The following is a 144,179-nucleotide window of genomic DNA, read 5'->3' on the forward strand; positions in this document are numbered from 1 at the left end:
GTTACCCCCATTTTTTATTTTATTTTCTTGCAGTGTATGAATCATAGGTCTGATTTATTATAGTGTTGAATGTTAAAACGTGTTTAATGGCTACATTATTTGCATATTAAATATAATTTTTGAAATTTTTATCATCAAACAAACATAAACGTTTTCAAAGAGCAAAACAATAAACATAACGTTTATCTTTTTTCTTCACATGTTAATATATAAAACTTAAAAGTATGCACTTTCATAATATGTCACTGTTTAAAATTTTTGAAGATTTCATCATAGTAAAAATTATGATTTAGTTTGCTAAGTAATAATCTATTTGCATCGAGTGGTTCACGACATACCGAATGAACGAGTAAACTTTCTTCGGATTTCCTTCGGCAGGTGCTCATATGGCTCGATGTGTCGTGCAACCGACTTTGGTATCAGAGGTATCGGGTTCAAATCCCGTCACGGGAAAACATTTAATTAAATGGATTTATTTGGTTATTACACTGAAAGGGCAGTTTTAATTTCGAAAAAAAAAAATTTGGAAAATTCATAACTGAGAAGTACTTGAATACGCAAGGTACGTTTTGTTGCGGGCGGATAACCAAACTCGTCCTGAAGTGACGAGTTTAAGTTCTAGTTATTGTTATTATTCTTCTTTCTGTACACTTTTTGTTTAGCAATTATCTCAAAAAGTTGAATAACAATGATCACAAAAATTTCACAATGTCTTTCAAATACTTTAACTTAGCCATAATAAGCTTTTCAGCGTGATCACTCAACCGTGACGTCACGTATACGCGATTTTGTGAAATCACATTATCAATCATATCTCCATAACTCTTTATCACATATCAATAAAATTCACTATACGTAAACTTCAGGTGAAGGGTAAAAATATTAACAAATAAAAACTTACGTGTTTTAAGGTTATGCACGTGAAATCGCGCGTTAAAATTTTAAAAAGCTCAAAATTAAGTTTTGATCAATTTAGAGCATGAAATAGGCCATTTGCGTGTTTTAAAAAATTACTGCGCAAAAATATATTTTTGCGCACGGGATTTTTAAAAAGCGTAAAAAATAAAATTTGATGTATACATCACATTCTACTCATAATCCTTAGTACAATCTCCGACTTTGAGTCCATTCAGACTTAAAATAACGCTATACGAGCACGTTAAAAATGACAAAATGCGCACATTAATTGTACAAAAGTGCTAAAAATGGTAAAAAGTAGGGCCTTTTTAAAATGAATATAACTCTTCAGAATGAAAGATGACCCCCAATTTTTTTAACTTAATATGGAAGCAAATGAGTTGTAGATATAAATGTATATACACATTAGACGTACAAAATGGTATTACGTCATCAAATGGCCACTTGAATTTAAAAATTAGGATTTTTTTCCGTTTTGTGTAGGTTATCACATTCAATTGCGCGCATCTCCGCTATTTGAGCTCGATTTTTGCACAAATTTCAGTGTGTGCTTGCTTAATTATTTATCTTTCTCATATGTTGTCAACATTTTCATTTTGATGACGTCATCACGCGTAAAAACTTAATAACGTAGGTCGTGTAATTTCACCTTCGCCGTAAATTTGAATATTTTACAGCTCTTCAGAATTGAAGGTTACCTTGATGATTATAATTTATTATGAAAGCTGATGAAATGTAGATATGAATTCATATAAAAATTAAGCCTATCGGATGTTGTGATGTTATCATATGGCCAGTTGAAGTTAAAAAGTAGTTTTTAAATTTCGTTAGTCGTAGTTAATCAAATTTCAAAGACCGCGCATTGCGCTTCTACGTGTCAAATTCTCTTCCTATCCTTATATTTATTTGCTCAATTCATTATCTTTTGAAATTGTCATCTTCGAGTTTATTTTGATAATTCCATCATACCAAAAAATTAGAACATGATGTGGGTCCCGTAATTTCACCTATGCTACACTGTATATAGATATACAGTATATACTGTACATATTGTATATGACACATAATAGGTACAACTCAGCGCTATAAGTGTATATGCATCATGTCATAGGATGGCGTACATCAACTTTTTACGATCGTATGTTAACGTACGTGCATGTTTAAAAAATGTTAATTTCATTAAAATGATAAAAATGATCACCTATAATTCGTCAAAGTGACGAATTAAATTCTAGTTAGGTGATCATTTAGAATAAAATGATCACCTATTGTTATTGTACAAAATCTTTATTATTAGGTGATCATTTAGAATAAAATGATCACCTATTGTTATTGTACAAAATCTTTATTATTATTGTTATTGGTTATCCGCCTCAAGCGGATAAGCATTTGTTATTGTAGTGTTACTTTTTTTTTTTTTTTATTATTCTTCTTTCTTTCTCAGATTTTGTGCACGCGTTTTCTCTTCAACGTGTTAACATAACATGTTGTAACTTGGTCAACATTTAGACATTTAACTGAAGATGTTCAGCCAAGCTTTTGGACGCTGTCAGATCTGCGTAGCGTAAGTCACGCGCGATTTTCTGAAAATCTTAAATCGGTCATAACTTCGAAACCGATAAATATTTTTTAACGAAATTTTCAGCCACGTTTTCTTCACATCAATGGCTAACTTTTGGAATGTTTAACAAATTTTTGGAGATTAGAAAGTTTTCGCGTAAATTGAGTTTGAAATATTTTACTCTTCTTATTTTGTGCACGCTGTTTCTCTTCAACGTGTAAACATAATATGTTGTAACTTGTTCAGCATTTAGACATTTTACTGAAGTTGTCCAGCCAAGCTTTTTGACGATGTCAGAGCCGCGTAGCGTAAGTTACGCGTGATTTTCTGAAAATCTTAAATCGGTTATAACTTCGAAACAAATGAATATTTTTTAACGTCATTTTCAGCCACGTTTGCTTCACATCAATAGTTAACTTTTTTAACGCTACCGCAATTTGTAACATTAGAAAGTGCGCGCGTAAATGGCGTTTGAAATTTTAAAATGCTTCAAATCAATTTCTGATTAAATTAGAGCACGATTCAGGTCATTTTAAGCGTTTAAAAAATTGCCACTGGTGCGCACATTTTTACGCGCGCACGGCACAGGAAACACGTATGAACATTTCTTTTACACGATTTGTGTTTTTAAATCTTCGGTTAACAATTTTACGTTATTTTATTCACTTTTCAACTTGAAATGGCGTTCTACGAGCACGTTAAACATGACAGGTTGCGCACGAAAACGTCAACAAATTGTGAAAATGTTGCAAAATATGTCTACTTTTAAAAATGAAACAGTTCATCAGAATGCAAGGTTACCCCCATTTTTTATTTTATTTTCTTGCAGTATATGAATCATAGGTGTGATTTATTATAGTCTTGAATGTTAAAAAGTGTTTGATGGCTACATTATTTGCATTTTAAATGTAATTTTTGAAATATATATATATATATATATATTTTTTTTATTTTTTTTTTTTTTTCAAGAAAAAAAAATGTGTAGGCACTTTTTATCTCTATGGAGACTGATTCTCTGGTATTCCACTTGGTACTTTTATTTTTCTCATTAACCTGTCCCCAGTTTATCTGGTTTTGTTTTTGTGTTGGATTTTTACTTGTTTATATGTCATTTTCTTCCCAAATGAACCCCTGTACCGAAACATTTCCTAACCAAGATCGATTAAATAATTTAATTTTCAACCCATACGCAGACTATGATAAACATGTTCATGACTTTGACCCTGATACCAATTTCTTCTCTTCCTCTATCCAGCTCAATTGTAAGTACTATCAACCTGACCAACTAACCAACTTAATTGGAGAGCTCATTAACGTGAAACACTTTTCTTCCTTGCATATTAATTCTAGAAGTTTACTTCATAACATTGATTCTTTCAAATTATTTTTAACCAATGTAAATTATGATTTCGATATAATTGCAGTCTCGGAAACCTGGTTGAAAGATGATAATCCATTAACCAATATCTCCAGTTATTCTTTCATTTCAAAAAACAGACTTGGGCGGGCTGGTGGAGGTGTAGGGCTGTATGTTCGAAATAACAATGTGTTCAAAGAGAGAACTGATCTTTTCCTAGACCCCTCCCTATGCGACTCCCTTTTTATTGAACTTGAACTTGAATCCAATCAAAACATTATTGTTGGTGTAATCTATAGGGCACCATCTCTTGATACGAATGCTTTTATTGACGCTTTTGATCTCCTGTTAAATAATCTAGCAAAAACCAACAAAAAAATTTACTTATTAGGTGATTTTAACATTGACCTACTTAAACATCAGTCCGATAATCAATCCAACAATTTTGTTAACTCTGTCTTTAGTAATTTCCTTTTACCCTTAATCAATAGACCAACTCGTATTACCCGAACATCAGCAACATTAATTGACAACATATTATCTAATCAAATTGAATCATCAAGTCTATCTGGACTTTTCTATAGTGACATTAGTGATCATTTGCCCATTTTTAACATTACACCCTTATCAAATATACCAAACCGTCCCAAAAACTATGTAAGCCCTAATCATACCTACAGAAAATTTAACGAAACAAATATTTCAAACATAAACAACGATTTGTCTAACATGAATTGGACTGGTGTTTATGGTACGGATGATCCTAATATTGCTTTACTTTCATTTGAAACTGAATTCAAACGACTGTATGATAAACATTTTCCAATTCAAGAGCAGTCTGCAGGGAAAAAAAAAATAAAGACCTGGATGACGGATGAACTCTTAAATTCAATAAAGCATAAACAAAAACTGTATTCCAAATCCCTCCGCTATCCGAATGACAAAAACATAAATGAATATAAGCAATTCCGTAACTCCCTTAACTCTTTAATAAAATTAACAAAACGCGATTATTATGAAAAAAAGTTTAAGCAGCAGAAAGATAATATCAAAGGAACATGGACAATTATAAATAGTCTCATAAAAACGAATGAAAGTAAGCATTTCGAAGAGTCCACTATAAATTGCGAAGGAAACTTAACGAATGATCCCAACATAATTTCAAATCATTTAAATAATTTTTTTGTTAATATTGGACCTACTCTCGCCAAAAATATAGACACATCTAATGCAAATTTTAAAGATTACCTCCCTCCGCCATCCATAAATTCTTTATTTCTCAATCCTGTGACTGCTTTTGAGATTATGGATATTGTTATGCGCCTCAAAAATAGTAAAGCACCTGGCATTGATGATATTAACCCGTCTATTATTAAACAACTTATCCCTTTTATTTCCGAACCCCTCTGCTACATTTTCAATCTTTGTTTTGTAAATGGCACCTTTCCTGACACCCTTAAACTAGCTAAAGTAACTCCTATTTTTAAAACTGGTGACAAATCTGATTCCAGTAATTACCGTCCTATATCAGTGCTACCGATCTTTTCCAAAATACTTGAACGCCTTATTTATGATCGAACATACAATTATCTTCAAAAAAATAGTATACTTTACAATAAACAATTTGGCTTTCGTAAGAACTATAATACATCCACCGCACTTCTTCAATTAACAAATGAAATTGTTGGGGCTTTCGAGAGGGGTGAATTTGCCATTGGTATTTTCATTGACCTCTCGAAGGCCTTTGATACAATTGATCACGATATTTTATTATATAAGTTACATACTTATGGAATCCGTGGCCCTGTATATAATTTATTCAAAAGCTACCTTTCAAACCGCAAGCAATGCACTAAATTTAAACACACCCTTTCTGATTTTCTTCCTATTATTTGTGGAGTCCCTCAAGGTTCCCTGCTTGGGCCTCTATTATTTTTATTATACATAAATGATATCCATAATGCCTCAAATATGTTTTCTTTTCTGTTGTATGCTGATGACACAACCCTTATTTACACTGATAAAAATATAGATTCCCTTTTTAAAATATCAACCGAAAATCTACCCAAAATTTTAACATACTTTTCTGCAAACAAACTTTCTGTTAATCTAAAAAAGTGCTGTTGTATGGTGTTCAAAAATTCACAAATACCACTAAATACTAGTACTTTTAAACTAAAAATTAAAGATCAATTAATACCTATTGTTGAGAAAACTAAATTTCTTGGTGTTTATCTGGACTGTAAGCTAAATTGGAAACATCAGATTACTCAAGTCGAAAACAAAATATCCAAAAGTTCTGGTATCATATATAGATTATCATCTTTCATCCCTCAAAACATACTCCGGATTCTTTACTGTTCACTAATCCTCCCTTACCTCACTTACTGTAATATTATTTGGGGTAATACATACCCGTCCTACTTAAACAAACTGTTATTGATCCAAAAGAAAACCGTAAGATACATAGCAAATGCTCCTCCTTTATCCCATTCCAATCCTTTATTTTCTTCATTTGGTCTTCTTAAAATTCAGGATATTAACCATCTTCAACAAAGTGTTTTCCTCTATTCATGGCTAAACTCGATCCTGCCATCACACTTTAATGATTTATTTAGTTTCAATCTTAATTTTCATAACCACAGTACTCGGAGCGCAAATCAAATACGTATTCCTTTTTTTAAAACTACTTCTTTTAAATATAGCATTAAGTTCACTGGTCCTAAACTTTGGGATAACGTACCAGTTAATATAAAAAGTGCTTTGTCTAAGAAGAGTTTTTCTTTTAAATTGAAACGGCACCTCTTATCTAGTTATGTTTAATTATCCTTTCACTCATTGTAGTTTTGATATTTAGTCTTTTCGGTACCCTGAATCTAAAAGTCTTCATTACTGTTTTTGTCCTGTTTCCGGTTCCCGTGTTGTCCTGTTTTTTTTTTTTCATTTTCTATGGGCTGCCTTATACAAGCTTTGCTTTTTAGGAATGTTGCCCCTCTTATTTCAATAATTTTTACTGCTAATTTTTATTTTCTATGAAAGACAAGAGAAATAAATGTTACTTTGATTGATTGATTGATTGAAATAATTATCATCAAACAAACATAAACATATTCAAAGAGCAAAACAATAAACATAACGTTTATCTTTTTTCTTTACATGTTAATATATAAAACTTGAAAGTATGCACTTTCATAATATGTAACTGTTTAAAATTTGTGAAGATTTCATCATAGTAAAAATTATGATTTAAGTTCATTATGTCATAATCAACTTGCATCGAGGGGGTTCACGACATACCGAATGCACGAGGACTCTTTCTTCGGATTTTCTTCAGCAGGTGCTCATATGGCTCGATGTGTAGTGCAACCGACTTTGGTATCAGATGTACCGGGTTCGAGTCCCGTCACGGGAAAACAATTAATTAAAAGGGTTTAGTTGGTTATTACACTGAGAGGGCAGTTTTAATTTTGAATAGCCTACTTTTTTTTGAAAAGTCATAACTTGGAAGTACTTGAATACGCAAGATACGCTTTGTTGCTGGCGGATAACCAAACTCGTCCTCAAGTGACGAGTTTAAGTTCTAGTTATTATTATTAGGTGATCATTTAGAATAAAATGATCACCTATTGTTATTGTACAAAATCTTTATTATTATTGTTATTATTATTATTATTATTCTTCTTTCTGTACACTTTTTGTTTAGCAATTATCTCAAAAAGTTGAATAACAATGATCACAAAAATTTCACAATGTCTTTCAAGTACTTTAACTTAGCCATATTAAGCTTTTCATCGTGATCACTCAACCGTGACGTCACGTATACGCGATTTTGTGAAATCACATTATCAATCATATGTCCATAATTGATTATCACATATTTATGAAATTCTCTACACGTAAATTTCAGGTCAAGGTAAAAAATATTAGCAAATAAAAACTCGCGCGTCTCAAGGTCATGCACGTGAAATCGCGCATAAAGATTTTAAAAAGCTCAAAATTAAGTTTTGATCAATTTAGAGTATGAATTAGGTCAATTGCGTGTTTCAAAAAATTACTGCGCAAAAATACGTTTTTGCGTACGCAATCCTTAAAAAGCGTAAAAAATAAAATTTGATTGATACATCACATTCTACACACAATCCTTAGTACATTCTCCGATTTTGAGTCCAGTCCGACTTAAAATAACGGTATACGAGCACGTTAAACATGACAAAATGCGCACATTAATTGTACAAAAGTGCTAAAAATGGTAAAAAGTAGGGCCCTTTTAAAATGAATATAACTCTTCAGAATGGAAGATGACCCCCAATTTTTTTAACTTAATATGGAAGCCAATGAGTTGTAGATATAAATGTATATACACATTAGACGTACAAAATGGTATGACGTCATCAAATGGCCACTTGAAATTAAAAATTAGTAATTTTTATCTTTTTGTGTGGGTTATCACATTCAATAGAGCGCATCTCCGGTATTTGAACCCAATTTTAGCTCAACTTTTAGTATGTGCTTGCTCAATTAATTATCTTTCTCATGAGTTGTCAACATTTTCATTTTGATGACGTCATTATGCGTAAAAACTTGAATAACCTAGGTCGTGTATTTTCAGCTACACCATACATTTGAATATCTTACAGCTCTTCAGAATTAAAGGTGACCTTGAAGATTATAACTTATTATGAAAGCTGATGAAATGTAGATATGAATTCATAAAAAAATTAAGCCTATTGGATGTTGTGACGTTATCTTATGGCCAGTTGAAGTTAAAAAGTAGTTTTTAAATTTCTTTAGTTGAAGTTATACAAATTTCAAAGAGCGCGCATTGCGCTTCTACGTGTCAAAATCTCTTCCAATCCTTATATTTATTTGCTCAATTCATTATCTTTCGAAATTGTCATCTTCGAGTTTATTTTGATAATTCCATCATACCAAAAATTTAGAACACGATGTGGGTCCCGTAATTTCACCTATGCTACACTGTATATAGATATACAGTGTATACTGTACATATTGTATATGAAACATAATAGGTACAACTCAGCACTATAAGTGTATATGCATCATGTCATAGGATGGCGTACATCAACTTTTTACGATCGTATGTTAACGTACGTGCATGTTTAAAAAATGTTAATTTCATTAAAATAATAAAAATGATCACCTATAATTCGTCAAAGTGACGAATTAAATTAATTAGGTGATCATTTAGAATAAAATGATCACCTAATGTTATTGTACAAAATCTTTATTATTATTATTATTAGGTGATCATTTAGAATAAAATGATCACCTATTGTTATTGTATGAAATCTTTATTATTATTATTTTTTTTTTTTTTATTCTTTCTGTACACTTTTTGTGTAACAATTATCTCAAAAAGTTGAATGGCAATGATCACAAAAAATTCACAGTGTCTTTCAAATACTTTAACTTAGCCATAATAAGCTTTTCAGCGTGATCACTCAACCGTGACGTCACGTATACGCGATTTTGTGAAATCACACTATCAATCATATCTCCATAAATCTTTATCACATATCAATAAAATTCACTATACGTAAACTTCAGGTGAAGGGTAAAAATATTAACAAATAAAAACTTACGTGTTTCAAGGTCATGCACGTGAAATCGCGCATTAAAATTTTAAAAAGCTCAAAATTAAGTTTTGATCAATTTAGAGCATAAAATAGGCCATTTGCGTGTTTTAAAAAATTACTGCGCAAAAACACGTTTTTGCACGTGCGTACTTAGAAAGCGTAAAAAATACATTTTTTTTTGTACAAATTGCATTCTACTCATCTTCCTTGGTAGATTCACCAAATGTGAGTCCATTTCGATTTAAAATAGTGCTATACGAGCACGTTAAAAATGACAAAATGCGCACATTAATTGTACAAAAGTGCTAAAAATGGTAAAAATTAAGGCCTTTTTAAAAAGAATATAACTCTTCAGAATGGCAGGTGACCCCCATTTTTTTTAACTTATTATGGAAGCCAATAAGTTGTAGATATAAATATATATACATATTAGACGTAAAAAATGGTATGACGTCATCAAATGGCCACTTGAATTTAAAAATTAGTAATTTTTATGTTTTTGTGTGGGTTATCACATTCAACAGAGCCCATCTCCGTTATTTGAGCTCGATTTGCGCACAAATTTTAGGATGTGCTTGCTCAATTAATTATCTTTCTCAGGAGTTGTCAACATTTTTGTTTTGATGACGGCATCATGCGTAAAAACTTGAATAACCTAGGTCGTGTATTTTTAGCTACACCATACATTTGAATATCTTACAGCTCTTCAGAATTAAAGGTGACCTTGAAGATTATAATTTATTATAAAAGCTGATGAAACGTAGATATGAATTCATATAAAAATTAGGCCTATCGGATGTTGTGACATTATGAAATGGTCAGTTTAATTTAAAAGGTAGTTTTTTTCTCTCTTTCGTCAAATTTATACAAATTTCAAAGAGCGCGCATTGCGCTTCTACGTTTCAAATTCTCTTCCAATCCTTATATTTATTTGCTCAATTCATTATCTTTCGAAATTGCCATCTTCGAGTTTATTATGATAATTCCATCATACCAAAAAATTAGAACATGATGTGGGTCCCGTAATTTCACCTATGCTACACTGTATATAGATATACAGTAAATACTGTACATATTGTATATGGCATATAATAGGCACAACTCAGCACTATAAGCGTATGCATCATGTCATAGGATGGCGTACATCAACTTTTTACGATCGTATGTTAACGTACGTGCATGTTTAAAAAAATTTAATTTCATTAAAATGATAAAAATGATCACCTATAATTCGTCAAAGTGACGAATTAAATTCTAGTTGTTATTATTCTTCATTCTGTACACTTTTTGTTTAGCAAATATCTCAAATAGTTGAATAACAATGATCACACAAATTTCACAAAGTCTTTCAAATACTTTAACTTAGCCATAATAACCTTTTCAGCGTGATCACTCACCTGTGACGTCACGTATACGCCATTTTGTGAAATCACATTATCAATCATATCTCCATAATTAATTATCACATAATAATGAAATTCAATACACGTAAACTTCAGGTCAAGGGTAAAAATATTAGCAAATAAAAAATGCACGTGCACGTAGGGTCATGCGCGTGAAATCGCGCGTTAAAAATTTAAAAAGCTCAAAATTAAGTTTTGATCAATTTAGAGCATGAATTAGGTCATTTGCGTGTTTCAAAAAATTACTGCGCAAAAAAATATTTTACGCGCGCGATACTTACAAAGCGTAAAAAATGCAATTTTTTTATACAAATCGCATTCTACTCACCATCCTTAGTACATTCACCAAATTTGAGTCAGTTCCGACTTAAAATAACGCTATACGAGCAGGTTAAAAATGACAAAATTGCCAAATTAATTGCATCAAAGTGATGAAAATGGTGAAAAATAGGGCCCTTTTAAAATGAATATAACTCTTCAGAATGGAAGATGACCCCCAATTTTTTTAACCTAATATGGAAGACAATGAGTTGTAGATACATATTCATGTACACATTAGACGTACAAAATGGTATGACGTCAACAAATGGCCACTTCAATTTAAAAATTTGTAATTTTTATATTTTTGTGTGCGTTATCACATTCAATAGAGCACATCTCCGTTATTTAAGCCCGTTTTTTGCAGATATTTTAGTATGTGCTTGCTCAATTAATTATCTTTCTCATGAGTTGTCAACATTTTTATTTTGATGACGTCATCACGCGTAAAAACTTGAATAGCCAAGGTCGTGTAATTTCAGCTACACCATACATTTGAATATCTTATAGCTCTTCTGAATTAAAGTTGACCTTGATGTTTGTAACTTATTATGAGAGCTGATAAAATGTAGATATGAATTTATTTAAAAATTATGCCTATCGGATGTTATAACGTTATCATATGGCCAGTTGAAGTTAAAAAGTAGTTTTTTCATTTTTTTCGTCAAAGTTAAACAAATTTGAAAGAGCGCGCACCGCGCTTCTACGTGTCAATTTTTCTTCCAATTGTTATATTTTATTGCTCAATTCATTATCTTTCGATATTGTTATCCACAATTTTATTTTGACAACGTCATCATACCAAAAATTAGAATATGATGTGGGTCCCGTAATTTCACCTATGCTACACTGTATATAGATATACAGTATATACTGTACATAATGTATATGGCATATAATAGGCACAACTCAGCGATATAAGCGTATGCATCATGTCATAGGATGGCGTACATCAACTTTTTACGATCGTATGTTAACGTACATGAATGTTTAAAAAATGTTAATTTCATTAAAATGATAACAATGATCACCTATAATTCGTCAAAGTGACGAATTAAATTCTAGTTATTATTCTTCTTTCTGTACACTTTTTGTTTAGCAATTATCTCAAAAAGTTGAATAACAATGATCACAAAAATTTCACAATGTCTTTCAAATACTTTAACTTAGCCATAATAAGCTTTTCAGCGTGATCACTCAACCGTTACGTCACGTATACGCGATTTTGTGAAATCACACTATCAATCATATCTCCATAACTCTTTATCACATATCAATAAAATTCACTATACGTAAACTTCAGGTGAAGGGTAAAAATATTAACAAATAAAAACTTACGTGTTTCAAGGTCATGCACGTGAAATTGCACGTTAAAAATTGAAAAAGCTCCAAATTAAGTTTTGATCATTTTAGAGCATAAATTAGGCCATTTGCGTGTTTTAAAAAATTAATGCGCAAAAACACGTTTTTGCGCGTGCGTACATAGAAAGCGTACAAAAATATCATTTTTTTGTACAAATTCCATTCTACTCATCTTCCTTAGTACATTCACCAAATTTGAGTCCATTCAGACTTAAAATAACGCTATACGAGCACGTTAAAAATGACAAAATGCGCACATTAATTGTACAAAAGTGCTAAAAATTGTAAAAAGTAGGGCCTTTTTAAAATGAATATAACTCTTCAGAATGGAAGATGACCCCTAATTTTTTTAACTTAATATGGAAGCCAATAAGTTCTAGATATAAATGTATATACACATTAGACGTACAAAATGGTATGACGTCATCAAATGGCCACTTCAATTAAAAAATTAGTAATTTTTTTTTTTTTGTGTGGGTTATCATATTCAATAGAGCGCATCTCCATTATTTGAACCCGATTTTCGCAGAAATTTTAGTATGTGCTTGCTCAATTAATTATCTTTCTCATGAGTTGTCAACATTTTTATTTTGATGACTTCATCACGCGTAAAAACTTGAATAAACTAGGTCGTGTAATTTCAGCTACACCATACATTTGAATATCTTATAGCTCTTTAGAATTAAAGGTAACCTTGAAGATTATAACTTATTATGAAAGCTGATGAAATGTAGATATGAATTCATATAAAAATTAAGCCTATCGGATGTTGTGATGTTATCATATGGCCAGTTGAAGTTAAAAAGTAGTTTTTAAATTTCGTTAGTCGTAGTTAATCAAATTTCAAAGACCGCGCATTGCGCTTCTACGTGTCAAATACTCTTCCTATCCTTATATTTATTTGCTCAATTCATTATCTTTTGAAATTGTCATCTTCGAGTTTATTTTGATAATTCCATCATACCAAAAAATTAGAACATGATGTGGGTCCCGTAATTTCACCTATGCTACACTGTATATAGATATACAGTATATACTGTACATATTGTATATGACACATAATAGGTACAACTCAGCGCTATAAGTGTATATGCATCATGTCATAGGATGGCGTACATCAACTTTTTACGATCGTATGTTAACGTATGTGCATGTTTAAAAAATGTTAATTTCATTAAAATGATAAAATGATCACCTATAATTCGTCAAAGTGACGAATTAAATTCTAGTTATTATTATTATTCTTTCTGTTCACTTTTTGTTTAGCAATTATCTAAAAAAGTTGAATAACAATGATCACAAAAATTTCACAATGTCTTTCAAATACTTTAACTTAGCCATAATAAGCTTTTCAGCGTGATCACTCAACCGTGACGTCACGTATACGCGATTTTGTGAAATCACACTATCAATCATATCTCCATAACTCTTTATCACATATCAATAAAATTCACTATACGTAAACTTCAGGTGAAGGGTAAAAATATTAACAAATAAAAACTTACTTGTTTCAAGGTCATGCACGTGAAATTGCACGTTAAAAATTTCAAAAGCTCCAAATTAAGTTTTGATCAATTTAGAGCATGAATTAGGCCATTTACGTGTTTTAAAAAATTACTGCGCAAAAACACGTTTTTGCGCGTGCGTACATAGAAAGCGTAAAAAAATACGATTTTTTTTGTACAAATTGCATTCTACTCATCTTCCTTAGTACATTCACCAAATTTGAGTCCATTCAGACTTAAAATAACGCTATACGAGCACGTTAAAAATGACAAAATGCGCACATTAATTGTACAAAAGTGCTAAAAATTGTAAAAAGTAGGGCCTTTTTAAAATGAATATAACTCTTCAGAATGGAAGATGACCCCTAATTTTTTTAACTTAATATGGAAGCCAATAAGTTCTAGATATAAATGTATACACATTAGACGTACAAAATGGTATGACGTCATCAAATGGCCACTTCAATTAAAAAATTAGTAATTTTTATCTTTTTGTGTGGGTTATCACATTCAATAGAGCGCATCTCCGTTATTTGAACCCGATTTTCGCAGAAATGTTAGTATGTGCTTGCTCAATTAATTATCTTTCTCAAGAGTTGTCAACATTTTTATTTTGATGACGTCATCACGCGTAAAAACTTGAATAAACTAGGTCGTGTAATTTCAGCTACACCATACATTTGAATATCTTATAGCTCTTCAGAATTAAAGGTAACCTTGAAGATTATAAGTTATTATGAAAGCTGATGAAATATAGATATGAATTCATATAAAAATTAAGTCTATCGGATGTTGTGATGTTATCATATGGCCAGTTGAAGTTAAAAAGTAGTTTTTAAATTTTGTTAGTCGTAGTTAATCAAATTTCAAAGAGCGCGCATTGCGCTTCTACGTGTCAAATTCTCTTCCTATCCTTATATTTATTTGCTCAATTCATTATCTTTTGAAATTGTCATCTTCGAGTTTATTTTGATAATTCCATCATACCAAAAAATTAGAACATGATGTGGGTCCCGTAATTTCACCTATGCTACACTGTATATAGATATACAGTATATACTGTATACATATTTTATATGACACATAATAGGTACAACTCAGCGCTATAAGTGTATATGCATCATGTCATAGGATGGCGTACATCAACTTTTTACGATCGTATGTTAACGTATGTGCATGTTTAAAAAATGTTAATTTCATTAAAATGATAAAATGATCACCTATAATTCGTCAAAGTGACGAATTAAATTCTAGTTAATTATTAATTTTTGTTATGTGTTCGTGGGCACGGCGTGTGTGTCCATAATAATTATATCTCAATTTGATTATGTATAAAAATTCTACGATATGTTAGTTACGATTCTGTATAGACCTATAACTTTTATATTATATTATCGGTTATTTTACAAGTATATTAATGGTGCGTTTATCAATTATAACAATGGGGAATGCTAATTGTTAATACTATATTTTCAACAGGGGCAGCCTTCACATAATGTAAGGTATTAGATGTAATATCAATACCATAATCTACATAATGTAATGGTGGCTGCCCCCTTTGTTATTATTACAGTAGTTTTACATTATATATTTAGTTATTTCGTCATTTAATAATAAATGACATTTTCCATCCATTTCGGTGTTTTGTTTCCTTTGTTTTGTCCTGGACTCTGTTGACACAAATGTCTATTTGTATTGATAATGATTGCAAACTATTATTATGCCGATGACAGTGCCTTATGGTGGCTCATCATGATCCATTATACATTTCAAATACAAAGTAATTTTAATGATTAGGCTATCCTTAGTCATGATTTCATTGAGTACTTGGTTTACAAATTGATAACTATATTTCAAGTGAAGACTATGTTATTGTTACATGCAAAAAAGCTACTGTATGCCACATCAGTCTGGTATTCTGGTTTAACTTCACTTCTCAAAATAGACTGTAACCCTAAATAAAAAGTTTTAATGTGTGTTTGTCAATTCTCTATGTTTTTCTTCTCTGAGACAAATATGGTACTATATTTTTCACATTAACGCTGAACTTTTGTCTGTCCCACTTAATAAAGTTGAATTGTCAAGTTTGTTGAATTTAGCCTGGTTAGTGTCTGTCCGTTCATTCGTTAATTTAATATTTTAACAACTGTAGGACATAGTGAACAGAGGTTTTTTACTTTTTATAGGGTCTATGAACCTAGTTTGACTGTCTGTCCGTCCTTCTGTTCTCCCTTTTGACTTTGGCCTATTAGAACAAAGCAAAAACCAAATTCTCTTATCTAATTATAATTTGAGTAGAATATAAAAAAAGGAAATATAATGAAACACCTAACTTTTTCCTCAAATATGTTTGATACAGAGATGCTTTACTGACAGCTGTAAGTTGCTAACTTTTTTTTGTGCAATTGTTTTGTATTAAAATTGATTAGGGAAAAAAGAAATCACAAACCATTTTAATCTTTTGTAGTTTATTGTAAAGAACATATTGTTTTTATTTCATTTTCATAAATAGTAGTATACACTTACATATAAATAAAATTCAGTACCGTAATACTTAAAAACATATGCCTACAATGTTCAAGCAGTTAATGTAAGGGGAATAATTGGACAGTATTAAACAGTTAACATTAAAAAAAAAAATTAAATTTATTGTATTTCGGATCTCAAACAACAACTGTTGTTCAGTGACTTTATAGAGATCATTACTGTTAGCTGCCAAGAAATGTTTTTCTTGGTTCTGTGAGATTTTGTTTAGTACATGCTGTTGTATCTCTACACATTTCCGAACTCCTTGCCTTGCTTTAGTAATCCTTCTAGCTTCATTTTCATTTTGTTTGTCATTTCTGTCATGGTCTGTTTAATGAATAGGAAAAAATATACCATTTAGTGACATGATTTATATATTTATACTTTTATTGTACATGAATGTTATTAAAGTGAAATGAGGTTGGTTATATTTTTTTAACGTGTACAAAATTGAACTATGGTGAAAAGCATGCAGTACATGAATGTTATTATAAAAAATGTTACACCTTTGTACCAGTAACTTCCGTAATGAATGAAGGAATGTTGAATACTTTGATTTGGGTGAGGGTGGGGCTACTGATATTTTTTACCTACCTGTAATAGGTTACTTAATAATATTTTATTTTTATTTCTTAATTTTAATTTATATATCAACTGACAGATATGAAAACCTCTACTAAAAAGTTGATAAACATCAAACAGTAACATCTTTATCTCATTGTAACATTAAACAACGGAAGCAGGTTAATAATACTGCAGTGTAATTCTTTAATATAATAAATAGTATGAATATTATTATTATAAAGTGTTGTACATTAAACAAGCATTACGGATTGTTTGTATTATTCAGAAATATGCACAAAATTAAAATTTCACAAAGTGCCAGTGTAACTTGTTAACAACAGTTTCTACTAGGCCTACATTACAATTCCTTAATCTAATAAACAGTGAACATGAATCTTATAATGAATTGATGCACATTACACAGGAGGTGGAGGATGGGTAGGGTTAATTGAAATAAGCACAATGGTGGTACTTACCTGACTGAATGTTGAATACTGATTGTTGAATGTGTCTCTCCTGGCGGAGGGAAACAACAATTTACAAAAGAATGCCATAACATGTGGAGTAGCGTGATTGTTGTTCACCTAGTTGTGTGTGTGTGTTATTATAAAATTTATTTTATCAAAATATTAAAACCACTTTAAAAATGAAATAAAAAATGTTTACATGGAACTACAGTGATATTTATTAGGGTGTCATCCTTTCACCCACTAACAAGTTTTACAATAACAAACCTTTTTTCTCATACTCTCTCTCTCTCTCTCTCTGTAAATGTGACTTATCTCCAACTTTCCATATGGAAAATCTTACGATTACAAAATTGATGGCCGGATGGGCACCGACTGATAATTTTAAAAATGAAAATTTGTTTTAAGATTACATTTCCATCTGATACAGTAATTAAGACACAGTCTTATCTATACTTCAATGTTTTAACCTTTAGACTCTAAAGGTTAAAAAATTGAAGTATAGATAAGTAATCAAAGATTTTGGTTAAGTTTAATTTAGTAGTCAAACCATTATTTATCCAACGAGAGTTGGTGGACAAACAAACATAATTCGAATCCTAGATTTCCAAATTCAAAACATAACAACTATTCTAGTGGTTAAACTGTTGTTAGTGGTTAATGTATTACATTATTGTTAATGCTATATTAGTGGTTAATTTTTGTTATAAATGTTTCATTTTAACAGAACAAATACCCAGAGATACATTATAGCATTTATGTTATAAGAATTCAGTTAATAGTCCTATTTTGATATTTGTGTCTTTTTTGTTTTCAATAATTCTAAAAGAAAGTAATATGATTTAAAATACAAATTGCAGAGTTGTAAAATAAATGTTTCAAACATGCAGTTGCAAATAAAAAAAAGGCAAATTACTAAAAATAATGACAATGCTGTGGGTAGCTGGATCTCAATGGAAATAAAATAAGCAAAAAGCTAAATCAAAACGATAAAGTAAAAGTTAAAACAGCCAGACATTTTAATATAGATATCTTCTTTATTGTTTGTGTGTAAATGGACATTATTTATGTTTTGTTAATATTTTTTAATTATTATGTCAGTCACATATATTCCATCCTCATGTTTGGTGTAGGACATTAAAACTGCATTCATTGTCATGTTTTCTGAGCTTTCAAAGCCTGTTCTTTAATATCAGTTCAAACTGGAGAACAACAACCTGGTTGAATATTCTAGCACTCTAATATTGTTCAATGTTTTTAATGTCTTGATTTGTGGTGAAAGAAATGTTTGATAGTTGGTCTTAACAGTGGCAGATCCAGAAAGAGAAAGTAAAGTACTTTCAATTCATTAATTAAAACACATTGTTTCAGCGCCGTGCTAATTTAGTCTTTATTAGAGGTTGCCATTGCTGTTGCTGTCGTCGCACAAAATTATTGTTATGGGTGTTTTGCTAAGTGGTATGACACATGTTCTTTTGCTGCCTAGCTAGATAATTCTGAAGAATATTATCAGGATAGACAAAGAGCGCACAGGAGAAATATTTGAATACTCATTTACCCAAGCGATTCTTATACTGTAATTTGAAAACAGTCCTGATGGTCTCTCCAAAACATTGGAGAGTTTGTGTGTTTTAAAACTACTAAAAAGATGTTCAATTGCATTTTTTGATTACTAAACCCTGCCACCAGTGCATCAGTAGAGCGAGAAAATTTAGCTCTGGAGACTGTAAAAAATTATCTTTGAGGTACCATAATGGAAGATCGACTAAATGCATTGTTATTGAAACTTAATTACGATGCCATTATTCTTAAGTATGTGAATATGTATCCCCGCTTGATGAAGTATGTAGGCCTATTTTTATTTATTAAATTAACAGCATTGTTATTACATGTTATTGTTAAGATAATAAAATTAAAATTAATAAGCAGTATAGAGATTCAGCCACTGATTACCACAGCATTGTCATTTTTTTGTAATTTTCCTTTTGACCTTTTTTATAATAAGATATAGGCCTATAAGCCTAAAGCCCTACAACACGCTCTTTCACTATGTATTATTTAACATAACTATGGCAACATGATAAATTTGAAGTCACATCATTTTTTAAGGTAGTTAATTACCATACCGGAAGTACCTTTATCAGGGAATTCCCCCAGATGGTCACATTGAACGTGTGTTTACCAGCGGAAAAAGTAGAGTACGATCTTTTTACCAATTGTTAACACGCTATGGGAGTGTCATTTCCGGCCAACTATAGGTGCCATTTATCATAAATTTTACGTGCGGGAATATAATTTCCAACCGTCTAGGGGTGTCATTTAACCAAATTTGCTTCACCACAGGTCCCACCTGTGCCTCATGTACTTGGTGATTGGTTGCGTTTCCTCCCCCCTTTACTACAAGGCTCATGGATCCGCCCTTGTTTATGATGAGCAACAATGCCTGTTTTCTGTGTGGTGTAATTAAAAAGAAGTAAATATGATTGCAACTTCATTCTCCTTGTACACACCTTGAAATTAAATTGCATAAATGAATAATTAAATATCAAAATGAATAATATTAAACATAATGTTAGTCCATCATGTACTTCATATTTCATATCATAAAACGCTACCAGGCACTAATAATAGAATTAGAAGCCAGGCATATACAGTAGGCACATTGGTGGGCTGGTTTGTCCTGTCACATCTGGACCGAATCGTCCTGAATTCAACTAGTTACAGTAGCCTAGGCCTAGTAAGTAACGTAATGCTAAACCTAACCTAGTGTTAATTACATGCATTTGGTGTTTCAAGTTTATTTTTGGATGAACCAACCATACGTACCATCCTTTCGATATCTAAAGTTTGAAATGTGCGCCGAGCACATGCTATCTCTCAATATTTGCTAGCTATGACCTCTAAGTGATCTGATTGAGACGCAAGATTTATCGAATGCAGCATTTGGCAACTTGCAAATAAATTAGTCTGAAAACACATTTTTCGTAAAAATGTGCCGTTCTAACATCGCTTAATAAATAAAAGGAACTAAAAGGTGTTCCAGCTCAAACGGCGCTAGCGGTTTTATTATATTAGGAGAAGATAGAGTAAATAGGCTTAATTGGTTATTGATAGGCCACATAAAACCTCATTTTTAAAAAACTTTTTTTTGTAAAGTTGCCCAAGAAACACCACTGAGAAAGTCATTTTTTTACATTTATAAATTGCTAAATTGTGTGTGCGGCCAAATATTATTTGAAAGGTATTAAAACTCATTTCTAGACTGGTATTTTGTTTGGATATCATGCATGAAACTACCCCTACAGCATCGCAAAGAAGAATATTAATAGTTCTGAAGATTTTTTGTGTAATTATGATTTTATATCATTAAGTATGTCACGGCAACATAGCCAGTGGGTTTGGTGTGTTGTGGAGGGTGGACTCAAGACAATAATAATATACATATAAAACACTATAATATTATATGTCCAGATTATCTACAGGTGAATTATCTTCATGAGTCCATTTCCAATTTTACGTCGAAATACAGTACTCTTTGTTCCTCTCACTCCCATATTTCCACTCCATCTTATCCATAATTTCTTCGGTGATTTCTCTGATGTTTTCTAAGCTTAATCTTCTTAATTTGGCACTTCTCTATTCTCAAGTGGCACTGTAACACAGACAAATATTACCGTAGTATACAGTTCATTTACGGTACCCTATAACATTCATTACTTTCAATAAATTATCTATAATTATATTATAATCATGAATCATTTTTTATTCAATGCAAAGCGTCACAGCTGTTCCAGAAATATGAATTAAGTGCAGCGCCCCCAACGTTTCATAGCGTTTTATGGAGTAGCGATTCCGAAAACATATTGTATACAAACCACATGAGGAAACCCGGAAGCAATCAAGCATAAAACGACTGTTTTTTAATAGCCAATAAAAACAAATAAAGACCGCGAAAGTCAGAAAAATAATGAATATTCATTAGAACAACCCTGGATGAAGGTAAAAAACATGTTGTCGTCGTTTTATCACGTGGATTTTAAGAGGTAATGTAATTGAAAATTGTACACCCAACGCCAGTTTTTTTCTCAAGCGATACATTTAAAAAAGTAGGTATAAATGTTGTTTTCCATATCAGTTTAAAAATAATTTTTTCTGTTGAATTCTTTGATTTAGTTGGATACTTTAGTTATCCTTGAATGTTTTAACAAGGATCGTATTCATATTGCCTGGCTGGATTTTTTCCTATGCTAGCTTATAATAGGCTATGCCCAGGCTCCCTTGCGTGGTTAAAACCAGCTGTGTAAGACTAATGGCTGTTTATTTTTAACACGTAAACATGTATATTCGGAGGGCCTGAGTGACAGTTGACCTATTATAAAGCTGATTAATTACTTGTTCCTGGTTCTAATTAAAAATTAGGCCTAGTCTAGGCCTAAGCTTTTTTAATAATCATTCATATTGGGAGAGGAGTACAGAGTAGGCCAGGCTACAGGCCTAGCCTAGCTAGGCCTATATTATATAATAGGCTAGGCTACATCATCAGCAGGTTAAAGGCTAGCAGCCTACCTAGCATGTCTTAGTCAAAGATCTGTAATATATTAATAGAAAGAAGCTATAGAGTACTGTGACATTAGATATTTAATCATAAATGCATATTTCTTTCATATTTGTATTGTATATTTATTATTTTGATATGCAATCACAATCTAAATCAGTAAATAACATCAATTTCCGTTATCAATAAATAATTATTAATATATAAACCAAATTAAAATAAAATAACTGTTTATTTTTAACACGTAAACATGTCTATTCGGGGGCCTGAGTGACAGTTGACCTGTTATAAAGCTGATTAATTACTTGTTCCTGGTCCTAATTAAAAATTAGGCCTAGCCTAGGCCTAAGCTTTTTTAATAATCATTCATATTGGGAGAGAGGAGTACAGAGTAGGTCAGGTTACAGGCCAAGCTAGGCCTATACTATTATATAGGCTAGGCTACATCATCAGCAGGTTAAAGACTAGCAGCCTACCTAGCATGTTAGTCAAAGATCTGTAATATATTAATAGAAAGAAGCTATAGAGTACTGTGACATTAGATATTTAATTATACAGTAAATGCATATTTCTTTCATATTTGTATTGTATTATATATGCAATCACAATCTAAATCACTAAATAACATCAATTTCCGTTATCAATCAATAATATATATCAACCAAATCAAAATTAAATAGCTTCCAAAAAATTAAATTCAATTACAATTCATATACCATTTGTTAAATATTTTCAAAATCATTGTTCTAGCAATAACACAAAAAAATACTACCATTCATACAGTATACTGTACATAATAATATGCAATACTGTAACAATTAACTGAGAAATAGCAAACTATTCCTCAACTTTTCTCCACTTAGTTACCGGCCTAGTTACTTCATGCTGGATCTCAGGTGAAATAAACGTCAGATGTGACTTCATGATTTCCCACAAAACTTTTTCCATGGTACTGCTGTCGAGGAATTTATTTTTTCTAAATACCTCGTCCATTTTTGTACATAGAGGTCCAGTTTCAAATCTCTTGGTTCATAGTAGTTCGCTATATAAAATATATAAAAAAAATATGGCATTAATTTTTATAGTATTTGCATGTTTTAGACATAATTTTAAAGGTGTATAATGTAGGACTGACCAAGTCTTTGACCTCTTGTTCTTTTAGATTTATTCTGTGGCCAGTCTCTGCAATCTTACTATGCTGTTTTGTCACAAGTGACACTGAGAGTTCATTTCTTAAATGCTCAAGATTCTCTTCTAAAGACTGGATTTTAATCATTGTACTTTGTAGCATGTCAATGTGCTGCAGCTTCTGATTTTCTCTTTCTGCTAGATGATCACCTGAGATTAAACAATATTGGTCAACCAAATAAATGTCAATCTGCATAAAAAATGAGCATCAAAATGATTATATTTTAAAAATGTTAACAACTATTTCTTGTAGCAGATAATGATAATACAGTATATGGATAATTCATAGGAAAATAAGTTCCAGCCAAAGGTTTGCTTTATTATGCATAAAAATAGGATAAACAATTTTGAAATTCTATGCTCAAAGGGACAATGTATATTTAAAGAGCAACTTGACCAATTGAGTTATTATGTAATGTCAATGTAAAGTTGAAACAACATTTGAATTTACCAGTCAAGATGTCAGCATCCTGTCGCATGTTGAATATTATAACATATTGACACCTGGAAAAATAGTTGATTGAGGAAATATTTAATAAAGAAAAGAGGTATATTTATAAATTACTGTAACAATTGTTTGTTTCGACAGTTATTTTATACTAACATTGTTCTTTAATAAATAATATGAAGTACAAACACACATTTCATTGTTTGGAGTGTGTATTAAACTTTCTAAAGAGGTGGTTATGATTATTTACCTACCCTGTTTAATTCAATGTCTACCAGGTATGGTCTAACAACGCTGTGCGATATTGTTTTGCTTTTTTTTGTTCACTGCCATGGTCTACAAAAGACTTGTAGGCCTTGAGATATCTACAGGCTTGAGGAACATTGTTGGTTCTGATGTCATCTTGATTACAAAAACAATAGATGCAACTGTACTTTCCTTTAAAAATAAATAAATTTTTAAATCTACAGTACTTCAGTTTTGTGTCCAAACAAATCCAAACAAGAGAGCTAATAGCCAAAATATTAAACCATTATTATGCTGTAAAAATGTATTAATATTAAGGCCTAGCCTAGGCTGTGACTGTCACTCAGTCCCACCAGCTAGCCTAAAAATGCACCAGGAAAGCAATAATTATTATTATAAACACATGCCATTAATTATTTGGTAACAGTTATAATGATTACATTTAGGATTAGGGTAATTAAAGGTTTAACTATTACGAATTTTCTATGTTTCGGCCTAGCTTCATTCTAGGCCCACATTACTGTCACGGTCATCGCAGGCGTCAACGCACTTTCTAAGCCTATCGCCAAACCGTTTTCTCGCCGATAAAAATAACAATGTATAAAAGGGTTGCAAAATATGCGAGTTTTACTAAAAACTGAACCAGGCTATATTAACAAAACTAGTATTATTTTGTTTATATAATAATGATGGACTATATTCTAGTTCGTTCTTTTTCTAAAAAAATGAATTATATCCAAAAAAAAAGTAAAGAATACAATGATATTTTCTACTTACGATTGTTTACTATTTCATTACACAGTTTATCTCAACTTCCTGGTTTATGTGCGGGAGAGTATTTCAGTAAAATGGACAATATCGTCGTTTATTTATTAATTTATAGTAAAGAAACAATAAAATATTTATTTTTTAATTGAACATACACTTTTTTTAATCGTTTAGTTTTGTATAAAATGTTTTTACTACATAAAAACTCACGATAGCGAAATTTAATTTGGCGTTCGCGAAATAATGGTTTGTAAACAAAAATTATATGTCCGCGCGACTCGGGGGAGCCTCGTCTGCTAACACTGAGGGCGCTTGACTTTTTCTGATATCTTAACACTAGTTGAAACAGCTGTGGCGTGCAAAATAGATAAAAAACTATGACTGATGATTTTAAGCTATACTTGTTTTGTAGTTACGAATATGACTGGTGATATTCGTCATCACAAATACGCTTTATGAATATCAGCTCAAAATTTTAACAAATGTATGACCTATCCGTTTTCGTTATCGTATTCGTAAGGTTGTGAAACCTCCATATTATTGGTGCCATCATATATCAACATCGTTATAGGCTATGTAGAATCTGTAGCAAAACTAGCATCGATATGACTTGCGCTTGCGCAATACTATAAAATGAAAATAGAGAATATTTAATATTCTTAATGAATCACAGGATCAAGTGTAATAGTAGAGAGGCCAAAAACACAAAAGTCCTCTATAAAAAGTTTGGGGGGCATTTTTTGTTAATAGCAGGCAACCATGTTGAATGTATCCTTTGTGGGGTGACAAAAACGATAGGGGTGGATGCCATCTTCATTTTTGGGTTTTAAGGTCAGTTTATGTGGTCAAGAGGTCAAACAAGGTCAAAATATAGGATTTTTTTTTATTCACGGAAAATCATCTACATCATCAGATCTATCCAAAAAGGTATATCTGAAGATCAACTGATGCTTCTTATTATAGTAATTATGAGATAAACATTTCATTTTACACATAAAAGCATAGGAAATTAAATATAAAAGTGTCATTTTCTCAAATTGTTATTTTCACATATTTCTGTAAAGTACACACAGTTTTTTAATAGGCTTTTCCCAGTCTGTTGTAAATTTGTCTTTTTTTATGTTGTCCACCAGTCATCGTTTTGATTTTTGTCGGAAAAAATAGGTCAAGTGTTATATGTATGAAACGCCATATGTGCCAAAAGATTGGTCTTTTACTATAATATTAATACCTATAATAATGTAATACAGTAATATTTAGAAATTTATTTTTAGAAAGATTAATAATATTACCTATAATAATGTAATAATATTTAGAAATTTGTTTTTAGAAAAATTTCGAAAACAGACCCTCTATATGACCTAATGTCAAGATGTTTTTGTTTGGGTTAGAGACCCCCTATAATGTAATTATTTAAACATTTTTTTCATTATTTCAATGATACAAGTTTTTATTGAAATTTGTTGTTTCAAGAAATCTCGAAAGAGAAACCTGGGTATCGAGTCTTTGTTTTCAAAAACCCTAACTATTGGACTTTATCAAGGTTGGAAGGAGTGGTAATTGGGGACTTCTTCTTGAGGCCTTCGCATCTATGCTATCATGGCTGACGGTGATAACAAATATAAAACTCCTTATTAAGTAATTAAGAAGTCCTTTATACACATGGATAAAGACGGTTTTAACGTTATTTATAAACATTACGTTACGTACTGTGTCCAGGTATGAAATCCATTTCTCCCAAAAAGTAAACGCACTTGAAAAGGACAACGTCATGCGACAAATCAAATTCCAGCTATCCATTCTTATATTCATATGAAGATCGTTTAAAGTTGGCTTGGCCTACCAACCCTGTATGACAGACGAATTCATGGTGACTTGATTGAAAATTTTCAAAAGATTTCGAGGGTGTAGCCAAGGAAGACTTCCTTCAAATAAGATGCAATCTAAGCAGAAATACACAAGGACATCAGCTTAGACTTTTTAAACGTAAATTTCACAAAGGACTGATAGCCAAAAGAGTGGTTAAGTATAATTAAACATAATATGCCAAATATAAACCAATATATGAATGTGAAACTGGAATACAATATCAACAATATAATTAAGATGACAACAAAAGATGTTTATTCTAACTTTGTTAATAATGTTTTTATTCCCCCGAAAAGCATACTTAAATGGAATAACATATTTAATGAAGATATCAAGTGGTGTGATGTCTGGAAAAGAAAAGTGAAAAACGAAAAAATTAAGAAATTTGCCCAATTGAATTACAAATTACTAAATAGAGTTGTACCTACAAATCTAAAACTGTATAACTGGAAACTGAAAAATAATAACATATGTAACAATTGTGGAGTCATTGAAGACGAAAAACATATGTTTTATTATTGTAGACGTAATCAAATACTGTGGAAAAATTGACAATATATTTAACAAGGCCAACAGCCATTAAGTCGCGTGCTACAATGCATAGTGATACCGGACCGACAGACAAACAGACCGACAGACAGACAGACCGACAGACAGACGGAACGACCGACATAGTGAACTATACTGACCGAAATTACTGAACATGTTTAAAAATGTTGAAATGTTTAAAAAAATTTATATTTTTTTAATTTACACGTGCGTAGCCTGTCACTTTTGACGTGCTCGTATAACGTAATTTCGAGTTGAAAAGTAAGTCAAGAAAACAGAAATCGGGCAAAATGAGTGCGCAATAACATTTAACGCGCAGTGCGCGCGCAAAAATCTGCGCACTCATGGCAATTTTGTAAACGCTTAAAATTGCCTGAAACGTACTCTTATTTCATCGAAAATAAATTTTGAAAATTTTAAGCGCGCGTACGCTTGCGTTACATGCGCTACGCACGTAATTGTATTGCCATATGATGGTTTATGCCCTGAAATTTATGAATACCAAATTTTATTTAATTGTGATTCATGGTTGTTAAGATATGATTACAAACGTGATTTCGTTAAATCGTGCGTAGACCACGTAATGTTTTATTGCTCACCGTGAAAACATAACCACATCGATTCCTGGCCATAAGGAATATTCTGTGAAAAATTGACTTAGCTAGATTAAACTGATATCAAGATAAGGTCATAAAGCGATAAAACGCATAGTGATACTGGACCGACAGACAGACAGACAGACCGACAGACCGACCGACAGACAGACCGACAGACAGACCGACCGACCGACCGACATAGTGAACTATAGAGTCGCTTCCACGCGACTAAAAAGCTAGATAACAGCTGTAGCTCGTTCAAAGAACTCCTGTTAGGAAGTAAATGTCTATTAAACAAGGCCAACAGCCATTAAGTCGCGTGCTACAATGCATAGTGATACCGGACCGACAGACAAACAGACCGACAGACAGACAGACAGACAGACCGACAGACAGACGGACCGACCGACATAGTGAACTATACTGACCAAAATTACTGAACATGTTTACAAATGTTGAAATGTTTAAAAACATTTATATTTTTTTAATTTACACGTGCGTAGCCTGTCACTTTTGACGTGCTCGTATAACGTAATTTCGAGTTGAAAAGTAAGTCAAGAAAACAGAAATCGGGCAAAAAGAGTGCGCAATAACATTTAACCATTAGGCGCAGGAGCCCCGGATAGCGTTACGAAGTCGTTAACTCTGTCAGCCCATGGTCAACCCAACTAATGTGTTTTTCCCAAGGACAACTTATCAATAACTAAACTTTGTCACCACCCATAAGTGTGCTGTTCATTTCTTATTGACCAATGAACACCAATGTAACTGGACCTGAGTTTCTTGCTATTCGACCTTGGGTGCAAATTATACAATTAATTGATGTTAAGGCCACTGACTACTCTTTTCTGTATAGAAACACTGAATTGACTGAATAATAAGAAAACCCTACAATAATTTCTACTACTACTTGATATGGTGTTATACAAGAACTATATTAAAAGAATTGAATGTATGGAGAATGAAAAGTTAAAAGTTATAACTTATATGTAAAACATCACTTAGATGATATCTATCTCAGATATATCATTTTCTAAAAATTGTTTCATTAGTTAGATCACGGAAAACCAATACCAATACTGATCTGGACTCGGAAATTCAAAATGTAGCAGGCAACGTTTCACCAATGAAAACTTTCAAGACAAACAAAGTATCATAATTATCATGATATCCATTTTTATTTAATAACGATAAATGGATATAAATATTTCGTCTTTTTTGTTTTTTTGTGATGGAAAATATATTGAGTGAACATTGGCACAGAGCTTAAATGTTCCCCGTCCCCTTAATGTCCGCTTTATAGGAGTGTCCCCTCAGTAAGGATTTGCTGTTTTTCCCCTTAATAATAAATTATGATGTCCATCTTATCCTCTCAATTTTAATGTGCTACACCCGATAATAGAATACACATCTAGCTCGTGTGTACTTTAAAGAACCTAGTACATCTTTCGAGACGAGTGGGGGGTTACCCCGGTGTATTAGTACATCACAGCCACTGATCACCAACTGGGCCCTCTGGGAGACCAGTCTTTGACTGAAGAGGTTACCCAGTATAAATATATATTTCAATTCAATTCAATAGAATAACTGTACAGTAGGCTCCCATTTGATGCAATGTGTTACCCAATGTGCTCAATTTGATTGTGCTACCCAAATCCATGCTATTCATTTGAAATAATTTGCTATCCATTTGAAAGAATGTGCTACCCGATAATCCGTATAGAATAATGTACAGTACAATTATATCCATTTGATTGTGCTACCTAATGTGCTATCCATTTGAAATAATGTGCTATCCATTTGAAAGAATGTGCTATCCATTTGAAAGAATGTGCTACCCGATAATCTGTATAGAATAATGTATAGTACAGTACTATATCCATTTGATTGTGCTACCCAATGTGCTATCCATTTGAAAGAATGTGCTATCCATTTGAAAGAATGTGCTACCCGATAATCCGTATAGAATAATGTACAGTACTATATCCATTTGATTGTGCTACCTAATGTGCTATCCATTTGAAATAATGTGCTACCCGATAATCCTTATAGAATAATGTACAGTACTATATCCATTTGACTGTGCTACCTAATGTGCTATCCATTTGAAATAATGTGCTACCCGATAATCCTTATAGAATAATGTACAGTACTATATCCATTTGATTGTGCTACCCAATGTGCTATCCATTTGAAATAATGTGCTATCCATTTGAAATAATGTGCTATTTGAAAGAATGTGCTACCCGATAATCCGTATAGAATAATGTACAGTACAATTACATCCATTTGATTGTGCTACCTAATGTGCTATCCATTTGAAATAATGTGCTATCCATTTGAAATAATGTGCTATCCATTTGAAAGAATGTGCTATCCATTTGAAATAATTTTCTATCCATTTGAAAGAATGTGCTACCCGATAATCCGTATAGAATAATGTACAGTACTATATCCATTTGACTGTGCTACCTAATGTGCTATCCATTTGAAATAATGTGCTACCCGATAATCCTTATAGAATAATGTACAGTACTATATCTATTTGATTGTGCTACCCAATGTGCTATCCATTTGAAATAATGTGCTATCCATTTGAAATAGGCCTAATGTGCTACCCGATAATCATAGAATAATTACAGTACTATATCCATTTGATTGTGCTACCTAATGTGCTATCCATTTGAAAGAATGTGCTATCCATTTGAAGAATGTGCTATCCATTTGAAAGAATGTGCTATCCATTTGAAAGAATGTGCTATCCATTTGAAAGAATGTGCTACCCGATAATCCGTATAGAATTCACAGTACAGTTATATCATAGTTTTATCCATTTGATTGAGCTATCTATTGTGCTATCCGTTTGAACTAATGTGCTGTCTGTTTGAAATAATTCAGGGTTTTTTTTAAAATATGTTTTGCTATCCATTTTAAACGTGCTAAACAAGTTACATATTTGTAGATATAAATTTGCGGTACACCACGTAGGCCTATATTAGTTCTGAAAAGAACTGTTGAGTTGCTTGACGTTTCGATTTAGGCCTACTCCAAAGTCAAAGTCTCCAAAGCTATTCCAGCATGTCGTATTCGGGGAATCGCCCACAAGTGTTTTCTCAGAGAAGGGTATGTTCTGTATGGGGTTCTGTATGCTATTTGTTAATAATGTACCAAAAATGAAATGAAAAATTATATTAATTATCGGTATGTACGGAGGAAGCTCGAACAAGACGAAGCGCGAAACAAATAAAAGCGCAGCGCGAAACATCTGAAATGATATACAATTTCTCAAAACATGAAAACACAGAATATATTATATTAGTATAACTTTTTAATATTTCCAAAGGCTCGGACAAGGAAGAAGGGCCTTTAAAAACTGAATTGCTATATGTTAGACCACATTTCCATAACTTTTCAAAACTCATCGAACCCTCTGCTAGTAGGCCTAATTAATATAGGAGTGTATCGCCAAATCATTAGAGAAAAAAAAACATGGCATGAAGATGTAATTAATCAAACAACGGCCAAAGAATACCAACAATTTTAATTTAGGTTTCGATTCGTAATTACTAATGTGGTGGACTAAGCCTAGTTTGAAACTATAGTGACCATTTATTTTAGAAAGAAAGATAGACAAATTTGTTTCCATCTCCATGTTATTGTTAATACCAAGGCACTTTTCAATTAAAAATTCTGGCCTAGTATTCTTGCAAGGTCGTCACAGCTCCAGTTACAAAGGTCGTCACAGCTCCAGTTACAAACGGTGATACAAAGTGTCAATCATTTGACCAGTGAACAGCCCACTGGTAGGATAGTCCTTGAAACCGTCCGTAAAACACATTAATCACTCACATCAGTCATGCCGCTAATGGTTGAAAACCTCACTTTTTGGGGTTTTCAAACGTAACGCTATCCGGGGCTCCTGCGCCTAATGCGCGCAGTGCGCGCGCAAAAATCTGCGCACTCATGGCAATTTTGTAAACGCTTAAAATTGCCTGAAACGTACTCTTATTTCATCGAAAATAAATTTTGAAAATTTTAAGCGCGCGTACGCATGCGTTACATGCGCTACGCACGTAATTGTATTGCCATATGATGATTTATGCCCTGAAATTTATGAGTACCAAATTTTATTTAATTGTGATTCATGGTTGTTAAGATATGATTACAAACGTGATTTCGTTAAATCGTGCGTAGACCGCGTAATTTTTTATTGCGCACCGTGAAAACATAACCACATCGATTCCTGGCCATAAGGAATATTCTGTGAAAAATTGACTTAGCTAGATTAAACTGATATCAAGATAAGGTCATAAAGCGATAAAACGTATAGTGATACTGGACCGACAGACAGACAGACAGACCGACAGACAGACCGACCGACCGACATAGTGAACTATAGAGTCGCTTCAGTTTAAATATATTTTAAAAGATATGAATACACTAGGCATGTTGTAACTTATAAGTGGCATCCATTTTTGTATTTTAAGATGTACAGTTTTTGTATGCATATAATCAAACCACTATATGTATAGGCCTAAAGGTTAAAAGAGTAAAGATCAGAAAATAACGAAAAAAGTAGAAAACGGAAATTTAATGTATGAAAATGAAATGTGAACGAAATTTGTATGAAAGAATGAATAAAGGTGGTGGTTAACCACAAAAGAGAAAAAAAAAAGGACTGATAGGAGATCCACTTTTTCACAATTAGTAATTATATATTTTAATAGTTTGCCACCCAAAGTCGTCATTTCTGAAACCACTAACACATTTAAAAACCGATTGGATTTGTTGTAGAAATTAGGTTAAAAGGGTAAACAAATTTACCTATCTAAACTATCAGAACCAATATTCTAAACACTGAGTGGATGATTGATCAATTAAAAATAGAATCATTGGTATAACAAGAAACGCTGTAATTCATTGATAGGTTCTGCATGACATGGTCAGACTGATCACGAATCACACATAATACACAATATTCTTTCGAACTGACAGATGATAAGGAAGATCTTATATTTAAAAGTAACAACTTATTGAAAGAAAAAAAAACAGTAGAACTTAAAACTTCATGAGTCACTGAGAAAGCATCGCTCTAAACCTTTGCGGATTTCTATAAGGCAACTGTTTCGATAAAATATATAAAAACTGACAGAAAATCTGCTAATCAACCATTGGAGTATGATCGTAGCCCAATTTTAATATCTTTAACCAAATATGACTTCACATATCTTGATGGATGGCGTTGAAATACCCACAGATGTTCCAGAAGAAAACTTACAGTAAAAACATGATGGTCATCCACTATAGGATGCAGTAAACATGGCTGTAAACATTTGGGGACTATGCAAGTATTTATGCAAGTTACCTAGATATTTCGTCATTTTGTTGTATTTGATCATTACATTGGAAAGGGGTGGATAAAAGCAGTGACACGATTGAAAGGATAGTCCCAATGTACTAATCTGTACTTCCGTATGTGTTTTGGGCCACACTCATCGGTTTGGAGAACAAATATCACACAGTTTTGTCAATAACAAAGAGCTTGCAATTATACATAAAGTTGATGTTAATTAATGATATGCACTTTGTAACAGTAGCCTTCAAAAGTATGGACGATGTCTGGTATAGTGAACAATAAAGTGGTTGAAAACCTATTAAGAATAATCTAACCAGCTTCCATGCTATTACAGGTTGCAACACGTCATTATTTGCTGGTTATGGGAAGAGGTCATACTGGAAATCATTTTTAACGCATCCACTCCTTGTAAATGGAATTGATTAAGATTAAGACTTTCCACGTACAGTGTACACTAAAGTTTAATATTGCCAAATATATGGTACTCTTGAGCAGATAACTGTATAGACTACAGACTACTCTTTGGTGCTATGTACCTCCATCTAGACTCAGTGAACATATACCAATAACACTAGTGATATATATTTCCCTTATATATTAAGTATTTTACTTCACTCAATAAATATTTAAGTACCTGTATTTATACTTCGGGAAGCACTTAAAATTAAAAAACTCACCTATGGTGAATACAGACATCATAGAACCTAAACATACGAGCCAACTATCAGGCAGAGATCAGGTTGTGGCCTAAATGAATCGGGTCGTTTGGAAGCCCCTAACCCAGTTGTCAGTTTGGAACTTGTTACATGTGTATGTAAACTAAAGAGCCAGATGAAGTTGTTACAGAAAGCATGCATATGTGGTTGTGATTCAATCGTTTGCCGTTACCCAGATGGCCAGTAGGCATTATATATCAGTGCTTGAAGAAATACCCACCACAGAGCGTTACCTCCTTCCATCCCAGAAAATCTTCGAATATTGGCATGTGCCCATGCCGCCCATTACTCCCAACCCACAAATCCTCTGTGACCGTTTTTAAATGAAATTTAAGACATTCCAGTAGGCTTCCAATTTCGGTTATTTTGATACTCTAGGACTCATCCTCTCCATTCCTTTAACACCTTCCAGGAGTGACTCAAAAATTTTAAAATCTTCCCAGTACAATTCTGGTCTTTTTGAAACCACACTATAACCATCAGCCCAAGGCTATCATGAAAATTATATTTATTTCAATTATTAATACCGATAATTAACCGTGTCTGTGCTCTATTTGACCTTATGACCTTGAAAATGACCTTTAAACTTGTAAGTTGAAAAATTGATGAACTGCACCATCTGCAGTAATATGTCAATAATGATCCAATAATGGTTACATTTCTTTTAATTAGCTTATATGTTGTTGAAAACAGCTTAAACCTCTATTTTACCATATTTGACCTTATAACCTTAAAAATGACCTTTGACCTGAAATTTGAGAGCGGCATCCACCCCTATCTTTTTTGTAATCCCATAAGGGATATATTCCACATGGTTGCCTGCTATTAACAAAAAATGCCCCCATGATGAAAAAGCTCACATTGGCCGCCCTACTATAAAATTGTATTAAGAGATTTATTGAAAATTATGGTTTTAATTAATGTTTACCCAATTTGTAATAATAATGCTAAACAAAATAGGGTGAAGTTTGAACAACTTAGTGTATAAGTCATTTTCAACTGTTATATTCTAATTGATACTAGATTGTACCACGTCACAATGTTAGCAAACTTCCTGCTTTGTAGCCATACTACAGTTTTTCATGAATATTTTCTGATTTTTGTAATACCAACATAAACATGGTCAATTTATTGCATCTAAAAGAGGTCAATTAAAAATTAAAATAGAGATCTAAAACAACAGATGATCACATTTTTTTTATTTTAAATTGTCTGCTTTATGGCATATTTAACTGTCTACTGACTGCATATGTAAACAGTGATGATTGTTAGAATTCACATTTTCTGCACTCAGATCTTTAAATCACTGGTGCTTTACTTGTACATATACTTTACAGTGGAAACAGGATGCTACTTAGTTATTATCCCTAAAATACTTTTTTTTCTCTTTTGTGGCGTTAACCACTATTTATTCATTTCATTTCATCAACATATTAATACAATTATTTCTAATAATAATAATAATAACTATTCATTGTTATTCTTACTTTTGTTTGGTTTATATATATATATATATATATATATATATATATATATATATATATATATATATATATATATATGCAGGCAGCACTTGCCAGCTTTATGCTCTGACGTTATCCAAATTCCTTCACTTGCACTGATGAAGGGCTAGTGTTGCCCGAAAGCTCTGCTAACTTTTCTGGCTGTTTACTTTATCGTTTTGATTTAGCTTTTCGCTTTTTATTTTTGTATCTCCATTGAGATCCAGCCACTGATACCCACAGCATTGTCATTTTTTTCAGTAATTTGCCTTTGGATTTATATATATATATATATATATATATATATATATATATATTTTTTTTATTTATTTTATCAACGTTACTGTTCTTGGAATCAGAGCATTAATATTTCTTTTCTGTTATCCACCTTTTTTCATAATTTTCTAGTAGTTTTTTTGTTCTATAATTCTCAACATCTAAAATTGTGAACACTTAACTAATAAATGTACTGTAGGAGATACATTTACTAATGCTGTATAGTTATTTTCGGTAGTATTCTTGACATATAATTCATTTATACCCTATATACAGATTATATACATTATTTTAAAATACGAATATAAAAAAAAACAAAAACAAAAATATTAAAAATGCTTTTCTTACTCCTGACGTGTCTAGTTTTATGTCTCATGGTTATATTTGTTTGCTTATCTTCTCGTGCGTTACTTATGTTGCGTTACGTTTCTTTTTTTCCCTAAAATACTTTGATAACAAATAGTATATCAAGACACTTAAATGTTATGAAGAGGGAAGCTTGAATGCCACTATCATTCCAAAATAGGGATACCCAGTGGGCAAAAATTGGTTGAATTAACGTTAATTCAACGTTATCTGCAAACGTTGAAATAACGTTGAAAAAGTGGTTGAAAATGAAAGTTTGCCTCAACGTAAATGTCAACGTTGAATCAACATAGAAATTATCAACGTTGAAACAACGTGCAAATAAGTAACGTTGAAATAACGTTGAAAAAATGGTTGAAAATGAAAGTTTGCCTCAACGTAAATGTCAACGTTGAATCAACATAGAAATTATCAACGTTGAAACAACGTTAAAATAGGTAACGTTGAAATAACGTTGAAAAAATGGTTGAAAATGAAAGTTTGCCTCAACGTAAATGTCAACGTTGAATCAACATAGAAATTATCAACGTTGAAACAACGTTAAAATAGGTAACGTTGAAATAACGTTGAAAAAATGGTTGAAAATGAAAGTTTGCCTCAACGTAAATGTCAACGTTGAATCAACATAGAAATTATCAACGTTGAAACAACGTTAAAATAAGTAACGTTGAAATAACGTTGAAAAAATGGTTGAAAATGAAAGTTTGCCTCAACAAAAATGTCAACGTTGATTCAACATAGATTATCAACGTTGAAACAACGTAAAAATGTCTACGTTGAAATTATCAATGTTGATTCAATGTTGAAATTATTAACGTTGAAACAACGTAATAATTAAGTTGAAATGAAAATTTGCATCAACGTAAATTTCAACATAGATTTAACGTTGAAATTATCAACGTTGATTCAATGTTGAAATATTAAAGTTAATTCAACATTATCCGCAAACGTTGAAATAACGCTGAAAAACTGTTGAATTAAAGTTTAAATTAAAAAAAATATCAACGTTGATCCATTGTAGAGTAATCAACCAAATTCAAGGTAGAAAAAATAACGTTCAATCAACGTATACAGATCAACGTTGATTCAGTGTAAACACATTTTTACCGTTGATTCAACATAGAAATTATCAACATTAATTTAACACAGCAATGGTTTAGTTATTAGAAGAACAGCTTATAGTAACACAACCAAAATAAATCAAGCTGAAATCTGGCATATTTTCAATGGTAATTGATTTGTTGAATTACTATATCCAATTTGAATCAACGGTTTTAAAGTAGTTGGTAGTAAAGTTACTGTTACGTCGCAGAATCCATCAATAGAGACATTTTATAAATACTGTATATCTCACTAATCTTTAATTTCTATAAAAACATAAAATAACATTTAATCAGGTGTTATCAAATTATCAGGCAAAATCCAAGCAACAATCAAATAATGTACATCCTCACTGACAGTTCTCAGGTACCAATGTTAAGTATAAAAAATATACTAATAACCAGTTTGTAATATGTTTGCCAACTAACATGATTGAATAACTATAAATATTGGCTGATTACAGTAAAATACAACACACGTCACAGGTGCCTTGTGCTAATGTTGCAGAAGTCCAAATGATGGCAATAACACATTACTGTAATTGCATTGTTCCGATTATTAGTCAATAAACAGTTGCCTCGATTCCTGTGTTGACATTGTCCTATGGTTTCCAAAAGTGTGGCAATATTATTTTTCCAAACCTGAAACAAATTCAATCAAGTTACTGTAGTTTTAAACAAAAATAATACAGTAAAAAATTAATTGAAAGATTTATTGTCCCCAAAAAACATGAACAATGAAGATTAATACAATCATACTTTGAATACCTTGCCATTTTGCAATTTTAACAATTTAGATATTCACTTGCCGTAGAAAATAAACAAAAACAATAAATATTTCACTTAACAAAAATACAAAATAAACAGTATATTTAACCAAAAACCAATTGTTTGTTTAAATTGTCCCCCTTTTCAGGTACAAATGCATTTTTTGAAATCTAATTTTTTGGTCAAAGTGAACAACTCTACAGTGACGGCATATTCAACAAAACATTTTTAAAAAAATTGTTCAGTTCAATTATATCTTTAACACATTGTTCAAAAATCATACTGTACATAAACAAAATTCAGAACATCATTTCACACTTACACGTAAAATATGCAATCAATTAAATTTATGTAAATAATATTTCAACACTGTATTAATATTTACGCCGTGGTCATAGGATTCCGGCACCGTAACTCAACTGCCCAGCGTTAGGGAATCCGACACGCTATTGCGCATGCCCAGAGCAAGGTAATCGGCGACTCTATTTTTGTCTACAACAGACTAAAGCGTGGTTCCCACTAGCGACGCAACACAAGGACGTAACGCAACGCAAGTGAATTGACCAATCACAAGCGATGGCTTATTCGCTTGTGATTGCTAACTGTCTATAACTTCGCTTGTTATTGGTTAAAACGCTTGCGTTGCGTTTACGTCCTTGCGTTACGTTCTAGTGGGAACCAAGCTTTACAGCGATGGATCATTTTAATAGATGCGCCACGGCAAACTAGCCGGCCTACATGCCTAATAATACTAGTAGGCCTACCAGCTAGATGTGACCATTGGGCCTATTTATTTCGTAATTAAAAAAGTCGTTGCTTCATTCATATATAAACTTTATGAATTATAATTACATGAATAGTTTTAATTTTTATGATTTTTCAAGTACAAAATAAAAGATTTCATATAACGCATTGATACTGTACATAACATCATGCAGCAATCATATACAAGTTGATTTGTTGACAGCAACCGCCGTGCGGAATAATTATAGCTTGCACTAGTGCCACAGACCGCGCACCACATTACCCGAGAGTCGGAGTGTTAACTAGGGATGTACTGTGTAGCCAAAGATATCTTTGCTGTGGCCTAGTTAGTCGTCGCGCGGGGGAGAGAGCGATGGATGCGATAGGCATGTAGGCCGGCTAGTTCGCCGTGGCGCAGCTATTAAAATGATCCATCGCTGTAAAGCTTGGTTCCCACTAGAACGTAAAGCTAGGACATAAACGCAACGCAAGCGGAAAAAAAACCAGAACTGTTCGGGAGAAGTCCGTGTCGCAACGCTACGCTATTCATTTTCGTACATTTCTTGAAATACGCAAGCTCATTCTTATCAATATCATAATAATTATTTTAACGCGTGGCGTAATTATTAATTCATGTATGGCCTAGGCCAAGTTTCATCCATCGCTCTCTCCCCCACGCGACGACTAACTAGGCCACAATTTATTCAATTCAATATTAAAGTTAAGAACTATAAATACCAACCTTTTGTATATAAAAATATTGATCATCCATTAGATTTTTCTCGTTTGATTCACATAGAAAAGATTATAGGCCTACATGTACTTCATTATTTTGTACTCTAGCTAGGCATAGGCCTAAGGGCCTTATTAGCTAGGCCTACAATCTGAAATAAAGAAAGCGAGTAAGTTTAACAAATAGCCGTCCTAGGCTAGCATGTGTTTGTATACTATTAATATTAATAATAGCATTAGCAGCTACTGTAGACAGCCTAGCAGAAAGCTAGCTAGGCCTAGGCCAACTAATTATATATTATAATGTTATATTTATGTATACTTTTGGATAAATAAAGAAAGTATTGAACTAAAGGCCTAATAGTACATACCATTTTATAACCATGATAAGTACAGTACTGTAGTTATCCTTGGCAAGGCAAATGTTTGCCCTTGACAGGCATGATACTAAATGCTTCCACTAGGCCTTCAGTTCATCAGTTTGGCAGCCTGCCTAGCCTACCTATTATAGCCTAGCTAGCTATGCATGTGAGTGTGGCCTACTAGACTAGAGGCTAGATATTGATAAGGTTAAAATAGTCAAGCTTATAAATTAGTAGATTACAAATAAAAAAGATTGTTTTCCTACCTGAAAACATACTTATTTGACAATTTCAATGATGAGCCTTTTTTTTCTACACACCACTGTAACTGTAGGCCTAGCCTACGTCGAAGTAACTGAAATTACTGACACCAGTTTCAAAATTTTATCAAAACGAAACTAACCAATGACAAGCTCGTAGGCCTATCTATTCTTATGAAATTTGATCTTGCATGAAAGGATCATTCAATTTTCAACACAACTTCTAGAACATTTTTGTATTATACAGAGACAATAATATTTGCCAATCTAAAATTCCTAAATAACCAATAATCATTTGTTTTACAATAAAGGATGATAAAATAAACCGCCAACTGAAATCTAATGTTAATTTAACGTTGAAACATCAATGGCAACGCACTTAAACACATTATTTTATATTAAACGTTAGTAAAAACATGTCATTTTAACCAAAGTATTAAATAGAATTTATCTTTAATTTAACGTTTAATTAACATTGAAAAACAAAAATAATAATTGTTTGAAAAAAAAACATAATTTCAAGAGTTTTTCAACGTTGAAAACATGTCATTTGAAAATGACTAAAATAACGTTGGAATAACATTGAAAAACAAAAATAATAATTGTTTGAAAAAAAGTACTAGATACAATGTTATTTCAACGTTGGATCAACATTGATAAATTAACGTAAATTACTAGTTAGAAAGACAATATTATTTCAACGTTGGGGCAACATTGATAAATTAACGTAAATTTCTTGTTAAAAATACCATGTTATTTCAACGTTGGATCAACATTGATAAATTAACGTAAATTACTAGTTAGAAATACAATGTTATTTCAACGTTGGATCAACATTGATAAATTAACGTAACTTTCTAGTTAAAAATACAATGTTATTGCAACGTTGGATCAACATTGATAAATTAATGTAAATTTCTTGTTAAAAATACAATGTTATTTCAACGTTGGATCAACATTGATAAATTAAAGTAAATTTCTAGATATAAAGACAATGTTATTTCAACGTTTTATCAACATTGATAAATTAACGTAAATTACTAGTTAAAAATACAATGTTATTTCAACGTTGGATCAACATTGATAAATTAACGTAAATTACTAGTTAGAAAGACAATGTTATTTCAACGTTGGATCAACATTAATAAATTAACGTAAATTTCTAGTTAAAAATACAATGTTATTTCAACGTTGGATCAACATTAATAAATTAACGTAAATTTCTAGTTAAAAATACAATGTTATTTCAACGTTGGATCAACATTGATAAATTAACGTAAATTACTAGTTAAAAATACAATGTTATTTCAACGTTGGATCAACATTGATAAATTAACGTAAATTACTAGTTAAAAATACAATGTTATTTCAACGTTGGATCAACATTTGATAAATTAACGTAAATTTCTAGTTAAAAATACAATGTGATTTTAACGTTGGATCAACATTGATAAATTAACGTAAATTACTAGTTAAAAATACAATGTTATTTCAACGTTGGATCAACATTGATAAATTAACGTAAATTTCTAGTTAAAAATACAATGTGATTTTAACGTTGGATCAACATTGATAAATTAACGTAAATTACTAGTTAGAAAGACAATGTTATTTCAACGTTGGATCAACATTAATAAATTTACGTAAATTACTAGTTAAAAATACAATGTTATTTCAACGTTGGATCAACATTGATAAATTAACGTAAATTACTAGTTAGAAAGACAATGTTATTTCAACGTTGGATCAACATTAATAAATTAACGTAAATTTCTAGTTAAAAATACAATGTTATTTCAACGTTGGATCAACATTAATAAATTAACGTAAATTTCTAGTTAAAAATACAATGTTATTTCAACGTTGGATCAACATTGATAAATTAACGTAAATTACTAGTTAGAAAGACAATGTTATTTCAACGTTGGATCAACATTAATAAATTTACGTAAATTTCTAGTTAAAAATACAATGTTATTTCAACGTTGGATCAACATTGATAAATGAACGTAAATTACTAGTTAAAAATACAATGTTATTTCAACGTTGGATCAACATTGATAAATTAACGTAAATTACTAGTTAAAAATACAATGTTATTTCAACGTTGGATCAACATTAATAAATTAACGTAAATTTCTAGTTAAAAATACAATGTGATTTTAACGTTGGATCAACATTGATAAATTAACGTAAATTACTAGTTAGAAAGACAATGTTATTTCAACGTTGGATCAACATTGATAAATTAACTTAAATTACTAGTTAGAAAGACAATGTTATTTCAATGTTGGATCAACATTGATAATAAAATGAAAATTTCTAGTTAGAAATACAATGTTATTTCAACGTTGGATCAACATTGATAAATTAACGTAAATTTCTAGTTAGAAAGACAATGTTATTTCAACGTTGCATCAACATTGATAATAAAACGTAAATTTCTAGTTAAAAATACAATGTTATTTCAACGTTGGATCAACTTTGATAAATTAACGTAAATTTCTAGTTAAAAATACAAGGTTATTTCAACGTTGGATCAACATTGATAAATTAACGTAAATTTCTAGTTAAAAATACAATGTTATTTCAACGTTGGATCAACATTGATAAATTAACGTAAATTTCTAGTTAGAAAGACAATGTTATTTCAACATTAAATCAACATTGATAAATTAACGTAAATTACTAGTTAGAAGGACAATGTTATTTTAACGTTGGATCAACATTGATAAATTAACGTAAATTTCTAGTTAAAAATACAATGTTATTTCAACGTTGAATCAACATTTATAAATTAACGTAAAACATTTGTTAGAAAAACAATGTTATTTCAACGTTGGATCAACATTGATAAATTAACGTAAAACATTTGTTAGAAAGACGATGTTATTTCAACGTTTGATTAACATTGATAAATGAACATAAACATTCTATTGAAAAGAAAATGTTATTTCAACGTTGATTCAATGTTTATTAATAAACGTAAAAAATATAGTTAGGGAAAAAATGTTATTTCAACGTTGATTCAACGTTTGAAATACGCTGACAACATGATTTCAACAAATCAACTATATTTCAACGTTGATTCAACGTTGAAATTATGTTCTGTGCCCACTGGGTAGGCTGCTGTGTAGTGTTCATATGACAGGTTCAGTTTTGAAATTCACTAGCTAGTAATAAAGCCTTAGTTTCTGTCTATAATAGCATTACTCCTAATACAGCATATTAAAGTTTAAAATTAAAATGTTTAAATTTGAGAATTTTAATTTTCAATCTATTTCATATTTTCAAGAATCTGATGAGCATTACAAGTTGACAATATGAATTGCATTACATTAGATTCAAAAGAAATCGTCATTATCAAGTAAGGAGAAAAGAGGGACTTGCCTTCATTTTAAAGTTAGTTTGTCATAGATCTATGATATATACAGCCATGAAAAATATGAATACCAATACCAAAAATATAAAAAGATGGGATGTTGAACCCACAAATGTGAAAACGCCCACAAATGTGAAAACAACCACAAATGTGAAAACGCATCACCCACAAATGTGAAAACAACCACAAATGTGAAAACGCATCACCCACAAATGTGAAAACAACCACAAATGTGAAAACGCATCAACCACAAATGTGAAAACAGCGCCCACAAATGTGAAAACGATCATCGCCCACAAATGTGATAACGCCCACAAATGTAAAAACAAGAGAGACTTTTTCGCCCACAAATGTAAAAAAAATCAGATCAAATTTAATGCTAGATTCAGACAAACATTATATCATGATTGTATTGAGTTGTTTGTTCACGATACGTCTGTTAGGGTCGTCGTTAACACGTTGGATTATTATAATTTGCTGCTCATGCGCGCGATATTTGCACGTTAACTCGTTTGTTTAATGAACGTAATAGTTCAAGACAATATTTGTTATTTGCTACGCGCGTGCACCATACTTCAAGGTCAAGGCCATGTTATATCATTGTTGTTTCTACTGTGTGGTTGTTGGCTTACTATTATGTACGTATAGTTATAAGTCGATGTTCGATATATTTTTTTTGCGCGCACACGATACAACAAGGTCAAGGTTAAATTGCTACTTGTATGTAGTGTGTGGTTATTAACTCGTTGGCTTACTGTTATGTACGTATAGTTCAGTCGATGCTCGATTCGATGTTTTTGGGCGCGTACACGATACCACAAGGTCAAGGTCATATATACTATTGCTACTTGTGGTTGTTAACTCGTTGGCTTATTGTTATGTACGTATAGTTCCAAGTCGATGGTCGATTCGATTTTTTTTTGTGCGCGTGCACGATACTACGAGGTCATATATCATTGCTGCTTGAAGTGCAGTTGGGCTTACTATATTAGTATTATGTACGTATTATAGCTCCAAGTCGATGCTCGGTGTACACGATACTACAAGATCAATGCTATACTCGTCGTTCAGTTATTGCAGTAGTTCCTAATGTTCAATTTTTTTTACAAAACTATAACCACAAGATAATAATACAAGAGCTAGAATTGTAACATAGAATAACACCGTAACACCAATATCCAACCAAACATAATACACGATATGATAGTATCAAACTTGTCACGAACATGTATTCTATAAAACATACTATAAAATCTATAACAATTATACTAATGGACAAAACTTCCTACTATACTACTATTTACATTCGTGGTTTAATCTGATGCTTATTGTTTAATTTGTATATCTATTTTTAGCGGATAATTATAAAGATATACGGAGAATAATATTACCTATTGAATGCATTAAAATTTAACTGATTTACTATCAAACGTATATTCGACAATTTAAAGAAATAGAATTAAGTAGCAATAGTATATTATGAACTTGACCTTGTGGTATTGTGTACGCGCACAAAAACATCAAATCGAGCATCGACTTGAACTATACGTACATAACAGTAAGCCAACGAGTTAATAACCACACACTACATACAAGTAGCAATTTAACCTTGACCTTTTAGTATCGTGTGCACGCGCAAAAAAACATCGAACATCGACTTATAACTATACGTACATAATAGTAAGCCAACAACCACACAGTAGAAGCAACAATGATATAACATGGCCTTGACCTTGAAGTATCGTGCACGCGCGCAGCAAATAACAAATATTGTCTTGAACTATTACGTTCATTAAACAAACAAGTTAACGTGCAAATATCGCGTGCATGAGCAGCAAATTATAATAATCCAACGCGTTAACCACGACCCTAACAGACGTATCGTGAACAAACATTTATTGAAACAACTCAATACAATCATGATATAATGTAGTACCTCGATCAAAATTGTTTGAGTCTAGCATTAAATTTGATCTGATTTTTTTTTTTACATTTGTGGCCGAAAAATTCTCATTTTTTTTTTACATTTGTGGGCGTTATCACATTTGTGGGCGATGATCGTTTTCACATTTGTGGGCGCTGTTTATTACATTTGTGGTTGATGCGTTTTCACATTTGTGGTTGTTTTCACATTTGTGGTTGTTTTCACATTTGTGGGTGATGCGTTTTCACATTTGTGGTTGTTTTCACATTTGTGGGCGTTTTTACATTTGTGGGTTCAACATGGGATTTATAATTTAATGAATAGAGCACTCAAACAGAGAGAGAGGAAATATTTTTGTTTTTGGTTATGCATTTTGTTTACCTTCAATACCCACATTCTGGGTTTCTGTAGTACCTTTATCTTTTCAGTTCATATTTTATGCATACAGATTGAGAACCACCAATTCATCATCATTTCCACTTACATTAAAGCAATAATTTGTATAGTATGTTTTTATGGTGAACTATTATAATTTTATTTAAAGCAATTTCAGATAAAAGCTATGCATAGAAATCTTTTAAATTGCAATAAATAAACGCATGTCCTTTTTGTACGACATTTAAAAAAGGCATTATAGTGAACAAAAACTATGATGCCAAGTTGGTGCTCGAGGCAGAAATTTGTTTAAGGATTGTTGTATTTTCTTGAAAAATCAGTAGATCAGAAATATTTAAAAAGCAATAATTAAAATGAAGTTGCAACAATTTGATTATAATTTATTAGTAGGAATTTACTTAGCCCTAAACTCATACTTACAGTGAGAGCTCACACATTTCATTTTACATACACATGCACTTGAAAATGACAGTTACACAATGATGACACATATCATCAAAACAAATGTAAATGTACTTTACATTAATTGTTTCTCCACTTAACTGTTTTCATAGTCACATTATTATCATTTATATGGGACTGTTTTGTACTACAATTCTTTATGCTGTTATCAAAATGACTTTATACTATACTGCAATATTTACATTGATCATCTGTTCTGGTAAAGTAGACCCTATCATAGAGGCTTACACTATGTATACCAAGGTCTACTCGCCCTAATTTGGCCAACATTTTCGGCAGTTAGAAATGTATTGGCCACAAAATATTAATTACATTACTCAAAATTTGCGACACCTTAATTCTGTTCTGCTCATTATAATATTTTTAATTATTTCCACGTCTGTTCATAACTTGCCTCCAAATGTTAAAGATAGTCTAGTTTTTTCCCTTTCTTCATTTATATATTCACTTAAGAAAAACTTGCCTCAAATACCTCGATCCCGTCTACCCCCTAAAGTGCTCTGTACCTTGTGATTTTTATTATTTATAAAAGACGAAATAAATTAAATTCATAGATTATAAATAATTACAATATTGTTTATCGTGTGGATGGACGATTGTGTTTATAACCCTTTGATTAACCCCACACCTCATAGGATACATACAGTACAAAACAATTACGGCCTAGACTCTGCTTCTACAGATCATTTATTCAGACTATTCAGGCCACTGGTTCCTTCTAAGCATGCACAATACAATTGTGTCATCGTCTCCATTGAATCCTTTGCTTACAAGTAATCAAAGTGGTGGTGAAGCAGGTTGATTTGACAGGTTTCCATGTTATTTCATTGCCCCTTGCTTATTCTTAGTAATATTTATTATAGTACCTTAACACAACTTCTGTTACACAAGGCAAACTAGTGCTGGTCTATTGATACTAAAACTAAGAAATCTTCTGACAGACTGTCACTTAGAGCTGGTTTATATCCATTGTTAATCTAATTTGTTTTAATTCTGAATTGTTTGACTTGGCATAACCATCTGGTATGCAAATAACCATCTGGTATGCAAACACAATAATCATTACCTGTACAAATTGTTGTACTTTATTATTAGGAATTTAAAAGAGAAATAAATGTTACCTTTGAGTTTGATTTTTGATAATGATAATTATCTATATTATGTGAAATATAATAACCTCTATGTGCCTAATATTTTCAGTATAAAAGAACACCTTTGTCTTATGCTGCTGAAGCTGGTCACAGCAGCACATGTATATGCCTGATCAATGCAGGATCAGACGTGAATATTGCAGACGAGGTAAGTCATGCAAACTTGTATTTAAGTGTCTCAAGTAATTGTATGATTTTAACAAAATATTTAAACTTTTTTTTTCCAATTTAAAAAGTCTAGATTAATTTTTTCATAAAATCTATAAATTGGAGTAATAAAGATTTTGTCTGATTTAATGTTGTAATTATAGATACAAAATCTTCACTCATCTTAAACCTTACATTATTTTAATGATTTACATTAATACATACAACAAATACAATACATTAGTTTACAATTTTTAATGACAGGTTTGCCAAATATAATTGTGGCACATTTCAACAAATTACAGCATATAATTACTGTAGATAAAACCTGTTTAAATTACATTTGCTCATAAGAGCATTATCGTTCTTCGGAATGTGCCTTGAAAGCTTGGTCTTTGCTCTATCATCCTACTGTACTCCATTGCTTGTAGTATAATATCCCACTACCCGGTCTGTGTTAAATATAAAGGCATCCATGTCTAATTCATATTATATTTACCTGTTTCAAATGAAAAAATGATTAGCTAGATTGTTTTAAATTTAAAGAAATGCAGAGAATAATTTGCAAGCATATAATTATATTTGAACATAATGAACAACTATCTAAAAGGTAGTCTTCTTTATTGTACCTTTTTAATATCCATGTGGGTAAAGTACATTGAAAGAATCCTTTCTCACTTCTCATCTCTTGTGCTGGGATACATATGTTATTTGTTTTATTCTTTGACTTGATTTATATTATCTTTCATTTATATGTAATTGTGAAACATTCTAAGCATGCCATTATTTGAAAATATTTTCTTATCTTATTTTATGCAATGTTATTATATTCTTCAATTTTCAACAACAGCTAGCTATTTAAAAAGAAAGAAAGTTGATTGAATATAATTGTACGTAAATTTTTCAGAAAATTCAGTCGATGATCACTGTTAAAAAAAAAATATACAATAAGAAATATTTAATGCAGTATTTAAAATGAATTAATGAAAACAATTATGCATTTCTTCAATGACCGCAAATGGTAACTGGCTGCAGGCCTTTTAATTTATTTCAAAGTCAGGTTTTTCAAAATTTACCCAACTTTGTCAATAAAATGATCCAATATTGGGAAATAAGTAAATAATATTCTAATTTTAGCTATTAATTATGTGAAAATCATTAAATTTGAGACCTCTAATCAGTCTCATACTTAGTAACTTTATTAAAACTAAAGACAAGTTTGACATGATGATTTTTTTGTCGCGAGAGAATAACGGTGTATTACTATCAGCAATTTAAAAAAAAAAATAATGTTCCTCAAATTTTCTAGACTATAAAACATGTCCTACTATAACAATTTGTCATGATCCATTTTAAATTTGAGTGCTAAATAAAACTTGTCTGCTAAATCTAAAACTTAGTTTTCTTCATCTTTCTGATTTGACAGTAAAACAAATGTAATTTCATTGCAAACCCTTGTTTATATCACCATGGTTAAGGACAGTTTTAAAGAAAACTGAATAGGCCAAATTTGTTTCGTTACGTTTCATGTCCAGGATTAGAATTTTTTATTTTTTATTTGAGAAATATGTGAAAGATGGTCTTACAGTTCAGTTGTGTTTACATACCTTAGAGTGCGTAATAAATGCTTCATTTTTATTTTTTTTATTACCATTAAAATACACAATGTAGCTAATAGATTAAAAAGCCATCCATCTCCAAAATTTGATTATAAAGGAAATGTGAACTATTACATTTTCTTTTTATTTATTTTATCTTTCATATATGTTATTACTCTATGATTTATATATACTACAGCTTGTGTATCTCTCAGTGTTCTTTCTTCTTTTTTTTAATTAAAAAATGCCCTTTTGCAGCAATGTCAAATGACCAAAGCTAAATATAATTGTCAAAAATAATGTACTATATGTACTGTAATTATTATTTACAAACTTTCTTATTTACAAATGGCGGTCATCACTAAGTTTGTTTACACTTGATATACTTACTTTCTGCAATGTAAATTATAATATTTAAAGTACTACAGTATGTTATTTCAAAATTACATGGAACAATAAAGTTATTGATTAATAATTAATACTCCTCACACTTTTTTTAATTTTATTAATCAGATACTGTAATTTAATAATTTTGATAATGTGCCAAATTGTTAAGTTAAATTGCGAAGTGTATATGGTCATTATTACAGTTATGATCATACTTCAGTTGAATATAATTTCCATTAAACAAAGAGAAGGAGCACAATACATTCAATTGCTTTCTTTAACTTACCAGTATCAGTTAATTCATTGCAATTATATCCAGGGCCTAATCCAAAACTTGTCACATCATAAATTTTTTAATTTTTCATTGGTTAAATTCTGTCCCGCCACCTTTCAGATACTATATATTGTTGTTATTACTATACCCTTAGATCATTTTTTATGAAACTTTGCCTAAATTTGAATTATAAGGTATTTATATTGACTATGTATTTAGATTTAATAAATAAAATATAAATATTTTTTAATTAGCCTTTAATTAGTTTTCCGTCACGCCACTTGTTCAGATTCCGTCCCGCCACTTGTTTAAATTCTGTCCTTACTAATCTAGGTAAAAATTAAAATTCATTCATACTTTCAGTCTGTTTGGTCTCTAATTGTTCATTAATATTGATTAATGGTAGTTCTAAATTAGTCCTGCTGCAAATAGAATCATTACCTTATAAATTCTCACCTTTATTTATAAAAAATAACTTTTTATTAATATGAATTATTCATGAGTTTGTAGCAAAAGGTACAATAAAATCGAATGCGATTCTATTTAGCTTTAGAATATACGCAGCTTTTTTTGTTCTTTAATTGTAGAATTTCTATTTAAACACAATACACAAAAAATTGATGATTTTATCTATATTTAAATATAAAAAAACACATTGGTTTATGAAATTGCCACACTTGAGTGGACACAAGACTTGATTGGTTAAAAGTTTGTCCAATCCTATAGCAATACTTTTAACCAATCGAGTAAGCAGTTTTGTTGGTGGGAAATCTGAATGAGTTAACCAACAGTGGAATTGCAGAATGTTGTGATTTCTGTTTTCTTTGGCATACTCTACTGCTGGCTGGTATTTTCTAAAATCATAAATTTGTTAAATGGAATTCAACATGGAAAAAAGTAAATCTAAATATCAACGGTACCGTGAAAACCAAAAGAAAAAGTTGGGTGAAGAGGTGCGATGCGATGCGAAAGAGGGACAAAAGACAAAAAATCAAGAATGATGCAGCAAAATTGGAAGCATATAGAAAGAAAGACAGAGAAAGGAAGAGGAATAAAGCCCAAGAAAGGAAAGCACTATCATCACCACAGGACACAGCAGACAAAGAAACCTCCTTTGTCAACCGCCAAGCAATGTCGAGAGCATTAAATAAAGCCTCAGAGGCTTTGCTGCACAGATTGTTGGAAACTTTACTCCAAACTCCAAAGAGAAATTGATCGATCGTATAAAATCACCAAAGCTAGTTGGTGTGAGAGGTAGGTTTCACTTTCATGTTTTAATAAAAAATGTTCAGAATTTAAACTAATAAAACTGAACTGGTTTTACACGATTATTGAATGAATTTTACTTAAATATAGTGTCTGAAATGTAGCAAATTACATTTCAATGTATTATTTTAATATATTAATAAATTATTTGTTTAGACCATAAGGTAGGGAACACAAAGGAGGGGGGGGGGGGGTTAGGATTTTTGTCGTTGTTTGGGGATGTAATAAGGAGTATTTGTTAATGCAAAACTAGCATTATGTTATTTGTAAATTAATTTAGTTCAGTGTCAGTTAGAGAGCACATAGGCCTATACACATTTATTGTTTGTTTATTTTTATTATAAACATTATTAACCATATGGGAGATGGGGTAATCTCATATGTATGTAATAAGGACATTTGTATTTGAAAAAAGCATGTTTAATTTACAAACAATTGACAAATGATCATCCTTTATAATGTGTACAATAGTGCTTATTTGAAATCCAGAAGCTGTATAAAAATATACTACAATAATAATGTAATTTCTTTCTTTATAGGTGGCCGACCTACATATTCCGACTGGGAGACTGAATGGATCACACAATTTTTGAAGAGGGCAAACATTTCTTACACATGCCCCAGAAGAGGAGATAGTGTTTACATTGGTAAAGATGACAATCACAACAGTCTCTATCACCCAAGACACTACTGCTTTGGACTGTAAAAGAAATTGTGGGCTTGATAAATTCTGAAAATGATGATATGAAGGCTTCATATGGATCACTCTACAGGAAGAAGAAGAAGTATATTTTCTTTAAAGATTATATGCCCGAGAACTCATGTGCATGTGAATACTGCGAGAATTTAAGCATGCTGCTGGAGATGGTAAAAAGGAACAAAGCTGACATTCCTCATGATATCAAGGATTTCATATCAATGTCTATGTGTGACCAATTAAGGAAGAGCTGTGCTTATGGTGAGTGCTTGAATTGTTCAGATGGAAATGAGTACATCAACCGAGTGGTTCAAGATCTTCAGGGCTTAGAGACTGCAGTTTCTTATTTTCAGTGGAAGACTGATCCATCAACACAGTATGCTATCAAGAAGTAAGTAACAGAAAGTGGGGCTGATGCAGCAACAGAATTATTTAAGCAATATAAACACTACAAGATACACAACTACAATAATATCAGGCAACATAGAGAGTTAATTGAGTTATTAAAGAAAAGAATTGCCAACACTCATGAAGTTATAATTCAAGTTGATTTCAGTATGAATTATGATAATAAACAGAGAAATGATGTCCAAAAGGCATTTTTTGGACATGAACGTTTTAACATCTTCACAGCCTGTATTTGGTACAGTGAGTCTGGAGAGGTTAAGTGCCAATCAGCATGTATTGTATCCAACAGGGCCAGGCATGACAAAGTACTTGCATACATTTGTTGCAAAGATTTAATTAAGTTAGCTCGTAAAATTGTTCCTCAAACCAATGCAGTTCATTTTTGGTCAGATGGGTGTGGGGGCCAATTTAAAAGCAAATATTGTTTTTATTTAATTGCCTGTCTTTACCCCCATTAAAATTACATGGAGTTATTTTGAGTCCCATCATGGGAAGGGGCCAGTTGACCGGATTGGCGGAATTTTAAAGACTTCTGTCTATTCAGATGTTCGAACAGGAAACGTTATTATCACAAGTGCAAAAGAATTCACCAGTTATGGCAGTACAAGAATGAAACATATCCATATTCCATACTTGGACAATGAAGATGTGGAAGACCAAAAGCCCGATTTTCTAAACTTCTTAGTTTTTGACATACATGGGACACACCAAGTCCACTTTGTTGAAAGATGTGGCAAGAAATTAAATTTCTATCACAACAGCCATTTTTCTGGTACTTGGGAAGATGATAAAACACCATTCAAACAGAAAGAGTATGGAAGTAATGTGGAGGTTGATGTACCGGCACCGATAAAGTACAAAGTTGATGACTGGGTTTTAGTTAATTATGAGAAAAATCAATACCCAGGTTTAGTAAAAAAAATAATTGATGATAACTTTGAAGTTAGTTGCTTGGAATCCTATGGTCCATCCCAATGGAGATGGCCAGACAAACCTGATATCATTTGGTATAAATCTAATCAGATATGTAGACAACTTGATGTACCAGAGCAGGTAATCACTGCCAGTAGATGTCTGTTAAAATTCCGTCCCGCCACTTTCCGTCCTGCCACTAGAGCAAATATTTTTAATTGAATTTTTCAAATTTAATTCAATTGGTTGATTGTTCTAATTTTGCTTACCAAGTGTAAGTATATGTTGTTCATTATGATGTTATACTGAAATTTAACTTTATAGCCATTTAAACTTTTTTGTATAATTTTGTTGAATATGTTCATTCCGTCCCGCCACCGAAACATTTTATGTTGCCATGACAACAGAGAGGCGGTGCATCATCAAACTAATTTTGCAAAATGTAGTACCTGTTATTAACTTGCCTGAGGCAAAATATTCACTCTCTGTGATTGGTATATAATAAATAATAAGTAGTATTGTATTTTCCGTCCCGCCACCGGCAGGGGGGTTTTGGATTAGGCCCTCCTACATTAAATATCATTGCAATTATTATACTACTATATAATTTGAATTCAAGCAAATTATTTAGTTAGACAGGGGTAATAATGTCAGCTGCATTACATCAAATCAACAAATGTTAATACAATCACACTGCTAGAAACAATGGTCAATCCAATTAATTGTGGTCCCAATATGTCCCTCATAAAGAATAGAAAAATAATAATAATAATGATAAATAAATCACAAATAACTTTAAAATCATAGCACATGGGCGGTACTCACCAATTTTCATATTTGTTGCTCAAAAACCAAAATGTAAAACCACTAATACTAGAGAATTTATTTACAGACTTATGGCAAAATCAGCATTGCATTAAACTATCACATGGAAGTTTTCAAATATTATATACTATGGCCCTGTTTCTGCTGCCAAGAATATACACACTGTATATGGTATATTTTATATGGTATTTTTTGTGGCAGCAGAAATTGGTCTCATAAAAAATATACTGTATAAACATGGAGCTATAAAATTAGTTTTTATAGCTCCATGGTATAAATATACCGCATCGATATCGTTATCTCTGATATTTTATCATATATTTCTTGCACCTTTCTGCTGCCTTATGAATATACCATCTATATTGTTCACCCATAACACAAGGTTTGTTAAACATACCCTACTTAGAACAATTACTAAAATGTCACAGTGGACTGAATATGTTAAGATATTTGCTCTATTTAAATGTGATAGAACCGAGGTTTCAGGGTAATAACTGGAGATGTGGAGTTTGGTTATCGTCAAAACAAGTGAACAGTAAGCAGTAAAAAACAGCAAACTGACCATGAAAAATGACTGCAAGTTGGGTACACACAGGGTTTTCCGGACCCATAGGGGATTTTGAGGGATCGAACCATAGCTATCTATTCCTCAATCCATACAATCTCACAAAGTAGTTTTCAAAAGGAACGGGTCACCGAATTATAATTCTAATATATTATTACGGTATGTTTATGCCGTACATATTGTAGCAGAAACAGGGCCTATCTTACATTAACACTTTGACTGCCAGAGGTTTTTCCAGTTAGAAACTGCCACCGCCAGCGTTTATAGACCAATTCGATGTTTTTATCAAAGCTGATTGAAACTATGTATGTGATCTGATTTACATGTAATTTAGACTAAAATAATCAAAAAGATTTTAGCTTTACAATGGTACCAAGAACGATTTTCAAATCGCAATATGTAAATCGTAATAGTAAAATGAAAGTAACCCACTTTTTGAGTTTTTCGTAGTTTTGCGCAAGAAAGTCGAGATATACGCGATTTTGTGCAAGACATCACAATATGAAAATATCGCCCGGTGAGATCAACAAACAACGAAAAATTACTTACACGGCACCGGTAGGCCTATAAAAACAAGTTATCACTATCGAAAAATGTATTATATTTTATAAATCATAAATCTTACATCAATGTTTCGCCAAAATCCACATAGTAAAGACACCAGGCCTAGTTAACTAGGCCTAAAGTTGGTCCAGAACTGTTTTACGACTAGGCCTAGGCTATAGCCTAGTACTACTACTAGCCTAGCTAGTAAAATGATGATAATATTCATACCATGTCTAAACAAGTTTGTTGCGTGAAACTCGGCCACTCACAGTGAAGCACCAAAACAATTAGGGTATACATACAATAATAAAATTAAAGACTTCATATTGAAAATTCATCCATTATTTTTTATTCAGATAACAAACAAACATTCCAATCCACATAAACCTTTGTAATGCTTCGGCGGCATAGCTAGCGCGCGACCGATACACAATGCGCCAAACCATCGCTGTACGCGCTACTGTGATGCGTGGTGTATGTTATTTCTACAGGTACCATTTTGACAATCGTTCGTAACCAGATTAGTTACTTTCAAAAAGTTATCTATTCACGGTCCAGACCGAATATAGTGTCCATATTTATAGTATATACCAATAATTAACCTATCTACCGGATTTCGTAAAAAAACGCGAAAAACGAAGATCTTCGTGTTTGGCAGTCAAGCGTTGTGTTTCCAAAAACGAAGATCTTCGTGTTTGGCACTCAAAGTGTTAATGGCTCATTGGGATGACTAAAGGTTGGTATTAATAGTAATACCTAAGGGTAGACTCACAGCGTCAGGTTTGTTATCCAACACAAGGTAATCCGTGTCGATAAAAGTCAAGGTGTTTAGACACAACGATCGACATTCCAATGCCCACATTTAAAACACTCTGATTAGGTCTAAGCAGATAGAACTATGCATACATTGATGACAAACACATGATGGTTTACATTGTAAAGTTATAAATTTTATATTCATATAATGTTACCATCAAAATATATTGATTTATACTACTCTTACTACTTACCACTTGCAGAATTGCAATCTTGCTGTACAGGTATGCTGTTGGCCTGCTAATTGTGGTCGTGTCTTTTCATTTGTTAAAGTTAAAATCACTGGATTATCCTTATTAAATCTACCCTCTCCTGCTAGGGTTATTAACGCCACTGGTGAGGCGTAACAGCTTCCTAACGCTAATCTGCAGCTTAGTTCACATACAAAAATATGTACACTGCTTACATAACGCCACTGTGAGTCTGAACATACCATGAGACACTGAACAGTACTATGTTTAAAAATAAAGGTGATTAATCAAAGACTCCAGCTGATATTACTCCTCCACATAAAACTCCTAGAAAGTAGGAAGCCTTTTGTCCTCTTCCCTGACTGACTGAGCAGATATATATGATCTCTCCATTAATAATTTATATTGTAAACCTTATTATGTAAACAGAAATATCAATGAAAATTCTTCTTCACTAAAAAGTTTTTTAAAGATATGCTACATTATTAGCAATTTATACCTAAATCCAGCCCTCAGTCTTAACCCTTTCCCAACATGCAATTCGTTTTATGAGGAGATTCACTACATTATTAGCAAATTACCCCCTAAATCCACCCTTTTTGAACATGGCTGTTGAAAAGGTGTGTCATCCAATGGAATAGTTTTATTGCCAGTATTGTATGTCTGTGGATTTTCCATCTGAATTGACATAGCAGCAATCAATCATTTAATTAAGAAACCTTTGATATCAACAAACATATAAGCCAGTTTCGAAGTTACCTACTTCTATTCTAGTTGTAGTTAAATTGTTTCTACTGAATAATAATTTAAACGAAGCACAATCGGCCTATAAAATTAGAAGTAAAAAAAAACTAGAGGTGCCATTTATTATGAATTTCATGTGCGAGAGCATTTCCGGCCATCTAGAGGTGTCATTTAACAAAATTTGCTTTAAATCCCGCTCCCTTTTCAGATCCTGGCTAAGGCCCTGGACATTTGGGCAATCCCCTTAAGATAGTCCTGCTACCGCCCCTGTAAATAATTCTAAGCATGTGAAACAAAATACTGATTATTGATTATTTGAAAGTGGATAATTTAAAAACATAAAATATGTTGGTATCACATGGATGACACACACACACACAGAGTGATATCACTTTGTTAGTTTTACTGTCTTGTGCTGCTATCTGTATCGTGGTATTCTAGCTTTAAAATTAAAAAAAATTAAGATAAAATGAGTTGATTATTTATTATTGAAATGAGTATTTATTATTCAATTACATAATAAAAAAATAGTTTTGATAGCTGAATTCAATTAGCTTGGTGTTTATGAACATCTATTACTACATTAATACATAACTTGCTTGCTCATCTTGATTGTGCTAAGTGCCATAAGTAAAAAGTAATTATGTCGGATGAGTATCACCCTTCCTCATCATTACCTTGTCTTTAGTAAGTCAGGGCGTTTAGTGTTACCCAAGATGGAAAACCAATAGGATGAGAAACTCGTTTCTCACTACTGCAATGAGTCAATTCAATGAAACTTGGAAACATTGATCATTTTATGCTATATCTTTACACATACCAATCTTGCTTGTATTTTGTATTTTGTATTTTAAACGATTTATTTTATCTGTATTTTACCAAATTTTAACATTTTTTAACTCATTTTTATATTTTTATGTGAATTTTTAACTTTAAACAAACAAAAATAATGTACATATTTTTCTGTATTTGACCATGAATAAATGAATACTAGGCCGGTAATTTGTTTAGGTTTATACCTAATTAGGCCTACTGTAATAATATTCAATTCAAATTGTTCTATCCTAATTATAGTTTTCAAAGTATTAAATACAAAATTACTAAAGAAATATAAAATGGAGACTGCTTTATTTTTTTTTAATACATAAGCAATATTATAATAATAATTAATCTGATACTCTAGAATATAAGTTTAAAGTTGATTATTTTAATAAAATATAATATTTTTGGCGTCATATCGATGCTTTATTCCGTGTTTCCAAGATAATTATATCAGTAACTCGGAATCTCGGAAGGTCAATTTTAAGTGTCCGTACAATAAAAAGAAGTTTGCTATTCATTTTGTATAACAAACACATGGAATATTTTAAAACACATTTTGTTTCTATTGTTCACTAATCGTTGTATATACTTTATTGTTTTATAGCATTGCTATGTTTTAATATTGTTGGTGTTCCACTTAGTGCTTTTTAACAATTAGGCTTAAATATAGTTGTTACTGTGTGCAAAACAATATCAGTTTTTTTGTGGCAACAGTGTACAGTTATATGTTATAATTGAAAATATAATCTTTAATGTGTGTTATTATCAATACATAATGCTATACATTATGTTTTTTTACGCTATGGTCATAAATTTCCATTTGAAACACTTTATGAAAACAATAGTGTCTTGACCATTTTATTAAATTAATATTTTTTTAAACAGTATTTAATAGTTAAAGGTGTATTGTCCTCAAAATCATGAAAAATAAAGATTAATTAAATCAGATTTTGAATGTTATTTTGTAGGGTTTTATTAATAAAGTTAATTAATGTAATCACTTCCGTAGAAAAAAAAACGAAAAATAATAATGTTTTCACTTATAAAATGACACTAAATGGTTAAATTTAACCAAAAACCTTTGGGTTGGCAGCCAATTTGAACATTTTTTCATTAAAATATTTAATTTGAATTTTTTTCAGGTAAATACATTTTTTTGGATCAAATTTTTGGTCAAAATGGATAACTATTATGTTACATAAAAATGGCACATTCAACAAAAATGTTATGAATAATTTTTTTTTATAGGGAGACATTACATCTTTGACAAAAACACTTAAAATTTCACAAACCTTCAATTGTTCTTACAAATGGTTTTGTATTTTAAAAGTGCAATTTTCACAAATTATTTTTTAGACAGGTCACTTAAAAAATACCCTATGATCCCTGTGTATTATAATGATTAAAGATGCTAGTTGTACTGAATATTTTAGTATGTTTTATTCAACATTTTTAGTAATGCATTTTGCCATACTCTCTTTTATTGTCAACACACTACCAACTCCGTCCACCACCTCCTCCTCATTAAATAGAAGAAGAAGAAGAGCAATGATATTAAAGGATGTAATATAGACCCATATTAGACCCATTTTTAGTTTGTAATTATTTTTTCCATAATACATTACAAGGGCCTATACATTTTATATTACACAGTGCCCTCACTCATCATTTATTTTACTTACTGTTTATATTGTTAGCACTTTCAGTACCAGTGTACTGTTCAATAAAAACCCAAAAATCTGTACAAAATTTAATTTCATTTTGTTTAAAGCTTTTTTACAAAACACCTTTTAATTGAAATAGCATTTAAAATAAAAGAAAAACAATTACCAGCATTAAACTAGATGATGATTTCATTTCATTATTCGGTCTATTTCAGTATATACATTAAAAAAAATTAAATTGGGGAGATGGTCAACCTAAGTGAACTTACATCACTGAGCTATACGGTAATATTTTTTGTCTTAGTCTAATTTGGCTTATATTCATTCATTTTTAGTCGCGTGCAAACGAGACTCTATAGCGCACTATGTCGGCTGGTAGTTCGGTCGGTAAACAGTAACTCAAATTTGTGCATGTGACTGCAGCCATGTATATGGCCTTGTTAATCATCTATTTAAATAATAATAAATACAACATAGTACAAAACTGACTCCAAATAACAAGAGGCAAGCCATGATTCAACGTTTTAAATCTACCCACTGTACAGTGTTTCATATTTTAGAACACGGATACCGGCTGCCCGCTATCCAGACAGATAACCACACCGGTTACAATACAACACGAACACAGCACTTTGGATCCGTACAATTTAATATGTAAAGCGGTTATATGGTAACTGAAACAATAACAATAACAAATAAATAATAGAGCACGGGAGCCAAGCCCATCGGGCACACAATGCGCAAATCCCGGCTATGTGAAGTGTTACCTACAAACAGTATCACACCAGCCAATGCCGGCGAGAAAGCTATCATAAATAATAGGCCTATATGTACTAAGATAACAACGTACAGTAGTAATCTATCAAGATCAATTTTAGGTTAAGTTAAGTCGGTATATCGTAATACATTATTATAAACTTAGCTACTTACAACAACTGTAAATGCACCAGCATCGCACGATACAATCCCTTGCATGATATGACGAATGTATAGTAATTCGTCCACTAGAACTACGTATACCTAACGAGTCATTCGTGTGCTAAATACTATTCAAATGAGCCACGCTATACGGCGGCAGGTGCGCTAAGCCGGCACACTCCCCGTTTGGTATACAAAGTATACCACTACTTTAAAAAATTACATGAAAATATATTAATTATTGAAATAAAATTCTGCTTCTTAAAGGAATGAACATGATATTTTACACCGTACAATCCTTCACTCCATATCTTCTACCGGAATCAGCAACACCAGTTCATTGCTTGGTCTAGAAAGCAGCTTGGTTGAACCATCTCGGCTCACTTTTAATTCCACCTTCCGCACCAATTTGTCACTACTTTCAAAAGTGCTTGTGACTCTTGCCATTGGCCAATTATTTTGATGAATTGCCTTTTCCTTCATTAGGATGAGGTCGCCCTCCTTCAGACATCGTCTTACACGATGCCATTTCCTTCTACCGTGTAGAAGGGGAAGATATTCTTTCTTCCACCTGGACCAAAACGTATCGGCCAGGTATTGCACCCTCCGCCATTGCCTTCCAACTAAGTCGTTCTTGGTAAAACCGATACCAAGAGGGGCCCTCACGTGATTAGACTTTTGAGTCAAAATCATATTTGGTGTTAGCACATCAGGAGATTGTGGATCACTTGGTATCGGCGTAAGCGGTCTTGAGTTCACAATCGCCGTAACTTCTGCCATAAGTGTCGTCAGAACCTCATGTGACAGCTGGATAGGTCCTAAGTCGGCAAACATAGAATCTAGGATGCGTCTGCATATGCCAATCATCCTTTCTAATGTTCCGCCCATATGGGAGGAATGGGGAGGATTAAACAACCACGCACAGTTATTCTCTAAAAGGTATTTCTTGACTCCACCATCGGTGCTAAGTATACAAATCTCGTTACACGCTCCCATGAAGTTTGTGCCACAGTCTGATTGAATCTGACCTACTGGTCCACGAATGGCAAGGAATCTCCGCAAGGCGTTGATGAAGCTTGACGTGTCCATAGACTCTGTAATCTCAATATGAATGACGCGGCAAGACATACACGTAAACAGTACCGCCCAACGTTTTGCTCTCGCCATACCTCCTATCGTTTTACGTGATGACACTATCCATGGTCCAAATACATCTAGGCCAACGTACGTAAAAGGAGGGGCCATGGACAAGCGCTCAGCTGGCAAGTCCGCCATCTTTTTACCCAGTTCCTTGCCTCTTCTCTTCCGGCACTTGATACACTTGCTAATTATACTGTCGACCCTTCGTTTCTCCGCCACAATCCAGTATCCAGCACTTCTAATAGCTCCTCGCGTGAAATGCTTTCCCTGATGTTGGACTTGTGCATGGTAATATTGAATGATTAAGTCGGAGACGTGATGTGACCCTCGTCCAATTATCGGGTGTGTGTCCAGCTCTCCCATCCCAGCGTTCTTAAGACGACCGCCAACTCGGAGAAGTCCATTTCCGTCTATGAAAGGGTCCAACTTGATGAGTGCCTTTGACTTAGGCAGCGGATTACCACTCTCCAGAAACTCCAGCTCATCTGCAAAGACAGCGCGTTGGGTGGCGCCTATAACAATTCGGCTTGAGTCATCCAGTGTCGTAGATGATGCACATATGTCCCAACCTTTGCACCCATCTGGTTTGGTATGTCTGTGGGAAAATGAACGTGTTATATGAACCAAGTTAGAAACTGCTCGTAAAATTCTGAACCAATCAGAGAACCTTTGAAATCGCTCCGATCCAATCTTGGTGACTTTAGGTTTGGCCACCGTAGCGTACGTGTGAACCACTGGCCGAACTTCGGGATCTTCTTCTTGGACTGGATATTCGTCGGCTGAATTCAAGTGAAGATACTGGTTACGGAGAAACGCAGGACCAACCATCCATTCCGACAACGTCGGATCTGAGGCAGAAATGCCTCTCGAAGCAAGATCGGCTGGATTTTTTCCGGATTCGATGTATCGCCATTGGGCTGGTTGTGTGATTCTGATAATACGTTCTACTCTGTTGCTAACATATACATAAAATCGTCTTGTTTGATTTGAAATATATCCAAGTACCACACGGCTGTCCGAGTAAAAAACCATGCTGTCCAGTTTCAGGTCTAGTTCGTCTGCAATGAGCTCTGCTATGCCAGCACCTAACACTCGGCGCACAGTTCGAGCCTCGGCACCGTTGTTGCTTGTTTGGGTGCTAACTTCGCCTTCCCGAGAACAAAGCTTACATAGACGTTTCCACTTTTGTCGGAAACCCGAAGATAGCTGACAGCACCGATAGCTTGGGTGGAAGCATCAACGAACGTGTGTAGTTCCCGCCTGGTCGCTTCAGTAGTAGGAACAGGTGTATATGCACGAGGGATGCGCACCTCCAACAGGGTAGGTAACAAAAGCCGCCAGTTGCGCCATGTAGATAGTGTTTGCTGTGGTAAGGGATCATCCCAATCAAGTGAACTATCCCTTGTCATCTCACGCAACAGCCGCTTACACTTGAGCACTCTGGAGTGGTATGTGCGCTATAAAAATATTATTATTATTATTATTACCCTCAATTAAAACTGGTGCGGCAATGCCAAAAGGGTCGTAGATGCTGTTGATTTTGGCTAATGCTCCTCGTTTGGTGAAGGGTCGCTCGACTGGACTAATCTTGAAGGTGAAGTCATCACGCTTAATGTCTCAATACACTCCCAGTGACCTTTGAATGGGAGGTTCCTGTGATGTAAAGTCAAGATCCCGTAGATCTCCAGCGTGGTCTTCGCCTGGAAACGCATTCATCACCTCGAGGTTATTACATGCAATTTTGTGGAGTCTCAACTGACCGGTTAACAACATCGACTGTGTACGTTTCAACACATCAATGGAATCTGTTGGAGTTGGGAGGGACTTCAGGTTCCACAAACTTTCGGGCATCTTCGCCAAACCTTTCTGACGCAAATTGAGCAGTTTTGCGCAATCCGAATGTGGCAACAGCAGGCGACGGTGCGTTTCCAAATATATGAACCTTCATTCTTTAATCCACAATATCACTTTCCGGGTCGTTATTCCTAAACCACAGGAATCTCAAGTAATCACGATGTTGTTCCTTCACATGGAAAGAAAGAAACATTTGCTCTACATCTGCCATAAAGGCATACTGTATCTTCTTGAAACCTAATTAGAACGCCGATTAGGCTGTTGACGAGGTCGGGTCCGGTTATTAGCACACTGTTTAGCGAAACACCCAGATATTCAGTACTTGAGTCGAACACGACGCGGATCTTGTCCGGCTTTTTCGGGTGGTACACTCCGAAATGTGGGAGGTACCATCGTTCTTTGGGTAAGCAACCTGTAGAAACTTGCTCCGCATGACCCTTTACCAACATAATAGTCATAAACTGAAGATATTGCTGTTTCATCTTAGGCTTTCGTGAAAAGGACTTCAGCAAGGTACGAAACCACTTCATCGCTTCGTGTCGGTTGTCGGGTAACGTAGGCCTTGACGAACGGAATGGAAGTGGTGCTACCCAGTTGCCTGTAACGCCTTTTACAAACCCAGATTCCATTATCTTCAAGAACTGCCTATCTTCCGTAGAGTTACCAATCTTATTGTCGTGATTTGACAAGTTGAAGACGTCACACCCTACATGGTCTGAATATACGGGTGGATGATGAGAAATTCCGAAGAGGTTGGTACAAGGGTTGAAACATGAAGGTCGTCCAGTATGCATGGTGTGGGTGTTGAACGTGTTAATGTTGGTGCTATGATGTGATTACCCTACGCAGACTTCTCCCATTACCACCCATCCGAGGTCCAATCGCTGGTCCCACGGAGCAGCATTTCGGCCGTTACGCACTTCACGCACTTTATGAACTTGCGGTATGTCACGTCCCAGGAGGATTAATATGTCTGCGTCAGGGTCGAGATTTGGGATTTCCTTAGCAATGGACTTCAGATGCGGATGACATTCAGCTACCTCTGGAGTAGGTATCTCCGTCTTACAATCAGGAATGGCGTTCCATTCGATTAACGGCGGAGCAGGTATACATACACCACTATTTGATTCGATGACGAGTCCAGTGAGACGACGACCAGATGTGCTTGTAACGCCCGAACAAGTCTTAAGTGTGTATGGAACTGGCGCTCCTTCGATCTTCATCAAGTCGAACAGCTTATACCTAGCGAGTGGCCTGTTTCTGCTCGTCCAAGACAATATAAGTGGTAATAGCCATCTCAGGCATGCCTTTCAAATACACACGAGCCAAACATATCTTGGAACAGGACCTTGCTGTCGGCACGTTGTGGCATATCTCGGTGCACTTATTAGCGAAAACGTTGCCTTGGGCGCCTTTATCATCAGTAGGAACGTTGACTTGCTCCCCGCTTTGCTGGCTGGTTTCTGTATTCGGCTTATCTGCATGCAGGGCGTCCAGGTGCCGTTTGCTACCACACAATAAACATTCGATGTCGGCTTTACACTGCCTAGCTACGTGTGAAGTCGATGCGATGCACCGGAAGCAATACCTCAATTCTCTCAGTAGTGCTCGTTTCGCATCGGTAGACATCTTGAGGAATGCTCTACAATCACGCAACAGATGATGAGGAGTCTTGTGAATGGGACACTTCGTCTCGACATCGACGTCGGTATCGTTGGTTTTGTCAAGACCTGTCAACTTAGCCAGGATATTAGCATGGTAGGTAGCTTTGGGCGTAGTCGATATTTTCGGGTTACTCTATTTCCCCTGTTCCACGGCGTGGGAGAGCATCAGGCTCCTGTCGTTTCGTTCTTTAGCCACTTTTGTAACAAAGTTGGAGAAAAATGAAAATGGTGGGAATTTACCATCCGAGTCTTGCTTTTAACGGAAGGCTCGAGAACGCCATTTCTCCTGAAGATCTCGTGACATCTTTGACACCAGAGGATTGACGCCTAGAAATGTATCTAAATAGTCAAATCCGGGAAGACCAACAGACAATCCCTTAGCTGGGTTGGAAATGTGGACGGCCCTTGCACTTCGTACGATCTCGGTAGATTCAGGTCCAGTATACTTTAGAATCAGGTCAATCTGTTCCGATGGCGTCACAGGAGGAATATCCTGGATTTCGTTCTGGAACGATAACTTCCATGCCCAGAAACTTTCAGGTTGGTCGTCGAAGTTTGGTATACAAGCCGCGACGAGATCCCGACGAGCGTATATACGCATCATGCCTTGAAGAAAGTCAGAAACGTCCCCCTTTGATAAGTCGAGTTTGGTTTCTCCCATAACTGCTTTTGGCTCTGCCATCTTAGGTGTCGAATGAGTCGGTTTGGTCTGGCTAGGAAGGCTTTCTAAGTATTGTTCTACGAGACGGTTACGCTCAACTGCAGGAACACCATCCAAGGAATCGTCACTGAAGTCATCCACATTGAGTTCGAGAAGCTCTTGGTCAAGCACATTTGACCTAGCCTCTGCAGCTGCAGCAGCCTTTTCATCCAGCAACGATTGGTATGCCGCCTTGGCCTTCGCTGCTTCTACTTGGACTTTGCTTTTTTGTTTTGTATAGTTTAGGCGTGCCTTCGTCTGCCCGAGCCTCTGCGGCTGTCAATGCGAGCTGCGAATACACGGATGAGCGTCGTGAACTTGCTCTACTGCTTTGTTTCGAAGACATCTCCACTGAGGTTCTCATGCGATGTACAAATAGTTGTTTTACTGTTCTGGCCTCACGGATACCGGCTGCCCGCTATCCAGACAGATAACCACACCGGTTACAATACAACACGAACATAGCACTTTGGATCCGTAAAATTTAATATGTAAAGCGGTTATATGGTAACTGAAACAATAACAATAACAAATAAATAATAGAGCACGGGAGCCAAGCCCATCGGGCACACAATGCGCAAATCCCGGCTATGTGAAGTGTTACCTATAAACAGTATCACACCAGCCAATGCCGGCGAGAAAGCTATCATAAATAATAGGCCTATATGTACTAAGATAACAACGTACAGTAGTAAACTATCAAGATCAATTTTAGGTTAAGTTAAGTCGGTATATCGTAATACATTATTATAAACTTAGCTACTTACAACAACTGTAAATGCAGCAGCATCGCACGATACAATCCCTTGCATGATATGACGAATGTATAGCGGCAGGTGAGCTAAGCCGGCACAGACAGATTATCAATTCTTACTTTATAGCATTCATTCAAGTATAAGCAATAATGTCAACAGTATACTATTTGAAAATCACAATATAAAAAGATCAACTTTAATGATTTTGTAAAGCTTAATATTTGTTAATTCAGTTATGTTCATTCTTTTAAATTCAAACTTTTATTTATCCACAAAATATCAAAGATTAAAAATAAACTTATTTCAAAAATTAAAAAAAAATTTTAAACAGTGATCGTGCCTTTAGTTGCATGGTCATTGACACTATTTTAACTAAAATAACTAACTTAAGTTTAGTTAGCAAATTTCAATGGATGAACTAAAACACCTAATAAAAACCTTAAAAGAGGCTACGAGGATGCTTGTTTTTCTTGTCTTACCATTATTGAATAAATGTTATTTAATTGAATTCACAGCCTACACATACTATAATATAAAAAGCATGATGTTTTAATTAAGTTTAACTGAAAATGAAAAAAATAAAATGTGTATTCCCTTTGCGTACTGATCAGCCATTTTTTATTGTTGCAAGGTTTCAAAATGATGCAATGAACTTCACTCCGTCCATTGGATTGAATGTTAAATCAACCAAATATAAGTCCCGATAATGAACAGAACAGAGTATGCTCAGTATAATGTGCATAAGCATGCGCAGATTAATATGTTGTGTAGATTACCGTATTTATTCTTTATATCAAACCAACAGTGTAAAACACCAATAACAGGTTGAAAATAAAAACTAAACTATAAAATATGAGCCAATATAAATATATACAAATGAAAAAGAAAATTTAAATAATTTCATTAATAATACATTTAAAAAATTACAGTAAAAAATATCCATTCATCTACCGTCCCCCCTTCGTCTACCGTCCTGTCATAAAGTCGCTAGTAGGTTTTATTGTAAATTAACAGCAAACTACGTGCAACAGCTAATACTAAATATAGTAGTACTAATTATTGTCAGTATTTTCATTTCTATTGTAAATGTATAGTCAACAGAGACCTCTTAGAATCAGGCTTCTGAGTCATGTCCGGCATACATTCTACTCATTCACTCTTTACCAAAAATTTGGGATTTTTAAAATGTCTTTCTTTCCATCATATATATTCATTTATGACTGACAATTTTATACTTATAGTTTCATTCTACTGTAAAACAATACTACTCTCTTTGTCATTACATTCAGCCTCTTACATTAACAATAACATTCAAATTAATTCAGAATAAATACATTTGAATGATGAAGCCTAAAAAAAACCAGAATAACTAAAATACAAATAAATTGGTATATTTCCTGTCTATACTATTGTACCTTATAACACAAGAATCTCTTGTTCGTCCGAAGCGCGTAACAATTTCGAAAGGCATTGTGGGATAGAATTGAGCTAATGGGTGGCGCCATTGTGAGCCATAGAGTAGCGCGCCCTCATCAAAATAGAAAGTCAAAATCATAGAAGGGATCTGCTAATACTATAGTGGGGGATAGAGTAATTGACTGAGCCCTCTATAGGAATTAATAGTTTTGACTTCCTAGTTTGGAGGGGGCGCTGCTCCATGCTGTGAAATGGCGTCACCCAGTTTGACCTTTTAACACTGTACTTTCGATACTGTGTTTTAAATGCAAATTGAAGTACAGGAGATTCTTGTGTTATCAGTTCTTTGCTATGATGTAGATGATGATACATAAAACTGTTATAAAGCCTATGAAACATACAGTAGTAAGTCAACTAGAAATAAAACTTGGTTTACTAAAGCTTTGGTTGTCAACACAATGTAGGTGCTACACAAGTGAGTTGACCAATAACAAGCAACAGTTCGGATAATCCATCACATTGTGTTTGGTCAATTTGCTTGATTTAATTTACAAAAAAATTGGATAGACTACAGACAAATGGACAGACTAAATGTTGGGACAAACAAACTTATTACATGCAATTATTACTCAGTAATCACCTCTGTAGTCACATGGGTACTCTTTTAAATAGTTATTGATTACAGTGCCTTAAAATATTCTTTAAATAATAATTGTGTAAATGAATTTGACCAGGACCTTTACCATGCCAATCCATATCAATACTTTGAGTTACAATTGTAGATAATATATTGATATTCATTTGTAGCTATACACTAGGCTTCATTATCTTAAGATTATTAGAGTATGCGTAACAGCAGTTGATCATACGCACTGTTTATATTTTGTGTGGTGAAACGAGTACAGGGGTAGGCCTATAGCTACAGCAGTATGATCATAATCACTGTTTATATTGTATGTGGTGTAGTAGGTACAGGGGTAGTCCTATGCTACAGCAGTATGATCATAATCACTATAGGGCTGGAAGTCATTCAATATAGGGTTGTAATTGTATTAAACTACTGTGGAGTAGGGAATATGGCAAAACATCTGACCAATTACTGAACTCCCTGACGCAAAACTACTCCACAGTAGTTTAATTACGCTGCGTACTTGGGCTCGAATCTAACCACTAGCCATCCGAGCAAGTGGTCAGACGTATAAACGGCAGGCTAGTGATCTGGAGGTCATGGGTTCGACTCCCACCCAAGAACTACTTGCAATTTTTTTCGCAAGTATTCTCAAATGTACTTAGTATGAAGTACAAATGACGTCAGAGTAGGGCAAAACATCTGAACAATCATTCAAATATACCAAATTCTATATTGTGTGGTGTCTGGTACAGGGGTATGGCTACATCTGTATGGTCATACTCGCTTAGTGCTTAGTGTGTGACCTGAAGGTGACAAAGTCACATTCCTCAAATATGTATCATGTTCAAAGATACTTTAAAACCATATAACTATAACATCTTTATTATTTTGTCTGTTTTTGTTATTGCATGCATCCATACATATGGGGAATAAAAAGTGACCGCAATTTGGGCGAGGCGCCTGGGGGTAATGAGGTATCAAACTGACTGATTTTACTGTGAAGTTTTAAACTATAATTGTAACAGGTATTCTGTACTTACTAGTATAAGATATGTTTTTATTCAATTGTGATATTTTATGTAAAGGTTGTCATTTTGTTTTTTGTTTTATTATGAACAAAAATGTGCATTTCTCTAACATATATTTATTTTTTAAATGTTAAATAGGATGGCGATACAGCATTGCATGTGGGTGCATTTAGTGGTCATGTCGATGTCTGCCAAATGTTGGTTGACATGGCAGCAGCAGTGGACCAACAAAATAATGTAAGTCATAAATTAATTTTTGTATTCAGAACCATTTATGTTCAGAATCCTAAATTGTATTCTTAATTTTGTTTAAAATGCTTGTTCCTCAAACAGAATAGCACAAAATGCAACCTAAGAATATAATTATTTTAATATGGTAGATGCTGCTTGTTAATACCTTCATATTTTTTCTTATTTGAAATTTTTATTAAATTGTCTAATTATTCAAAATCTTGAATTTAACAAATTTATACCATTAAGATAGTGCACACAAGTCAACATTAACAAAAAAAAATAAATAAGTTTAAAATGCTATTTTTTGGGCTATTAAAAAGCTGCAGTTAATCTAGCAATCATTTGGTGGATTACTGTAATTTAGTTATTAATTCTCTATTAAATAAATGTCATGAAAACTATAGCGCTTAGATTGCTTAGTGCTTGAAGTTGCTTGTTGGTATGACAACTACAACTAATGCAGATCCTGCATTGTATCTGTCTACCTATCATATATTATATAAATCCAAAGGAAAATTACTGAAAAAAATGACAATGCTGTGTGTATCAGTGGCTGGATCTCAATGGAGATACAAAAATAAAAATCGAAAAGCTAAATCAAAACGATAAAGTAAACAGCCAGAAAAGTTAGCAGAGCTTTCGGGCAACACTAGCCCTTCATCATATATTATATATATATATATATCAGAATTTTATATAAATCATACTGTAAATTATAGAAACAGTGCTCATATTCGGAGCATGATCTCATAATCGCGTCGAGCATAGCTCATTCGCGAAAGTTCCATACTTTTTAGTTGTATGAAATAATGTCTCTGGCGGGATTCGAACATGCAACCTCTCGCTTACAGGGCGAGTATCATACCACTAGACCACAGAGCCATATATGGTATTTTCACAGATTTACACCCACCAGATACATTCTCTCATACAACAAATGATATGGACATGTTCATTATTTAAAGATGTATTGTCCCCCTGAAAAAAAATTTTTACATTTTTTTTGTTGATTATGCCATTTTAATTTCATAATAGTTATCCAAAACTTGGATTGGAAAAAAAATTATTTACCTGAAAAAACTGTAATTTAAAGCAAACAAGTCAATTTGGCTGCCATACCAAAGGATTTTTGGTTTGGTGTCATTTTAGTGAAAACATTTTTTGTCTACGCAATTGATTAACTTGATTAAAACTACAAATAACCTATCAAAGACTGATGTAATTAATCTTCATTTTTCATGTTTTTGGGGGACTATACATCTTTTAAAAAACATAACCTAATGTCCAGCCGTTCATCCGGTAAACTAAAATAAAAACAAACAGAGAAACAATTGACACGGCGCCATGAAGCACGTCTCTAACATATACTACGGCTTATCATACATAATTCGCCGTTAACATGGGCATACTATCATCATTATGTCTATCAAACCTAAATAATTCATAAGTAAATAATAATATATAAGATTGTCTCCACACGGAGCATTAAAGGTGTACAACAACGTTAATGCAACGTATCACCTATTGTGCAGCTCTCATACCATGAACAGTGACTACAACAAACCGTGACTAGCCTAATTTACATATCAAGGTATCAAGGTGCGATGTACATATATAACATGGCTCCCTGCAAAGATAAATTATGAAACTGACAGTATCATCACTTTTCCTTTGCATACACAACAATAGTGGCTCCTTGACGGGGAATTGATTACAATAATACTAAACTTTTGATTAACTTCTGTCATAAATATTGTAAATATTTTCGTAAAAGAAAACTTACTTCTTTCACTAATCATTTCTACTTTTAGTTTGATTTATTTTTAAAGTGTTTTCATTTTTTTTTCTTTTCAGATATTAATTAATTACTTATGTCTGTTGGCATTAGCAGAACTAATTTATGTATGGTATCTCCAATGTAGAAAGTGATTGACTTCTTTTTCCACGATTATCTAGGTTCCTGGATGCCATCGTTAGTTTCACTTTTCGTACAAGACCATCCTCACTTGTATATACATCTGAGACTTTTCCAACACTCCAAGAGTTGCAAGGTAGACTTTCATCTTTGACGATCTCAACGTCACCGACTTTCATGTTTCTTTTCTTATAACACCATTTCCTTTTAGGGTGAAGTGTTTGCAGATATTTTTTCTTCCACCGACGCCAGAATTCGTTAGCCAGTATTTTTGAAAAAATTAATAAAATATGCACTTAATGTTAATGTTCCTTTTACTCAAACCTTGTATTATTTTAGATAAATACAGAATTTCATTTACAGTATTGTGGTACAAAACTATGGAACCAAGTCCTTCTGTTTCTGAATTATTTCTTGTAGATGTATTGTTAAAACTTTGATTAGTTTTATAAACTACATATTTTCACTTTCTGTCAATTATATAAGAAGGTATTTATTCTGTTACTGACATTCAATGATTCAGGTTTCTCCTTCATCTAATGTTCAAGCAGTATTGTTATAATTTTTTTTTATTGAGAATTGTCCTATAATTTCACACATAAATTAATTATTCCCTCAGATTTGGAATCAAAATAAAATGTACATTGACTTAGGAATGTATTTAATAATTGCCCAGATTCAATGCGCAACTATTAATTTAGATTGTATACTGGCTTTTTCTTTCATCCAAATGTACATTATGAAAAACATAAGCACTTATTTTGAGGACTTAACAATATTATCAAGTTAATTAAAGTTTAATACAATTTTTTCCGTATTGGTCAAATGAATACAAACAGAAAATATATTTAGGTTACATAATTTGTTTAAAAAATAGCATGAAAACATATAAAATAAAATACATGAATAAAGGTAATAACCTACAGGAACTTAAAATAAATAAATAAAATCAACAGAAATATAGACAATAGTGTATTATTTCATCAGAAAAGTAGTTGGACAGATAATGATTTTTCAAATATTATTTAAAAGTTTTTATAAGTAGAAACAATGGTTTAATCAAGACTATTCCACTTATATTTGGGTTAAAACATCATTTTCTGTTTAAAATAATTGGCAAACTCTGCAATCCTCCAAATAACCTAGCAAACCTCATTTAACCAACATAAAAGTGATTGAGTCAGTAGTGAACAACTCACTTGGTTTGTCAATTAAAAAATCATTTTTTGTTATTAAAATAAAATAAAGTTGTATCATCTGCAAAAAAAAGGTTTTCTGGACGATTTACTAATTATTAATTTGAAATAATGATTTCGATCTGTAATATAGCTTTTAAACCAATCTAAGAAAGGCCCCAAAATACCATAATGAAACAACTTGAAAATATCATGTTTTTGATAAATATAGAAAAGTACTTCATAAAATTAATTGTTTTCAAATGCAGTAATAACAGAATTAGTGAGTTCAAGAAAAGCATGACAAGTGGTATTGTACGCATACATTTTTCTTTATTTTTTGAAAAAATGGGTAAAATTAAGATTGGTATAAAAGTATCCGTTTTTAAATACAGGATTTAAATTTAATATGATAAGGTACAGAACCCATCATGCATGATTAATAATGACATATGTGAGATGTCTTTAAATAATGGAGCAACCTTTTTAGAACCATACTCTGAACCTTTACTAGAATCCAAATTATTAAAGGGGGATTCTGGGTTTAAAATTGCTTTTAAATATCGTTTATTTATTAAATAAAAAATATTATAACAATATAGACATGTCAGAATGAAGAAGTAATAACCAGAAATAAAAAAAAATTTAATTTCATATACATTTTAGAGTAAATTCAAGGAAAGTCTGTTTTTCAGCAGCTTAGGGAAGCTCATTAATATTCATGAGATATTCATAAAATCACGACATCAGTGTATTCCAAACTCGCGACATCATGAACGTTGTGTTTGTCAACTAATTTACATTTCTCTTCCCTGTCAAACGACGACCACCTGATCTTTGTGAAATACATTTTTTGTAGATTTTCTAAGCTAGGCCTAAAGTGTAATAATAGCAGTAGTAGCATATATTTATTTGACATTTAATGAAATACAAAATTTAGTATAGATCATGGAGTCACATATTATACTATACCTTTATAGTATAGTAGAGATCGTATTATCGGCTTCACGTACTAGTAGGCCAAGCCTAAATCATTTTTTTATGGGTGAGAGCCATTCTGACTAGGAGGGATTCCATGCAACGATGGCTACGGTAAAACATTGGGGCCTAGCTAGCCTACTAGACGATTGGCCCATAAATATCAAAACTCAGTGGATTCCAAACCCATCCTATCAACCAAACTCCTAAACAATCTAAACCTAAAACGTTCTACAAAATCGGCTGTAAAATTTGAGGAAAAACAAGGTCCGATCCCCGTCCGCATCTATGGTGTCCTGATCGTCTATAGTCTAAATAGGTAAATAGGCCTAGATAGTTTACTCTCCAAAAAAGGAGTAAGCGCAGGATTGGTTGTTTTTCTTTTTTCATAGCCAAACTATTAATACGTCTGTACTAAGAGAGTATTTAACTGTGTCACTGACAGTTGAATTGTTTTTCGCCATGATACAACTAAACTGGAATGGAAACAACAAATCTAATAAATGCAAATTGTAGTGGAACGTTAAGAATGATAACACTGTAATGTGTAGTAATAGTCATAAAAAATACTATACAACAAAGCATGAGATGCGATAACTAATAGCAAAAACAATAGCACGGTCTAATAAAAAAAAATCACTCTAGATGTCAACAAGCAAAATGACTAACCATGTAAATAATCTGGGTATTGACAAACTGCAAGCCATGGATTCATTGGAGTCAGTGGAGTCAACGGCCCACGTGACCATGTTAATTGCAATTCAAGCGAGTCAGTACGAAGTGTAACTGCACTATTGTACCAAAAGTGCGAGGCACCATAAAACATATTAAATAATTTAATTTAATCTAGTATGTTCATATGAAACATTAGAGAGGAGTAATTATAAAACTAGACATGAAACTCGTCACTTTGACGAGTTAGTTATCCGCACGACAAACACCACGTGCACGTCATACGTTGGGATATTGCACACAGAAAAAGATTATGGCATTATGACCTGAACTGAAGAATATGATATGTTGTTATTGCTGAATTCTGTTATTTTGTGTCATATAGTATACACAGTATAATCTGTATACATGTCACAAACAGTGTAAAATAGGTGAAATTACGGGACCCGTATTTTATTTTAATTTTTAACATGTTGACGGTTTCAAAAGGAAACGCGAAGGTAGTAATTTCGGAAGAAAATTATCTCAGCAACAACATATTAATGTTTAGAAGAAATTTAAATACGTGAAATATTAATGCGCGCTCTTTTAAATATAATGAACTATGACGCAAAAGATGAAAATATGACTTTGTTTATTTAACTGGCCATATGATGACGTCACAACATCTGATTGGCGAAAAGTTCACATGATTTCGTATCTACAATCCCATAGCTTCCTGAAAACGTTTTAATCGTGATTATCACATTTTATTCTTACGAGCTATAACAGATTAAAATTTACTGTAAAGATGAAATTATTGACGCTGTTAATTAAGATTTTTAGGCATGATGACGTCATAAAAAATAAAATATTTTTAACTCATGCGTAAGATAGTTGATTGAGCTAGATAATATTAAAATTTCGGAGAAAAAGGAATACAGATAGGCGTGATGCGCTTCATTGAATATGATGAGCAATAACGAAAGAGACAAAAATCCTAGATTTTACATTCGTGTGGCCATACAATGACGTCACAATGTCCGGTTATCCATATTGATTCATGATCCTCATCCTCATCAACTTCCAGAATATGTAATTAAAAAAAAGTTCACCACGTTGTTTAGAATCTATGACTGTTTAAAAAAAGGCATAATTTTGACAAATTTTTTAACTTTTTCATCAAAAACGCACGTAAAGTATCCAATTCAACGTGCCCGTATGACGTAATTGTAAGTCGAAATTGTTTTAAAATTGGTAAAATTACTTTAAAAGGCTGGAAAAACATAATTCAATAAAAAAAAAACTTTTAGCGCTACGTGCGCACCACGCGCATAAAATTGTTCGCGCACGTGGGAAATTTTGACATGCTCAAAATATCATGATCAGCGTAGAAAGTTGATTAAAAATTAATTTTGCGCTTTTTGAATTTTAAATGCGTGTGCGGGGCGTAACTTTGTGTAAAACACGCAATTTTTTTTCCACAGAAAGTTAGCGCATGATATAAATCAAACTTTTGCTAAGTTTCAATTTAAATTGTTATATGGTTTTAAATCTATGTTAAATACGCGAAATTAATAAATTGCGCGTAAGTCACGTTGCGCATTTCTGACGTCATTCACAATAGGAGGTGCACAACTTCACGTGAATGCCCATATGTTAACAAAGTTATAAAATGTTATGTTTACACGTTTTTGAGATACGCGAGACACAAAAATAGAGGAGAAATGCGCGTGCACGCGTAACGTCTTCTAAAACATGCCATTTTTAATCCACAAAAAGTTTGCCCTTGATATGACTTAAATTTTCACGAAGTGTCAAAACAAATTTATGCTTGGTTTTTAGTCTATGATCAATCATAAAAAATCATAAAATCGCACGTAAGTCACGTTGCGCAACTCTGACGTCATTCAAAATAGGAGGTGCACAACTTCACGTAAATGCCCATATCTTGACAAAGTTATGAAATGTTATGTTTACAAGTTTTTGAGATACGTGAGACACAAAAATGAGGGAGAAAGAAATAAGAAACTAGATTTGAACTCGTCACTTTGACGAGTTCGGGTTATCCGCGCAACAAACGCAACATGCACATACTTAACCATATGAGCCTCGACAATTATTATGCCATCCTATGACATGAAATATATATGTTTACAGTGCTGAATTGTACCTATTATGTAGCATATATCATATTACAGTATTTTACAGAATAAACTGTATATGTTATATACAGTGTAGCATAGACAAAATTACGAGACCCATCTTTTAAATCCAATTATTAAAACGATGACGTCATCAAATTGACATATAAAGATAACAATTTTAGAAGATAATTATCTAAATAATTACATTAAAACAAATTTGAAGAATTTTGGGCCCGTAAAAGTGAGATGCGCTCTATTTAATATGATGAGCAATAACGAAAGAGTAAAAACCCTATATTTTACATTCGTGTGGCCATACGATGACGTCATAACATCCGAGAGATAAAGATTCTGCATGAATTCATATCTACAACATATCTACTTACATATAAAATTTTAAAAATTGGGGGTCGTGGATGATCCTGAGGAGCTATAATAGATTCAAAATTGGAATTATTTGACAATATTTATAACTTTTTCAACTAAAACGAGCGCAAATGGTATAAATCAACTTGTTCGTATGACGTCATTTTAATTTGAAATGATGTCAATCTTTTTTAAAATGACTAGGAAAGGCTGGAAAATCATAATTCAAGAGAAAAAAACATGGTTTTTATGCTCCGTGCGCACCTTACGCGTAATTTTTTTCGTGCGCGCGGGAATTTTTGACATGCTCAAAATGTCATTATCAGCGTAGAAAGTTGATTAGAAATTAATTTTGCGCATTTTGAAACTTTAAATGCGCGTGCGCGCGTAACTTCTTTTGAAACATGCCATTTTTAATCCATAAAAAGTTTGCCCTTAATATGACTTAAATTTTCACCAAGTATCAATACAAAATGACTTTTGGTTTTTAATCTATGATCAATCATTGAAATTCATAAAATCGCGCGTAACTTACGCTGCGTGAATCTAACATCATATAACAAAGTTTTCTGCACATCTACAGCTACAGGTCAATCTTATGACAAAGTTATACAAAGTTTTGTCTACAAACATTTGAGATATAGCTGCAACAAAAATCCGGGAAAGAAAGAAGAACTAGACATGAAACTCGTCACTTTGACGAGTTAGTTATCTGCTCGACAAACGCCACGTGCACGTCATACGTTAGAATATTGCACACAGAAAAATATTAAGGCATTATGACCTGAACTGAAAAATATGATATGTTGTTATTTCTGAATTCTGTTATTTTGTGTCATATACATAGTATACACAGTACAATCTGTATACATATCACAAACAGTGTAAAATAGGTGAAATTACGGGACCCGTATTTTATTGTAATTTTTAACATCTTGACGGTTTCAAAATGAAATGCAAAAGTAGAAATTTCAGAATGAAATTATCTCAGCAACAACATATTAACGTGTAGAAGAAATTTGAATACGTGAAATATTGATGCGCGCTCTTTTAAATGTAATGAAATATAACGCAAAAGATGAAAATACGACTTTTTGTATTTAACTGGCCATATGATGACGTCACAACATTCGATTGGCACAATTTTCACATGATTTTGCATCTACAATACAATAGCTTCCTGAAAACGTTTTAATCGTGATTATCACATTTTATTCTTATGAGCTATAACAGATTAAAATTTACTGTAAAGATGAAATTAATGACCAACGTAATTTAAATTTTTAGGCATGATGACGTTGAAAAAATTAAAAAATTTTTAATTCATGCAAAAGATAGTTGATTGACCTAGAATATATTAAAATCGGGTGAAAATGGACAACGAATAAGTGGAGATGCGCTCTATTAAATGTGATGAGCTATGACGAAAGAGACAAAAATCCTATATTTTATATTCGCGTGGCCATACGATGACGTCACAATGTCCGGTTAGCCATATTAATGCATGATTTGATATCTACAACTCATCAACTTCCAGAATATGTAATTAAAAAAAAGTTCTCCATGTAGTTTAGAATCTATGACTGTTTAAAAATAGGCATAATTTTGACGAATTTTTGAACTTTTTCACCAGAAACGCGTGCAAATTATTTAATTCGACGTGCTCGTATGACGTAATTTTAAGTCGAAATTGTTTAAAAGTTGGTAACATTACTAGAAAAGGCTGAAAAAACATAAGAAATATGTTTTTAACGCTACGTGTGCACCGCGTGCGTAACAATTTTTGCGCGCGTGGGAATTTTTGACATGCTCAAAATGACATGAAACGCATAGAAAGTTGATTAGAAGTTGTTTTTTCGCATTCTAAAATTTGAAGCGCGCGTGCGCGCGTAACTTTTTTTTAAACATGCTATTTTTAATCCATAGAAAGTTTGCGCTTGATATGACTTAAATTTTCACAAAGTGTCAAGCCATTTGAAGTTGAAAAGTGAATAAAATAACGTAAAATTGTTAACCGAAGATTGAAAAACACAAATCGTGCAAAAGAAATGCTCATACGTGTTTCCTGCGCCGTGCGCGCGTAGAAATGTGCGCACCTCGTGGCAATTTTTCAAACGTTTAAAATGACCTGAATCGTGCTCTAATTGGTTATCCGCCAAGTGGATAACCTTTGTTATTGTAGTGTTACTTTTTTTTTTTATTATTCTTCTTTCTTTCTCAGATTTTGTGCACGCGTTTTCTCTTCAACGTGTAACGTAACATGTTGTAACTTGGTCAACATTTAGACATTTAACTGAAGATGTTCAGCCAAGCTTTTGGACGCTGTCAGATCCGCGTAGCGTAAGTCACGCGCGATTTTCTGAAAATCTTAAATCGGTCATAACTTCGAAACCGATAAATATTTTTTAACGACATTTTCAACCACGTTTTCTTCACATCAATGGCTAACTTTTGGAATGGTTAACAAATTTTTGGAGACTAGAAAGTTTTCGCGTAAATTGCGTTTGAAATATTTTACTCTTCTTATTTTGTGCACGCTGTTTCTCTTCAACGTGTAAACATAATATGTTGTAACTCGTTCAGCATTTAGACATTTTACTGAAGTTGTCCAGCCAAGCTTTTTGACGATGTCAGAGCCGCGTAGCGTAAGTTACGCGTGATTTTCTGAAAATCTTAAATTGGTTATAACTTCGAAACAAATGAATATTTTTTAACGTCATTTTCAGCCACGTTTGCTTCACATCAATTGTTAACTTTTTTAACGCTACCGCAATTTGTAACATTAGAAAGTGCGCGCGTAAATGGCGTTTTTGTTTTATGGGCCTTTTCAAGATAGCGGCCAACATATTCAAATAGCTTATATCTCTGTTCTGGAAGGATTCACTGCGAGCGGTTGTGTTCTGGAAGAGCTCCCTAGGCCCGAATTTCACCTGATTGACTATTCTTGTTACCCGGGAATTTCAAACGTTCCCGGCGACGACAGTGTGAAGGCAGGGCGCACCCCTAGCCTAGGCATAGTGCAATATATTTTTAACTTGTATAAAGCGTTGGACTTCCATTTTAACTTTTATACTATATGGAGTACATTTTTTAATCATATATTATAAGAACCGACCCACAGTTTTATAGTCGCTGATTGAATTTTAAGCAATTTTACGCAGTGTTCAAATATTTTTCCGTTGTTGTCGTCCATCTTGATTTGTCGAGGGCCGTATCAAGATTATTTTACCAGTTATTTTCCAATTTTTGATGTTTGTTGACGATTTTTATGATAATAACTGTTTTTTAAATACTTTAACTGTGCTGTGATGTCCTGTAAAAGTCGATTGTGATCATTTGCCTGTCAATGCTTGGACTCATCATCATTGTACACAGGATTCTTATTTCGCTTGGATTTCTTTGCATTCAAGATGGTGAGCATAACTATTATTTATATTTCTCATGTCCTTTTATCGCTCTTTTGGAGTCATAGTGTTGAGCAGCATGCCTACTTATCGCACAATTACTGTTCAAACAATCCGAGTATTATCAAGCGCAAATTTCAAGGCCCTCCTCAGGTCCTTTATTCTAACTCAACTGCAACACGACACTATTGTAGTTTATCATGTGATGGTGACATACACCCTAACCCAGGCCCTGTAAATCAGCATCAGGCACAGGAGCAGCAGCTGCGTTCATCGAGTTCATCTATCAGTACTGCGTCAACTTTGAATTGTCTTAACATGAATGCCCGCAGTCTTCGGAACAAGACCCTTCAATTACAAGCGTTTCTCTCTATTCAAAACATTGATATTTTAGCAATAACTGAATCCTGGCTTACATCAGAAGATTTGACATCTTCACTGGGCATTCCTCAAGATTATATGGTGATCAGAAAGGACAGACCCAACAAGAAAGGAGGCGGTGTATTAGCAGCAATAAAGAACGAACTGAATCCAATTCATTGTCATTTGCTGGACTCTGGTCCTCATGAAGTTATATGTTTTTCTATTTCGATTGACAATTATAAGATGCTTTTCGCTGTTTTTTACTGCCCACCGAACTCTCCAGTGTCCTTCTGGAATGACTTTAGTAACAATTTTCTTCTGCCTTTATTACCTCACTTACCAAAGTATGATGATATTTATATTGTTGGGGATTTTAATTTAAATTGGAATCTTAAACATACGATACCTACCATTTTTCTTGACACTATGAATGCTTTAAATTGTACTCAGCTTTTTGAGGAAATCACTAGGCCTAATCATTTGGTCCCATCATCTGGTACAATAATTGATCTTGTTTTTTTCAAACAGGCCAGACCGTTTAATTTCACTTGATGTCATTGATAACCCAGTGATCAGTGATCACCATGCAGTTTCCTTTAACGTATTACTTTCCAAACCGTATTCTAAATTGTTGGTACGTAATTTTCTTGCTTACCACAAAACTGATATTGACCATCTAAAAAAAACTTGTCCACCTTGCCCCATGGAATGTCTTCATGGATGAAAACTCAGTTGACAACTCATGGGATGGATTTCTGGATATTTTTACAGTTATTGTCCGTTACTCAGTTCCGTTGAAATCACGCAAGCAGCGGAAACATTCCCCATGGGTTACCAATGACATCAAGCAATTTTTCAATATAAAGCATAGACTGTTTAGAAAAGCCAAACGTATTGGTTCTGTATCTGCATGGGATGACTATAAGTCTATTCGTAATAAGGTTAAGCGTCTATGCAATAAGTCGTATTATTCATATGTCAACAAATTATTTACAAGTGACTCTACTCGTAAAGCTTTCTGGCGTTTTGTTAGAGAACGTAGAAGATCACCAGCACCGTTATCTTTTAATATTAATGGTGTGAATGTTTCGTCACACCCTGTAATTGCTAGTTCATTTAATGATTTTTTTGTTTCTGTTTTTAACTCACCCATAATTCCCAGCTGTGAACCTCCGGTTTGTAATGTCCCAATCCCTGAACTTTCTCAACTTAACTTTAACGTCTCCAATGTTGAGAAGGTGATTAATGGACTTTCATCTAATAAATCTCCAGGTCCTGATTCCGTGCATCCATACATATTGAAATCTGCTTCCGAATTTATTGCTCCACCATTATTTAATTTGTTTAACTTGTCCCTGCGTATGGGGGAAATCCCCGCTAAGTGGAAAATGTCCCATATCACTCCTATATTTAAATCTGGTGATAAAAATGCAATTTGTAATTACAGACCAATATCCCTTACCCCTATTTGTTCGAAACTGCTTGAAAAAATACTGTTTTCAAGTATATCTGATCACGTTGCTTATAATTGTCTAATTACTGATGTCCAGCACGGTTTTTTCCCCTCACGTTCCTGTGTTACCCAACTTACCAACCTAACTCATTCCTGGGCATCTTCGCTAGATAAAACTAAAGCCCCCAGAATTGATGTTATCTTTCTCGACTATGCCAAAGCGTTTGATAAACTGCCTCACCATATTATTTTAAATAAGCTGGCTAGCCACTTTAATATCAGAGGCAATGTCTGGAAATGGATCAAGTCATTGCTATTGGGACGTTCCCAAAGAGTCTTGTATCAAGGATCCATTAGCCCATCATCCCCAGTTACCTCTGGTAATTTTAATGCAATGAAAAATTTGACCCCAAAATGACAGGAAGTGGCATTATTAACCTTGACACATACTAACGGACAATTTGACTTTTGACCTTCTCATCTCATTACCGAATAGTCGTACAAACTTAAAATTGGGCTTAACTTGTTCAGAAGTTATATCTGTATATTATTTGTTGTAATGAAAACCTCTTTTTTTTTAATGACCGGAATTGACCTTCAAATTCAAATTCAAATATTCTTTATTCATCCTCAATCATGAAAATATACAACAACACACAGCTGTTTCAACCAATGTAAAATAAATAGAAAAAGTCAAGCGCCCTCAATATTGTCAGACGGCGATATGTGCCTGAGCGTGACGCCGCGCGAGTGGTTGAATCTCGTTCAACTTTCGCGACATTTGCAACTTTTATAACTACACTTTAAATTAATTTAATCAATTTCGTCATAAATATTATAAAACCATTTTTATACTATTTGTTAGAAAATAAGATTTTTAATTACCGATTTTTTGGAAATAGTAAGTAATTAAGCATAACACCAAGTTTACGAAATTATTTACACCCGGAAGTTTTAAAAATTAACATCGATCGGCCTAGCAAATGTAAACAATGGAAAGTTTGAAAAAATGCTTGTCAAATTGTACACTTTTTGTTTTTATTCGTAATTTTCATAAATACTTGGAAAATCTAGGTAAAAGTTTGATTATATATGCTTACATGAGACATTGAATTGTTAGGAGGTGACGGTGAAAATCTCAAGAAATTTTCATTTAAAAACTCGACTGTTTTGTTAAATGCGAAACAGCGTATTTGGCGAGAGGTCGATGAACGCGGCTGATAACCGCTCGCTAGGCTGTACGCAACTAGGCCTAGGTTGTAGCTAGGCCTAGTTGGTACGTATAAGTAGTGTAATCATGCTATACATCATTTTAATTTACAATAGATTAAATAATAAGCTTAATTATTATCATTGTATTTATTTCAACTGAATATAATTCATCATACATGTAAAAATTTAGTAAAACTACTAACTACCAGGCCAGGCCTAGCTAGGCCCTTCAAAATTAAAGCCTATACAAAAATACTCAAACTACTGTATGATAAATATAATATAAAATTAAAGGTTGGTAAAATTAAAATTTCTTTTCATTTTTGTAGGCAACACAGTTTCACGAAAAGGCTTTAAGTTCTACTTGCTTCTGTTGTGGAACAAAATTTAAAGAAAAAGATAAAAAATACAATTTAAAAAATATGAAAACCATCACAAATTTGCACTAAATCTAACAAATGTAAAATTACAACCTATATACATTTATACAACCTGCCATTCGCGAATTTTCAATGGATACTGTATACTACCACGCTAACATTTAAATTAACAGGGCATGGACCAAATTGCTTGGCATGCTACACTTCAACAACAACTATGACCTGGGCCAAAACTACATTCACAAGTGAAAGAACACACTGGCGTTTAAGGGAACAGTTTTTTGTCTGGTACAGCTGCTCCATAATCTGCTTTTCTTATATCTTCACTCTTTTTGAAAGTTTATACTAACAAATTTAATTAAATGAACATACCTCATAATCAAATAACTGTTTTCTCATCCTAATTTATATACATAGTTTAAAAAGCGCCAATTTTCAATTAAGACTACATCATACATTGTATATTTCTATTCAACAAAATTGTCAGAACTTTCTATTATTTAAATGTCTAAGATAGTCCGATCTCGGGTCCATTCTACAGTCACCACAGATTGACTTTTTCATCACAAAATTTCTGAAATTATAAAATGTATTAATGTGTCAATTAAGTATTTTTTAATTACATAAAAAATATCATACAAGTATTTTTAGCAGAATACAGGCATATTGCACCAGGTGTAATACAGCCTAAGCTACATATGCTTGAGCACCATGCTATTGCATTCATGAGAGAATGGAAGGTGGTCTCTGAGCAAGGCGGGGAGACATGCCAAACTCAACCGTCACAAAACAGCAGTGTGGATTAGAGTCAAACTTAGACTCATCTGACTTTCACATCTCCAATGATACAAAATGAAATAATAAAACCCAACAAATGCAAGAAAGCCAACAAAGAATGATTCATTAACATTAATGATCATAAAATATTGTACATTTTTAAATGTTAAAGGAATATTGCATTGTATTGATTTCCTTTTAACAATGCCTAATAATAATGAATATGTAAAAGTAATACTATAGTATGTCTATATTTCAATTACTAACTAATTACTATTGATTGATAGTACTACTGCTGTACATGTGTTAGTGATTGATTGTTAAAGTTACAAATTCATAGCATGGTAAACACAATTTAAAATTTACTAGTTCTTGAACAGTAAAATAAACTTACCTATATGGTAGGTATAGGTATTGGTCCAAATCTGTTTAAAATGTTTTAGCCATTTTGGGTTGCCGCTATATATGTACCTAAAAAATAGTAATAGTATAACATTATAATAAGAATTAATTAAAATTAACTTATTAAATTTACTATGGTTGCATACATACTAATTTGAATATGCAGTGATGAGCAAAAACAAATGTTAAAATTCATTATTTATAATAATTGTAATTATTACATACAGGGTAGGCATATATGCCTTATGTCATTGCATAGGGTATATATAACCAGGTATCCTCATAATAAACATTATTTGTAATAAATACTGTAAATATATTAAAAATAAAAATTAATAATAATTAAATAATAATAATATATAGGCATAGAGCCTCTATGCCTAATTAGGTAGCCTACTAATACCTAGCCTATTGCTCTAGGCTAGGCTAAATAAGCTGGAAAGCTGCTTCTCTGTAAGCTACTAGTGCAAGAGAGCACAGGTCTAGCTAGTATATTAAAATAAAAATAGGGCCTATAATATAGGCCTAGCCTACCCAGCCAGTGGTAGTGATTGGTTGTTAATATTGAAAATTAATAGCATGGTAAACACAATTTAAAATTTACTAGTTCTTGAACAGTAAAATAAACTTACCTATAATATAGATGGTAGGTATAGGTATAGGTCCAAATCTGTTTAAATGATTTTTCCACTTCCGGTTGCCGCTATGTACCTAAAAAATAGTAAAACATTACTATAAGAATTAATTAAAATTAGCTTATTAAATTTAATATGGTTGCATACATACTAATTTGAATATGCAGTGATAAGCAAAAACGAATGTTTAAATTCATTATTTATAATACTGTAATTGTAATTATTACATACAGGGTAGGCATATATGCCTTATGTCATTGCATAGGGTATATATAACCAGGTATTCTCATAATAAACATTATTTAAATAAAATACAGTAAATATATTAAAACTAAAAATAATAATAATTAAATAATAATATTTAGGCGTAGAGCCTAGACCTAATTAGGTAGTCTACTTATACCTAGCCTATTGCTCTAGGCTAGGCTAAATAAGCTGGAAAGCTGCTTCTCTGTAGGCTGCTAGTGTTAGAGAGCACAGGTCTAGCTAGTATATTAAAATAAAAATGGGGCCTATAATATAGGCCTAGCCTACCCAGCCAGTGGTAGTGATTGATTGTTAATATTGAAAATTAATAGCATGGTAAACACAATTTAAAATTTACTAGTTCTTGAGCAGTAAAATAAACTTACCTACTGTATATAGATGGTAGGCTGCTAGGTATTGGTCCAAATCTGTTTAAAATGTTTTTGCCACTTCGGGTTGCCGCTACAGTATGTACCTAAAAAATAGTAAAACATTATTATAAGAATTACTTAAAATTAGCTTATTAAATTTAATATGGTTGCATACATACTAATTTGAATATGCAGTGATGAGCAAAAACGAATGTTAAAATTCATTATTTTTAATAATTGTAATTATTACATACAGGGTAGGCATATATGCCTTATGTCATTGCATAGGGTATATATAACCAGGTATTCTCATAAGAAACATTATTTAAATAAATACTGTAAATATATTAAACAAAAATTAATAATAATTAAATAATAATAGGCCTATATAGGCGTAGAGCCTAGCCTAATTAGGTAGCCTACTTATACCTAGCCTAATTGCTCTAGGCTAGGCTAAATAAGCTGGAAAGCTGCTTCTCTGTAGGCTGCTGCTAGTGATAGAGAGCACAGGTCTATCTAGTATATTAAAATAAAAATAGGGCCTATAATATAGGCCTAGCCTACCCAGCCAGTGGTAGTGATTGATTGTTAATATTACAAATTAATAGCATGGTACACAATTTAATATTTGCTACTTCTTGAACAGCAAAATAATCTTACCTATATAGATGGTAGGTATGGTCCAAATCTGCTTAGCCACTTCAGGTTACTGCTCTATATATTATATGTATCTACAATAGTATAACATTAATAATTATTATAACAATTTTATAAAATTAACTTAACTTATTAAATTTAGTATGATTGCATACTAATTTGAATATGCAGTGATGAGCAAAACCGAATGTTAATATGATGCTTGTCATTATTTATATTGTAATTATTACATACACTTTACAGGGTAGGCCTATAATATTCCCTATTGCATACATGTTACATAGGGTATATATAATCCTCATAATATTAAATTTACAGTTTTTGTAATGAATACTGTAAATTTAATACAACTAAAATTAATTATAATGATTAAATAATATTAAAAATATATAGGCCTAGGCGTAGATCCTGGGCCTAATTTTAATTAGGTAGCCTACTAATACTAGTATTAGGCTAGTAGGCTAGCCTACTCAAGGCCAGGCTAACTAAGCCGGAAAGCTGCTTCTCTGTAGTAGGCTGCTAGAGAACACAGGTCTAGCAAGGGCCTAGGCCTAGTATTAAAATAAAAATAGGGCCTATAGTATTGGTATATGCCTAGCCTACCCAGCCAGGCCTAAATAATTCAAATAATGTAACATTTCCAAACTCATTTGGGTCAGCTGTCACATGAAAGGCAGTGTTGCAACTAGAGTAGACACAAGCCTAAGCCTAAAAATGACACAATTTGAAACGGCCATAGCTCAAAAATTCAACCATCACCTCTCGACCATTACTATGTTATAACATTCACAGATAACTAAATTATCATGCAGTACCAAAGAATTAGAGTGAAAATTAGATTTTTTAAAGATACGGACAAACAAACATGTACCTAATTTGGAAATGTCACTCACGTGCGTAAATTGGTATATGCTTGTATTTTATGGTCCACCCTTCCATTAATTTTCAGCGTTACATTCCTTGTTAAAAACAAAACGACAACGTGCTTGTTTCATCCAGGGACTCTTTAATGAATATTCATATTTTTACCGACCCTTTATTTTTTTATCTCATTCTCATTGGCTGTTTAAAACATGTCTTTAAATGACATTTGACTCCACTCTGCACACGTGGATTTGTAAGTAATTGTTTATGTATTGTTACTCCAGCGATACGACTTGTAACGTTGAGGGCGCATGACTTAATTCGTATGTTTGAAACAGCTGTGAACAATATATGAGAACATAAAAAAGATGAAAAGGAAACACATAAAAACTCAAAAGAGCTTGATTAGTTGTGTCCCCCTACGTCCCTAACTAGCCTAAAAAACTAAAACATAAATAATTAAAAAGCTAAATCCTGCAACAAGTATTATTTTTTAAATTATTTGTAAAATGATAATAAATGTTCTTTAAACCATGATTTAAATATATATAATTATTGATTTGGTACTTTGTAGTTCGTAATTCAAGTCATTCCACAATTTGGGTCCCACACATGACACAGTAAAACTAGTAGAAGTACGATTACGTTTTCTGAGTCTCATTTTGTCTTTAGATCTTGTATTATAATTATGGTAAGAACCATTTTTAATAAAGAGCGATGAAAAACGCACGTCCTGATTAGTAGTAACATTATACATGAAAAGCCCAATTTGGTACTTATTGATATCCGCAATTTTAAGAAGTTTAAATTTATAGAAACATTCAGTCATTGAATCATTAAACTTTGACCATGTTATAGCTCGTAATGCCCTTTTCTGGAGTTTAAATAACTCATCTAGATAACTTGGAAATGTGCTACACCATATTATGTTGCAATAATTTAATACTGGTTCAATGAGTGATTTGTATGTTGTCCAGAGAGCATAGGTTGGTAAAAAATGTCTTACTTTATATAGTATGCCTACATATCGAGATATTTTCCTAGCTGTAACATTGATGTGGTTCTTATATGTGAGAAATTCATCAATATGTACTCCAAGAAATTTAGTCGATTTAACTCTATCTATTCTTTTATTGTTGACATAAATATTTACATTCTCTAAATTACTTGGATTTCGCTGATTGCGGAAAATTATGTAATTAGTTTTTTTAACGTTGATTGATAGTTTATTGCACATGAACCAATCCGAAACATTTTTTAGTTCACCATTTATAACTAGTTCTATGAGCGTATCCAAGTTTTTGTGAGATGCAGATATGTTTGTGTCGTCAGCAAATAAAACAAAAGATAACGAGTTTGAGCAATTAAATACATCGTTAATGTACAAAATAAAAAGTAGAGGCCCCAGAATTGAACCCTGTGGTACACCGCAATTTATATCCATCAAACACGAACTTGTGTTATCAATAGACGTAAATTGTTTCCTTCCACTAATATAGTTTCTAAACCATTTAAGGGCCGTGCCTCTTATGCCATAGTGTTCCAATTTTTTAAGAAGTATATCATGGTTGATGGTGTCAAACGCTTTTGACAAATCAATAAATAGTCCGATGGTATTTTTTTTCTTATCAAGCGCATCGGTAATTCGTTCAACCAGATCTATAACGGCCATAAAAGTAGAACTGTTTTTTCTGAAACCATATTGTGCATTATTAAGGATGTTAAACTTTGTGATATAATTATTTACTCTAATTTGAACAATTTTTTCAAGAATTTTTGAAGCGGTAGGCAGAATAGAGATCGGCCTATAATTACTGACGTCACTTTTATTGCCAGATTTAAAAATTGGAACTACTCTAGCTACTTTCATACTATCAGGGACCATGCCTGTCTCAAGAGAGGTTAAAGATATGTACAAGAGGAGATGCCACAGCAGCAATAATATGTTTTAGAATGCGATTACTTTCAACACCTTCTGAATTTGAATTTTTGATTTGACTAACTATTTCAATGACCTCTTCTTCATTCGTAGGATTGCAAAATATAGATTGGGATTGACTCTCTTTCATATTATTGTTTAAAGTCAGAATTGTTTACATTTGGTATTTTGTTTGCTAATTCATTTCCAATGTTGGAGAAGAAGTCATTAAAAGCATCAGACATACCTTTTTGGATCACATACCAACGTTTTATTACTATGGTTAATTACCTCATTTGGCTTAACACTCGATTTTTTTCTATTTAGAACCTCATTTAAAACTGTCCATGTTTGCTTTGAATCGTGTCGAGCTGCATCCAGTTTTTTGGAATAATATTGTTTTTTCCGAATTCTAATTAAATGAGTTAATTTATTTTTGTACTTTTTATATATATTTTTTAATAATTGTGTTGGGTTTTTAAGGTATTTTTTATAAAGTTTATTTTTCTTTTTTATTGAAATCAAAATTCCTGTTGTGATCCATGGTTTTTTCTTTGTTTTACCATTTGGCTTATTACTTTTTGTAGGTATGTTATTATCTATGAGATTGGATAGTTTTATAATAAATAGGTTATATGATGTATTGGTATCTGTGCATAAATATAGTTCACCCCAATCCTCATTAGAAATAGCAATAAGCAAGTTATTTAATGTTTTATCATTAATTATTTTTTGTTTTGTAATTGGAGCTTGTGTGTTAGTATTTAATGACAAGTGTGTTGTCATGAAAATGGGTAGATGATCGGTAATGTCAGTGACTATTACTCCACAATGCGAAATGTTATCATCATTTGTAATAATATTATCTAAAATTGTAGCAGAAGACGATGTTATTCTGGTGGGTAAGTTGATTAATGGATTAAAAGATGTTGAGTAAATAATGTTTGTGAATTCCTGTGTTGTTTTTTGAATGTCATATTTTAATAAGTCTTGATTAAAATCTCCTAAGATATAGCAGTTTTTGTTTTCGCGATTAAGTTTATGTAAGATTTCTTCTAGATCAGAGTTAAATGAGTTGACGTTTGAATTTGGTGGTCGATACAACATACCTACAATAGTATTTTTGCCGTTTGTGTTTATTATTTCTAGAAAAAGTGAATCAATGGAGTTATCATTAAATACAAAATTATCACGTGTTACGGTGTTGATTTGTTCTTTTAAATATAGACAAACTCCACCACCGACTCTACCTTCTCTATTACAAGTGTACATATTGTATCCATTGATATTTAATAAGTCAATTGGCGTGTTCTTATTTATCCAGGTTTCCGAGAAACCAAGTACATCAAACGCACGACCTATGGTATCTAACATAATGCTAATAGTCCAGTCCCTAAGGGGAAATGATATTACCATAGTGGATACAAGTGTGCCCTTTGGCATGTTGATAGAACATGATATGGAGATACCAAAACAAAGTTACTGGAAATCTGATTTGACCTCTGTGAACTCTGACCTCAATTTTTATATTTCTATCTTAAACAGCCATATCTCCGCAACGGGTTTGACAATTGAAATGATATTGGTGTCAAATAGATCAGAGGGTACATATTTATATTCGCTCTAATAGAACTTTTTTAAAAAAAACGACAGGAAATGTAATTTCTCAATGTTTTGACCTTTGACCTCGGCTTACTATATCTCAATAACTACTGGTCAAAATTTCTTGAAATTTGTTTCAAATTGTTAAGAGCATACATATTTATATATACTCTAATTAAACATGTTCTTCCAAATCCACAGGAAATGTCATTTACTGACCTTTGACCTTTACTGTTTAAATATGTCTGTATCTTTGTAACCAAATGTCATAAAAAGTTCAACTTGGTGTCAAAATGTTCAAAATGTAAACATTTATATTAGCTCTAATAGAAGATGTTATCATATTTTTACTGGAAATGCCAGTTTGAGGTATGACCAGGATATACTGTTAAGCGTGCGTGTGTCATACTTATAATAATATACCTAAAATATAGATTTAATGAACCAGAACTACATTCAATATCCTATTTAGCCTTTTACAATTTTCTTAAAACTTAATGTTTAATTTAATTTCAATATATAATTCCATCGCATGATAGGCCTACACCGTAAGAACAACACTTAATATCAACAAAAAATTAGATAAACTTAAAAGTTAAATAACATTAAAAAAAAAAAATCAGGATCTTAAAGAAAGAAAAGAAGAATTAACCAATGCGATTTGATACTCATAAAACATATGACCTAATTATCAATTAATTGCTTGAAGTATGCTGCAAAAATAAAATGTTTGAAACAGTGAGGAAAAAGCGAAGAAAAGAAAAACATACGTTTAAAATATTAGAAATCTGAAAAGGATCGAAGACAAATTAATTACAAAGCTGATTTCTTTTCAAGAACATACTGTAGTGGAATATAAAAGGAAAACAAACCAGTGAGCAGTCAAAATTACCATCTTGGCTTCATGAGGCAATAACACATCCAGCTCATAACACTATACAACAAAATCTTTGAAACCAGAAGAAATTAAGAGAAGCAATGATAATTATACTTTAATCCACAAAAACATGACAAAACTGACATCAACCATTACCGACCAAACGAACATTATCACATGTACACAAATAATTTACAAAAGTAATCAAAAAACAAAATCAGAGACCGACTAGAAGTAAATAAACCAATATATAAGGCTTTTATACAGTAGGACCATCTTATACAGTTTGTCAATCAACTAAAATAAAAAGGAAATGAATATCACCAAATCTTTGATTTAGAGATTATCAGAAAGCATTTGACTCAATAAAACAGGCATTACCATATTAGAGGGAAATATTATACCTCAACAAATATTGATTACGATCGTTCAAAGAGAAGTTAAGGTAGTAAGACAAGGCGACACTTAAGATCTTCACTGCATTGGACGAAGAGGTGTTTAATCAAAGAGCTAATCTAAAAAATAGAGTAAATATCACTTTAAAGACAAAATAAACAGTTAATTTAACCAAAATCACAATAGTGGCGTTCACATCGAACTATGGCTAGTTAATTTAAGTAGATTATCTACATGATCTCGCCATAATTTGGATGTGAACGCTCAATTATGTCCGGATGATGTTTTTTTTTTTTGGATTTAGAAGTAAATCCAAGGATGGCCAGTTATTTTATGAGGGTAATCCAATTAACAACCCATTACAAACAATTGCCATAATTCTGATAACATTACAATACACCCATCCTCTGGGACTTATTTTCAAATGTAGCTAAAAACTTTCCAGTACAATTCCGGTCATTTTGATGTGTATAGATGCATGCAGTAGCATTGGAAAAGCGAGAGAGGGGGAGGTGGTTGGGGTGATGGAAAGACACATATTTTTTACATGTTTGTCTACACTTAACAAAAAGGTGTGATGTGCCCAAATATGGTAGTGATATGTCATTCATCGTGTCCATGGGCACATCACATTTTTTTGTCGCATAAAAATGTTATAGTGTAGACAGAGTTTAACATTTGTGTAACATGTAACAAAAATATGTGTCTCTCCATCCACCCCAACCCTCTCCCCTCTCTCGATCTCTTTTTATAGATTATTAATTGCTAAATATATGCAAAACGATGGGTCATAGCTCAAAATGACATTTCCAATTGAATTCTGACAAAATATTTTGTTTGAGCAAATATAAATGTGTATATTCTAAACAATTTGACACCAAACTGAACTTTTTAGGACAAATAGTTACCGAGATATTGACATATTCAAACATTAGAGGACAAGGGTCAAAAAAGCTTAATTTATGGTAATTTTTTGAAAAAAGTTTCTATTAGACTAAATATTAGATTTATTTTCTTAACATTTTGAGCCCATTCTCAAATCTCTGAGATTGCGTGTTATTGAGATATTAGGCAATCAAGGTCAAAGGTCAAACTGAAAAATAAAGCCTTTGCGGCCATTTTTGTACAATTATTTTCATTATAGCGAATATAAATATATATCTTCCAAGTATTTTGAAAAAAAAATAAATGTAAAATGTCCCTGCGTTGTCAAGATATGGCGATTTTTAGTTATATAATAGAAAAATATAAAAATTGAGGTCAGAGGTCACAGAGGTCAAATCAGATTTCCAGTAACTTTGTTTTGGCATCTCCACACTATACTCTACCAAACTGCTATACTGAAAAATTTGTATCCAGTCTGGTAACATCCCACCCCTTTTTCTCCCCTTAGGGACTGGACTATAATTTCGTCGAAGTGTTTTGGAAGACTACGTGCATTCATGCAAGATAGAAAGAATCACAATAAAGCACACGCACCAAACAGTTAATGCAGTCTATAATGTATACAATAGTTAAAATTCTGGTTTCAGGGCAAAAACAAGAAATCTCACAATTTCACATTTAATGTAATACCACACGGTAAATTAGGTGGAATGCAGTTTGTTGAGATCGGAAAATTTTGTTACGACAATCTTCTTATTATTCTTAGTTAGTACATGTATGCGTCCATCTTGGGTCCAGACTGCGGTCAAGGCAGAATTATCCTGGGTTTTGATGGTTCTTAACAATTTCATCCTTTTCATTGTTAGGTTCTCGTGTATAAAGGTATTGGTACCTTTCAGTTTTCTTTTTGCTTTAAAAACTTCATTCCTTTTATTGTATTGAGCGAACTTCACAATAACTCCCCGGGGCTTGCCGTTACTTGGTTTCTTGGGGCCTAGTCTGTGACTCCGATCAATGTCATTATGATTCACCGTAAGGTTCATCTTAGAACTAAATAATTGTGTAACAATATTATCGGTATTCTCACCTACTTTCTCCTCCAGTCCGTGTATCACCAAACAGTTCCTCCTGGAATATTGTTCACTTTCATCCAGTGATTCCCTAATGTCCTCGATTTCCTGTTCCATTTTCTTCATGCGATTATTCGACTCGTCAAGTTCAAATTTGTGTGGCTTTACTAACAATTTGCATAATATGCTCAGCCATTTGGTCCTTGATCATCGATGTTATTTGTTTCGCTAAGTTATCCAATATGTCCGATTTGCCATCAAATAAGAGTTTCAATTCAGATTGGATAATGCCAGCGATTTCCTTAGAGTCTATGTCGCAATTGGACTTATCTAACTTATCTTCAAGGCAAGGGATGCCTTTTCCTTCAGCCTCTTTTTGGTTACGACGTGGCCTGGCTGCAGGCGAATCGTCCTTCTGTCCTCCTTTTGGCTTACCACCGCCCATGTTGCGGGCAAATAAAACACTGGAATCGAGTAAACAAAATTCCTTGAGGTAAATGAACAATAGTAAACGTAGGTTGCCACTATGTGTAACAATGCATTCAGCTGGTGTGACACGTGAAATGTTTGATTTCCAGGAGCGATTATTCGACACGTCTTACTCGCATCGCTTCTCTTGTTCAATGACCTTTGACCCTGAACTTAAATAAATGTATAATTTTTGGTCTAGAGACATACAGTACGATTGGGCTTAAATTATTCCGAAAGTATAAATTCATATTTAATGCAATGAAAAATTTTACCCCAAAATGACAGGAAGTGGCATTATTGACCTTGACACATACTAACGGACAATTTGACCTTTGACCTTCTTATCTCCTTACTGACTAGTCGTACAGACTTAAAATTAACCTGACTAGTAGCCGCACTTGTAATCTGGCCTCATTTCACAGCATTTGTTCTGCTTCACTGGGCGCTTATATAAATTGAAACTTTTACCGTTCAAGAGACAAACAAATATATTTTATATTTTTTACTATTCATTTTAAACCCGGAACCCTCCTTTAATTATACTAAGCACTTCTGTGTCAGATATAAATGAGATACTATAATGGGAGGTGGTAATTAAGAGATGAGGTCTTTGGTATTTTTAGGAATATAGAATTACAAAGTTTTACAAATTTATGAAAAATAATCACTAAATTCTGTCTAATTAGGTTTGTATCATAAAAATATTCATCATTATTTTAACATGAGGTGTATTTTTACTTTCTTTACCGGGATTAATTACAGAATGTATTACTTCTCATTTTTTATGTTACATTTAATCTGATTGAATTAATTAGTTTTGTAGCATTTTTTTCTTTGAAATTTGACAGTGCAGTAATAATGTTGCTATACTTTTTATATCTTAAGATATCGGAACATTTATGAATTTGTTAAAGTTTATGCTTATGTTTACTAAATCTATTTAGGTGGGGTGGTTAGATTCCTTCTTGTGCTTACATATTTTAACGTTGTCGCTACACTTGGTAGGGCTGGTTCTGGAGATGTACCGGTATATATTTTGTTTTATGCTTCGAAGTATAATAAGTTAAATTTCCGGGACATAGCAACTCTATTTTTCAAAATGTTCTTAGCTCCACCCCAACCATGGTGGGCTGGTCCTGTAGACCTATAATTTTGTTTCATATTTCAATTTTTTGTGCTAAATTATTGGTAATTTTGAACATAGTGATGACTTTGTAGTCGTGTCATCCATAGTTATTTTAGTGTTTTGTTTTTTTCTTGAACTGCAAAAAGTATAAAAAAATGTATCCAACATTAGTATAGTTTAGACCAATCAGTTTGAGAAAGATAAAAGCAAAATACACCTATATCTCTAATTCAGTATGAATGGTCAGGAACGTCAACCTTATTTAAAGTTAATCATAATCAATTATTTTTGAAATAGGTAAATGATCAGAGATGTCTGAATTGTAATACCTGATAAATATCAAAATTGGTAGGCCTATTGGTCTGTGTAAAAATGATCAATAAGTTCTGCATTAGTTTTTGTAATTCTCGTTGGTTTAGAAATCGTAGGGAAAAAGTACAATAGTTGATAAGATGATATAAAATAATTGTTAATTAGATTATGCTTATTAAATTTGATTAAAACAATGTTGAATTCTCCCACAATACTACAAAATCTTCATGATCTAAATCTTGAAAACAATTAATTTATAATAACAGCAAAATGTTCTATGTTATTAGATTTGAGTTGATTTGTAAACAAAGCCAATTATAGAATTCTTTTTTGTTTTATTGATTTATAAAAAGCGAATCACATATAGTTGAATAATAATGAATGAATGATAAAAGTGCAATAAAGATTTATGTAGATGATGTTAAGAAATATATGGAAAGGGTAAATGTTAGTAAAGTAAAGGGTCCGGACGGTGTATCAGGGCGTTTGATTAGATCAGGTGCCTCTCAGCTTTCACCTATAATAAGCCAGCTTTTCCAGTGTTCACTGAACACGGGGGTGGTACCTGATCTATGGAAGGTCTCTGAGATTATACCTGTTCCGAAAATGTGTAACCCTAAAATCATTAACGACTTCAGACCAGTGGCATTAACATCTATTCTAATGAAGATCCTTTATAAAATTGTTAGAAGTCAACTAATGTCTGAATGTAGTGATTTTATGGATAATAACCAATTTGCATATCAATGTAATAGAGGGGTCGATGATGCTATTATAACCTTGTTAGACCTGGTGGTTTCACATTTAGATAAGAAGGGGACCTATGCTCAAGGGCTATTCATAGACTTTTCATCTGCATTTAATTTGATGCAGCCTCATATTTTAATGAATAAAATGTCTGAAATGAAGGTTAATCCTTACCTTGCTCTATGGGTTGGTGATTTTCTTACAAATCAGTATGTTAAAGTTGGTAAATCTATCTCAGAGATTAGAAGGATCAACACTGGTGCACCCCAGGGGTGTTGTCTGTCACCAAGTTTATTTACAATATATACAAGTGAATGTCGATCTTCATGTAGCATGTGTCATATAATCAAATACGCAGATGACATGGTACTGATTGGTCTATTGAAAAATGCTGACGATCATAGGTATAAGGTTGAATATGTTAAATTAATGTCATGATGCAATGACAATTACCTTAAGCTTAATTTTAATAAAACGAAAGAAATTATATGGGATTTTAGGAAAAAGAAAAATGAAAAAAGTTATCTGATAGTTAATGAACAGAAAATTGAACGTGTTCATGAAACCAAATATCTTGGTACACATATTGATGATCAACTTAGTTTTGAAAAAAATACGGCCGAGATAATTAATAAAGGTCACCAAAGGTTATATTTCCTAAGAAAGCTAAATAAATTTAATGTTAGCTGTGGTACTTTAAAATTATTCTATGAAACAGTTATTCAATCAGTACTAGTTATCTCTTTTATTGCCTGGTTCGGTAATTTAAATGAAACACACAAGAAAGGTCTCATTAGAATTACTAAGATAGCATCAAATATAATTGGTTGTATGGTTAATGATTTAAAATATCTTTATGAAAAACAGGTCCTAAGTAAATTAAGTAAAATTTTAGAAGATAAGAAACATCCATTACATATGAAATTTTTTAAGAACAAGTCAGGCCGGTTACGGGCTCCTAGAGCTGATACGTCAAGAAACCGACTGTCTTTGGTACCAAATTCAACTCATATTTTTAACTCAAAGATTGTTAGATCATAATAGCGCACATGCAATATATATTTTAAAGTTTTACTGTTGATGGATGTTTTAATTAATGTTTTTAAATTGTAAATTTGTTCTATGTATGATGTAATTATGAATGTTTTACCATATTTTTCTGTCGAGGAAAACAATTTTTCCATGTACAATTTAGTATACATGGAACGAATAAAGATTTGATTTGATTTGATTTGATTTGTTCTTTTGTCAATAATAAATCTGATCATATTTTGTAACAAAAAAAAACAATAATTGTGTTCTGGAATGTTCATAACATTTTTATTAAATACATTATGTGTATGAGAAAGATGGTGATTTGTTTAGAAGGATTTCTGAATCATAAACATTACACATTGTACATTGTACCTACCTACTGTAAATCATTACCAACATATAGTATATGTGTAAAGATTACCATTTTTAATCATTTTCCTTCATTAAATGCTTTTTGTGGATGTTGGCAGCCGGCAGATCATCTATCACATAAAGATTGCTGTGTCTTCATGGCCTTAGCTATTCGCATCACAATGGATCTCTACGGCCTATAAATGATAATGTGTCTTGTGCATAGATCTTTACCTTAATTTTTCCAGTTCAGTGTGCATTTTCAATCGAAATATTATTTAAGCCAAGATCAGTTTTAAATATGTCCTTTACAAGTTACATTTGATCTTTTCCTTGATGTCACCAAATCTTAGGTTGTTAGAATGCCTTTCAACTCGTAGCAATTCAGCTTCCATGTAGCTATTGTATCCTGTTTAGATTTGATGTTTCACACATTCATAGTCAAACTATCCTTTGTAGCTTTAAATTTATCCTTAGTTTTATTTTGAAGTTCCATAACATTTCTGTTTAGCAATGCTTGTTAGCCTTGCTTTAGTGATGCTCTTTCCTTGTCAATCCTACTATTTATGTCAGCTGCTAAGCTACCCATGTCACCATTCAATGTATTCATTCAACATTTTTTTATTCATAGCATGTTCAGTAGGCTCAATTTTCTTGTATTCATAGTTCCAGATAAAGCACTATTAATGTGCTATGAATACTCAGGCTTATATTATATTCTTAGTAAAATGTAATGGTTTTAGACTAGGCAAATTTATCAACTGTTGGGAATTAAATATTATGCAGCAAGTATGTCTCACTAAGAGATGTCCATAGCCTTTTAATTTTACTGTAAATAAGAATTTGGGTTGGACACATGACAGTATGTAATAGTGATAGATAATAACAAAAAAATAGATAATCATTTCAATTTGTAGCATTCAAAATAGAGTATGAGGGTTTGTTTATAATTTTATAATTGTATTACTCGATGGGTTGGCACCCAAAAAATGTAATTTTTGTTACTCCATCTTTGGTATTGCATTCTTTGAAAATTACCTTCTTTTTTAATGAGCTTGTCTGAATCTTCGACTGTCCGGTGTTTTCGCTTCTCCTTCTCCTTTTTATTTAGATATATTGTTTTTTGTATCATCTTCTTTACAAATTTTTTATTATTTTTTTCTATGAGCCTAGGCGTAAAGTTTTTAAATTTATAGGTTTCCTTCTACACATAGTATGTTTTTTATTGGTTATCACAAGTGTTTGTATAATTATTATTTTATGTATTTTTGTGTGGAGAACATTTATTGAATATTTATTTATTGAATATTGAATAAACAAATCAAATCAAAAAAATCATAATTTAATAGTTTTGTGTATGTATGCTATAAATGCCTTAGTAAACATGTGAACTCACATGTTGTATGAATACCATTGGGCTACTGGTTCAGATTTTGGTTTATATCTAGTAGGACTAATACAATTAATGTGCATTACTAGAGTAAGCTTAGCTAGTGGCATGTTTTGAATTTAAAATGACCATTTTGATTAACTGACATACAGTATATACAGTAAATGAAAGTGTGAAACTATTGTTTAATAGTGAGTATGAGTGTACTATTTAAATTTTATGATTTTCTAAAAACCAAATGATGGTTACCTCACCAATAGAGTTAGCCTAGGCATCTAGGCTTATAATAGGCCTACTAGACAATATGTGAAAAGATAATTAAATAAAATACTTTTTGTCTTTTTCTATTTGGACATTGGTCAATCATGAATACATTTTTTTTCTTCTGTTACTTAGACATTTTTTCATTCATACTTCTTAAAGTATGTCACTGTAGTAAAAGAATTGTCATGCAATCATGTCATGCAACATGAAAATATTGCTGTTTTAGGACATGACATCATAACTCAGGTTTTCATAGCCATAAGACTCTCCTAATTGTAACCATGATTTGTATGGTTTTAGACTTTTACTGTTTTTAATATTGTATTGGTGTTATGTGTGTCAGTTAATTTAAACCTAAACTTTTAACTGTTTATACAACAGTGTATTTTCTTTTTTGAACATGTCGTCAAAAAACTCCCTTCTTATTTTTCTTAACCAAATTTCTTAAATTTTCTTAAAAAACTCAGTAATCCACTCTTACAATACTAGGGCCTCACACGCCCTTCATCTTCTTCCTTTAACTAAACTTACTTTAATTCAACACAATGTCTAATAGTGCCTCTAAATTATTGAATGCACTTCCTAATGATATCACATGTACCCCGATCTCATAGAATCGTTTTCTGTATTTTAAGTAAAAAACTACATTTCATCAAATTACTAGTATATTTTAATCTTTTTCATCTCCTCTGCCGCATATGGCTACTAACTTCCAATAATTACCATTTATATCGTTTAGTGTCTTTATGCTTCCTGTTTATTTGTTTCTTTTTTTTGTATGTGTTTTGTTCTGTCTTTTTGTTTTATTGCACATGGCTTGCCCGCCACAAGTAACTTCTAGTTTAGCCTATTCTTTTTAGCATTAAAAAAAAAAATTATATGTTTATATTTTGAAGCAGAAGTATATTTATTATTATTTAATTCTTTATTTTTTCAAATGTTAACGTTTTATTTTAAAGAATAATAAATGTTACTTGAAATGAAATGAATTTATAAATTATGGAACTATTAAGAAAGAAAACAAATCAAATAGTTTATTCATATCGATATTGCAAAATTATTTAACAACTCATTATAGAGTATTGAAAAACTCATTTTATGTGTTATTATTAACTTCTTTAAATTGTATTAATCTATTAATCAATTTTTCCTGTTGTAATCTTTTGTGGTCATTTTTAGATTTTATTTTACATATGTTTTATGCACACATTATGTTTATGAACAAGCTCCATTACTAAAATGATTTTATTATTATTATTATATTATAACTTATATTATCAAGGTTTATTTATTTTTGAATGAATCCCAAAAGTTTGAGATCTGTCTTTATAGTGTAAAGCTGGGGTTAAGACAGAGCTAAAATCCTCTGGATAGGAAATAGGGTAGTATAAACTCTTGAGATGGTGAAAAATGTTTTTAATGGAATTTTTATTTTATGACCTCCCCCCCCCCCCCACCCAACTAAAAAAGTTTTAGATTACATCTTTCCTCTTGAGTTTATTTTGTAGTATAATTGAAGCATGGCCTCCTGGGCTCAATTTGATTCTTTCAAAGTTAAAATAATATATATACTAAAAGGAAAATAATAACTGTTACTAAAGTCACATATCCGTGGTGCTTGTGATGACAGCCCATACTCTATACCTGATACTAATATAGCATATTCAGCCAGTGTGCAAAAACTTCTGGATACTATTTAAGTTGATTATCAATGACTTAAGCAATTTGGTATTCCTATAATGCTAACACCTTTTTATGTTTATATTATGTAATGCTTTTTTTGTATTACACATTATTATACATGGATAAAAAGGTTAAAGAATAAACGAAAAAAGAAAGAAAAGGGAGAATTACATTGGATAACAACAATTTAAACAGATTATAAAGATGCAATATTTAGAACAACAAAAAATATTGCGGATTGAATTATATCTTGTTGTGAATGAATGATTTTTGGTCTTTATTTTGAATATTATATTGATAAAGAGAAAAAAGGAAGATTATATTTGACAACAATGATCAAATAGATTATGAAGATTGTAGATTTATGACAACTACGGTACTGTATTACATATTACTGATCAACTTGTATCATAGAGATAATATCTCTATGCTTGTATTAATCATGTCATTGAATGAATGAACAAAAGTGCTGGTTTAAGCCACAAAAGAGAAAAAAGGACAGTGCTAGAACCTTGGTGCATTTAACATCGTGTATAAGAGAATGACAAAGTGCATAAAGTATAAAACCATGAAAGAGTATAAGAGCATGATGTCAATACAGAGAAGAGATTAGTGGCTTTCTGTAGTTTGCAACGCCCTTTTCATTATTTGGGTACGTGTGTTAATAGAGCATTGTCACACATTCCATACAAAAACAAGTCCTGATATTATTTTATGCTCACAAAACTGAATTCAGAAGAACATCAAACATATATTTCTAAATAAAACTGAAACAAAATGAATTAGTAGTTTCTATAATTATTAAATTGCTTAACAAAAAAATATGGGATTTACACTTTACCCATCTGAATATACATACACCTTAATCTGAATACCTTATCCAACATGAATACAGTGTTTAAACAGCGAATAATACTATGCCTTTGTAGATTCATTCCATAACATAGTTTCATTCCATTAAAACTACAATAGTAACATTGTCGTATAACCTATTATAACCTACCACTTTTTTAAATAGAATAAACCGAATGCTATCATCTTTTTTTAAAACTATTTAATACACAATAACATCTACCCGTCTATGATAGTGCAGCCTATCAATCACAGCTAAAGACACCCTTGTACACCTTTTTGTGTCTTATTATCCAATGCCTTCCAACACAAGGCACAAGACACAAGAAACCACCTATATTATTCTACTTGATTTCGCTAGATCATCATATGAAAGTTTATTAATAATTTTAATATTGACAACAATTCTGATGTGTGTTCATGGTTGTGCAGAGCCATGATAAATACAATTGTCACAGCTTGAATAAGGTGACAGTGAGAAAATTAATTGAAAATCTTTCTCAATAATATTTCTCTGCTCAAATGCTGGATTGTAATGAGTTTTTAATATTAAATGTGTCCATATAATTTATTTTTTGTCAAGTAGGTCTTTTACCACACTGATGTTTAATGTGAAATGGTTAAATGTATTCATAGTGAGATCTGACAATGTAAATTATTTTAATTAAAATCATTTACATTAAAAACTTTCAATTTTATTTATATTTTTGTGCTGTTCTTAAAATACAATTGCAGTCTACCAAATCATGGAGCTCAAGTATAAAGCTCAATGAGACTAAAAACTTATGATATACACAGCCTATTTAATACTTAGTTGAAATGCCATTTTAGACATTTTTAACCATTGATTCATTTAGTGCAATTTATAAAACTTCATCAAAAGTTTTACAATGGTCAGATGTGTTTTGATTATTTATATTACTTATAACATATTAATACCAAAATATATAGAAAGTTACAATAATAGCGATGAAAAACATCATGTTTGCACAATAAACATTAAAATATGTTTATTTTTGAAAAAATAATAAATATAGGCCTAAAGAACATTTAACATTCAAAATATTCAATAATGTATATCTTCACTGTGTAAACTTTTTATTATGATCATGATTAAATTAAATAATCTAACAATATTAAAAAATATTTTTAATTATACCACATTTATTAATGGTCATGCTTCTACTGTGCATTGCTAAAGAAGTTTGTTGTATGACATATTATAATCTATTTTTTTAGGATGGAAATTCACCACTCTTGGAGGCTGCAGCCAATGGTCAAACTGCATGCTGTATGACATTAGTTGATGCTGGTTCTAATGTGAACCAGCAAAACAAAGTAAGTTGTATACACAGTATATCTAGTAATTTCATATAATTATGCATGTATTATTGCATCGTATTGTAAATATCACAGTGTATGCAGGTATTACACAATACTGTGAGGATTATACTATTTGCTGCACCTACCCCTCACCATTTTGCTCCATCACTAGGACAGAATAATCTGGATTTTTTTTACCATATTATAATCCAAGTGGATCAGCTACCACCATTCAATCCTGAATGTTAAATGTTCTTTAGGCCTATATTTGTTATTCTCAAATTAGTGCATTCTATTTGTGTACCACACTCTATGCAAACTTCCTATATCTGTACCTGGCTGGTGCCATAATATTATTGTAGGTATTATTGATTCCACTGTAAATTTACCAACCTATTTATTGAATCTTAAAGCAAAAAGTATATAAAACCATAGAGATATTGAGATAAAACCAAATGTTTTATCTTTTGATTCAAAAAGATTTGATGTAAAATAGTTTTAAAAGCTGACAAGAAGCTTTGATATTAGCATTATAATGAATAAAATTGTAAGGTGAATCAATCATAAAGTATTATAACTGATATCCAAGTATACCATTTTTATCGTCTGCAATTTGCAAAGTATATTGAAATTTCACTAAAGAACTTTGTCCTTTAAATGAAAAGGTTTTTTCTCTCCAGATATCTTGCTAAATAAATATGCTCTTTTTGTATTCAGTAAATATAATCAATCAATATAATCCATCAAATGATAGATAAGTAATGGTAAACATTCAGTAGGTTTTGATCATATCATTTATAAATCATCCATGTTTCGTAAATGAAATTGGAGAGTTTTTACTAAAGGGTTGTATGTACAATCAAAATATAATATTCACAGTATTAGTACAGCTTGTTCACTTTGTTTTTTTTTCTCACTTTTTTCAAGAATGGAGACAATGCTCTGCATATAATTGCTCGATCAAAGCTTACTTATGAAGAACACAAAAATGCCTCTGTGTTCTTCATAAAGGAAGGACGTATGGACATTTGCAAAAAAAATAAGGTTAGTTTGTTAATATTAAGTAATGCAATGCAATTATTTTAATAATAAAGTTTAGTTCTATTCTTTTTTTTTAAGTCATATAAAATATAACAAATAGAAACAAAAAGGTTTATTATTATTATCTGTTGATATCAAGTTTGCGGTACATCATGTATATTAGTTCTGAAAAAAACTGTTGAGTTTCTCGACGTTTCGATCAATATGATTTGATCGTCCTCAGGAGAATTATCATTAAAAATATTACAGGCTATTTTCTTCTTGTCTGACCCTCGAGCAGTCTATTGCCCATCCACGTCCTCACATGTTCCTGTATATTTGTTTGATGGAATTAATTACAGAAATATTAAAATTAATATCGTATATATTTATAGTGATTAACATTTCTTTTTTATTTTCCATTACAGTATTCACATTGTACTGTTAAATTGTAAATCTAAATTGAATGGTTTAAACAGCAGGCTTCCATTATTTTTACTTTTAGTCTCATATTTTACTGTATACTGAAGTATATGTTATATAATTAAATACATATAATTATAATATAAATATTGAAACTACATTAAGTATTTATTCTATTTTTCTTTAAATTATAGTTGTTGACATATCATTTGATGTTAAATTTATCTTCTCACAGTTGCTCATCATTAACATTTATTTCAGTTGCAGGTTATTACTTTTGGACTATTAGTAAGCTACATGATTTAGACCAAAATTATTTATTTTGTTCAAATTCTTTCAGAGCATCTATATATAAATTATGGTTAATTCTGACATAGGCGAGCACAATGCAAAAACTTCGGTACAAATCTCCGCCTTGGATACCTACCTTAACTACTGTATCTCAAATGTACCACGAAACGTAGATTTGATAACATTAGTTTTCAATTCGACGCTATTGTTCTATATTTCTATCTTAGGAAGATATTTTAAAGAGTTTTTTAACAACATTTATGATTTCAACAGTAGATTTTCAACTCAATTTCAATTCTTCGCGGTCAAGTAATTTCCGAGTTTACGATGAGTTCACCTTGCAGCAACATGGTTTCAACTATTTTCTCTCTTTTATACACAAGGGAGCAGTTAAAATAATAGATTTGACACTAAAGGTGACTGGAAACAGGCACTTTCCATCAATCAATACAGTGTCCCTTTGGAAGACCGAAGAAAAAAAAACAGATAGTAGGACTGGAGCTTAAGTTGGCCATTAGTCATAGCCATTTTAGTTTTTTGTTTATTTTAGGAACGGACCGCGCGTGTGAAAGGTACAGTAGTTAAAAAATAAAAATTATACTGCAAATTAATAAAGATCAAATTAAATATACGCCATAAAGAATTGGAATATATTGTGGGGAATAGTATTATAAAATTAGATAGGGAGATTTGATGATAAGACATTAATCGAGTGAAATCCCGATAGCTGAGTTTTATTAAGTAAGCTGGCAGAAATAACTGTAGGCTATCCGTGTCCCGTTCGGACCGATATGTCTGCCCATGTTGCAAGCCGTAATGTCTTCTTTCTTGGGCCGAAATGGCCCACTCTGTCACGGCAGTTAGATGTTTAAATTAAATAATGTATAATATTTATTAGGATGACATCACTTTGAATAATAATCCCCCAACTCCCAACCCAACTATCTAATAAACGTCCATCCCATCCACATTTATAATAACAATTATACTATTTGTAGTATAATTCATCGCACTGTTATCTACAATTTACCAAGCATTTGTTATTCTTTTTTACCACTTTTCATATCTATTAGAGGATTTCATTTGATTATAAATGTTACCATATTATTAAAACTAAAAAATTTAACATATATCCCTCGAATAAGCACCTCCCTCAAATGAACTCCGCCTCCACACCTCCGCCTTATAAGGGCCCTACCAAACAATAAAGACTATACTTTAAAATGTTATTAATCATCTAAGACACTGTGAAACAGAATAGTTTAGTTTTACGAATGTCAAGCATTTTCAATAATGGTAACCGACAGAAACGTACAAGGAGAACATTATCATTCCGAGAACCATCGTCTACACTTCCTAGAGGAGGAGCGAGCGAAGCGAGCTCACCCTCTAGTGTATTTAATTAGTTTAAATCTAATGGCATGTGTGGTTATTATATGGCTTATGAAATGATTTTGGCCCAAAAACCCCATAAATATTTTATTTCACATCGTGCTTTGGATGAACGTGTCCGGCACGCGATTTTTTTTTCGTACATAAGTTGGGGACCCCCTCATGAAACGTCACAAAATAAACATGAATAATTCATCAGTTAAATGTGTTGTTCCGTGTGCACCCAAGCGTATAGCAACAAGAAGCGATTACACAAGTGCGGTACGATTCTAGGCCTATCTCCGCGCTGTTGTTGCGGCGTGCGATTTCATAGAAGAATAGCGGCGTTTTGTGTGGATTGTCGAAATAATCAGCCTTTAGTTTATGATAGTGTTTTTAATATAATGTATTACTAAAGAATTACGTGTTAAAATTATAGTTTCTATTAATACTATTAGGCCTAGGCATAATTATTAGTCTCTAAACATAATATGTCTATTCTAGTAGAGCTGTGTGTGTGTGTGTGTGTTATAGGTATGACACAATCCGAGTAATAAGTCAGCAAAATTAAGCAATAAACATTACACAAAAATACATTTGTTATTCTCGTGGGTCTAATCTTCCCATCTCATGTGTTCATATACGCGCATTTTTAAAGTTCCTTTGAGTACATGCATTGTTTGATAATAAATTAATAGCAGAATTAAAAAAATACAGTACACAAATTATAAACATTCTTTATTCTTGTGGGTCTAAGCTTTCTTTGGGCTATGTCCAATGAATTACTACTTAGTTTAATGTCTTGCCTAGCTGTCGATTAGCCTCGACTCGACACATTTTGTGTGAAGAAGAGTGCGCGAAGGCAATCACGTGAATTGACTTAGAATCCTAGGCCTACTGTAGAAAGTATCGTATCGCAGTTGTGTAATCGCTTCTTCTTGGCTTATTAGTTTTGGTTTAGTATGTTCTTGCAAATTATGAAATTAAGCTGAGTTTTTTAAATTTTTTTAAAAGAGTAGCTGAGGGATTTATCAGAACTAATTATGCTTATAACTAGAATTGCTAATATTGTTATTTTAAATCACAAACACTTGATTGTCAGAATGGAAAGTCTGCATCTGATATCTATAATGAAAATGTGTGCGATAAATACGATGGTGAACAGAAGAAACAGAAATACTTGCAATTTTGAGTGGTAAGTTAAAAAAACACATTGTGCCTCAAATAGAAGCATGAACGTATAATAATAAAATTAATGATCACTTTTTATCCTGTAGTATATGTAGTCAGTCCTATAATCAAACAAATAAAAAAATATGATTTATAATATAAAAAAAAAGTAGATTAATTCAAATAGCGGCTCATCTCAACTACTGTTAGTACAGGGTATGTTAAAACTCACAGCGTTAGGTTTGTTATCTAACACAAAGCGTGCGGTACTTCATGGCATGAAAATGTGTAATATGGTTTCAGTTGTGCATTTTATCCTGTTTTCTATTTTATGTACTAATTTTGTTATAAATATCTACATGTTGGTCCCAAAGGTAATTTAAAAATATGTTTGTCCTTTATATCCTACATTATTTGCAATCTGTAATTCTGCACTGAAAAGCTTGATGTACACATTCATTTTACTTGTTTAGGTGGACCTTTACCTTACATCGAAATGACATCGCCAGGTATGAATATTCTTCAATTTCAATGCCCCACAATAGGGGTATTGTTTCCAATAAAAAAGGGAATTAAAAAATTAATCTTGGTCTATGACAAATTAGCTATCTTTTATGTTCTATTTGTTATGGAGATTTTGGTATCCACAATATCTATAAAATAAACTACTTATAAAAATGATTTAAATGTTAATTTACATTTAAGAAATAAAAAGGAGTTTAGCGTGATTGAACTATTATTTTATTTACAAATATTATAAAACCACTATAGACAAAGTCAACATTTCACAAAATTACATTTGGGTAATTTAGATCTAGAAATTGAGAAGGGTAGGTGGAATCAAATTAACAAAATACTAATATTTTAGGATTTATTAGAATATTTTAAAAACAGTATAATATATATATATATTATTTTAATTAGATATTACAACCAAAGAATTAATATACATTGCCCATAACGCCTTTAATAAAAGGAAACTAATAGCAGCTAATCTTGGAATGACACAAGAAGATATAAATTCATTTGAACTACCAGATAAAAGCATAGCTCAAAGGACTTTGGACATGTTGAACACATGGGCAGTTAAGGTTACTAAGAAGTCCATGCGTTCAGAACTTGTTGCAGCTCTCAGGAAATCTGAGGAAAAAGATGTGGCTGATAAAATTGAAAGTAAGTAAATAAAACCGTAAGATAGCCTTCAGAATGACTGAACTCTCTAATTTATAAGGTTCTTAAAGGCTTTGTAACAATATTCTGTGTGTTTATAATAATAAATGAAAACACTTTTTAATATGCAGAAATGTCTAAGTCTAAATTTTGGTCGCATTTGTGAGAATCGGCTTTAATAAGCGTAAGTGTTGGCATATATCTTTAGTACCACATATTTATCAAACCAATTGTTATAAAATCTTTGCATTTGATGAAAATCTATCATCTGTTTTTCGTGAGGGATTGCTGAAGTATTTTATTCTATATACATTATACCTTCATCTTTGTACTCTGCTATTATCACCTTAATTTATTTCAAGTAATGATTCAGGTATTCATAAGACAGTCTTAGTGCATATTAAACTGTTCAATTTATAAAGAGTATTAATTGCTATCCTGTAGTATACAAACAAACAGGAAGTTATACAATAATATTGTACCTTTTGTTTTGTTTTTAAGATGTGCATGTTCCAGAGGAGATATTGGCACGAGGACCTGATGCGGTGAAAGCATTTCAAAATGCACTTGAAGAAGGACAAACAGAGTTTAATCAAGGAAGAACTATTTTTGTAGGACTTGAGAATGTTGGAAAAACTTCTACTATCAATTCTCTTTTAAGAAAAGAGTAAGCATACTTTATATCAATTATTACATTTAACCACTTAAACTGTTACATACAGTTGTTACTGTAGGATCAAGGATCAGACATTTGAAACATTTTTCCTGAATAATTTCAATTTATTTTACCCTAAAATAATATCAAAATACATAACAAATATTGATGAGAGTGACCAGCAAAGCTTGTATTCCAGTCACCCATACACCTATCTTATTTTCATTGGGATCCTTATGATCTAAACATAAATAATCTAAATTTGATTTAAAGTATTTGGCCCTTTTTTTTAGATTAGTGTTCTGTGTATATTGAGGGTTTAAAATAAGATTGTTTCTCTAGATTATCAATGCAAACATTCTTTTATAATTATATAATGTCATTTTGTCATAGGTTTAATCCATTGCATATAATAACAGATGCAATGGTTAAAACAACGGTGTGTACACCAGATGCCAGTAACAAAGAAATGTTGAAAGAAACAACGCAGGATATTTGTAAGTATTCACTTTATTCAGATACATGCTGCAACCAAAATAGATGATTTATTTATATTTTTAAATTTATTTTTATAATTATTTAGGCAAATTGCCAAGGATAACCATAAGCGAATTAATTCACTATCCTTCTTAAAGGTGGAAATCCTGTTCACAAGACAAACATACACAAGATGCTCTACATAAACAAAGTCTTATTACAAGTCTTTGGGAGTGGAGTTGTAATTTGTCATTAGAAAAAATCCTGACATGGACATGGACACAGGACCCTTGAATTGGTAGCCAAGCACCATAACTACCAAGCCACAACTCCACTCCAAATTTAAAATTCACCCTGACTCATGCACTGTCATGTCACAACTTGTTTTTTTTTTTTTACTAAATAATTGTTGTTCTCATGTCATTGTAAATCAATTTAAAAGACACTCTAGGTTTAATATTTGGGTGACAATTTGCGACTTGCACACAAATGACTTTGATATTTCATAAATGCATGGAGAAAACAACTACCATATAAACATACAAGTTGTTTAAATTCAATTTGAGGATAAATTAGTTTTTAAATTATTACAACAACATCATAAAAATAGTTTTAAAGTTTCTATGCTTTTAAAAAAACAATATAACTGTGTAAGAAATAAAATAATATATACATGATTTTATTAACATTTTTAATTTAAAAGCTTTAGACATGTATCAGGATGCCGTCACTGATGTCACAGTTAAACAAATGTTGAAAAGTCCACGCCATACAAAAGGATACACACCAAGAGCAGGAGCATCAAAGCAGGAAACAAAATCTGGTAAAAGATTTTAATTAAATTCAATTCAGTAATCTGCTGTAAAATAAATTTAAAAGTATAAATATAAAAGGCACAAAATACCAGTCAATATAAAATTGGTACAAAAGAGATTTTTAAAAATAAATTTAATATAGAAGTGGATAAAAAGAGGTTTATACAGCATTTTGCTGTGATTACTGCTGTCACATTTGAATTCAAATAGATAATACAAAAGTTACACATATTATAATGATGATGGCAAATTGGATCAGGTTGAAATCGGCAACAAATGATTCATTACACTAAACTTTGTTTTTGCCAAGTTAATTAGATTATAAAGCATAATGATGAATGCTAATACATTATGCTATTTATAACAAGATAGCATCATCTTTAATTATATCATCACATTTTTCAGATAGTAGACACGAGGAAGAGAAAAACCCCACAGGAGCATCAACATCAAAACAGGAAGCAAAATTTGCTGAAACATCAACAAGTTCAAATCCAATGCCAAGTCTACAAAAAGAGGGTAAATATTTATTTTGAAATGTGTTTGATTGTGCTGTTCATACATATTAATGATATCAGAGATAAAGACTAAAATGCTAAATATTGAAATGATTTAAATGGACCTGAAATGGACTTTCGATTTTCAAGAAATTCACAAGGAGGAATGTTGCAGCGCCCATGTGGCGGCTCTATATTGCTCTGTGCATAACAACTTCGTATCTGTTTGCAGATGGTTTTTTTCATCAAATAAGTTTTACTGGATGCTGGAATAGCAAATTGAGCACCATATATTCACAAATTTCTTATGTGGAAATAATCGTATCTTGGAGTAAATCGCAGTTGTTTTTCTTGTTGTTTCCTGAAGTTCAGCTAGGCCCTGCTTGTGCCTTTATTGTTTTAATTCAAACTCATCACTGCCCAAGAACAATGGTCTACTAGCATCAGTGGGAAGCTAGCCCTGTACTTTCAATCTGACTGTGCATATTGTTATGTAAATGACCTTGTACACCTCATGCTTGAAGATCTGCTGTTGTCATGCTAATTAGCTATAGCTCTGAGTTTCTTCATGGTTTACAGGGCTGTGTAACCAACAACAATAACAGTTGTGAACTTCTTGAAGAATCTTGCTTAATTATACAATCTTTTAAGTTTAACTCCAGTAGCTGTAGTATCCACCTATTACCAAGGAGGCCAAAAAGAAAAACCAGGCGTGGTACAAGAGCTGGGCGTGACAAACACACTAAAAACAATCTATCATTTCTGGACTTATCATCAAACTCTCTCTTATCTAAAAACAATATTAAATTTTGCAGTATTAATACAAGATCCGTTCGGAACAAAACAACAGAATTTGTGGATTTCGTTATCGAACATAATCTGGATGTTGTTGCCCTTTCGGAAACGTGGCTTAAACCAGAAGACACATCAGTTATAGGAAATATTACACCCAACGGATACTCTCTCAAACATGCTCCCCGTGCTGGTACGAAAAGAGGTGGTGGAGTTGCACTTCTTTACAAGGAAAGCATAGCGGTTAAATGTTATGACACGGGATTATTACCAAAATCATTTGAACTGCTAAATGTGGAAATAGTCAGCAATGCATCCTCAGTTTTCCTCGTAGCAGTATATCGTCCTCAAAGCAAATCAACGGGTTGCAGTCTAAATGTTTTCACTGAAGAATTCTCAACTTTGGTTGATCACTATGTATTGAAGCCGGCTCCCATACTATTCGTTGGAGACTTTAACATCCATGTGGATATGCCAATGATGCAGATGCAATTCATTTTCGGAATCTACTTGTAGCAAGCAGTCTTCAACAGCATGTGTCTACACCTACACACCGACATGGTCATACATTAGACTTGCTGATCACTCGTTCATCTGATCTTCCTGTTTTCTCAAACCTTAATGTCATTGATGGTATATCAGATCACTATGCAATCACATGTAATCTCCTTATCAAGAAGCCACCCGTAATCACTAAATCCATCGAAACTCGTCATTGGAATGCTATAAATTTTGAGACATTATGTAAAGATATCACACAGTCTGATCTCGGAACTTCGCTCTCAAATCTTGATTTATCAAGTAAAGTACGACTATATGTCACCACTTTGAGGGAACTTCTTGACAAACACGCACCACCGAAAAAGAGAACAGTAAAGGTCCGACCAAACACTAGTTGGTATAAAAGTGACATCTATGCTGAGAAAAGAACAAAGCGTAAGCTTGAAAAGAAATGGAGAATCTCTCATCTGGAAATAGATCGTCAAGCTTACATTGCACAGAAGAGGAATGTAAATTCAATGGTAAGAAAGGCAAAGGCCAACTACTACATTGGCTTGTGTGAAGAACATGCAGCAGATCAGAAAGAACTTTTTAAAATTGTTAACCAACTCCTTCATCATCGCCAGGTATCACCTCTCCCAGATAGTCTTTCTGACTTAGATCTTGCGAACAGGTTCTGTCAGTTTTTCACAGACAAGATCAAGATCATCAGAGACGACTTCAAGATTGATGACATGTCATTTAATGAGCCTGTGACAGCTGTTCATCAGCATCTCACAACATTTACACCAGCATCTCAAGATGAGATCCGCAACATTCTGATGAAATCACCAACAAAATCATGCAGGTTAGATCCAGTTCTTACTTCTATACTGAAGAAGTGTATAGACGCAGTCGTTCCAATAATAACGGAAATCATTAACCATTCTCTTAATACCGGCATAGTGCCAGATGAACTGAAAATTGCTCACGTTCGTCCTTTAATAAAAAGCAAAACTTGGATCATAACACGCTGAAAAATTACCGCCCGGTGTCGAATCTTTCTTTTCTTGGAAAGACTCTGGAGCGTGTAGTGACATCACGCATTACTCCATATCTTCAAAAGCATAATTTAAATGAGAATTACCAGTCGGCATATCGTGCATGTCATAGCACGGAGAGTTCCCTTTTAAAGATACAGAATGATTTGTTACAAGGAATGAATGATGGGAAAATAACGCTATTGGTGTTGTTGGATTTGTCAGCAGCGTTTGATACAGTTGATCACCAAAGACTGATAACCCGTCTGAGAAATCGCATTGGCATAAATGGTGTTGCTCTTAACTGGTTCCAGTCATATCTTACAGGAAGACGTCAGCTAGTCTGTATCAATGATGCATTCTCAGATGAAGCTTGCCTGGAATATGGTGTACCACAGGGGTCAGTAATTGGGCCTAGCCAGTTTTCCATTTATACGCTTCCCCTTGGTGACATTATTCGCAAACACAGTCTACATTTCCATTTCTATGCAGATGATACACAGATTTATGTGTCAGTAAATCCAGTGCAAAGGGATGTTGCTGCAGCAATCAGTAAGATGGAAGCCTGTATAGAAGATGTTTGCAATTGGATGACAACAAATTACCTAAAGTTGAATGATGGAAAGACAGAGTTTATTATCGTCGGGTCTAAATGTAACATCTCCAAAATCAACATCACACATATCAGAATCGGAAACTCTAACATCGCTCCCTCATCGGTGGTCCGGAATCTGGGAATCATGCTGGATAGTAATCTCACTATGGAAGCACAAATAACAACTGTATCCAAAGCAGCATGCATATCGATTAGGAACCTTGGTCGTATTCGCGGTAATCTTAACAAGAAAACAGCTGAATTGATTGTACACTCATTTGTCACTTCTAAAATTGACATTGGTAATGCCTTGTTGTTTGGCATACCAAAATCTCAAATACAACGTTTGCAGCGCTTGCAAAATATGGCAGCTAGAATTGTAACTTATACAAAATCAAACGCTCACATAACTCCTGTCCTGATGGATTTGCATTGGTTGCCTGTTCAACAACGTATTAAGTACAAACTTGCGTTGTTTGTATTCAAGATCCTAAATGACAGTGCTCCTGCTTATTTATCTGACCTTGTGGATCGTTACGAATCATCCCGCAGAGGCCTACGATCATTGTCACAAAACCTTCTTCAAGAGCGTAGAGCGAAAAATCAGTGGGGTCAGAGATCTTTTTACGTTGCGGCCGCAAGTGTATGGAACAGCTTACCAGCAACAGTTAAATGCTCAACTAGTCTAAACAGTTTCAAGACCAACCTAAAGACGTCGCTATTCGCTGATGTTCTCGCACGTTGTTAATGCACAAAGCGCCATGAGCGCCACATGGGTGGAGGATACCGGCGCTATATAAGTTTTCATTTATTATTATTACGTTATTTAAATGTATCAAATTAATACAAGCCCATACAAATATAAACAAAATGTATAGTATTTTGAGAAAAAACGAAATTTTAAGGAAATCCTTAATATTGATTTGCTAGGTTTAGACCATTAAGGTTTGGTTTGTGAAGCCATGTATCCCATGCAACGAAACAATACGCAAAATGAGGCTGTATTTACTCTGTATCGTTTATTTTTCTAAACAGGAACAACAAACCCTGTATAAAACAACGTCATAATTATTATGCATCAGCAGTGTAATATAATTCAACAATAAAAACCATCACAAGCAAGCTTACTACAATATGGTCACTTCACTAATTATCAATTAGTATTACTGTATATAACATTTAACGAACTTATACCTGGATCCAATACACCAATTTCATACTACTAATCACGTCAACCTGGTAAGTTATCCAATTAACTTCAACATGGTATGTTATACAACTAACTTCAACATGTATGCTATCTAATAAGACAAAGCTGTATATCAAAGAAAAATTATTAAACAGTGAATTCATGGTCGTTACAAATAATGAACGATAACAACTTAACTCGGTTATGCACATGGAGTAATACTGTAAAACATTATGGTTGTTGTATAGAAAATATCTACTCACAGTATTGGCGAGAATCCACACTTTAAAGAAATACAGTATATAACATGTCTTACTCAGACAACAACTAAAACAACTTCTGCAGAACCAACGCTCACGCAGCCTATACAATGTAATCATTCACCTGATATGCAAATACGCCCGCGAATACCAGTAGTGAACAATAGCAATGCAATGCAATATATTGCGCCACCAATAATGTAGATATAAGAAACTTCGGAAGCTTTCCGATCCATTACAATACCTTGGTAAATTAGCGAAAATTACTCACGCCATTGCAATATTTTATTTCAACGGCGAGAGTCATGCGAGAGTCCGTTTCATACGCATCCCAAAGCGATATCATCAACAACTTGCTGAGTAAAATGTGAATCAAATTCGTTTTCGAACTGCCTGATTCGTGAAAATAAATTCTCATCTCATATTACTAATTTAATTCTGCGAAAATAAAAACTAAAGATACACATTTTAGCAGTATAAATTACGAACGATATACAAAATAACGAACGGAAAATATGGATACGCATCATTGCACACAGTGCTGCATCCCAGACAACGTTGCCAGGCTAACGTCGGTATTGCCAAAAAAAACACCTGTTGATTTCATCATCATCATCCGTTACGCTATTCGTCTTGGGTAGACATTGCATACTCTAATCGTTTCCATGACTCTTTTTCGGTGGTCTGATGGTCTGTCATTAACTTTGCCATCGATGTATTTTCTTTTTTGAGTTCTTTGTTTATGTTTCCTATCCAGGTAGTTTTTGGTCTGCCAACTGGTCTTTTAACTTTTCTAATGGATTATGTCAATGCTAATTTGGCTGGAGTGTTCATCGGAAGCCTTAGCATATGTCCGGTCCATTTGTATTTACTTTTCCTTATTATGTTTGACCATTTTAGTTCTTTCGTTCTGCTGTATAGTTCTATATTTACCTGTTTACCTGTTGATTTGGAGATTTTAAATTGTCATTTACTCGATGAATAACCGTTTTTTAAATTCTAAATACGTTTCTGCAAAAGCACAAGCATTTTTAGTCGCGTGGAAGCGACTCTATAGTTCACTATGTCGGTCGGTCGGTCTGTCGGTCTATCGGTCCGGTATCACTATGCGTTTTATCGCTTTCTGACCTTATCTTGATATCAGTTTAATCTAGCTAAGTCAATTTTTCACAGTATATTCCTTATGTCCAGGAATCGATGTGGTTATGTTTTCACTGTGGGCAATAAAAAATTACGTGGTCTACGCACGATTTAACGAAATCACGTTTGTAATCATATCTTCACAACCATGAATCACAATTAAATAAAAAATTTGGTACTCATAAATTTCAGGGCATAAATCATCATATGGCAATACAATTACGTGCGTAGCGCATGTGACGCATGCGTACGCGCGCTTAAAATTTTCAAAATTTATTTTCGATGAAATAAGAGTACGTTTCAGGCAATTTTAAGCGTTTACAAAATTGCCATGAGTCACAAAGCCACAAAGTTACGCGCGCACGCGCATTTAAAATTTTAAAATTCGCAAAATTCATTTTTAATCAACTTTCTACGCGTTTGTCATTTTGAGCATGTCAAAAATTTCCATACGCGCGCAAATTTTTACGCGCGTGGTGCGCACATAGCGTTAAATACATACTTTTTTGTCGCGTGATTTATGTTTTGCAGCTTTTTCTAATAATTTTACCATCTTTTAAACAATTTCGACTTAAAATTACGTCATACGAGCACGTCAAATTGGATAATTTGCGCACGTTTTTGATGAAAAAGTTAAAAAATTCGTAAAAATTATGCCTTTTTAGTCGCGTGGACGCGACTATAGTTCACTATGTCGGTCGGTCTGTCTGTCAGTCTGTCTGTCGGTTTGTCTGTTGGTCCGGTATCATTATGCATTGTAGCACGCGACTTAATGGCTGTTGGCCTTGTTTAGAAAATACTCAATAGATTTCAAGAGTTATAGCCAAAAAACTGCAAATTGTCCATTGGAGGGATTGGAATATATTTGCAAAGTGACGTCACCCGTGAATGTTTTTGATTTTCTAATGGCGCTTCCCCAAAAGGCCGAATTTATATTTTGTAACAATATACATTATAGCAACAACTAATAGCCCCCAAAACATCATTCTAAAATGAAAAAAATCGAAAATCCATTTCAGGTTGATTGTGCTGTTCATACATAATAATGATATCAGAAATAAAGACTAAAGTGCTAAATATTGAAATGATTAAAGGAGCGAAAATTTAATCATAATCATCAGTGTCTGCTATTGAACATATATTATCTTGCAAGTTACTTTGACAGTTAATACTAATATGTGTATATTGTATGACACTGCTGTGTAATCTATTCAACTTGCAGTACAATGTGGTTAAATAAACTCATCACTAAACCATTGATTGGAAAGGATAAGGTTTAGAATACTTAAATATTGCATTGGAAATACTTTTTCTTTAAATAAAAAAGTTATAGTTGGTAATCACAATTGAGACCTAATGCAAGTTGTTGTATGTGTTATATATTTTATCACAACAGAACCAGTGTATGAAGAAAAACCAGAAATTCCTAAAGTGTTCTTGAACAAATTTGTAAGCAAATTTCGCTCTGCAAGAGAAGGTGGTGACTCTAAAGTTGATAGCAACAAGTTTGTTATGAATATCTTGGACTTTGGAGGTCAACCAATTTACCATGTGATACAACGGGTAAATTTTATTGGTGTATTTAATTTTTTCTTAATAGAGATTAGTTTTGCCGTCAATATTCAAAATACATGCCTTCTTCTGAGCTTCTGTTAGTTTCAGTGTATACTTTGTTTTTTGGCCTTGTTACAATATCAGCACTGAAATCAAAAAGCTTGCTCACTTGATTTGAAGTTAAGAATCTATAATCTTCCTCCAAGGTATTACAAAAATGTGGATCTAATATAGTACAATATGTCAGTATCAGATATATAATACAATTATTATTATTATTACAATATTATAAATTATTTTATTCTTCATTTAATTTAATAAAGTCAACTCAGTCTCTAGTCTCTAATTACCAGAAACCAAACCCAGAATTGAGGTCAAAAGTTCCAAATTCTTTTTTACCTTTAAAAATACATTTGGAATATCAGAATTTCTGTAAACCCAGACATATTATGCCAGCCGAATGGTGTCCAGTTTTGGGAGACTTTAAGTAAAATAGTATTCATTGATGTAATATAATGTATTATTAGCAGAGAGGGATAGAAAAGAAAGAATGTAATATTAAACATTCATTATTTATTAAACCAATTATTAAGATTGTAAATGTTTCCAAGGTGAACATGCACTTTGTAAGGAAAACAATATCAAATAATCAGTTGTGCTAGTATATACTATGACACAATTAGTGTATAAACAGTTTTTAATATTGACAATTATGATTATGTTTATAGATATTCATGGTGTCTTATGCTGTTGTATGTGTGGTATTCAACATGAATGAAGGTCTTAATGCCCCAGCTAAAGTTCGTGATCCAACAACTGTAAGTAGATTTTACAAATTTCAAATGTTTTATGTAATTGTACATAAATAAAATGCAGATGCCTGATATATGATTGTTGTTATTTCCACTTCCATGATAGTGTTGTTAATAGCAGATGGCTGATATATGATTGTTGTTAATTCCACTTCCATGATAGTGTTGTTAATAGCAGATGCCTGATATATGATTGTTGTTTATTCCACTTTCATGATAGTGTTGTTAATAGCAGATGCCTGATATATGATTGTTGTTAATTCCACTTCCATGATAGTGTTATTAATAGCAGATGCCTGATATATCATTGTTGTTAATTCCACTTCCATGATAGTGTTGTTTTTCTATATTATGTTGTGCTGCTAATAATAATAGATAATTTGCCAAAATGTTTCAAACTAGAACTTAAAGAATTTAAAATGTAAATTTTGTTCATTTTTTTTTTATTTAGGGAAAAATGTATGAACATCGAATGACAAATCTTGAGTTCATTCTGTTTTGGATTCGTTCAGTTTTTGTAAACGTAAGAAAAGGACAAAATAACAAGATACTGCTGATTGGTACACATTATGAGAGCCTTGGTAAAACTGAACAAGAAAGACAACAAAGGGTACATAGCATTTCTGAAAAATTCCTAAAACATCATTGATCAGGGTTAAATTCATTCACTTGCAATTGAGAAATAAAATAAAACTAAGTAAGAGGGTTTAATTAATTGAATAGAACATTTAGAACATAGATATTATAAGAAAGAACAAATTAAAGATATATATCTGTACTATATTATTAAACAGCATGCCTAAACAATGAGGTATGTTTTACGTTTGTGTACAATATAATAAAAACATACATTTCATTTTGAGCAAAAAAGAACCCCCAAAATTCATTACCTAGAAGGCAACATAAGCATGTCATATGATAGCCCATGTCATTTATTTTAGGTAAAAGAAATAGAGAATACAATTTGGGAAGCCTTGAAGGGAAAACCATATTGGGACATGGTGTATCAAGGAGAGCTATTTACAATTGAAAACAGTGTCCCATTTGAAAAGAGCGGTGCTTCTAAAATCATTCTCCAAATACAAAAATTTGTCCAGATGATGATTCGCACTTTGCCAATCAAATGGCTGCAAGTAATGCAAGAAATACAACAGCTAAGAAAAGACAAACTGTATCTACCAACGTCTGAGGTTAGAAATATATTTTTCTTTCTTTCAGCTTGATCTCAATTATATATCTTTACAGTTTAGTGTGGGTAAAAATTGTTTGAAAACAATAACCAGTTACATTCGTTTAGACTATTACATTAAAGCCTGTTTTTCTGTCAATGTTAGTTGAAATACATAGTTGATTGTTTAAAACAACTATCATTGTAACCATCATGGTCACTTGCATTTGAAAGTGTATAGGAAACAAGTTGGTTTATAGTTGGTAGAAATTTTTTCCATGAGGGTATAATGTTAAACTTGCTTTAATTTTCAATGTTAATCGACTGTTTATGTCGAATGTTATCGGTAACAGAATGGTGTAATTTTAGTTAGACAACATACCAAAATGTTCACAAATACAAAATGATTTAATAATTTTAATTCTAACTCTTTCATGATCACGAAAAAAGATGTCATTGTGATGTTTATTTGCCTTCTAGATAAATGATTTACTTGTCCGTTGTAAGATAACCAATAACGAAGTGCTTCTTGAGTACTTACATGACATTGGCGAGATTCTGTTCTACCCAGATGACAAGATCCTCAAAGAAATAATTGTTATAGATTTGATGGGAGTAGTTGACAAGTTTAAAACAATCATCACAGTTATTGATCCCAAGCTTCAGGTTAGTAATATGCACTATACTTTTTTGAATAATCTGACATAAACACTGTGATTATGTTTTTATGTGATGAATTTAGCTTCAACATGTAATGTCTACCACAAAGAGAACTTTTTGTCCTGGAGCCTAATATTATCTACTGTCACCATAATGAAAGTTAATGAATTTTAAAATAAAATCAAATTTATTCAAATTTACACCTTGTTTAATTTTACTACTGTATATTCTAATACTTAAAAGCAAATATGCTTGTGCATTACAGTAGAACCCCTATTAAAGAGGACATCACATAATGTGGACCCAACAAAGTGTGATCCCTTTAATAGAGGTTAGTCGTAGTTGTATAATTGTTTATTTCAGGAGAAGATATCAACAAATTAGTAATTCTTAGGACTATGGTTTCTGTTTTACAAACAAATCTTTCTCTCCACCAATAAAATGCCTACTAGTTGCATTTGTGACATTTGACATAATCACCACCTGGTCTATCTTGTTCTGCTTATCTTCTCATCCGTATCTTGAATCTGAACTGAACTTGATTGTATCTCTTTTATATCCGAGGCACAGTCTGAATGAGATGTGCAACAACAAGTATATAATAAACATTAAAAAAATTAGACAGAAAAAACTAATTACAAAATATTTACATGATAAACCAAACAAAGTTGAGATCTTCAACTATAAAGCATATGTAGTAAAAAAAATGACTGAAGTAAACTGAGAAAGATTAAAAACTAAGAAATGTACAAATAGGCCATAAGCAGTAAACCGTATTGTTTCATCTCGTTCTAGTGTTAGGGGTCTAGAATTTCTTTAAATATTTACAATGTAATTTTATATAATATTTTTTAACAACATATCAAAAGTTGTTCACAATCGTGTGTGTCAATTTTGATAAATTATCAATTGATTTTGGCACTCTATTTTGATATACATCGGGATGTATCGGCGTGAGTGATTTGGTCCCGCAAAGAAAACATGTTCAAAATTATCCGCAACATCCAAAAATCTGTACCACATGATTGTATTTCACCAATCATATTATGATTACAGATTGAGGAATCCTCATAACGCACGAAGTGCAGAAGTGTGTAAAAAAGCAACGCATGTATTCTTCGCGAGTCAAGAAGTTTGGTTTATTTTGCTATTTTTGGCGAAAAAAGATGATATGCTTGTATGAAAATTGTTTCCTGCTTAACAGGTGTATGATTATGGTTTGTTAGAAACACAGTTTAGAGAAAATAAGAGGCCAAAAGATAGCTAGCCTAGGCTCTAGCCAACGTCCTAGAGTAGGCTACTGACTTTCAATATGGGACTGAGAGGAGTATCAACATACTACTCTAGGCTATAATGCCGAATGTCTAATAACTGCAGTCAAAACGACAATTATAAACAGGTGAGAATAGGCCTAGATATAACTCTTCGTAATATAGTGCTTAGGCCCATGTTGAAAAAAGAGTTAATGTTATTTCTAGGCCTAGGCTTTAAATATCGAATTTAATATCAAAACAATCAATTTGTTTAAAGGTTTTTATTAAAATAATAACGAAACCATAAAGTTACTGCGAACATGATTTTAAACAACAAATGTAAAAACAATGCATTAACTATAGAGAATTGCTGTACAAACTAAACGCGCACGCATGGACAAGCATAGCCAGAGACATTCCGAAATTGCTATTTTTGTTGTTTAAAATCATGTTCGCAGTAACTTTATAATTGTATTATTATTTTAATAAAAAACATTTAAACAAATTGATTGTTTTGATATTAAATTCGATATTTAAAGCCTAACTCTTTATATTATTATGGCTTTGATCTTCCATGTAAACAGCGCCCTCAGGTATTAATTTGACTACTATACGTACCCAAATACGATGAAAGCTGTGCTTTTTTTCGTACAAGTCTGTACATATATTATACTTTTTAGGTCAATAGTTTTTGCCCTTATAATATCGAACATTGGGATTGTTATCTAAAAATGTAATAAAACTGGGTTTAAATGTAATATAAATATTTTAAATAGCATTAAACTTGGGTACGGGCCAGCCCATTTATTTATTTATTTATTCTTTCTTTTGACTGGATTGCATTTTCAGTAACACAGTACTGCTTTCCAAAATGGTCCAGTTATAAGTTTAAAAGTAAATAAAAATTATAACATAAATACACAGTAGGCCTAATTTAAAAGATATATACAGAACAGTTAAAAACAAATAAAATATAACAAATAAAATATAAAAAAATGTAGGTTCACTTGGATGACATAAGAGTTGCTATATTTTTGAGTTTATAAATATGTTTCCCAGTTACTTTTGTTCTAGTTTCAGTTGGTAAAAGATTCCATTCCTTTGTTGCTCTGTATTTGAAGGTTCTTTTACCTTGAGCATTTTTCCAATTTGGTGCAATTAATGTTTTACAACTTTGGCTACGGGTGCATTTGGGGTGGAGGGAGTCATTAAACTTAAACATTGAGGATAAATATGATGGTGAATGGCCATTAATGCATTTCAGGGGTCCCAAGTCTACCGCTACTCGCGGTAGTCTACCGCTTTTAGTACCCATCTACCGCGCTACCGCTATCTCGACGTTTTCTACCGCATTTTGATTTTTTTACCGCATTTTCAAATTTCCCCATATTTTTGGCCAAATTAATTTACGGTTACACCCAGGCTCAGCCCAGGTCAACAATAGTCAATAAATAACCAGACAAAAGTGAGGCAGGATGTTGAAACAATGTCTATTCATGCAGTCTCCATGGTCTATTATTGTATTTTTATTTGTATGCACAGTGCCTTTGTTAAACCGTAACAATAATATTATAAACATGCACGGTAGCACGGTACTACACGCCGGACGTAGAAAAAAAAAGAAGCGTGCAACCAACCGTGAATCAATCACGTGGTCACCGGAATACGCGATTATCAATTTTGGGAGGATCCAAGTTTTAACTAAATAAACGCTTTGATTACACAGTGGTTGAGACACGTTTTTAATAGTTATTACATTTTTAAACACCCTCATAATTAATGGACTCTACCAATGTTGATCCGCTGCAAAAAGAACAACAGATCGCACATCGCACGAGGTTGTTGAGGCGGTGTTTCATTTGGTTTTACTGTACGATCCGATAATACGAACATGTTAAAATGATTTAAAAGGCATGGATTCGCCAAGCAAGTAGGCCTAGGTTTAAAAACAATTTACCTAAGATTGTCGTAAGCTCTTTTGTTCAAACTTGTTATTTATATAGCAAAAATCCACCCGTTCCGGCATACACGCTAGGCCTCTATTCTAGCCTAGCTAGGCCTATTCCTCGGACCTCGATCGATGTGGATGGTGGGGAATTTCCTAGCGATAAGAAATCGGCGAAATACCTCAAAAACGGCCTACATTTTAATGTTATATCTTTAATGCCAGTGTAATTAGTATGGATAAAACAATATAAAACTCAATGTTTTTCATCTGAAATAATATGTTAACTCGCGTAATGTAGCATAAGATGGATTCGGAATAGTTATTTCTTTTTATTATAATAATTAATATAATTTTTTTTTTTTGGGTTTTAAAATGGTAGCTGGCTAGGGCCTAGTAGAAGCCCTAGGCTAGGCCTGTGCCTAAAAAAAAAGAGTAAATTCTATTGGGCAATACTATCATGTGTTTATTGTACATTATATAATTAAGTTAAATTATTTTATATACTGAATTTTAGTTAAAATACAGTATAGGCCTATATTTTTAAAATTCTTTGTACTGAGGATGTGTCCATAAAAAAAAATAAAATGTAAAAATACTGATGGATAAACCTATGTAAAAATTAAGCCAACTTATGTGTAAATATTGTATATACTGTATATTATTATGCAACATATTTAGTTAATTAATTAAGAGACGTAAACGACACGCGTGTTGATTTTCGATTCCCCGCGCGTTGACTTTCGACGCCCCGACAAATTGAATGTGGTTCACGACAAAATCTCCTGCGATCGAATGGACTTTCCCAAGTTGGGACCTCTGGCATTTGAAAGTTGTAAGTAGTAGATGTTCCCTCCATCTTTCATTTAGTGTAACCCAATTAAGTGTTTTAAAAATGATGGGTATGAGCCAGCCAATGATGGGTACAGGTGAGCCAAAATTAAGCTAAACCAGGCTACATTTGGGTGGCATGGTCTGAGTCCTTGGTACTGTACAGTATCTAGGGCCTATATATGTGTACCACACTATTTTTACTCGGGTTACCCGAGTCTAGGACTTACTCATTTTCTCCTCTTCCTCCATCTGGACACTATTGAGTAAAAAGTGCGATTTTTAAAGTACTACTCCTCCTTTATTCGTTGTAATATTGAGCTAGGATTTGGCATGAATATACTACAGGGACATGTCCTCAAATCTATAGAGCCATATTTTTTAATTTCAAACCGATGCAGCCATATCACGTCTCAAAGATGGTACCGTATAGCCGTATTTGGTCATATGATGTAATTACAGCTTCTTTTGCTGCACCCCGAGTATCGCACATTTGTGCTTGTTCAATTCAATTTAATTGTTTAATTAAGAAGCCACAATGTGTGAAACACACCACAGCGTTATGTAGTTATATGCGGCTTCTTGGCGTAGTGGTTATCACGTCTGCTTAACGCGCAGAAGGTTCCCGGTTCGAGCCCGGGCGAAACCTTATTTTCATTATTTTGTAAAATATTTATTTTATGTAATCGGTAATTATCACTTTTACACATGTTTATCTTGCTTTGTGCTTATTACCATAATAATTTATTTGTAATTTAAATGGATTAAAAAACTTTGTGTAACCCACATTTTTGGTGTAAGAGGTTTCGTAGTGTAGTGGTTATCAAGTCTGCTTAACACGCAGAAGGTCACTGGTTCGAGCCCTGGTGAGACCATTTTTCTTAAACTTTATGGTGAATTGGCATGAATATACTACAGGGACATGTCCTCAAAGCTACAGAGCCGGATTTTTAAATTTTAAACCGGAGGCAGCTATATCACGTCTCGTAGATGGGACCATATAGCCGTATTTGATGTGTATGTGACGTTACATCCGGTCTTATGACGTCATTACAGCTTCTTTGCTGTACCCCGAGTATCGCACATTTGTGCTTGTTCAATTCAATTTCAATAAGCTTTTATTATTTCACAACAAGAAAAAGCTATAGCTTTTAGTATTAAAAAGTAGATGAACATACGAAATATAACACAATTCAGACTATTTTTTTTCTTAGAAATTAATACTTAAATTATGCAATTATGGATGCCCAGGACGTATATGTAATCGATCTCGTTACTTGGAAAAAAGAATTTTGCCAAGTATAGTATTCACTTTGTTTGTTTGTATGTATGTTTGTTTGTTTGTTTGTTAGCACGATAGCGCCTACAGTTTTCAAATTCACCCGTTTGGTTTTGGCGTTGCTGTTCTATATTGTTATTCAAATTAAACTATTGTTAGTTGATAATTAGTTTTTTTTAGTACAAGCGTGTGTCCTTCGTTATTTCATTCCGTACATAGTTATATACTTACAGAACATGCCTATTGATTTTCAGGAAAATACATATATTGGCCACAAAAAAAACTTATCTTCCGTACGATATATTAAATAGCACGCGTTCTGTCTTCTTTTAACATGGACATATTCTTCGATATGGACCAAAATGTTAGTCGATTGGTCAAGCGGTTAAGCTTACTACATGGGTTAAGACAGAGACGCCGCAAATCAAGACACTCCTCGACCATTATTCTGGTCAATCTTGATTTTAGAAAGGTCATTGTTGCAATGCCGGAATTGTTTGTATTAAAAATGATTTAAACAAATTATACCTTATCAGTATTTTAACCATGTAAAGCTAATACCTAAAGCAAAAATTGTATCTTTCAACATGCTCCCAGTCAGTGGATATATTTTGCCAAGTAGGCCTACTTCACTCAGTTTCTGAGTGCTTTCATTTGTTTGTTTGTTTGTTAGCACGATAGCGCCTACAGTTTTCAAGTTATCGTTCTGAATTTTTGGGTGTAGATAGGTATATACTTTCAGACCATGCCTATTGAAAATCAACAAAATTGGTTTATTAATAACTTCACAAAATAACAAAAATGATATTATTTTCAGACCGGCTAGTGTTAAAAGATAGGAGACAAATTTCAAAAGCCGGTGAGCAGTTTTAAAATAACAAGTGTACTGAAATTGCATTTTCTCGAGAACTACGTGTCCAAAAAACATCATTTTTGTACAAGAAGCAAGAGTTATAAATTGTGATTTGTAATTTTTAAAACATAATTTGATTTAATGTACAGGTTTATTGATACGAGTAGTTTTAAAAAACCTATTTCTTTTCAAATTCACCCGTTTGTTTTTCGCGTTGGTTGGTCATGTCTCAAAAGCTTATCTTCCGTACGATATATTAAATAGCACGCGTTCTGTCTTTTTTAACATGGACATATTCTTTGATATGAACCAAAATATTAGTCGTCTGGTAAAGCAGAAATGTCACTAAAACATTAATAAAATCCATATAAAGTAATACACTAATAAAAACGGCTCATCCATAGCGTTACTTTTAAGATTTCGCCGTTATCACGAAAAAGCAAATTTAAAATAGCCACTTGAGCAATTCAATTACTTCCGGTTCGTATGCAGAAATATTTCCGTGACGTCATCTCGGGTGCTTCGCTTGGTTAGTTACACACACGAGTTGTTGGACACTGTATTTCTCTATTGTATTTCGCATTCTTTTGTTCACGTAATCAATCTCTTGAGGCACTTTTGTTAAAGTTAACTTTTGTTGGTGTTAAATCAAAACACAATGCCGTATTGTGCAGCATTTAATTGTACCAATACAACAAGTGGAGGATAAAATCGCGACCGGAATATAGGATTTTTTTCCTTCCCATTTTTTTCTTCGGGTCTGAGAAAGGCATGGATCCACGCCGTCAGACGAAAACATTTCCAGCCTAGCAAATTCGCAACGATATGTTCGGAGCACTTCTTGGAAGAAGACTTTGCGAAATTTTTCCCACCTAAACTTCGTGAAATGGGATTCAAAGAAAAAGTAAATTTGAAATTGAAAGACGGGGCAATACCTTCGAAGGTTACATTGCCTTCAGAAAGCACCGCCACCGAGAAGATCCCAGGCCCAGCTGCTAGTCGTAGTAGAGGCGCCTTTCAAAAACGTAGGCGAAGAGAAGTAAGTGTTGTTTTTACTTTTTCATTATTGCACTAACTAGGCTTACCACCACCGCCGAATTTACCTGCCTGGATCGACAGGACAGGCCCCCCTATGTCTAACCTCCACAAATTCTCATTTTAATGATAATAATAATATGCCTTGTCAGTTTGGATTATAATATAAATGATGTGAATGAGAGGATGGTGTGTGCTGATCAGATAATGCAACAATTTTAAGTAGGCCTAGGCCTATATTATTATTTTATTTATTATATGTCAAACAACAATATGTTTTATAAAATAGCTTATGTACTTACAATAAAAAATAATTCAGGAAGGTTTATTTTTTTTTATTGCCAATTCGGTTCATTCAGTAGTTAATTTATTCATGTTTGATATTATTTTTTCATAATAATAGTAATACAAGTTACTTTTACTTCTACAGAACTAAAGTGGTTTATTGAAAATAATATGTCCAGTGTAAATCATTTCTTGTATATTTTTTTAATAGAATATATTGAAAAGTTGCTAACTGAAGTGTTTGAAAGAAGACGAGCGAAGTCAGTCAAGATGCTCTTATGAATTATGCAAAAGCACCACTGGCCGTTAACGCCACATACCAACCGTATGACAAAGCAGACTTGGTCAAGAAAAGGTGTACTTGTTTTCCAACTAAATAACATTTTTATAATCAAGGTAATAAAGTCCTTATTTGCATGTCTTACAATACACATGGTGAAACATACAGTAATTATATATGTTCTTGTCAGTATAAACTTATAAAAATAGTTTTCAAAATTTTTTTTCTTTATCCTCAATCATGAATAAACTTAACTAAATAACTCTTTTGTTTATTGTTTTAATTGTAGGAACTGAACTTTGGTGAAACTGGTGGATATCCAATCTATGCAACTGTACAATGTGCTAATTAGTCATGGAATTTTGGGATATTTAAAGCCTACATATTGTTGCGCAGGAAATGCATTCCTAATAGTTGACACTACGCAAGACGGAAGTATTTTTCTTTTGCCCTTCCCAAGTAGCTTCCATATCCAAGTTGTAAACCTCCGGTAGGCAACATGGCGATATAGTCTGAAAACATAAAGAAAATTGTGATTAGTTAACAAAATAAATTTACCATCTTTAATGTCTCATTACAAGACAAGAAGTTGCATTGTTTTTATGGAAACTTGCCGGACCTTTGGGTCGGTAGTTGGTTTATTGAATTTGTTAATTTAATGTTGTCAGTTTTGTCATTAAAAATCTGATTTCCACTACAATACTGTTATACTTACAAACTGTTTCGTAATTAATTTCAGCGTTAATTCAAATATAGTATTTTATCAAACTTACTGATTCACTGGAGTCATCGTCAAATGGACCTTCCTGTTTAACATAATGCCAGAAGGACACTTCAAGAACATCGCGGTCCAGACAGTTGTTTTTTAACCCAGTATGCTGTATGCATCCAACCGCTCTCCCATTTTCTCTACTATCTCCTCTGTCTCATAACAACATACAGACTCAACAGCAGTTGTTGCTGTACAATGTGAGCACTTGCACCTGCATAGAATCAACATTACAGCACTCAAATATATACTATATACTGTTACTATACTAATTAATAGATGAAAATCAATATAAGCAAGGTCCTCCCAATCCCACCAAAAAAGCCCCAAACAAAAGCTAGGCTTCTGTAGCTAGCCTAGTAGAAATAGAATAAAGCCTATTACTGTGGCTAGCCTATTGGCCTTAGTATTATAGAGTGTAGCAGGCCTATAATTACGAAAAAATAATTACATTTTATTACAGTAAATATACTCAAAGGCTTATTAAAATCAACAAATTTGATCCAAAACAAAATGTCTTTCCCACCACCTTCCTCGCTGACCGCATATGTATGGCCGTGATTTGTTTTTTTTTTTTGTGTTGTCCGATGCAGTCGGCGGGGGTAGAATCACAATTGTGAAAAGGCTACACAGTGGGACAGCCAGTCGACAAATCGTGTCAAATTTCGACTCGGAGAGGGCGCCCTACTTTTCTAATTTAGTTCAAGATTGCTAAATTTTAGGGTGTTGGAAAAACACAATATTTGTAAATTTAGCTGATTATCGGAAAAATATTGTTAGTGAAATAAATTCATAAATGGTTTTAATATACTGTCATGTAAAATTAAATGTATTTGAACAAAACGATAATCTGTAATTTAACGGCAAAATCAACCAATGTCTTTTTTTCGAAATTGTACCCTAGAAAATCATTAAAATAAAATATTTAGAAAAATTGAACAGTCCTGAATTTAAAATCCCTGTTAGAAAAATTAATAATCTACAGAATACGATATTAAGATACAAAATTCGGTGGTTGGGATGCAGCTCCGACTATTCAAACTAAAGGTACCACTATTTGTTCCTTCGAAAACTAGCAAAACCGCCATTTTGTAAACACATCGTCATCGTGTTTATGAATTTATTTATATCGAACGATATACGCGATGTTTATAATTGTCCGCGTATAAGAATTCATATAAATAAATACATTCCAATACAACGTATATTATTACAGTACTTGTTTATTTATCACAGTATACATTTTAGTTGAGGAATATTTATCATAACTATTATAATAGCTTTTATACGAGTCCGAGGCCTAGCCCTATTAGCGACCGATTGTTCCAGGGGCGGAAAGTCACTTAGTGACGTTGTGATCGGGCGCGTCGGGCCTAGCTAATATTAATAATATGATAATATAAGTAGTTCTTTGATAGTAAACCAATAAAACTTACGTTGGCAAGACAGTTTCGTCTAGCTGTCAGCTTGACTTCTTCAGTTGCTATGATGCGTTATGGCGCCGATTGGTCTCCTTTCCAGCCACTAGATGATTTTGTTGTGTAGCCTAGGGGACCAGTCGTCGTCAGAAGCTGATCGTAAATGTGAGATAGTTGGTGCGCGCCTTCGTCTCTATTCATCTTTGTATTTTTATTTTGCTTTCTTATGCTGATGCTTTCTTTAATTTTACGTTTAAGCCAAACTTGTTCTTTGTGTAGTACCTCTATCTTATCCCAGTTAGGTATGTGGTTGTGTAATGGTCATATGGTCCGTGATTGCTGATTTATGTAAAATGGAGGACGAAACTTTCCGTGATGCACGCGTCTGCATGTTCTGTGTATTATCCTCAACATCTTTCTTGTGCTCTTTAATTCTGGTTTTGAGTGCCCTACCCGTTTCTCCAATGTACACCATCTCACAGTTGGTGCACCCCACTTTGTAGACGACACCACAGGAATCCTCTTTGCATGCTTTATCTTTCGGTCGGACGATTAAGTTTTTAATTTTGTTAGATGGTTTAAAGTATGTTCGTATGTTATATTTTTTAAATGTTCTCTTGATTTTCTCTGACAGGCCTTAAATATATGGGATGGATATCGACCCTCTTATATCTTCTGTTTCGGGTTGTTTGTCCGTTTTTTGTTTATCTAGGTTACGTTGTACCTTTCTAATCGTCCATGTAGGGTAGTTGCATTGTTTAGTACTTGGACTTTAACTCACATCATCCTCTACAACACAAGTTATCCGTTATCCGCACACTTCTACACAGATGTAACACGATAATCACAAATAATGCAGACAAACAGAACGAAACTGAGATGATACATACTTCACTTAAACAATGCAACTACCCTACATGGACGATTAGAAAGGTACACACAGAACATGCAGACGCGTGCATCACGGAAAGTTTCGTCCTCCATTTTACATAAATCAGCAATCACGGACCATATGACCACACACAACCACATACCTAACTGGGATAAGATAGAGGTACTACACAAAGAACAAGTTTGGCTTAAACGTAAAATTAAAGAAAGCATCAGCATAAGAAAGCAAAATAAAAATACAAAGATGAATAGAGACGAAGGCGCGCACCAACTATCTCACATTTACGATCAGCTTCTGACGACGACTGGTCCCCTAGGCTACACAACAAAATCATCTAGTGGCTGGAAAGGAGACCAATCGGCGCCATAACGCATCATAGCAACTGAAGAAGTCAAGCTGACAGCTAGACGAAACTGTCTTGCCAACGTAAGTTTTATTGGTTTACTATCAAAGAACTACTTATATTATTATACGAATCGAAACCAGAAGAAATGTTTTCATTATTAATAATATGACCTGAAATAAGCGGCTAACAAGAACTGGTATATAGTTGCTTACAATGGTTTTGTTATTGATAAACAAACAAGCAATTAGATTGAATAACAAATTATTTATTCATTTTTTTTGGGTAAAAACATGTACAAACTAGTACTGTATAATATAAATTATAATAATATAATACAGTAGTAATATTAAACTAATACAGTATTATAAAATATAAAATAGGCCTAACATACAATAAATATTCAATTTTTAAGGTCTACCACATGACAATAACATAATTTACAGAGTATAGTGTAGTAGGTTTGCATTCAACATAAATATTTGTATTCATCTAAATCCTCTGCAACATACATTTATATTTGTAATTCAACATTTTGTTTTAAATAATTAAATTATAGTTTGGGTATGACAATGTCGGTAGGTACCGGTGTCATCTTTTTATCCACTTCACTCTCAGTTTGAAGTCACAAAGACAAAGAACTCTGCGTCATCAACAATTCCTGAAAGTATCAGAAAAAATAATAAATATTATTTAAAAAAAATGTTAATGTCTGGTTGTATATATAATTATAATATTATATGATGACATAAAAGTAAGGCAAATGGAAGCTGTATTTTATTATTATTAATTAAATTACAGTATTTACTATTATTATTTATATAATCTAGGCCTACTAGTACTAGTAGCCTGCTAGGCATCTATTGAGCCTAATAAATCAAATAATAAATGAAAAATAAAATAATGATATTAATACTGATTGAAAAAAAGTATTTTTTTTGCGGGGATCAGATCACCAGGCTAGGCCGGCCAGGACCAATGATACTCGTAATCAGTACAACTTAACGACTATCGGATCAGCATCAACACAGTACCAACACACGTCTCGCTATCGCCTATCTATACTGACACACGTGTCTCGCGTTGCCGAAACCACGCTCACAGCTAGAAAATGTACCTACCTTTCGAGGCCTGAGAATACACCAACAAATTTTGAACAAGATAGGAATATATCATACTCGATTAAACTAATATTATTCTTGATAAAACATTTGATTATAATTGTTTTAATTCGTTGGGATGCACCTCCGACTATTCAGAAAATGGACAACAAAACAGTAGTCAAATCGTACCCAGCGTTGCCAGCGATAAAATTTAAATTATGCCGTATCCTGTCTCAAATAATGCCAGATTGGGAAAAATAATGCCAGATCCCCAAAATGTGGCGCTAAACAGCGCCACCAACGGTTGTATGTCTAATAAACGTAAAAACCAAAGATAGTGTAGTAGTCTACTACACTATCTTTGGTAAAACCTCAACTGACACAAAATAGGGCCTAAAATTGTATCCCCATGTCGTACAAAATTTATATTTTTAGTTTTGTGAGTAATAACTAATAATTCTAAATATCTGGGGTGCGAAAATGGTAATTGCAAATGCAAATGACACCAACCCCCACCCCCCCCCCCCCTAAAAAAAAAAAAAAAACAGCCATGGAAATTTATAATTTTTGAGCTGAAATATGAGAGCTGCTCGATGGCCGGGATCTTTGCACTTAATTTAAAAAATAAAAGGATCTTATAGCCACCATAATTAGAAAATGGAAATTATCATTTAAAATAGGAAATAAAAAAAATTATTTTGAGTGTCTCCAGGACCTCAGCCCCACCATGGTTGATAAGAAAATTTGGAAAAATGCAGCTACTCGATGGCCAGAAATGGCACTTAATTTAAAATATGAAATAAAAATATATAGACGTGTCTCCATGATCTTAGCCCACCATAGTTCGAAAATGGCAATTATAATTTAAAATAGGAAATCAAAATATATATTAATTGTGTCTCCAGGACCTCATGGTTGGGGCTGAGGTAAGAAAATTTGAAAAAATAGAGCTGCTCAATGGCCGGAAATGGCAATTAATTTCAAATATAAAATAAATTTATTAGTACCTCCAGGATCTTAGCCCATGATAGTTTTGAAAGTGCCAATTATAATTTAAAATAGGAAATAAAAAAATATATTAAGTGTTTCCAGGACCTCAACCCCACCATGGTTGGGGCTGAGGTAAAACAAATTGGAATAATAGAGCTGCTAGATGGCCGGAAATTGCACTTAATTTTAAATAAAAATGTACAAGAGTCCCTAGGACCTCGCCCCATCATGGTCACTGAGAGGTGAAGAACATTTGGAAATATAGGGTTGCTACGACGATGCAATGGAACATAATTTGAAATATCGAAAACAAAATCTCTAGAAGAAATTCTTTTTAAAATTAGAGCTTCTAGTTACCGGAAATTGCCATTTTAAGGGTTGGGGTAGGGGTGTGGCCGCTTATAATTATGAACTGAAAAAACAAAACCCCTTTCATAATGTGTTTTTGTTCAATTGTCTCTATATCTGGGGATCCAATAACCTGCATGGTCTCTGAAATAGAGCAACATAATTGGCCAATAGGTAGCCTCTTCGGATTTGTTGTGCTGCCTATATCGCACACACGGTAGTTTTCGAGCAGCCTTCCTATCCGAAGAGCCGATTAAGTCCGAAACGAAAGGATGGAAGAACTATTGTACGGAAAACCCGAACAGATCTGTTTTGTACGATATGATATTGCGTAAGGTGATATGTATTAACAAAATATTTTATTTTTGTTCTGTGGTGTATTATTTTTTTGGCTGTTCAAAAAACACAAAATTATGCCAGATTATGCTAAAAACGGCTAAATAATGCCGCGGCATTATGCCAGATGCCGTGGGCCTCCGAATAATGCCAAAAAGCATAATAATGCCAGAAATGGCAACTATGATCGTACCACATTTATAAATTTCACGAGTCCCGACTTCAGTCGCCGAATGTATTGTATTAGCTTCGGTTTCTTTGAAGGAAACCGATTGGTTATTCAATAATACTTATTAGGAAATGCTTTTACCATAATAGGTAATGTTGGGCGGTTTTTAAATATTCATGAGAGCTTAAAATAAAACAGCACTTATTTGCTAGGCGACGAAAAATCGTGGTTTCAGTTTTCAACGATAGGTGGCGCTTCAAAATCGTCAATGCGGAAGTAAGTCGATTTTACACGATTTAACGGTCAAAACGCGAAGTGGCTTTCCCACTGTACAAATACTAACGAATAATAAAGTATTAAAATGATTTTATTATAAAAAACAGAAATAAGGAAGATTTAAAGACTGTTTTACGATCGGTATTTAAACACTAACAAATATAACGTAGGCCTAGGCCGCGCCTATGACGGAGCCGATGCTAGCTAATTGATAGGCAACAGTAGCCTCCCGAGCCCGCTCCTCCCGAGTAGCCTATTTAAACATACCATGTTCAATTTCCTTCTCTTTCCTCCCTTCCTTCTGCCTCAACATCGTCTTCTTCTTCCTCATCGTCATTTTCAAATTCCCCAGCCTTTCTCAAAGGCTCATATTGGTATGGCTGAATTTCTAACGGAAAAGTTTCTTCTTCGGAATCGGAATACATTTTGCGAGGATTGGCTTTTTCATGTACTCATCCAGCGTGATCGTTTTCAGGGAAGATAGCTAAACCCGATATGACGTCACGACTGTAAAGTTAATGAGTTGGCTCTAAACGCTGACTGGTCAGAAAAATCGTATTTTCAAACGTCGATTTTAGCGGTAAAAATTGCATAAAAAATTTCAAAAACCCTAATATATATTTTATTATACCTAAACAATCATCACAAATACTCAAATAGGTGTTGACATTTCTGCTTTAAGCTTACTACATGGGTTAAGGACCATTCCATTAAATTTTTGGACCATTTGGGACCATAGTCCAAATTCTGGACCACTTTTTAGTATACTTTTCAGACCTGCAAGTGTTAAAAGATAGGACAGAATTTTTCAAAAGCCGGCGAGCAGTCTTAAAGTAACAAGTAAACTAAAATTGCATTTTCTCGAGAACTACTTGTCCAAAAAACTTTATTTTTGTACAAGAGGCAAGAGTTAAAATTTGTGATTTGTAATTTTAAAACATAATTTAATTTAATGTGCACCTTTTTTGATGCGAGTAGTTTAAAAAACCTATTTCTTTTCAAATTCACTCGTTTGATTTTCGCATTGCTGTTCTATTGTTAGTCAACTGAAGCTATTGTTAATTGAAAAGCTTGTTACAAACCAGACCAAACTCGCATACACATGCTTGTAGTGAAATTAGCCTAAATCACAAACAGTATTAAGACACACACAAATATATATATATATATATTTATTTTTTCCCGGCGAAATCTTATGTAGGAGAATTTTACAGTAGGCGGATAGGTATGCATTTTGGACAAAATTGTTTAAAATATTGTAAGTTTATGAGATTAAAAGATCTTATTGAGATAGAAATTCAATCATAAAAGTACCAATAAATATTCAAATAATATTTTCATTTTTGTAACTGAACAAACAAAAAATGGCCACCATTATGCCCAAAATGCTGCAATTTTATCCAATATGACAACCAATTTATCTAAAATGGCCACATATATCAAATATTTAGGAAGCTACTTTCTAAGATATCACTCCTTAAAGTGGAGCTACACTCAGACTTTCTCAGCTTATATTATGTTTAAGTATGTTTAATTGAAAGTGATTACATAAAAAAAACCAGGAAAAATACGGAAATATTTTCCAAAAACTCATTTCTAAAAAATCGGTCAGAAAATAGTGTTTTTTAACAAATTACAGTTTTTCAGTAACTTAGGGGTTATTAGTTTACAATACGTCGCGAAACACGTTACACTTAGCGACTGACGCGTTTTAGTCGCTGGTCAACGCATTGTGGAAATTTCTTCCCTTTGGTAAATTATGTGTCGAAAAATTGGGAATAAATTTTATACACACAATTAATACGATTTGTTTAGGCCTAAGTAATATTTCCGATAAGAATGTCAGTATAATTTACATGTAACCTCATGATTTTCACTGTACAACAACATTATAATCTTATCAGATTGCTTTTAACTTTAAGCTAGGGCTAGGCCTAGCTAAGCCGTCTGCTCAGCCTAGCTAGGCTTGAATTTTTGTCTAGAGGCCTATGTATTCATAGGCATGGTCGTTTCGCCCCATTTATCGTTCCTGGGTTTTCTCGCATATTAAGAACTGTGAAACACAAAATCCTATACAGAACAAGAGTAGTAAAGAATAGTAAAGCGATGTGCAAGCTTAGACCTGACTGAAAAGCAACTATTCAGGCACCCTATCATGGCCCATGGGTAGGCCAAGGTCGGGTGACAGCAAAACAAACTTCACTGCTGTCAGCCTAGCCTAGCTAGAGGCCAAGCCACTAAGCAGCATCGGTACATACCTACACTCTAGTAGGCCTAGGCCTAGCTTTATTGAATATATAGCCACATCTTTCTCAAATCTCGTTAAATTTGACATTTTAGTAATAGTCTCATAATCACATTATTACACTGTGAAACATAATAGGGTCACATTCAGAATGTTTTAATATACTTTTCGCCCGTCAAAAATAACATCGCGACAAAATAACAGATCGCCAGCTGCAGTAGTGTGTGATTGTGAAAAATGTCACGTGATCGGACTCCCTAGCAAAATAAAAAAACCCAATTGGACCCGAACGGGGGAAAGTGTCTATTTACGCAAAATTGCGCAATGTATACGTGATAAAAATACCAGAAATAGAAAGATCTGGAAAAATTACATAAATATACATTTTACTTTTTTTTTTTTGGTGAAGAAATGAATTTTTTAGGATTATTCAAATATACCCCCCTTTTGCATGTAAAAGAATAGGAAATTACAAGGTATCCCCCCAAAACGCAAAAAGGCGTGATTTTCAAGAAAATCGTACTCATTGAAAAAAATTTCAAAAAAATATGAAGTATAAGGGATGATATTTTTAAATAATAGTTGAAATGTATGAAAAATAGTAATTTTCTGGGTGGAGCTCCACTTTAAAAATGGCAAAATCTTCAAAATTATCTATAAAATTTGTAAAAAATCACACTTTTTTAAGCTTCCTCAATAAAAACCTTTTTAAGATTACAACTACCAAATTTCATATGCTGTTTACCAACCATTTTAAGAAGTCATACAGAAAATATAAACATGGTACTGTATTGTATGTGAATTATTTATGAAGATAGTGCATCTCAAAATCCCAAAAAGTCTCAAATTGACTAAATAATCTAAATTTTTCAGTTTTTCTCACATACAGAATACGCAGATTTTGAATTTTAGATATGTGTTTACAATCCACTTGACTACCCACATGGTAAATATAATAACACTTGGTCAAGTATTAATTTGTAAAGTTATTACTACGTAAAAATTGGTCCAGACCTAAAAAAGGCTATAATTGCAGGGCTATAATTGCTCGAAATTGACTGGATATTTTGTGGTGAACTTTTGATATAGTATGGATAACATATTTCTTTCACAATATCAACTTTCAAAATGTAGACCCTGAACGTCGAACAAAATTAATTTTCTAGGCCTTTTTTCAGCTACTGCTTATGGCCTAAAATTAATTTTGAGAAGGAATTGCATTATATATAGCATTTGTGTGTTCTGCCATTGTCAGAAATATTTTAAAATGTGTTTCAAAAATATTACTTGCTAATTTATATTTATTATGGGTTAATTGAATTGGTGTAATTTTGAATTCATTATGGATTTCAAGATCATCAAAGAATAAGTTGTATTTAAGATCTAGAGAGCTAGTAGAAAACAATTCCCAGAACATGGATAGATTATTATTGTTTAGTTCATCTTTAAGTGTATGAGTATTGGTTGTCTTTATGCATAAGTCGTTTGCATTCAAATACGAAATGATATACAGTTTCCTTTTCATTACAATTACACAATAAACATATACATGTATTTTGAGGTGACCATGCTTCTTTTCTACCTTCAAGTGGTAGTGAATTTGAGCTGAATTTTAGGCTTGAAGCATGGTAATACACTTATCTAATAGATTTTTTTTTCTAATTTTGGTCTCTATTCACTTATTATTACATAGGCAAATTACATTTGTTGTTTGTTTTTCTTTATTATAGGAATCTTTTAAACAACTTTGGAGTGATTTAAATGACGGTAAATTAGATCAAAGACTGTTGCAGCATATATGGAAGGATGAGTCAAAAGAGATGATTGACTTCTTTGTGTCTCTCATGCAAACTTTTGGGTTAATGTGTGAAAAAAGAAGTAAAAAGGTATTTAAATTGTGTTAAACTTTGTAAAGTAATGGAATTATTTGTTGGATGTTCAATCTAATAATAATTATTTTTTGCAGAATGATGGCCGAATGTTCTATGTTCTTTCGCGCCTGAAGCCCCAACGGGATGATTCAACAACAGTTGAATATGAAGAGAAGCGTGCTATTTCTCTCTTTCATGACTTTGATGGCTACCTACCAGATGATCTCTTTCAACGTGTTGCAACTAAATTTATTGAGGAATTCCAAATGGAAGATGTTGAACCTACATTGTCTTATGAGCATGTAGAATTAGATATTGATGGTAATCACTTAGTTGTTCTAAACATAGCTACCATCAACAATTGCCGTATGTTTCAGGTAAACCTAATTTAAAAGTACATAGTGTGTGGTAAATAAGGGCAGCTCCATTGCAGAAAAAAAGACCCATAAGCATATTTCAGGTTAATGGTTACCATTTTATATAAACATTAAGGGTCCAACAATATTAATAATAATTGAACAGTTCTTGGTAGTAGTGTTTAAGCAAGTGTGATTCACTTACAATACAATATATATATACACCATTTATATTCTGTGATTTAAAAAATGTTAATGGGATTTGAGATTCTCCATTAACTACCTAGTATGTTAGTTCTGAAAAGAACTGTTTGAGTTTCTCGACGTTTCGATCAACATACTTTGATCGTCCTCAGAGTGTATTAATCGAAACGTCGAGAAACTCAACAGTTCTTTTCAAAAGTAACATATTAATTTCATTTCAACATTTTTATTTCGCTATGTCTTGTAGCATTTTAACTAATAATCGTTCTACCGTACTGTAAACACATCTTTTTAAATGTTGCAGAAAACAATAGTCCGGAGAGAAAACGAAGATGAAGTTGATCCACAACCTAGAATCTGTCAAAAGGTACTGTACAGCTACAGTAATACTAAACAAATGTTATGAAGATCCCATGTAGGCCCTATATTGTACACAGTAGGTTCAGAAATTTTTTGCCCAGACAAATTTTGTGATATTGCAGAAAAAATAATGCATTCATTGTTATGCTAAAGAGTGGCCATACATTTTGTTAGCACCCGTAAACAAATATAAAGCTATAAATGTTCTGCTGTAAATACTAAAATTACATATTGATATAATTTTTATGCATCCAGTAATAACTATTTACACTGCCTATAGGTACTTAGTTTTCTTCAAAACTCATTGCCAGTACTGAGTAAGAAGGGGGCATGTGGTGTAGAAATAAAGATGTACATCCGATGTGATGTATGTTCAAATAACAGTTGCATATGCAGAATGTTCCTAGAAGCCCTTTGCCGGTCGTTCCATATTCAGCTTGGCCTCCCTCTGAATGTTAAACATACTCATATGCATGTTGTTCGCAAATTTGATAAAGATGCGTTACCTTGTAGAAGCAAAGCAATGGACATAAAACGTTACTGCAGACTGTTTGGAGTAAACACAGAAGGTAACTGATGATTGTCTTCGTTAAACATCAAGTATAAACTTATACTAAATTTATAATCTTCACACCGACAAAAAACAATATTCAGTATGGTTAAATTAAATATACGATTATACAAAACAATTTGAAATCACAAGTGAGTTTCATGCATCATAGTAAATATCATTTATACATTCTGATATGCTAAATTAAACAAATGAGCCAATCTCAACAACACTTTGCTTAATAATGGTGCAAAAAATGTAACTGGATAAATAGAGCTCCTAGGTCCTCTGAAATTGCACTTATACCTTGAAATATGAAATAAAATATACAAGTCTTCAAGACCAGCCCTTGAGGTTGGGATGGAGCTAAGAATATCTTGAAAAATAGAGCTGCCAGGTCCCGGAAATGGCGTTTAATTTAAAATATGAAACATAGTCTCCAGGATCAGCCTTACCATGGTTGGTAAAAATAGAGCTGCTAGGTCCTCTGAAATTATACTTATACTTTGAAATATGAAATGAAATATGAAAGTCTTCAGGACCAGCCCATCAGGTTGGGATGGAGTTAAGAAAATCTTAAAAAATAGAAATTGGACTTTTACTTTGAAAATGGCTAGGCTAGGTCTAAAATGTGGACCTTTTTTTGTTTTTTTGGAAGAGGTTGGGGGGGGGGGAATTTATCTTTTACAAATTGTTTGGAATTTACATTTTTTTCTTTTTACTTTTATGATCTAGGAAACAAGCCTGTGGATATAATTGGTAAATTCCACTGTTACTTTTTGTAAATTTTAATTAATTACATACATCTTCTGTACATTAGAGGTGTTGATAACTAAAACGTTAAAGTATAAATTATGTGGTTTATATTAAAGAATAATTGAGTTTTAATGTCATATTTAGTTTTTGTTTCCAATTTAATATCCTTGAATTTTAGTGCAACACAATTAGAAAACCCCCAACATACTGTATTTTGTTGGTAATCCACCCTACTAGGGAATTGGATGAATACTAACCGTGGTTAGACTGTTAAATAAGAGTAGTGTTAAAACTAGCCAAATTGACTGAATTTTTTTCAATCCAACTTCTTAAAAATTAGACAAGCCAAGTTAATGCATTTTTTATTTTGTTAGCGATAACAGAGGACACGTACAACACCATATTAGTAATATTTTCATCCTGGTATGATGAACACAAACTTTTCGCTATGCTCAAATGTGTGTACAGTGATTTATTGGACAATGCCACATTTTCTGCTGTTGAAAACACAATGGATATCCTACAAAAATTGCATGCTACAGGAGAACTGAATCAACGTAACCTTGCACTTCTACACGACACTATTAATATCACCAAACAAGGTGGACTAAGAGACAAACTTAGAAAATCGGTGCCATCATTTCCAAATGTAGAAGGAATTTCGTCATTATCACACCATAGACAACAAGTTCTGTCATTCTTCTCAACATTATCCAACGAGGATGTCTGTAAAATCAACGCAAAATATAATAATCCTCAAAAAAAGGATTGGGACCGCTGGGAGATACTCTTTGATCTGGAAAAACGCCGGCATCAAATAAACCAAAAGAATTGGAACACATTTATTGAAGGGTTGAAGAAAATTGATATTGAAAGTATGTTTATTTCACATCATCATTATACAATTATAAATAAATGTCTGACATTTTCTATCAATTTTTTTGGAAAATGGTTCTCCTACAGAAGAAATGTTTAATATTTATATATATTTATTTAGACTTCATGTGACTGATCTTTTTTGGAACATTCATAACTCCACAACCAAAATTGAGAAACTTCCGCCAGTTTTTCTGTAGTAATGGATAATAGTTAAAATAAACCAACATACATTGCTAATCAGATTACTTCATCAGTTGATATATTGTTTAACTGTACTCCACAAGTACGATCACGTAGCAACATATTGACTGACAAAGTTAAGCTGTTTTGAATTTTCTTGAACGCAAGTTTACTGTTATATTATTTTTATGAACAACTATTATCCATTATATGTTTGTCATGTTTCCATGTTACAGTCAGAATAACAATATAATACTAATTAAAATTGACAGTAAAACACAATTCCATTGGATTTTTAAATAAAATAATATATTGTAATAACTGGATACTCATTAAATCAATGAAGTACTACGAAAAAAAAAAAAAAAACAATTTTGAAACGCATTCTCAAAACTATTTTTTTTTTAACTTCTTAAAAAATGTTCCATTTTTTTGTTTGAGTAACGGTTGATATTTCTTATATTGTATGTATTTACATTTGTATTGTATTTATCATTAGAGCACACTACTGTATGTGCACAAATCTTTAAAATAACTGTTAATCAACTATATTTTTAAATGGTTGCAGGGCACTATGATGGTAGTAATCCAGATATTGCAGTACATCAAACAGCAGGTAGGTTCTTAGATGGATGATCAATATAAACCTATTTAATAGCAAGCTACGTAATACATTATACATGTAGAAATCAGAAATCATAATTAATAATAATAATTTTGAAAGTTATGAACATACATACATACAACTACTTTATTTTACACTACAGTAGTTCATATCTTCAAAATTATCATGTTTATTATAGTATTAATACTGTTAGGTGTATCAGGAAAGAGATAATCTCACTTTTCTCTGCTAATAATAGTAGCAACAATGCTATTAATTAACTATCTATAATATTGTGTGTTTTGTTTTATTTAGCTTCTACTTTAAACATAAACATTACCGTTAACTTGAAACTGTTGATAGCAATAATAACAATGATAGTAGCAATTTTAGCAG

The 144,179-nt window shown here is 32.6% G+C and overlaps 4 protein-coding genes, 4 long non-coding RNA genes and 1 other non-coding gene across 11 annotated transcripts in view; 4 read left to right on the plus strand and 5 right to left on the minus strand.

Moving 5' to 3' along the window:
* Positions 1-37,431: 37,431 nt before the first annotated feature.
* LOC140043730 (uncharacterized) lies at positions 37,432-40,062 on the minus strand. Of its 2 annotated transcripts, none has more exons than XR_011844375.1 (3): positions 39,998-40,062; positions 39,368-39,509; positions 37,432-37,755 (listed from the first exon to the last, which is right to left on the minus strand). It is a non-coding gene; the product is annotated as an uncharacterized lncRNA (long non-coding RNA). The 2 variants fall into 2 exon arrangements; XR_011844374.1 differs by having other exon boundaries at positions 39,986-40,039.
* Positions 40,063-60,374: 20,312 nt separating this feature from the next.
* LOC140044183 (uncharacterized) lies at positions 60,375-62,246 on the minus strand. The gene has a single exon (XM_072088661.1). The coding sequence runs from the start codon at positions 62,244-62,246 to the stop codon at positions 60,375-60,377; it is 1,872 nt and encodes a 623-aa protein (XP_071944762.1).
* A 53-nt stretch (positions 62,247-62,299) lies between these two features.
* Positions 62,300-62,623, minus strand: LOC140044184 (uncharacterized). Its single transcript, XM_072088662.1, has one exon. It carries the CDS (start codon positions 62,621-62,623, stop codon positions 62,300-62,302), a length of 324 nt encoding a protein of 107 aa, XP_071944763.1.
* Positions 62,624-63,223: 600 nt separating this feature from the next.
* LOC140044185 (uncharacterized) lies at positions 63,224-63,697 on the minus strand. Its single transcript, XM_072088663.1, has one exon. The coding sequence runs from the start codon at positions 63,695-63,697 to the stop codon at positions 63,224-63,226; it is 474 nt and encodes a 157-aa protein (XP_071944764.1).
* Positions 63,698-83,028: 19,331 nt separating this feature from the next.
* LOC140043731 (uncharacterized) lies at positions 83,029-86,066 on the minus strand. 2 transcript variants are annotated; one of them, XR_011844376.1, is made up of 4 exons: positions 85,991-86,066; positions 85,352-85,430; positions 84,712-84,788; positions 83,029-84,114 (listed from the first exon to the last, which is right to left on the minus strand). It is a non-coding gene; the product is annotated as an uncharacterized lncRNA (long non-coding RNA). The 2 variants fall into 2 exon arrangements; XR_011844377.1 differs by having other exon boundaries at positions 85,987-86,063.
* Positions 86,067-118,535: 32,469 nt separating this feature from the next.
* Positions 118,536-122,640, plus strand: LOC140044186 (uncharacterized). Its single transcript, XM_072088664.1, has 6 exons — positions 118,536-118,742; positions 119,462-119,551; positions 119,997-120,155; positions 120,487-120,735; positions 121,194-121,379; positions 122,578-122,640. Exons 1-6 carry the CDS (start codon positions 118,536-118,538, stop codon positions 122,638-122,640), a joined length of 954 nt encoding a protein of 317 aa, XP_071944765.1.
* A 3,564-nt stretch (positions 122,641-126,204) lies between these two features.
* Positions 126,205-126,277, plus strand: Trnav-aac (transfer RNA valine (anticodon AAC)). The gene has a single exon. It is a non-coding gene; the product is annotated as a tRNA-Val (tRNA).
* Positions 126,278-140,242: 13,965 nt separating this feature from the next.
* Positions 140,243-141,153, plus strand: LOC140043740 (uncharacterized). Its single transcript, XR_011844383.1, has 3 exons — positions 140,243-140,271; positions 140,759-140,821; positions 141,095-141,153. It is a non-coding gene; the product is annotated as an uncharacterized lncRNA (long non-coding RNA).
* A 2,598-nt stretch (positions 141,154-143,751) lies between these two features.
* The window catches only part of LOC140043732 (uncharacterized), a 1,420-nt gene continuing 992 nt past the window's right edge, over positions 143,752-144,179 (plus strand). Inside the window, exons 1-2 of the long non-coding RNA XR_011844378.1 lie at positions 143,752-143,795; positions 144,099-144,179. The exon at positions 144,099-144,179 is cut by the window's right edge and continues 50 nt beyond it. This is a non-coding gene — a long non-coding RNA (uncharacterized lncRNA). The remainder of the gene's footprint in view (positions 143,796-144,098) is intronic.

This window comes from Antedon mediterranea, chromosome 3, assembly GCF_964355755.1.
Source record: "Antedon mediterranea chromosome 3, ecAntMedi1.1, whole genome shotgun sequence".
Lineage (NCBI taxonomy): Eukaryota > Metazoa > Echinodermata > Crinoidea > Comatulida > Antedonidae > Antedon > Antedon mediterranea.

What these genes read in the sequence shown, in the direction of transcription:
- LOC140044185 (XM_072088663.1), bottom strand. Translation starts at nt 63,697, where the DNA reads ATGGAATCTGGGTTTGTAAAAGGCGTTACAGGCAACTGGGTAGCACCA.
- LOC140044183 (XM_072088661.1), bottom strand. Translation starts at nt 62,246, where the DNA reads ATGGTTTTTTACTCGGACAGCCGTGTGGTACTTGGATATATTTCAAAT.
- LOC140044184 (XM_072088662.1), bottom strand. Translation starts at nt 62,623, where the DNA reads ATGACAAGGGATAGTTCACTTGATTGGGATGATCCCTTACCACAGCAA.
- LOC140044186 (XM_072088664.1), top strand. Translation starts at nt 118,536, where the DNA reads ATGCAAGTTGTTGTATGTGTTATATATTTTATCACAACAGAACCAGTG. An exon ending in AACAAGAAAGACAACAAAGG is followed by an intron (nt 120,156 to 120,486) that starts GTACATAGCATT and finishes CATTTATTTTAG; the next exon opens with GTAAAAGAAATAGAGAATAC. An exon ending in TTATTGATCCCAAGCTTCAG is followed by an intron (nt 121,380 to 122,577) that starts GTTAGTAATATG and finishes CCTGCTTAACAG; the next exon opens with GTGTATGATTATGGTTTGTT.